This window comes from Pieris napi, chromosome 19 (genome assembly GCF_905475465.1).
Source record: "Pieris napi chromosome 19, ilPieNapi1.2, whole genome shotgun sequence".
Classification (NCBI taxonomy): domain Eukaryota; kingdom Metazoa; phylum Arthropoda; class Insecta; order Lepidoptera; family Pieridae; genus Pieris; species Pieris napi.
This window is the reverse complement of record NC_062252.1, coordinates 8,812,370-8,956,548: the sequence shown is the minus strand read 5'-3', so window position 1 is coordinate 8,956,548 and position 144,179 is coordinate 8,812,370. Positions and strand designations below refer to the sequence as shown.

Genomic DNA, 144,179 nt, shown 5'->3' with positions numbered 1-144,179 from the left:
ATGAGAGTAAAATTTTACGATGCGCGCGCACCGTGACACAAAATTAACAGAATGAAGTTGCCCACGGAAGATGCTACGGCATTGGACATAATTTAAAAACAACATTCGAATAATAATAGAATTTATGTTACACTTAATGTAAGAGAATAATAATAAATATTTATTTATTTAATTTTTCAAATGTAAACTGAACTTTATTGACTATAATGACTCCTTTTCCAGTCTTTGATTATTTAATTGTAATTAATTATTTGCATGCAATCAAAAACTATTTTTAATAATGCAAAGAAGTATAACTTCTTACGCGCGTACATAAGTTACACGCACCCTTTTTTTTCAAATACAGGACAATAATATCGATAGGTTCTATAATAGTCCCCTTCCAATTTTTTCCGTTTGACGGGATTAAAGCGTAGTTGCCAACCGTCGTTCCGATCGGAATAAACTCAGAGTAAAACGTTTGTTGGGATCCGATATTTTTTTACATTTCCACTTCGTTTGTTTAAGATTTTTCGTATTTAATTTGCAACGGGTTTAATTAAACCAACGCTATGAGGGTGCTTTGTAAATTCAAGGTAGCCACACAAACGTGTTTCGTTTGTTCCAATTTTAAATTTATTTAAAAAAAGAATACTCGTAATTAGATCTCTATTCCAAAGCGTAAATAGATTATGATTTTGACTTCAACTATATATTAGAAACTGCTTTGTGATAATGTTTATAATTGTAGGTACCTCTGAACAATATGGAATTCGTGTATATTTTACAAACATGACTACAATGATTTAACTGAAAATGATTTAGGGCTCCAATGCTAATAACTGTTTTATAATTGAAAATAGTGACGGGATTCGCGATACATATTTCAAAAATATTTTGGGATAAAAAAAAAATACATGTCAGATTGAAAACCTCCTCCTTATTTGACTTGATGTCCTATAACCCCTAGATGGGACACAGGGCGTTTACAGAGAGTCTCCATCGGGTTCTGCCTTGAGCCTCATAAATACGAAGTTAAATCATTTGCTCGAAGTCTTTCCGGATTTTATGCCTCACCTGCTTCTGTACGGCGTTTGCTTGGGACAGCCACGCTTCCGCATTCCTTGCGGGTTTCAATGAAGCGCCTGCTTGGGAATACTATTGGGATCCCTGACAGTGTATGGCCTATCCATTACCATTTCCGTCGCTTGATCTGCTGGCTGATCGGGGTTTCTCCCAAAGTTGCTCGTTAGAGATAGAACTATCCTCCTTATTAGTCGATTAAAATAGCCTTAGGGAGCGTTCAAGTGTTACGTAACGAATTTTGGGGGATCCTTTTGTAAAACGTTGTGATACGGGGCGGGGATTGAATTACGCGTTATTGTTAATATTATTTTCGACTTGCCAGTACTTTACACCACATAATGGTAACTTTTAGGTATAAAGAGTCACTAGGTGGGTAAAACGTGTTACGGCGCGTTACATGGGGGGGGGTCAATAATCTCCAAAAATTGCGTGACGTAATACTTGAACGCTTCCTTACTCAAGGATGTAAGAATTTAATGTAGGATCCTAATGGTGATAGAAGTATTGATATCCATGCAATAGTATCGGAAAACTTTAAAAATAAAACGAAACATATATGACAGAGATTAAAGTTAAGTAATTACTCCTACTAAAGTTCTATATAAAACGAAATATAGACCCTAATCCATTAAAATAAGATATCTACTAAACGTATAAAAATTACGCATATCTGTTAAGGTAAAATGAACCGTATTCCATACAAATAAAATTGCAAATCTATTGTAAAAATTAAAGTTAACTGCAAAAGGCTCAACGTGATTTCAGTAAAGCCTTCTGAAGTCCGTTGAATTAGGGCCTAAGTAAATAGGATTACATACATTTGCTCGGCATAACTCCAGAGGGATAATCTTTTCCAAGTGATTTTGTATGTTCCTTTTTTAATACAGATTAATGATTTATTATATTATATATATTATATTGGTTTTGATTATAACACACAAATATACAGTATTTATAATATTCTTAACCTACATAGTAATATTAATAATAATTTCGAATTAATAAATAGGACATTAAAACAAATTTAAAAAGTTTGGTCCCTGTGGCAGTGTTCGTTTAACTGGTAGCATTTTCTCCCTATACTTATTCGTTAAGCGAGGAAAGCGAAAGCACCAGGTCACCGGTACTATCTACAAACTTAAATTTTCAATTAGCGCCTGTGCATTTGAACCCCACTGCCCAAGAGTCTGTACTCTAATGGGAAAAAAAATCGAAGTTTAAGGAAAGACTCAACCATTTTTGTAATTATTTTCTAAAAAAAATCCTGTGGCAGTATAGTCCTAGGCCTGGAATTTCTGAATCATGATCGAGTGTTCAATATACATAGGAAATGTTATGCCTGCCATACACACGTAAAATAAATCCTCTGACCGCGTCTGTCTGTATGAACGCAATAAACTCCAAATCTAACAACCAGATTCTTGTACTGTTTTCGCCAATGGTTTATGAAGAAAGATTAAGGTGTGTTTTCATATAAACTGACTGGCATATATATACCTACGGGTGCTTTCACATCTGGCGCTCCTGCGCCGCCCGCGCACAGTTCGCACGCAACCAAAGTGCCGTTTGCGAGCTTCGCACGAACAAAAATGCACGCGCGCAGCTCGCAAACTGCTCGCGAGCTACACATTCGCGGCATATTCGCCAGATGTGAACGCACCCTTAGATGTCGCACAAAATCATGCCACAATTCACAAAACCGTCAAATCTGAGATTTTTTCTAAATTTGATGTTCACTATTTTAGAGCTTTTATTTTATTTCCATATTTAATTAACTAAAGTATGATATTATACTTCTGTAGGCATGTAGTGAATTGTATTATTTCGGCCATACAATGCGCAGAGTCGATGAGAACTTGGAAAAACTGATCGTGGTATGTAACACAGAGACAAAAGATCACGTGGCCGTTCACCAACCAGATGGATGGATGAAAATACTTATCGTCCTCAAAATTGTACACTGTCATAAGAGAGGCGCTGGACAGAAACCGGTAGACGCAGATAGTCCGCTCCAGATGCTTCCTTGCTGACCACGACGCTCAGACATGAGCTGCTGGTTTAAGAGAGAGAGATGATCTCTTGCAAAGTTGGCGAACGACGAAATCACGAAACATCAGTAGGACAAATAAAAATCAACTTTTTAACATTTTTTCTTACAATTTTCTTATCTTTTCACGAAATATCCTTTCATTGGAAAACATTTCGCTAAAGATACATTGTTCCCGCCATAATATTTTGTTGAGTAAATCTTTTGTCCTTGGAATTCAATGGACCGCAAGTTAAAATCATAATAAAGGGATAGGTCGCCGGACTATGTTTTCTAGATGTGACTAAATTAAGACACTAAAAACCTGAATAAAGGAGCTGCCTATTATTTCTGTATATGCGAACATGGGTCTACAAACCAACTACATAAATACATCTTCTGTTCTTTCGTAATTATTACTACATTCTATTTTCTAAATTCTAATCCACTGTTGAATCGACTTTTTGATCCACGTTTTGCAGGGCAGCGTTTTGGAAGCACACTTTGTCACAGCATACATTGTGAAGATAAGCCTAAATAATAATGTTGTACTACACTCAACAGTGCACGGGATCGATGTACCAGTACACATGGCCGGATCGTGAGCCTTGGGCCGGGAAGTCCCCCGTATTAGACACGAAAAAAACACACGCAAAAAATACACCGACCGAAAACAATCGACGGGGAATTCCCCGTTCCGTTCGATAGTTGCACATCGCACGAGAGTCATCAATCAATGATCTCAGGGATTTCAACATTATGATTAGATTTTTTTTTAATTTCAGATATTTTTTTATAACAAATATCACCTATTGTATCTTCTGTAGGAACTGAGGCCCTATGCTGCAGCCCAAAAGTCAAATCATTTTTACATATAGGTATCACAATGTACACTAAAACGTCAAAAAGAAATATGTATTAAATGTTTCTAATTTTACATTTACTGCCAGTTCTCAAAGGGCGTAGAACGGAAGCGAAGAACTGGCGATAAAATCTCCGCCACTTTTTTTAATCGGCCTTAAGATTTATTAAGATCCGTCCCTGCCAGTACTGTATATGAATCGTCCCTGGAGCTATCTATATTTTTTTAATCTATACCTAGCTCAGCAAAATTACAATATTTAGTTCCTTCCAGAACATTTATTGTGAAAACTCAGACTGACATCGAGTGCGTTCGGTGCGGAATCTCCAATCAGACAATAGTAACGCGAAGCAAGCTGAGTATTTGTTTAATAAATTGAAATGTTTTCATCGTTTTCTTATTTATTTATTTATTTTTATAGATAGCGTTACCCAAAAGGAGGTGATTACCATAGACATTTAGCATCGGATGTAATCGGTTCTTGAATAAGAATGGTATTAGAGATATTCGGATAATAATAATAAAGCCCGTTTTATTTCATGTTACTTTTTTTTCTATTTCTTGTTATCCTATATCCTAGCTACCTTCAGTACCGTCGATCGGAACCCCTTCACGGGTAAAGGCCTCCTCCAGCTTTTTCCAATTAACTCTGAGATATTCAGTCCTGATAATTCTTTTCTTTGGAGGTATATTTTTAGTTTTTAGTACATCAATGTTTGTGCATCCTTTTAGTGTCCGGTAATGCCGTTATACTCCCCCCACAGCGTGTTGTGGGAGTTATTACCCTCCGCACATGCCGAACTGTACTTTAACCACTAAAAGCCCACGGTTTCGTCTCCTCGCTACAGGATGGAGCTGGGTAACAGCATGGCCTCACCACCGCTCCCCATCCAGCTACTATCGCGTCTTACGCAACTTGGACTCAATTGAAATGTTATATGTATTAAGAACAGTTTTGCCCTCGTTGCTGTGACTAGCGACTCTCATTCCTGATGTCGTAGGTTCGAACCCCGGTTGTGCATTCCCATGCCCATTTAATACTCGATCGTAAGGTTACATCGTGAGTGAACCGGCATGCTTTAGACACAACGGCGTGTGTCACAGAAAGCTGATCACCCACTTGCCAACAAATCATCACGAAACAGACACTTCGACGTGCCCTGTTCCACAACTGAGCGTTTCTTAAGGCAGTTTTTGCCGCGTTTTTGTGAAATCAACTGCCCACTGAAGTATTTCCGAACCAATTCGACTAGGGTCCTTCATGAAAAGAGCGTTCCAATTCTTATAAGGCCGGCAACGCACTCGCGAGCCTTCTGGCATTGAGAGTGTGCATGGGCAGCGGTATCACTTGCCATCAGGTGAGCCTCCTGCCCGTCTGCCTCCTGTTCTACAAAAGAAGTACAGAAATCTAAAGCCTAAACCAGGGGTTTTAGTGCCACTGTTTCTTTTGAATTACTATAAGTTGTATAAAGTTTCCTTACATCTTTAAAATGTGAGTTAAAAGCAACTTTATAGCCAATAAAAATATGATAAAAATAATTTACCTAATCCCGTGTCTTCTCAAAGATTGTACCAACAACTTGAATGTCCCATTTCTCGCTTCAACAATCTAGCGCGTTTATTTTGTGCTTGTGGTACACCTGGGTCACACATATATCTACAGTTTACAATTTTTTTTTAATATTACTCAAATATATCGTGTTTCTATCACTAATTAAATGAATCGTTTTACTAATAAAAAGATTATGATTCTTTGGGTAAAAAGAGAATCAATCCAACAAGAAATATGAATGATCGAGCTTTTTTAACTATGACAATCGATTATAAATTATCGATAAATCAAATAATAGTAGTTCCATAGTCATTATTATTAACTGTACACACTTACAATATTTACACAATCAATATTTATTTATAGGTACACACACATCCATATTATAAAAGAAAATACTTAAACGATATACAAAGCCAACACACATTACATTGTTACACAAATACACGAAACAGGATAAGTCAATTAAGTACATATTAATGTACTATTAAGTTATAAAAAAAGAAAACATAAATTAAACATTAACGACACAAGATAATATTTTAAAGAAAATTAATGTGATATTAAAGTAATCATTTGACACACGTTCCTACGACTGCCGTTCGATTATATAGTCTGTGAAATTATTGTCTTTATTATTAGGTGTTTGATAGGTAGTTAAGCTATATACATTATATCTAGTAGATCTAAGGACATCTAGACAATTATTATAAGGCGAAGGAAAAAAGGTTAAAAGTCCGGCAACGAACTTATGAGCTTTCTGGCTATGCGAGTGCCCATGGGTGGTATCACTTAACACTAGGTAAATTTCCTGCCCGTTATTTGCAATTTGCGCTTCATACAGCAAGCGGTGGTCCGGAGTGAAGTACAGTATCGCTATGCTAAGCACGCCAAGCTTCTAAAAAGCTACTTTAGCCATTCCTTCCAAAATACCGATATGCAAGAGCCAGTATTCCGATGCTGGCTGATGCTTTAAGGACCCTGAAAAGATGACTAATCGTTTTATCAACACAGTTTTACGCCTCCAGTGTGCCCTAACCCTAATCTATTTTCATAAACTCCGAGCCGAGCTAACTCCCTATTTCATTAAGAACTTTACAAATTATATCGCAAGCTTCTTTACTGACGTGTAACTTCACCTTACTGAGATGATTAATCATCTAGAAGATAACTATTTTACTTTACGCTTTACTGTGACAATCTAGCAACAATCACAATGATGACGTCACACCCCGAATCGCTCTAAGTATTTACAAGCGTTGAGGGTACGAGTATACAAATACCATCAGCAAGTTGGCGCGGACTGACTCACCTTTAAGGGTGAGGAAGAACACAACTTCCTTCCTCCACAGTCCACATGATAGTGTATTTCAGCGGCATTACTCTGTAATAATTGCGATATTGATATCGTTTTTGTATAAAATTTCAACAAGAATCAGTAAAAGTCAAAAGTCAAAATCATTTATTCAATAGATTCATTTATTCACAATGTACACTTATGAACGTCAAAAAAGAAATATACATTAAATGCTTCTAATTTTACATTTACTGCCAGTTCTCAAATCAATAAACTCTCCGCCACTCTCTCTAATCTCTTTTCATCTATACAACTGATATATAATATATATTATATATATATATATATATATATATATAGAATATCTTTTCGATATTGATATTGAGATCACCAATATCCGTAAAACTGATTCTGTTTTTGAGATTCTTCGCCGAGACATTAGATAAACAACAATAAATATGAATTTATTAAAACACAACTTTATCTAATATATAAATTCTCGTGTCACGTGACAATTTTTTGAAGTTATACTTCTTTAGGCGCGTTATGAAAAATTGATGAGAGTGAAATTTTACGATGCGCGCGCACCTGTGACACAAAATTGTTAGTGTGATTATAGCGTGCGCGAGCGAGATAGGAATAAGACAATCTACAAATAAAAAGAAAAAGAATATGCGTGAACTTCGAAGATCGCAAATTTTGAATGACCATATTCCATAATGACATTTGTCATTTACCTTTTAAACAAATAAAGAAGTTTTAATTATTTTGTCAAAGAAATTTAGCAATGCTTTTTCACAAAGACCTATTGTTACTTAGTTAAAAGGTTATGAACCATACCTAGTTATTAAATTGAATGAATAATATAATAAAATAATAATAAATAATTATTAATATTAATTGATTATTGAATAATATACTAACAATTAAATATTATTAAGTTATTAACGTTAAATATTTATTATTATTTATTTAATATTTAAAAAAAATAAAGAAAGCCAAAGAAGTATAACTTCTTACGCGCGTACATAAGTACAAGCCCCCTTTTTTTTGTTTTAATTTTTTTATGATACAGCATACAAAAATGCACCTTCATGCATCTGCATGCATCCCTCTACAACCAACCCCTAATTTTTATTTATTAATCAAAAACTTATGACTTGAACTAAGGTTTATATAGAGAAAAATTTACTTAATTATCTGTACTCTCTCTCTAACTTTAGTTGAATAATAATTAAATTTTGAGTATTATTTCATTCCAGACAGTTGTATAGATTCATCAAGACCAAAGTGAACTGTAAACTAAACTAAAATTAACTATTGCTCGTGAAACTAACGTTGATTTTACAGTTTGACCTACATTTTGTGTATTCTAACTTGGTTACATTTAGGTAAGCCTTTAAGCTAATTCTAGTCTAAGATTTTAAATGTATTTATATTTTTACACATGAATAAGACGCCTAAACCAAGTGTAGTGTAGTGTGAATATATGTATCTCGTACACACGAACATAGTGTCATAAGATTATAGAACACTAAGACTGTTTATGAACATTACCTTAGTTTAAGCTATTCACTAGTATTGTAGAAAATTTAGTCTACATAATATTACTTACTAGCTATAATTATTGTATAGGCTAGATTGTATTTCTGAATTTACTAAACCAATTTATCTGTAAAAGAGTATGCTAGAGTTATTTATAAAGCTTTACTCAATGAAACTCAAAAATTTCTGCTCAATTTCTAACATAAATAAGTATTGGTGGGATACCTAAATTAATATTTAAATATGTAAAAAATATTTTAACAAATATTAGGACTATAGACCTAGACAACTTAAAGTCATTAAAAAATATCAACAAATCGGCAATAAAATGACGGTAATAATACAATTTGAAAACTTTATTTGTAAATTGCAATATTAATTCTATGTTGTTTAAATTAATTAAGTTACAGGGGACAAACTGAGGAGGAGGCTCACCTGATGTTAAGTGATACCGCCGCCCATGGACACTCAAACCGCCAGAAAGCTCGGAAGTGCGCTGGATATATTCGGTAGTGGGCTGATCGGTTTTAAAGAAAGCATTGTTAAGTGCCTATCCCGAACCTAATCCACTGTTTTGCTGGTAATAAATTTTTTGTGCTTGATAAAAAAATCTGGTATTTTTATTTTATCTTGTATTTATTTTAAATTGTATTTTTTTTTTAAATTTTGTAACATAAATGTTTACCTAAATTGCCATACATTTTAGATAAAAGAGTTTGTAACTTATACCGTAAGTTTAGTACTAAGTATTTAGTATACGTATGATAGGGTATCATTTTATAAATCAATAAACATTTAGATTCGCTGTAATATAAAATGTATATTTTTTATTTGTCACTGAAACCTTATAATTAAACTTTAAATCTAATTATTTTGTAAGACTAGTCTTAGCCTATCTAGATAGGCTAAGACATGTTATTAATAATCTAATTTTAAAATACTTAAATGAGAAAATTTACAAATAAATATATTTTGGCGTTGTATGTAAAATGTCGCCACTATATAATAAAACGAAAGGATATGGCCGCAACATAATACAAAATCTATAATACTAATACTTCGCTAAAGATTTTAACTATTTAAAATGATTTCATAAAGTTAAAGTTAAACGCCGGTTCCCAGCTGCTTTTTGGTATGAAGGGAGAAAAGGATCGCGTTGCACCAGCGCCGAAATCGAGTGAAGAGGTAGGCGTCCTGAAGAGATTTAGTTTTCCCATCGCAGATACATCAGTCTTTTGAAGGAAATCAGTGCGTGCTGCGCCTAATGATGCTCCAAGTGTATTCCTGAAACATTATTTACGATTATAAGAGCTTAAATCTAAAATTGTAAACAAAGTTTTAAACCATCTCAACTAATTTAATAATAATAATTTCATCACAGGTTAAGCTATGTAATTGATATACATTTAATAAAGTATGATATGTACAATACAGTTAATATAAGAAATGACTTTGACTAATAATGTAAAATTTCTTAAGAGAAATTTGGCGCCATTGTGTATGGCAGAATATGCGAACGATTTACGATTGTACCACCTTAACATTTTTGTACCATATTCTTGCAATAAATAAAGAATTATTATTATGGTTAACGTAAATTACCAAACGAATTGTATCGAAATGTCAAATTGATACTCACTTGTACATGTAATCCGCGCCTGCGCCATAGGTGTTGAAGTTTGGCACATTCGGTATACTTGGCATATTCTTTGTAACAAACGCATTCGCGTCCAAATTGTGGTTAGGTGTGTTGAGAACATTTAACTTTGCCGCAGCTGTCAACTGCTTCCCGAAGTCTGGGATCTGTCTGCCTGACAGGCTGAGTCCGTGGCCATTTCTAAAAAGATCCATTTTAAGCTATAGAAAGTGTAAAGTAATCGTCTAATTCATAATACCTGAGTGATCTAGATTACTCTCATGCCTCTTTCTGGCATATCATGTTTAGCTTATGAAAGACTGGGACAAGTTATTTACTACAATGTCACCAAAAACAAATTTAGTTTCATGAATTAAAACTGTCAAAAGATAAACTCTACAAGAAACAATTTAAATTATTAATAACTCTTACATTATGTGTTCATCTATTAATGTTTTGTCTGGAAGAGATTGCTTTAAGGCAGCCCGTTGCATTAAGCATTTATTAGCGAGTACTTTCTATAGATAAATTTATCACACTTACATATTATCCAAAGCCACACCAGCTCCATACGAGGTCAGCTTGTTGCTAGGGTCCATCGTAGCCATACCAGTTGCACTGAGAATGTTAGTATCAGACTTCGCAAGCGGCACTTTGCCTGCCAAGTCCCAGTTCCCCTTATTATCAAGACCAGCTCCCACCTGCACTTGTCTCATTACCCTCGAATGTTCAATTAATTCGGGCAAATAATCTTCGTCAATTAGAATGTATCTACAGTTAATGCCGGCCAATAAAGCGGCAAAGATCAAAGTTTTGAAAAACATTTTTTATTTTTTGTATGTGAGAACTCTCGTAACTAAGATGCGAATGATGCTGTGTGCTTGGTCCAGGCTTATATACGTATGATTGGGGAGCGAAAAAGTCCCGGAGACGTTATCAGTTTATATAGTTGACTAGATGTGGCCTTGATTTTTAGTTTCCTTGTTCGCTATACTTTAGTTTAGAGAATATATGAGACTTAATCTTTAATTGGGTAATTGGCTAATTTAAGCCATTCTAGTTAGATTTTATTTATTTATTTAATTTTATGTGTGTAATATTTTATAATGTTTTATATCAATATAATCTACTGATGCTTAGTAGTATGTTATACGATTAATTTCTTCTTAATAGTTAAAAAAAAACTGCCACGCTTTAGTTCGAACACATATCTACAGAAAGTGCAAATTTAAACATCTTTTCTTGAGTCCTATATCTTTGTTAGCCGAGGGTTTCCCTCGGTATCTCTTGACGTTTGACCTCTGAATGATTATTATTTAATATCTTAATTACGAGATAAATAAATGAAAACAAAGTGAATCCCCATTTACGAATATTCTAATCAAAATATCCTTTAGTTATTTCATATGTAGGAACTATGTCAATTCGTGTCCTATTATTATTATAAGTTCGACTCTAGACGAAAACGTTATAATTTCATGTAAGTAAGGCAGGTTACTTCTGTATTTGTTTTGGTTTCAAAAATTCAATTCCGTTCTTCATTTACCTAAGTAATTATAAACCCAAATTAAGCAACAGGCCGTTTTCTAGTATATTATCTACTAAAGGCACAAAGACAGAGATGTCATTGTTGACAGACTCCACACCGCAACCACGTCGCTATTTGAATGGTTTCGTAAATGGGGCTTCCAAATAAATCCCGCTCAGCCGAGAATCGACTCGCGCAGGAGGCGCCCTTGCGCTTATAGCAAGAAATGAAACACATTCTGGCCGAGCTACGCTTGCCTAAACAGTCGGAGCTGAGATGTCAAGGCCACCAGGTCAACAGTGACTTCCCATTCCAAAAAAATATATAATAAAGATTATAAGAACGGAAGTTAAATCACCAAGTTCTGATGTTTGTGTTGTTTATATGTTATCATTTTAATGCATTTTGAACGTTTTATTAAATAAATGACTAAAGAGAGTGCTACCAGTGGCAACACAACCCTACATCTTTGATTCCATCGGCCTCTTTGATTAGTTTCTTTTATAGGCAAGTAGGTGATGACACTTCTTTTCCCGAAAGAAGTCATTAATTTTGGTTTTCAAGACATACGAGAGGTGTTTAATAAATAGTGGTAATGCGGATACATTCTTCTTGAAAAGAAAAAAATACAAGCTTGTAAAAATAATAAGATATTATAGTAATCAAAAAACAGTAAATTCTCTTTGCTTTTTATAAATAGAAGTTTTTAATATCCGACGTGTTCATAAAATAAATGGAAAATGGCCCTCACACGGGACGCCCTACATCGGTTGTGACTGAAAAAAGTATTAAAAAATTTGCAAACTTGTTACTGTTCGTTGTATAGCAGAAGAAATGAAGAGTTCTATATAAAATATCCATAATCTAAATAAATACCTAGGTAACACTGAAAATGTTTAGAAAATCAAAAACGGCTTAATGTAGAAAGTTGCTTATACTTTTATTGTTTTTCGAAGTAATCTCCGTTCCTCTCTACACATCGTCGCATTCAATGAAACCACTGAGAAAAGCAGTGGGCCCATTATTCCTTAGGGGTCTCTTCTATGGCATTTTCGTACGCTTCATCTTCAGGGCTTGTAAAGCGAATACCTCGAATTTTATCTTTAGCATAGGCAGGGTTCGTAGCATTATATTTAGCTTTCATAACCTGTGACAATGTCAAATACAGCATTTGAGTCATCGCCGTTGAACTTATCTAGCATTTGGCGACACCAGTCCATGCGAAGGTGTTTCTGGTCGTCGGTTAAAGTATGGGGAATCCATCTGGTACAAAGCTTCCTGACGCCTAAACCAATACCTAGGCTTGCCCGTATCTGCTGATAAGTCAATCTCTTATCTTCCTCTATCATGAGTCACACAGCACTGATGCTATCTTCAGTAGTCGCTGTTCAAGGACGTCCCTCACGCGGATCATCATTGAGATTGCTACGTCCACGCTTGAACTCGTTAAACCAATTGTAAGCAGTGGCAAAAGATGGCGCTTCATTAAGAAATGCTAATCGCACCCTATCATAGCTTTGTTGTTGAGTAAGCACAACGAAAGTCATAATAAAACATTGACCGATTTTTTTTTAGCGTTAGGTTAATTTTCATTTTTGCAATATACAAACTAACACTACATTAGGTTACCAAAAAGTTCTACTGGCCCGTTCTAAACATTTTCAGTGTTACCCACGTAAAACAAAGTCCTGTTAGTTACACCACTTATAACTCAATATCGGTGGTCTCTTTTTTGGTGTATTCTTCTCCGCCCCGAATAGCAGAATAAGTAATAAAATAACGGAAAAGTTCTCGAATAATAATAAATTAATTCATTAATTTTACGAATGCTTACAGCATGTTGTGTCATCTGTTAACAAAACTACATTTTACATCGAATTCGTGTCTGTTCAAGAAGTTCTGATCTTGAGGAGAATGAGGAGATGCATTACCAGGCTTTGATCTTGATCGAAGACATGTGTTGCTTCATAAAAAAATGTTGTGTATCAGAAAGTGCTTGAAAATGCAGAATCGCAATATTGCCGCTAGAGAGAAGAGGGGTTAATGTGTAAAACTGGTATTCTTCTATCGCAATGGCAAGCAAAGCAAAATGACATTTTGTATTTCAAAAAAAATTGTATTAATGGGTTAACCTTAATGAACTTATTTGAGGAAATAAATTTCAAGTTAACACAATATTATTAGACTGTAAGGCCGTATCTCCACTGCTCCGGTCCGGCAAACGTTAATTACCGATCCGATTTAGAAACTCAGAACAGTACTTACGTGCTTCTACACTACTCCGGCGTCCGGTTTTATTAATAAAATTAAGTAAGTATGCATATGGGTTATAGTTAATATAAGTGTTGCATGATAAATACAAAAGTATCGATTATTGTCGGATCGGATATAGTTGAGAAGCGCAATCCGGCCTTCCGATATTTTTCTCATGAGTCATTCCGGTATCCGACGTCGGACCGGAGCAGTGGAGAAAGGGCCTAAGGCGGAACGAAGTTCGCCGGGTCAGCTAGTATTATATATTATATATACATATATAACCTTAAAGCTACTACGAAAATACGTAGAAAAGAAAAATAATATTTTGTAAAAGACTATATAATTTAATTGGAAACACTGTAATAAATATTTTACTGTATCAGTTAAATATTAACTATTTTATAAGATAATAGTTAAAATGTAGAGATGGAAAGGAGTAGTTACGATCTTGCCTATGCAAAATCATCAACTAAATTATTATTGAAGCCAAACTAAATTATAGATACTTTGCATTTTACTACTAATATTTTTAATTTTGCCTAATTATCGAATCCGATAAATCTGGACTGAATTTGTGAGCCAATGTATAAAAACTTGTTGTACATGTATGCATTCTCTGGACGTCCTTTAAATACCATAGGCTTCAAAATCAACTAAAACATAAAATAATGCTTCTTATTTAAAAAGGGATCGTAATAATAAGAGAAAATATATGTTTTCTATTATTTATTTGTAATAATTGATTGCACTAAATTAAGGAGGCACATTGTCTTACTAATTTTTAACCTCTATGGTCATTTTATAATTATTATACATTTATACCCTACTTAGATTGGACTTGAACTTAAATATTAAGTTCAAGTTTACATAACGCCAATACTTTGAACCTTATAGCTAAATTTTTGATTTCGAATTCAATATCATTCAACTATCTGTATCACAAGTAAATTGACAGTGATTTTGTTGATTAATACAGCCGAAAATACCAATTCTTCACATTTGTCTTTTCTCTATGCTGAATTTACGACAATTTAAACTAATTAAAATGATTTCATAAAGTTTAAGTTAAACGCCGGTTGCCAACTGCTCTTTGGTATGAAGGGAGAAAAGGATCGCGTTGCACCAGCGCCGAAATCGAGTGAAGAGCTAGGCGTCTTGAAGAGATTTAGTTTTCCCATCGCAGATACATCAGTCTTTTGAAGGAAATCAGTGCGTGCTGCGCCTAGTGAAGCTCCGAGCGTGTTCCTGAAACATTATTTACGATTACAAGAGCCTAAATCTAATAAATTTGTAAACATAGTTTTAAACTATCGCAATTAATTAAATTATAATAATTGTCATCACAGGTTAAGCTATGATTAATGTAAATTACCAAACGAATTGTATCGAAATGTCAAATTGATACTCACTTGTACATGTAATCCGCGCCTGCGCCATAGGTGTTGAAGTTTGGTACATTCGGTATACTTGGCATATTCTTTGTAACAAACGCATTCGCGTCCAAATTGTGGTTAGGTGTGTTGAGAACGTTTAACTTTGCCGCAGCTGTCAACTGCTTCCCGAAGTCTGGGATCTGTCTAGCAGACAGGCTGAGCCCGTGGCCATTTCTAAAAAGATCGATTTTAAGCTATATAAAGTGTATAGTAATCGTCTTATTCATAATACCTGAGTGATCTAGAATACTCTTATGTCTCTTTCTGGCAAAACATGTTTAGGTTATAAAAGACGGAGACAATTGTTTTACTATAAATCACCAAAAAAGCTATTTAGTTTTATGAATTAAAACTGTCAAAAGATAAACTCTACAAGAAACAATTTAAATTATTAATAACTCTTACATTATGTGTTCATCTATTAATGTTTTGTCTGGAAGAGTTTGCTTTAAGGCAGCCCGTTGCACTAAGCATTTATTAGCGAGTACTTTCTATAGATAAATTTATCTTACTTACATATTATCCAAAGCCACACCAGCTCCATACGAGGTCAGCTTGTTGCTAGGGTCCATCGTAGCCATACCAGTTGCACTGAGAATGTTAGTATCAGACTTCGCAAGCGGCACTTTGCCTGCCAAGTCCCAGTTCCCCTTATTATCAAGACCAGCTCCCACCTGCACTTGTCTCCTTACCCTCGAATGCTCAATGAATTCGGGCAAATAATCTTCGTCAATTAAAATGTATCTACAGTTAATGCCGGCCAATAAAGCGGCAAAGATCAAAGTTTTGAAAAACATTTTTATTTGTTATATGTGAGAACTCTCGTAACTAAGATGCGAATGGATGCTGTATGCTTGGTCCAGCCTTATATACGAATGATTGAGGAGCGAAAAAGTCCCGGAGACGTTATCAGTTTATATAGTTGACTGGATGTGGCCTTACGTTTTAGTTTCTTTGTTTACGACAGTAATCTTCTAATAATAACTAATAATCTTTAATATAAAAAAAAATTTAAAATTGAGATTGATAAGATTTTTAAAAGCATAATAATTACTTTGTGTGTTTTTTTGTTTTTCAATTATTTTTGGTTAGATTTAATTGGCAGTAGTATCCATCGTTACCATATAAACTATTTTACACTTAGTGTTTTCTTTATTTTAATAATAATTATTGTCATAAAGTTATGCTTAAATGTATTATTTTATATTTATGGTTTACTTTTGAATTTATAAAAAATAATTAGTAAAATTAGTTATAATTTTTTTTTACTATATTATTTTCATTAAAATAAACTTAAAACAAAGACACATTGTAAATAAAAAATGAGTTGTTTCTTGTACCCTATATCTTCGTCAGCCAAGGAATTCACTCGATATCTCTTGACGTCTGACCTCATAATTATTATATTACGTACCTATCTTAATTAGATAACCAAATAATAGCAATGTGAATCCCCTTAAACCACTTCCGTGCATGTAAGTTAGTGCTTACTTAGCTTTGTAGTTGAAACTTTTATTATTTTCTTTGTTATTTCTAACTTCGCTTATACTACCACACGATTTACGAAGTATTTATAAAAAAAGTGCGTGCTTACAAAGTACACATACATGTCAGAAGTGAAACTTCTTCGGCAAAGTAATTTTTATCACTTTTTCATATTTATACAAAGCTAAAACTTTAGATTTCCGAGACTTAAAGGGAGGGAAAAGGGAAAATGTTAAGAATTTAATGAATTTAATTGTCATTAAAATATTTAGTGTCGTAAATTAATACAAATAATAAATTTAAGTTTTTAAATTATTTCTTTGATAATAAAAACACGTGGCATTTTAATTTACGATTCGTCATTTGAGATTTCAATAAACTATTTTGCATATAATATAATACTAATATTTCATAAATTCTCTTTACTAAAATAATTTTAAAAATAGAATTTGTACAACGTCACTATCCTTCTCACTCTCTCTGAATCGCTCTCTCCCTTTTCTTCGACAAAAACGCCGTTCTTCGTACCGTCCCATAAAAAAATGACCCTCATGCGCCTAAAGAAATTTTACTTCAAAAAAAGCAACACACTAAGAGTTTAGAAGCATCTAGTGTTATTGTCGCTTGCTTCATATTAGTATCCAGATATTGATCGTGTTGCAATGTCGGGAAAACTTATGCAGAACATTAAGAAACGGAAAGTTGCATATTGCACCATAACCGTTACCACCGTCATAAATGGGTGTGTAAGGATTGAGAGTGTTTACCCAACCAGGGTATTGAGACGACTTCACGAGACTGACGGACAACCTCAAGTTATGGAGAGGAACTAAAAAAAACAAAATCACTTTGCATCACGAGTAATACTGATATTCCTAATTTGACATTGAATTTCGAAGAAACAACTAGTGCCTCTACCTCAAATAACGCACGCGACACAATCAACACGTCGCGTCGTGTTTATAGACTGTGAAAACCTAGATTTCTTAAAATATACTATAATATAATAATACTAGCTGACCCGGCAAACGTTGTTTTGCCAGGTATATTATTTCTAGGAAACATTTTTTTAATTCAATAAAAATACCTACTATACTAAAAAAATAGGGGTTGATCGTAGAGGGGTGAAAAGTAGGGGTTGTGTGTATTTTTGTATGTAAAAAAATAAAACCAAAAAAATGTGGGGTTGGACACCCCTTACCACTTAGGGGTTTGAAATATAGATAGTACCTAGTAAAAATTTCATAAGAATCGGTCGAGCCGTTTAGGAGGAGTTTGGGAACGAACATTGTGACACGAGAATTTTATATATATAGAGATAGCATAAATATCTATTTGAAATGAATTTTACTTAACTTTGTCACAATTTAAAAATAAAACCATAAGCATTAAATAATACACATAAGGATAACTTTATGATTAATTATAATTATTGGTAGCGATGGATATTACTTCAAATTAAATCTAACAAAAAAATGAATGAAGAACAAAAAATCATGTGTGTGTTATGTACACTCGTTAGAAGTTATAGTTCTTTGGTACGCCAAGATAAAAATGTTTTTAAAAATTTTAACTTTCGCCTTTTTCTACGTTTGTAGAAAAAATGTATTTAATACGTTGATAGTATTATTATAACGCATCATCTAGATAAATAAAGTTTATTTAAATATCACAAAAAAAAGATTTCTACATAATTAAAGAAATGGACATTTTTTTTTAAATGTTGACTATGCTAACTTCGGTTTTTTGTGACGGTATACGGGTGTCGGTTTTTTGTGACGGTGTGCGCGCGCATCGTAACAATTTACACTAATCATTTTCCCCTAACGCGCTAAAAGAAGTTTAATTTGAAATAACAACAAACTAACCATTATTCTATTCTCGATGTTACTCAATAAATTTAAAAGATTTTATAAAATTATATTTTCTTATTATAGTAAACAAAGATACTAAAAGGTAAGGTCACATCCAGTCAACTATATAAATTGATAACGTCTCCGGGACTTTTTCGCTCCCCAATCATACGTATATAAGCTTGGACCAAGCTCACAGCATCCATTCGCATCTTAGTTACGAGAGTTTTAACATACAAAAAATAAAAAATGTTTTTCAAAACTTTGATCTTTGCCGCTTTATTGGCCGGCATAAACTGTAGATACATTCTAATTGACGAAGATTATTTGCCGGAATTAATTGAGCATACGAGGGTTAGGAGACAAGTGCAGGTGGGAGCTGGTCTTGATAATAAGGGGAACTGGGACTTGGCAGGCAAAGTACCGCTTGCGAAGTCTGATACTAACATTCTCAGTGCAACTGGTATGGCTACGATGGACCCTAGCCACAAGCTGACCTCGTATGGAGCTGGTGTGGCTTTGGATAATATGTAAGAGTGATAAATTTATATAGATAGTACTCGCTAATATATCCTTAGTGCAACGGGCTGCCTTAAAGCAATCTCTTCCAGGCAAAACATTAATAGACGACAGGTACGAAGACATAATTTAAAGGTTATTAATAATTTAAATTGTTTCTTGAAGAGTTTATTATTTTACGGTTTAAATTCATAAAACTAAATTAGTTTTTTGACTCTGTAGTAAAACACTTGTCCCAGTCTTACATAACCTAAACATGATTTGCCAGAAAGAGACATAAGAGTACTCTAGATCACTCAGAATTAGACGAATAGTACACTCTTTATATAGCTTTAAATTGAACTCTTTAGAAATGGCCACGGACTCAGCCTGTCAGGCAGACAGATTCCAGACTTCGGGAAGCAGTTGACAGCTGCAGCCAACTTGAATCTTCTCAACACACCTAACCACAATTTGAATGCGAATGCGTTTGTTACAAAGAACATGCCAAGTATACCGAATGTACCCAATTTCAACACCTATGGCGCAGGCGCGGATTACATGTACAAGTGAGTATCAATTTGACATTTTGATACAATTCGTTTGGTAATTTACGTTAACCATAGCTTAACCTGTGATGAAAATTATTAATATTAAATTTATTGCGATGGTTCAAAACTTTATATACAATTTTATTAGATTTAAGCTCTTATAATCGTAAATAATGTTTCAGGAACACACTTGGAGCTTCACTAGGCGCAGCACGCACTGATTTCCTTCAAAAGACTGATGTATCTGCGATGGGAAAACTAAATCTCTTCAAGACGCCTAGCTCTTCACTCGATTTTGGCGCTGGTGCAACGCGATCCTTTTCTCCCTTCATACCAAAGAGCAGTTGGGAACCGGCGTTTAAGTTTAACTTTATGAAATCATTTTAAATAGTTTAAGCTGTGTTAAATTCGGATAAGCATAGAGAAAAGACAAGTATGAAGAATTGATATTTTCGGCTGTATTAACATTATATAATATACTAGTGGACCCGACAGACGTTGTCCTGCATGATATTTCAAGCGATTAGTAAAGCAAAGTATGAAAGTACCGACTGCAGCGCCATCTGGCGGGCTGATTTGTGAATCTAAACCATTCCCAGATCCCCTTGAACACACACAAAAATTTCATCAAAATCGGTCCAGTCGTTTGAGAGAAGTTCAGTGACACACTCACAGAAGAATTATATATATAAAGATATATATGTTTTTGTATTTTACATTTTCTAGCACGTAAGTTGCCATTGCCATGCGTTTAGCATATTTACTACTAAACGTACTAAAAGTACACGTGCATACTCTTTTTTATAACGCGAATGTCTTGCCAAGTTGCGTACATTGACAAAACAATATTAGGTAGTGGTACACTGTCAATTTACTGGTGATACATATAGTTCAATGACATTGTATTCGAAATAACAAATTTTAGCTATAAGGTTTAAAGTATTGGCGTTATGTAAACTTGAACTTACTATTTAAGTTCAAGTCCAATCTAAGTAAGGTATAAATATTTAATAATTTTATAGTGACAATACAGGTTATAAATTAGCAAGCAATGCTTAATTGTGTGTAATCAATTATTACAAATAAATAATAGTAAACATATATTTTCTCTTATTATTTATTATAACCCCTTTTCAAATAAGAAGCATTATTTTATGTTTTACTTAATTTTAAAAGCCTCTGGTCTGTTGAGAGGACGTCCAAAGTGCCTAGACGTTCTACAAGTTTTGAATTAGCCAAAAGGGGGCCTCATAGCCTAGCGGTCTTATTAAGTGGCAGCTAGGTGCGGGGTACCGGGTTCGATTCCCGGTTCGAGGACAAGTTTTAATTTAATTTAAATTTGTTCTCGGCCTTTGGGAGGGTTGTACGGTACAGGGCGAGTGCTTTAACCGTACATGGAGGACACGGTCGAATTTCTAAAGACAGCTTACTAATTATAAAAAATTCTATACTTGACGCTGGCTAATGCTCAAATCGTGCCAGAGCCATAAAAAAAATTTAGCCAAAATAGAAAGATTATAGTATTAAAATGCTTATTATCCATAATTTGGTTTGACTTTGGAATGATACATTTCACGCTTGATGATTTTGTATAGGCATCTTCGTTAACACTTCTTTTCACCTCTTAAACTATGCTTGTATCTCATAAAATATTTAATATGTACTAGTACTTATTGAAGTATTTATAACGGTATACGATTAACTAAACTAACTTAATAATAAGCTGACAAGATTTTAAAAACCATGGAATTATTATTCCTAATAAATAATTTGTAATTTTCCAGTCGCACCTATATAACTGAAATCACACTTTTAAAAATTACTTTAGTTTATTTTATCTACAGTTTATTTTAAGTTTTTAATTATTCTCTAGTTCTTCGTAATTAAATATTAATTTATATACCAATATTTTAACTGGTGCGACTGCAGCTTAAAGTTATGAATGTTTCATTTGAAATTTCATACAGAAATAACCGTCCTAATAATTTTTTTTAAACCTTGTCTGCTTATTATTATTAACATTTGCAAATTGTTGTCAACTAGATATAGAAAATTCCAAGCAAAATTATTATTTTAATTATAAGGCCGGCTACGCACTCGCGAGCCCTCTGGCATTGGGAGTGTCCATGGGCGGAGGCATCACTTAACATCAGGTGAGCCTCCTGCCCCCTGTTCTATAAATGAAATTGAATATCACTATTCTATAAAAATGAATATATAACTTTAATAAGAAGATATATAGGTACGTAGTATATATATTCATATTTATTAAGAAAAATGTTCATAGGCTTTTACGATTAGTTTAATATTTTTATAAACTAATACATTTTGGCTAAACAAGCTGTATTGACCTAATTTATTACTATAATTTCTGTTATATTTCAGCTGAAAACATTTTTAACCGACTTCAAAAAAAAACGAAAAACCACCTGCAAAAAGGAAACTTTCAAAAATTATAACGTTTATAAAATTCGCAATATAAAATAACATAAACCCACTTAAAGTTTCAACTTCGACGATTTTTATTTAGTTTGAAATATAAACAGCGAACGCTCGACTTTCATTGAAGCCACTCCAAAAGTTTGCGTGCATTTTAAAAATCTGAAAATTGCTCTAAATGTAATGAAAACCGACGCATTTTAAAGCTTTGATATCCTTTTTATCTTTTTAATTAAATCAACTTTATTGTATAAAATAATAATATACTACTAACTATATAGGTCTTAAGTTTAATACATTCTCTTCTTTGATCATTTTTATTTCATAGACAAGTCGGTGTCTCAACGTACGAGCTAGTGTTAGATGCGCAGTGCGCACATAGTCAAAAAGTCCATTGACACGGCTGTGGATTGAACCTACAACCCTCAGGGATGAGAGAGAGAGAGAAGCCACAAGACCAACACTGTTCATTTTTGTATTGCAATTTCATAAATCCTCGTTCAACATAGTTGAAGTGCTAAATAACTACTAATTGTTTGTCATTGTAACTCTAGTATAGAGTCTAGAAGTCTTACATAGAGTAAGTGTGACACTCATTTGTTAAAAATGAATGTCAAACCAACGTCATAGTTAATGATTAATTTTCCACTCTGAATATCATCAATACATTTTCGAAAACATATTATTTTTACTATATACTACTATAAAAATTATAAATCAGTGGCGCTACAACCTCTTTAGGTCTCAGATTTCTGAATCTGTTTCATGATCATTTTTAAATCTAATAGGCAGAAGGTGATCAGCCTCCAGTGCGTGACACACGCCGTCGACTTTTTGGGTCTAAGACATGTCGGTTTCCTCACGATGTTTTCCTTCACCGTTCGAGCGAATGTTAAATGCGCACCTAGAAAAAAGTACATTGGTGCACATCCGTGGATCTAACCTAAGACTTCAGGTATGAGAGTCGCACGCTGAAGCCACTAGGCCAACACTGCTCTATATACTACTATACTATTGGTATTGAATATACTATGTATATAGTCAAATTAATTATTATAGTATTTGTATGGTAGGGCTAACTTGACATCTGTCAGTTTTAGCTTCATATGTCGTTCTGATGTAACTTGTAACGTCAGTGTACCACCATACCATATTCTTTAGAGGTGTCAAATGTGCATATTAAATTAGCCCTACCTTAGTTCAATAATGTACGAACATAAAACACTTTGATATTCACATTTATTTGAGTGACTCTTGTCGGCTCTATTATATGAAAGCCCTATGAAAAGCAGTTTTCCTCAGCGACGTCGCTCTGTTATTAGATTCGGTTTGAAGTTAATATCCGTTCGGAAGAATATAGATTGAAGTCTATTGCGCGGAATTGGTTTATGTTTAGGAAAATATTCTTGTAAAGATAATATATTTATGGAAGATAAGTGTACTAGAGTTGATTTCTATGGTAAAATATTCCATCATAATAATAATGATTATTTGGGTGTATCATTATCTATATATATAAAAATGAAACCCGTTTTCCGTTGTCACGACATAACATGAAAACGGCTAGACCGATTTGTCTGATTTTTTTAATATAATATTCCTTGAAGAACGAGGATGTATAATATAATACTTAAAAGTCAATATGAACTTTAATACCATATCATAGAGTTCAAGTGTTAGTGGAGAGGTTCCGGGAATGGTAAATTTTTATTTTTGACATTATGTATTTGTTGTCTTATCAACTTTCTTTTTTTATCTTACTAGCTAGACCGGAGTCCCGAATAGCAGAATAAGTATTTAAAAAAAATAAAAAATAGACTGTTAGGCGGTACGATGTTCGCTAGGCCAGCTAGTTATTAATATAATTTTAATAACGTGATGTAGTGTTAAATTAATATAAGAATTGACTACAATGATATGACTCATTATGTAATTTTAACTTTAAAAATATATAAAACTAGCCGTTTCGCGCCCGCTTTGCTGGACGAATTAAAATAAATTTTATGTTTCATTATTTTTTTTTTTTTCATATTTTTTTTTCAGGTGTGATTGAGCCTCAAACGAAGACCATTTTCATTATATATATAGATAACTTAAATATATTATTATAAAGAATCCCTTCAGGCAAGGTTCCGAAGATACTGGCAGCATTCCCCATTTGAATAGCTAGACTAATTCTTTGTCCGAGGTAGCTGCCAGATCTTCGGTCTGATGTGACTTTTAGCTATTTCCTTAAAAAGCCTTATAGTGCTAGGACCCAATACTGTAACTTATATTCTACCTTTTAAGACAAATTTGCACGCCATTATGTGTTTATGATAGTTAGGCGAACTTCAGATTGTACCACCGTAACTTTTTTGTAATATAATGTGCAAATAAATTATTATTATTAAAGATTTGTTAAAGTTGCTTGATACATTGGTTGATTTATGTATGATAATGTATGATTAATGGAGAAGGAGGTAATGCCATTCGCAATGATATACCAGATTCGGGTACAGCTTAAAAACGGGAAGGTTTTTTGTGTTTGCTACTTTATCTACGGATTAAAAAAAAAATTGGTTAAACCCAAAGAAGCATTCAGGGGGCATTTAAAGGTTTTCTCACTATGCTAATAATGTGCATTATTATCTATATGTTAATTGACCGTTGCATACAAGTTTACTTCAGTATTTTTTTAGTTTTAGTTTCAATACCAAACAAAAATAAATCATAATTTTAGAATCATTTATTTGCGTATACAAGTTAAACGTAAAATCTAGAAGTACAAGGCAGAAGGTTTTACTTCAACATTTGATTAATAATTTAAACATATTCAAAAATTTAATAACATAATATTCTGTAACATGTATAATTGAAGGCGAAATGAGAGGTAAAGTATAAGCTTATTCCCCCTAACATCACCGTAGTTGTCTAGAGGGGGTTGCCTTAATCTCCTGCTAGCTCTAGTGGTAGGGTGACTGTATATTAAATATTATTATAATTCGGAATCTAGTGCCACTAGGTGAGTGATTATTATCATGCATCCCGTTTGTGTAATCTTGATGTATAAATACGTAATTAATACTTGCTCGGTGGAGTAAAACATCACAGGAATGCCCAGGTATCAATACATTATTTTCTGTCTCTGATTCTTACCTCTATAAGACAATTGTCAACAAGACAGATGCCTGTCAGTTGTCAACGCGACAGGTGGCGAATAGACAATATACATAGTACATACGTAATGAAAGAAATAATATTATATTTTAAAGAATTATTTAAATTCCTAGTTTTCGGATAGACAACTATAGCTATTATTGGCTGAAAACTAAACTTGTATTTATTTATTCCCAAGAAATACATACACTATCTTTACACTAAATCAATACGATAGTGTGGAATATAATAAAATATATTTAATACACAATATCGCTGCTAAGAACTCACGCTGCGAACATATCAATATGTCGATAGTGTTGGAGACAGCAATACCAAAGCCCTTAAGGTTCTGACCCTTGGTATTCTTCTTCTTCTCTTCCCTCTTCTTGGTAACCCGAGTTCTTGAAGAACACTTGGGTTGCTCACAACAAAAGTTAACTTAATCACCAAGATTCTACGATTTCTTGACGTAACGTTTACTTTTCATACATAAATCCCAGAGGAGCAAAAACGGTATGCGCATTGCGTGCTTAAATTGCGAGCTCACCTTAATTGGAGTCCCTATTGCTCTATAACAAGGCAAATGAAAGCTGCGACGTGGCTCCGACGTAATCGAATAACATCTGCAATTTCACCTACATGCTTTATTTTTATCGTGATTTATAACCATATTCTAGTTTAATGTTTTTGTTCGAGATAATGTTAATTAAATACTATTTAAACGTAGTATGAGTGGTCTTAATTTAGTTGTTAAGTATTTGATTCACTCCAGCGACAACAGAACAAGATCCTAAGAGCAGTTGCAAAAGTACCATGGTACATAACCAACAACGAAGTTCACGAACATCTTAAAATGAGAACTATCAAAGAGGAAATCTGAAGACTGGCAGCTAAATACAAAGAGCGGTTAAGCTGTTACCCGAATGAACTTGCTCGCCACCTCACCATTGGACAGTATGTGAGTCTACTAAAACGTCACCATACTCTAGAGCTAGAAGACCGGCAGTAGCTCTAGACAGAAGATGAGTAGATGCTTCCAATGGGAAGTAACTCCACATGAAAGTACCACAGAAAAAATTCGCTCATAGCCTTGGGGCTGATTGCAAATAACAAAAAAAAAAGTATTTGATTCGCAGTCCTAAGACCCACGACGGGTTCAGTCGCCTGTGCACAAATATTAGCTTCAATGTGCAAAATACTTGTTTAGACGGTCAACGAAAATATGATACAGGCATATCGAATACCTAAAAATGGATATGTATATAGGACGTCGTTATTTATTGGATGTTTGCTCCATGCCCCAGGCTACTGGAACTCGTAGAAATATGTCAGTATCGCGTCATAACACACTCCTATAAAATTAAATATAAGCCAAATGTATGGTTAGTATCATAAAATATATAACACAAATTTACTTGTGTACCACCACACCAATTGTGTACCATATTCTATAAAAAAAAGATTTTAATCATTTATCAAAGTATGTTTGAGTTGTTTGATACATTATATTATTTAAATAAGTTACAAAAATTTGGATTATTTATGAAAGTTAAGGCTTTTTAAGGAAATAGCTAAAAGGTATAGGATATCACAGGAGACCGAAGAGCTGGCAGCAACCTCGGGCAAAGAATTTGTCTAGCCTTACAAAGGGGTATCGCTGCCAGTATCTTCGGAACCTTGCCTAAAGGAACTCCTGTTGATTATATATTTTAGTTATTATATTATATTTTTTAAGGTTTTTGAAGTGATACTTCTTTATCGACGTTGGAAAAATTTTACGTCACGTTTTTCGGTTACGCGTCACATTATTCCGTTACGCGCTTACTACTACATTGATTTTATTCAATTTATCGAGTATTTTTCAACGGACCGGAAAAAAATTTCAAGTTATCGAGAGATTCAAATTAACGTGTATAAAATTATCGAGAGTCAACTGTATCTTTTTCTTGTCCCTACCACGGTTGATTCGAAGAGATTCGAAGCCATTAATAACAAAAATATATAATAACGATGACAATGATTACAATTAATGAAATTCTGTAATAATCTTAGTAGTAATAAGGTAAAATGAAATAATTGTATTATTTGTATTCATGTCTATGATAATAAAAGCCTTTTGTTAAAAAAAAGTAGATCATTTTTCGAAAAATAAGGTCATAAAGAAGTTCTTCACTTCTTACGTGACGTACACTAGTATTACTTATTACTAATTTACTTAGGCATAAACTTTATTGAGTGACAAATAACTTCGTAACAGATTCAGATTAGGGCCAGGAACTCTTAAGGGAACGTCGATAAATGATACTGCCGAAAATTAAGCATCGACGGTCAAATTGAAGCCAGTCTTGAACTGAATTTAGGTGAACACGCAATCTTAATTACCACAAGGAGGGTTACTCTACAATAACAGCTAGTCGTCTAATTGTATTCAGTAGTCGCAGTAATCTCGCATAGTTTAAATTGCGATTTAAAATTTGTTACGAATACTATTAGAAAGGTTTACTTGCGTGTTGTTCCCATAATGTCAGTGCGTGATCCTATTTCAACATGTCTCCTGCTGATAGAGGACAAATCTTTAAAAAAACTTGGCGATTAAAAAGGGTGTCGGAGAGTTTATTGCCTGTTCTCGTCCGGTCTACGCCCTTGATTTTAGAACTGGCAGTAAATGTAAAAATGGAAGCATTTAATATGTATTTATTTTTTGATGTACATACGGTTACCTATATGAATAAATGTTTTTGATTGATTGTTTATCCTTTACATACATTTCAGAAATACGCTCTGAGAGCATATTAAACTTTTTTTATTAAGGTTTTTATTTAGATATCTATCTATCGCAAATATAAGGCAAGACTCAAACCGAATTAGATTCAATCAGAGATTAATTATTTTCCATAAATAGTTGCTTTACGTAATACCCCTACTGAAGTGTCTTAACTGGATTTACTAATTGCGACCTAAGTTTATAAACAAACAGTCGAAATTCGTTTGAGCAATCTACAGGATGCAGGTTAGATTTCGGTATGCGCGAATTACTTTTCGCATCTCTTTCACACAAACATTTGTTAAGCTTTAAATGTTAATAAGTCTTAACTATTCTTGTTTGTATATACAATCAATACATAACATATGAAATATTTAAATGTTATATGGCTCTTTATAACATAATAAATAATAGTTAAAAAAAACTAAAAAACATGCTTTTAAAGCACATCAAACTAAAAAGTGAAAAATAATTCCTAATTTAGGCTGAAAATGGTAATGAACAAAAAATACTGGTATTATTGTGAAAAAGCGTGGGTTGCTCGATAGACGAAAAATATGGCACAGAGCGCCCCATTTTTTTTATAGTTAAATTTTTTTCATTTTTTTTTTCGGATTATTGCATTGTCATCGATCTTTGACAGGTGGGCAAAGTTTGAATTAAATCTGTCCGTTAAAAGTGGGTCAAAATCGAGTCCGAAGGAGTCAGTTACATACATACATACATAAGGCGTGTAATTAAAAAGAGGAGCATTGTTCACAAATATATATCTCTCAATCAGTGGAGTCTATAGATCCAACGGTCCAAGAAAAAATCCTAAATTAATAATTTACGTTTATTTATTTATAACGTGCAATTCAATATATGTTTAAAGTTAATCCGCATCCGCTTTCATATGCAACATAACCATACCATAGACAATTTAATTAAACCCCTTACTAATGGGTTTCGATGTATGATGGGAGGTAATAAGACGCCTCAATTCCTAACTTCGTTAAACTGTAGCGAGAAGTTACAAGACTTAATTGTCACTAGTTGAAGTAATTAATCTAATAAATTGAAATACTTTTGACTGTGTAAGCAAATTCTGACTTGGAATATCCAGCTAGTTCGCTAGTTATTTTGTTTTAGGTGTAGGTTTTATAATTTTGACGTTCATAAGTGTACTTGTTTACCTATATGAATAAAGATGAGATGAGAAAGTTTAAATTACTAAAATGGGACTAAATTTTTATTTGTAATTAATCCTTGGAGATTTGAAGGAGAGACGGAGAGTTCATTTCCAGTTCTTCTCGTCCGTTCTACGAATTGATTTGAGAACTGGCAGTAAATGTAAATTAAGAACCATTTTTTTTACCTACGTGAGTACGTGAATACGTGATATCTTGATTTGATTTGTATAGCATTTATTTATTTTCAGAAATCCGTTGTAGTGTGCAGTGCTGATTTCCTTCAGTAAAGTTATGCATAAACATTTGTAAACATGGTTGATAAAAGCATCTTTTTGATTAGATTTTCTTGGTTTTCACCGAATTTTATTGATCTGGATTTGTTTTTGAATTATGAATATATTTTAAAGTATCAGCTATATATAAATAATGTACTTCTGATTTTAATTTATGTGTGTGTGAATAGCAGATATATATCTATATATTTTTTCTCTTTACTTTTATTTGTAAACGAGCAAACACCTTAGAATTTGGTAATTTTTGTTTTGTAAACTTATTAACTCTAAATAAATCTATATATGGATATAATCTGAATTAAATGAGTTATTATAAGATAATACCATTGGGAATAATACCAACTTTTTAATACCAAAGTAGCTATTAAGAAGTAAATCGATTTTGAAATTCGAACGTCATGAATTTTAAATGAACAATGTGTAAAAGAATTGGGAACTGGGAGTGGCCCTAGGTCAAACAATAGAGTTTGAATTTAGGTATGTCATACATAAATTGTACGAGTAAAAAAACACAAATTAATAAATAAATACTTTAATTCTTAATTCTCAATCACCAACGGTAGTTGTAGGCGGCTCTGCCACCGTAATCAGGTCGACGTCCAGAAATTTGATCGTATGTGCCTTGGAGTGAGAAATCGCCGTTCCTACCAACTGGCCATTTTCCACCACCAGCCGCAGACCACTGTCAAAATAATATAATGTTAAAATACTTATTAATGTTCAGGTTCGGGTAACATGGTAATGTGGCAAGGTGAGTTATTTGTTCTCAAAAACTATTACAATATGAAAAATGAAATACTACTGGTATATCACAATTTACATACATTCATTATAAGAAAAAAGTCTTTGTACAATAAGCTAATCTATATATCAAATAACATACAGAAGTGGGTCCATGAATCTGTTTGCTGACATCCAGTGATGCAGCAGCGTTGGAGTTTTGCCAGTTCAAGCCTCCTCCGAGGTGAGAGGAGTCTCCCAGAGGTCCTAGAACTCTGGTACCAGTTGCCTGACCGGTAAGCTTTCCTCTGTTGTCATTGAAGAACTGGTGTTCATATCCTCCTTTACCCTACAATATTTTATTTTATTAGAATATATAAAAATATTTATTAATTTAATTTGATACAATGATTCCGAGGAAGTGATTTTGTAAAGAAAATTATAAAAATATTTCTCCTATTCTTTGCTTGTAATTATAGTATTTCTTTTAGTGTCATTAAAACTAACACACATAAACCAAAAAGTGAGGCGTTTTTAAAATTATTGCCATTCAAACAAGGTAATGAAAACAATCTACTATGCAATGTTGGAAGTTAAGTCTGGATACTAAAGTACAAAAAAAAGTATTTTTATCTTCCGATTTCTGGCTGAATTTGATTTATAGGACAACCTGTATGCTATATATTTCAATTTGATTTAGATTTTCAAAAGGTAATCTAAAAATTATATTTAATTATTAAACTCACGAATAATCCATTGTCATTGGCTCCAACGGTTCCAAAAACTTTACCATTCTCCCCAACTTTGTGGTCTAGCGTGAGATCACGGCGTACCCTCTTTTGAGGTTCTAGGTACCATTCTGGGTAGCTAAGGAAAAATTATTAACTTTAGTTAGGGCAAATTGATTAAATTTTTACAGCAAATAAAGAATGTTCTACCATTATTTTTTTTGTATTTAAAACTAGCAAAACTCTTGTGCACTTTTAATATTGCTTACCCATCATCAACGATTTCCACGTAATACTCTTGCGCTGCCACTGCGCACACAATCGCAAATAATACACAAAGGAACTTCATTTTATCTGAAATATTAAAGAACCAAATGTCATTGTCATGTCAGGCAAGTAAATCATTTAAAGTTTAAAAAAAAATACAAATTAATTTAAATATTCAAGTTTTTTTGCTTACAAGTATCAAAACTTTCACGCAACGCAAATGTATTTAAATGTAAAAAGCATAATCTATTCTACCCGTGAACATATTTGCTGCACGTAATAATTATAATAAAATTTTATTATAAATAAACAGGACTTGAATTCTGTTAAATATTAGAAATTGTGTAGTTTCTAATAATACTTTCAAATCATTTAGATATCAAAGCTTAAAAAAAACTAATATTCACCTGTTACACTTCACAATATCACACTAGTAGTAACCACGAAGAAATGATAACTCTTCCTTGCTGCTCCATGTTTATATACTAAACATCAGTGGCTAGGGTCTTCCCATCTCCCAAACAAGAGTTCATTCCTTGAGTAAATCCCCTGACAATCTTAAAGCGCGCGCCCGCAAACGTTGATAAGAAGTTATTTGCATCTGTTATCAATTGTATTTTATTATTTAGCACATTATGTAAATACTCGTGGTTTTTTGGTTTTCTATAAGCATTATCTATTACTACTACAAATATGATGCAGGTTTGATTTCGGTCTGTGATGTATATATAACACTAGCAATGCCCCGCGGTTTCGCTCGCGTATATACCGATGCCGTGGTTGTGGAAAGTCTACTAAGTCCGACTATAGATATATTTTTGTTGTCATAAAATTTTTATTTTACTGAGTTTTCTTAGTTTTTAATTATTTCCTTTAAGATTATTAGATACACAGTTATATTTATAATCTAAGCAATATACAGATTTTACTTTACAACGAATATGTATCTAATAATTTTTTTAAATTCGTAACATCATTTACGTAGAATTTCCAACATTAGTAAATTTAATCAGTCCAGAAATTTTGCCATGTTTATCATTTATAATCAAAAATAGGGGTTGATCGTAGAGGGATGAAAATTAGGGGTTGTATGTATTTTTTAATGTTGTATCATAAAAAAATAAAAATAAAAAAATATATCCAAAAATTAAAAAAAAAATTAGGGGTGGACTACTCTTAACATTTAGGGGTATGAAAATAGATGTTGTCCGATTCTCAGTTATACCCAATATGCACACAAAATTTCATGAGAATCGGTCAAGCTGTTTCGGAGGAGTTTAACTACAAACACCGCGACACGAGAATTCTATATATTAGATATTTATTAAAATTAAAATATCAAAATAAAAAATTTCTTCTTTAATATTAGAGAAGAGATTTATTTGTAGAACTTAACTGTCTTTGAACTTCCCTATACACAACATTTGACCTAATTTTGTTTTGTGGCAGAAAAATAATTTCATGTCTGGAGTTCCGACTCGGGATCTAGTCCAACATACAATTGCCCATGGGTGAAACATTATTTTTATAGATACGTTCTATAATATTGTACAACATTTTTTGTTCTATCATCAATTATGGTTTCCACAAGGCACGCGATGACAGATTTTAACGGATAATTTTTTCACTCCTTGGGTTTATAATATTGAATTTTGTGGGATCAGTGAAGATACAGCTTTCTAATAGTGAAATAATTTTTAAAATCAGTCCAGTAGTTTTTGTGTGAAAACATCACAAACATACATACAAAAACACAAAATTTTATTATAGCCAGGCCAATCTTGTGAGAAATTTTGTACTAGTGCAAAGAAGTATTTATATTTCTTTATTTAAATAAACTTACTATTTTGTATCCTAATTTACCGTCAGCTAAACGACATACCGTACCTCATGGACCGGGAATTTCTATTCCTCCACCTTTTCGCTATACCATGCTACAGCAATGATCAGAAAGTTCAAGCGAATAAACCGATGAAAACGAATTCAATCCTGATAAAAGCCAACCACAACAGTTTATTCAAGCTGAACTAAATGACTTAGTGAGAGACTTGGGCCTATCAAAGCATGCTGCACAGATCTTAGAATCACGATTGAAAGACAAAAATCTTTTATCTAGGAAACACATTTTCGTGGTATAGGCATTGTGAAATTGAGTTCTCAGAATATTTCTTTCAAGAGGGTTAACTGCTGAAATAGTATTCCTGAAGTAGTCATGAAACTGGGAGCTGACAATTATGATTCCACATTATGGAGGTTATTTATTCATTCTTCTAAGAGAAGTTTGACGGGTTTTGCACAATACTTATGCCTCGGTTCCTGTTACACTCCGTGTATATCTCAAAGAAACGTGTGAGAATCTTAAGCTGTTAGTAAATAAAATAAAGTATAGCGAATATTGTTAGAACATCTGTGGACACTTCAATATTATATCTAAGCTGTTGGGTCAGCAGTCTGGATTCACAAAGTATCCATTTTTGTGTGAGTATGAGAGTCGAGGACGAAATTTACATTAGTTAAGAAACGGTACAAAAAAAATGTGCAGCGTGATGCATTAGTTGACAAAAAATTAGTTTTCTGGCCTCTCCTTCACATAATGTTAGGATTGATGAAGCAGTTAGTCAAAGCACGAGGAAAGAAGGAATTATGTGTAGGCCCTCAAATTCTAACCTTAAAATCGGACAGATTGTACAAAGCAATTCTAGCCAACATTGTCGAAAATTATAAAAAACTTGGAAGTCATATGAGCGTCAAACAAACAAACATTAGCTTGATTCTCACATTGACTATTTTCCTGAAAACCTGACGTGTTGAAAAAAAAACACAGAGTTGTGTTTAACACACCCCATTTACTATAGGGTACCTATTAAATTTGAAACACTTTTTCATAAATAAAATTTGTAGATCTGTGCAATAAATAATTATATATAACATATTAAATATTTAATTTTTTTTGGCATTTTATTACATTAAAAGAGGAATTTTTTTTATAGACTCGCTCGTTCCATGGCGTCTGAAGGTCCAAGGGAAAAAGCCCATATTAATCAAACGTTTAGCCACGTTTATTTATTTGAGTTTATGTGTAAAATGCAACAGCTATTTAAAGTTATCATATCCGCTTTCACGTGCAACACAACCATAGCCCAAACAATTTAAATAAACCCCTAACTAATGGGTTTCGGTGTATGATGGGAGGCAAGAAGACTCCTTACGCCTGAACCAAATAATCAATCCTCAATCTCAGATTGAAAACAATCATAGATCACACCGTGACAGTCGATCAATCTCCTATCTGCTTCCTAATAACCAAAACCTACGAAGACAATCCATTTTTGGCGACGGCTATTACAATCCGTCGATTGATTATTGGCACACTTGTTACAACATTTGAATTAAGATTACTATCTCATTATGGATTGAGATAGGTAATTGGGTTCAGGCGTAAGTTACATAAAGTGTAGCGAAAAGTTACAAGACTTAATTGTCACTAGTTGAAGTTTCTATCTAATAAATAAAAAAAATTATCTAATAGAATTAATCTAATAAATTGAAGTACTTTTGACTGTGTAAGCAAATTCTGACTGGGGATATCCAGCCAGCTAATTTTTGTTATAGGTGGAAGATTACTAAAATGAAACAAGTTTTATTTGTAATTAATCCATGGCGATTTAAGGTTCACGAAGAGTTCATTGCCAGTTCTTCTCATCCGTTCTAAGCTCTTCACTGGCAGTAAGTGTAAATTAAGAATAATATTTTTAGTGTACATACCTACATGAATAAATGAAATCTTGATTTGATTTGAATTTGCTTCAGTCAAGTTTTGCATAAACACATTTATTAACACGCATCTTTCGTTTTTGAATTATAAACATATTTTTAAGTTTTAGCTTGTTGTAAACAATGTTGTAAGCACTCCTGATTTTAAGTATATTCTCGTAATGTTTCCTATGAATAGCAGCTATATAAACGAAGAAAATTTCGTTAAAAGCGTTTATCTTCGCTAGGTCTAAATACCTAAGATAAATGTAACTTTGTAATAAATTCAATTGGTTCAAGTCTTGTGATCTTACATTCCTAGATGTGAAGTTGGGTATAAAAAAATATAATGGCCAGAAGAATAACTAAGCTTCATATTGTATCTTTTTTCTCTTTACTTTAAATTTATTTGTGAACCAGCAAACGCCTGAGAATTTGTCAATTTTTGTTTTTTTTAACCAACACTAAATAGTAACTAATTTGCAATAATGTGCAGAAATCCTCGGAACAGTGAGGTCGCTCCGGGAAGCCTGTGAAGTTCCCAGGAGACTTCTGTGCTTCTGGAAGGAGCTAGGCTGGCTAAATTAGACAGGACTTTAACGCACAACGGACCCATCAGGAGTCTAATTGCGGAAAAAGGAGTCCTAAAACCCTAACCCTAGTAAATAATTTGCTATCTCAAACTAAAACTTTGTTTTATAATCTGAAATAAATAAGTTATTATATTATAATCCATTTGTGATATGAACAACCATCACAAATGAGCTTATTAATACCAAAGTATTAAGAAGTTAACTAACAATTTTCCTTATATTAACAGAAAGTACAGGACGTGTACAGGAATTGGGAACTTGGAGTATATCTAGGTATAACGGTATAAATTGTACGAGTATAAAAATACAAATTAATCAATAAATACTTTTATTCTTAATTACAAAACAATCAAAAATTGTAGTTGTAGACGGCTCTGCCGCCGTAATCAGGCCGACGTCCAGAAATTTGATCGTATGTGCCTTGGAGTGAGATATCGCCGTTCTTACCAACTGGCCATTTTCCACCACCAGCCGCAGACCACTGTCAAAATAATAATTGATAATGTAAAAATACTTAATAATGTTCAGGTTCGCCTAACATGGTAATAAGGCTAAATGAGTTATTGGTTCTTAAAAACTATTTACAATTTAAGACATTAAATAGGTACTAGTAGTATATCACAATTTACATACATTCATTATAAAAAAACTCTTTATACAATTAGCTCCGCATCACAAATACTGAATTGTTATACGAAACGAGAACAGAATTAACTAAGTAAACTCTATATATTACTGAAAGTCCTAAGACGAAACAATCATTGTTTTGGGTTGAAAAGCCAGTAAAGAAAATATATCTACAAAATCGACACAAATTTGTTTACTAACCAACACTAACATAGTAACTAACTTACTATCTCAAACTAAAACTATTTATGGATATAATCTAATATAAATCAATCAATCATTACATACAGAAGTGGGTCCATGAATCTGTTTGCTGACATCCAGTGATGCAGCAGCGTTGGAGTTTTCCCAGTTCAAGCCTCCTCCGAAGTGAGAGGAGTCTCCCAGAGGTCCCAGCACCCGGGTACCAGTTGCCTGACCCGTTAGCTTTCCTCTGTTGTCATCGAAGAACTGATGTTCATATCCTCCTTTACCCTAAAATATTTTATTTTATTTGAATATAAGTGTAAAAAAATATGTATAGATTAATTTTTAAAGAAAGTTATAAAAATATGTCTCCTATTCTAGTAAGTAATTATCCTAGCTAGTAATTATAGTATTTCTTTTAGTGTCACTAAAAATAACTTAAAGTGTACAAAATGTATAACATTATATTTATACAGGTATCTAAATTGTGGCGTTTTTAAAATTGTTGCTCAAAAAAGGTAATGAAAAAAATCTACTATGCAATGTTGGGAAACATAAAAAGAAGGCGCATTTAGTCCTAAATCTAAAATGGTAACACTTATTACAAAAACTTTGATCATCCGATTTCGGGCTCACATTGATTTATAAGATGATTTTTAATCTAGAAAAAATGTTTGATTAAAATACTCACGAATAATCCGGCGTCATTGGCTCCAACGGTTCCAAAAACTTTACCATTATTCCCAACTTTTTGGTCTACTGTGAGATCACGGCGTACCCTCATTTGAGGTTCTAGGTACCATTCTGGGTAGCTAAGGAAAAATGCGTAATTGTAGTAAGGGTAGATTAATTTAATTTAATATTACTATAGAAACTGTATTATTCCTTTTAAAAAAATGTTAGTATATAGTAATGAAATTTATTACATATAGCTGTGGTTAGACCGTGTCCAATAAAAGCAAAAAAAGAATGTTCTAACATTAATTATTTTGTATTTAAAACTAGTAAAACTCTTGTACACTTTAAATATTGCTTACCCATCATCAACAAGTTCCACATAATACTCTTGCGCTGCCACTGCGCACACAATCGCAAATAATACACAAAGGAACTTCATTTTATCTGAAATATTAAAGTGCCAAATGTAAATCGCATTAGGCAAAAACAATACTTTAACTATTTAAAAATATCCTAAGTATGTTTATTTGATTACAAATTAAAAAAATATGAAACCTTTCTAGCTGTGAACATATTTACGTTAATAATATTATAAATAAACAAGAACTAAATTCTGTAAAACATTTGAAATTATCACAAGAAAGTTAAGAACATTTAGCTTCATTGTCGCTTATAATATATTGTTTTATAATTTAATTATTTCCAAATCAATGAGAATTCTAATCTTAAAAATAAATTTCGAATATTCACCTGTTAAACTTTACAATATCACAGTTGTAGTACTCACGAAGTAATGATACCTCTTCCTTGCTGATCCATGTTTATATACTAAACTAAACTGCCCCAGGTATTCCCATCGTCCGAACAAGAGTTCATACCCTGAGTAAATCCCCTGCGAATCTAAAAGCGCACCGGCTAAAGTGCGTCATAGCGTCTTCATTGATAAGAACTTATTTGCATCTATTATCAATTATTGTAATATTTAGCACATTATGTAAAGTCTCGTATTCTTTAGTATATAAACATAATTATTGGTTCATTGTTTTACATACATAATCAACATAATACACAAATTCTTGTCATAGTATTAACCTTGGCTATGTATCAACAAAGGGTTTATTTTTAGTATTTTTGGATCGTAATTTCTACCTTCTGTAAAAACAACTCAAAGACACAAGATTAAGAATCTTGTCTCACCACACTGCCAGTGCCACACCAGCTTGGCTCATATGAATACTGCTTCTTCGGTAAACAAAAAGGGATAAATGCATAAAGACACTTTTTATTCATACAATAAATGTAAATATTTCTTCTCATAATATTAGGCTTGAATATTTATTCGTTTTTACAACAAACTCCCAAGCGAAAAAAGAGAATAATCACTGAATAAATTCAAAGCTCTCGTCAAACGTAAATTAATCAATAAAGCTTTTTATAAATTTGACGAATACTTAAATGATCGTAATCCTTGAAATTGATTGCTCCAGTTCAAACAATTTGTATGACTTAAAACTTAGCGATTTAAAAGAGTGGCGGAGAGTTTCTTGCCAGTTCTTCTTGCCCGCTCTACGCCCTTGACTTGCGACAGTAACATCTTTTCTGTTGACGTTCATAAGTGTACTTGTTTACCTATATGAATAAAGTTATGTTGAGTTTGAGTTTTTATAAAATATAAGTATGCGTATTCAACCTCTTAATAGATTAATGCAGACTTGACCAACCGGCTTTTGGAACACAAAAAACTTAAAACGGAGTTGTGTGAAGCGATATCGCAGAAGTAAGTTCATTGTCTGGTCTGCTATTATCGTTATATGAACACATAAACCAATTAAACATTAATTTAATGTGACATTTTTGTTCGATAAACAATTTTACAATAAATAATAGAACTGTATTTTAAATAAGCGATAATTTACCATTAATAATTCTATAGAAAAGTTACGCGAAAATTCGAATAAGCATCGTTAAGATATATTGTAGGTACCGATTATAAAAGTTCAACACACTTCGTTAGATCGGGGATTATTTCGCGTGAGTAATGAACTAAAACGCTTATCAACAGGAAAACACAATTCATAACTAATTAAAAGCGATCTCGTGCGTCAGTTTTCTCTAAAAATCCCCGAGTTTAGTTTTGTATTGCCGTGCTTATGATATTTAATAAAATTTAGATCTTCTTTGTGATCTTCAATTGTTTTCATTCAATATTTAATTTTATACTTAAATCGATACGCAAATATGTCTTATTCCTAGTCTCAATATAATATAAAGCAATACTACTAGATAGATAGTTAAAGATAAACTCTGTTAACAGATTGTATTACAATAAGTTTGTGAGCAAAAATAAAATAAAACAAATAATTTTATAAATCTCTAAGATGCATCAATAAGTATTTGTTTGGGGGCCTCATAGCCTAGCGGTCTTATTAAGTGGCAGCTAGGTGAGGGGTACCGGGTTCGATTCCCGGTTCGAGGGAAAGTTTTAATTTAATTTAAAATTTGTTCTCGGCCTTTGGGAGGGTTGTGCGGTACCGGGCGAGTGCCTAAACCGTACATGGAGGACATGGTCGAATTTCTAAGGCAAAAAGCACGAATTATAAAAATCTCATACTTGACGCTAGCTAATGCACAAACCGTGCCAGAGCCATTAACAAACAAGTATTTGTCTGTATCGACAATCAGTAGCAGCATAGGGCTGTTAAAATATTTCGATTGCAATGGAGTCAGATCGGAGTCATATTTACAAACTGATTATTATCGAACTAAGCCATCTTAATTAAATTTCGTATGCTGTGCTTTATTCGTTAAATGTCTATTTCCTGTTATTAAATACTATAAAAGGCTCCAAATCGTGATAAGATAAAAATACCCGTGGCTCCTTGACATCACTATATTAAAAAAAATCAATTCAATTTAAACTTTTTAAATTTTTACCGCTTATTGTGTAATGCAATACTGGTGTAATAGGTTCAAAGATACTTTATTTCTCAAAGAATTACATTCACTTAGCGAGAAAATTTAGAGTAAGTTAGTTATGTACATCTTGTTATGAAATTATTTGAAAATACACTATATAAAATAAAAATATTAGTTCTAACAATATGTACTATATATGTTACAAAAGTGCAGGTAGGTCGCATCGATGTTACAACAGGCATTATGTGACAATGAATAGTAATAATTTCTAAGACGCTCGTTCGCAGACATAAGTAAATGCTAGAATAGCCTTTTTGATGTTTTGTAAATACATTAATTATTCCATTAATTCATATTAAACTTTTACGATTGTTACAGGCACAGATATAGAATATGGTTGTTTTTATTTTTGTTATTTTATAGGTATGTTGTTAATTATATGTACTTTTAAAAGTTTTTTAAATTTGTAAAAAGGTTTTATTTCTTTTAATCTGAGTGGCAATGTATTAAATATTTATGCGCCTTGATACATAATATTAAGTGCTTGGTTGTATTAAACATAATGTATCAATATTTCTTAATGAATATTTTGTATCTGATTTTTGTGTAAAGGATAGATTTGTATGAATTAATTTGTTAATAATTTTGTATATTATAATTGAGGTATTGTAAACGTATGTCTGGTTTATACTCATAAACTCATAAATGTGTAATGGTGTGAATAAAGGATTTTGTACTAATCTAATCTGAAGCATCGACCGGTCGAACCATTGCATTGGCCCGAAGTCTCCTGGTCGATACACATTTCATCAACATCACCTTCATTCAACACCACCATTCTTTTGCGAACTAGCGAACTGTGGAATCGACTCCTGGGCTTCCCTGAGTGATACGACGTCCAACTATTCAAAGTTACAGTGTATTCCTCCTTCAAAGGCCGGCAACGGACCCACTAAATATGAGTCTCCATGGGCTGCGATTACTGCCCTTTTAGGGAGTCCCATAGGCTCGCTAAAAGGGCCAAAAGAGGGTTTGTTTTTATATAAAGGGTTATATAAAAACTTCGAGAGAGCAATTCAGGGATATCCAATTATTTATGAAATACAGTTTATTGGAAATTCGACGTATTCCGGTAGGTGATAAAAGTGACTGTTTGTGATAATTTTTAATGTATCACTTCTTTTATTTTTAACAAAATAAGTCAAAAATGCAACATTAAAAATAAATTCATACTTTTTTTGTGGTTAAAATTAATGCAAATCTCTATCACCTAACAGGAATATGTCCTTCAAGAAAAGAGCGTACCAATTCTTTAAAGGCCGGCAACGCACTGGGCCTCGGCAATGTGAGTGTCTATCTCGTTTGCCCTCTGTTATGGCTGGCTGCGTTGATTGCCTTATATGAATATACTGAACTGCGATTTCTCTACAGTAATGTAATTGAAGTACACCAAAACAAATATAGTTTCACAATGCTTGGGGAAATCTATATATATAAAAGAAAGTCGTGTTTGTTACAACACTTATAACTCGAGAACGGCTGGACCGATTGCCATGGTTTTTTGATTTGTTGGATTTGTTTCCGTCCCGAATAGCAGAATAAGCAATAAAATATCGGATAAGTTATCGAATAACAATAAATTAATTAATTTATTTTACGAATGCAAAAACCATATGGTGCCATCTGTTGACAAAACTACGCATCATTTTACGTCGAATTCGTGTCAGTTCAAGAAATTACGATCTTGAGGTGAATGAGGAGATGCATAACCATGCTTTGATCCTGATCAAAAGATGTTGGATATCAGAAAGTGCTTAACATGCAGTATCGCCATATTGACGCTAGAGAGAAGATGCCTAATGTGTAAAACTACCATTCTCCTTTCGCAATGGCAAGCAATAAAACATTTCTGTACTTGCAAAAAAGTTGTATTAATGTAATACTTAACATTAATGAAATCCTAAAATAAGTTAAATTATAGTAACAACGATATTATAAGGTTGTAGGGCGGAACGAAATTAGCCAGGTCAGCTAGTAAAAGATAAAAGTCAGTTTAAAAACCTTTAATCTTTACACACCGTAGAATCTTAAATTACAAACAAATTAAATACATATAAATAGTGACGAATACAAAACTATCGTAAGGAAATACGAAAAGCGATTTATTAATTTCAAATGGTATGAAAAGGAAATATAAAAGAACCTGAAAGAGATGAAAGATAGGTAGAGAGGAAGACAGCAAGATTCAGAAAAAATATAGATTGATAATTATAAAAATTTTGATAAATGATAGACTATTCAAAAGCGTTATTGTTTAGTTCCAAATATGGCCACTCAAGTTTTCCTTACAGAAGTGATGTGTTTTCTTCACGAAGGCCACGTTCACACGGCGATTATTTTCCCGTATACCGTATACGAGATTTTATCGAATAGAGTAGTGACAACAGAATATGTATGAAAACTTAAAAATTGTTTACACGGCGTTCATACGGGAAAATCCGTGTTCGAGAAATATATTTTTTTACCGTATACCGTGCGAAGTTGTCACCGAAAACGCCGCGTCTCGAAACGATTTTATCGAAACCGACACGCAGTGGCGCTTTCATGTTGTCTCGTTCACACGACGCCCATTCGAGAATCGTACGCACTCGCGTTGCCCTTGTGCGTTGCATCAGTCGGTTGTCAATATGGTGGACAGAATTCCAATATTGATCGAGGTTTTATTTCCTTGATCGAAAAAAAAATCGAATCGAATGGTTGCCGTGTGAACGTGGCCTTAGGCTGAGATTCAGAAAGGAGATTAAGCGCGAACTGTCACTCCCATATGTCAAAATCGAGTAGATTTTTGACAAACCGAATCGAGCTTCGTTTTTGAACTCAAAAGCCGTGTTTTGTATTCGTCTGTAACTCTAGAAAATATTAAACTTTTCTTAAACTAATTAAATATTGCGTATAATATTTACAATATGGCAATAAACCCATGATAAAATTTGACCCAAAAAATAACTAAAAAATTCGCAGAAATAGTATTTGTTTTCGAAAATAACCTGATTATATAAGACACTCCCATGCAAAAACGTACACAAAAATATCACACAACTGCTAGCTTACCACATAAACTGAATAGCGATAGTTGTTTAGAAAAAAAAACTAGCTTTAATGACGTCATACCGAAGTTTGGTATGTTTCAATAGCGAAAGCAAACTTAATATTGAACTAGCTATTACGTAGTAAGCTCGCTGATAGGTTTCTTTTAATCTGGATCGACTATTTGAAATATAAAACCATGATTCTTATGAGTAGACACACTTATACACCTGTTTTAGTCAAATTGGACAAAGGTTTACAAATGAATCAATCACACAATACAAAAATAGTATTTTTCTTAATGTAGTGAGGTTTTTTCTTACTAAAATACCTAAATAAAACCTTACAAGCTAATGTGATTTCAGTTTTAAACTCTCGCTTATATTTGTGATTTGCGTTTCAGCAAAAAAATTACAAATTTCTGTGTAAATGAATTTTTCAGTTTCAACCAACATATTCTTATATGTAAAATTATACACAGATAAACACATTGACTATAATTAAACTCATAATTCTCCTAAAGTCTTCGTAAATGTTAACTGAAAATAATTTCGAATAATATGCGGGTAGTTTGATCTACCCTCCTTTTTTTTTAAATTAACAAAAATTAAGCGATCTAGGCTTTAACGTCGATTTCCGTAAATACTGATGCGCGAGCGCAGTAAGGTCCAGTTGATCCTGTGTTAGACCACAAGCTAGGACTTCCCATTTAATTGTTGACTGAAAATAAGAAAATATTATTTTACTAACATAACGGTAATCTTTTCTTTCTATTTAGATCTAGAATCTGTAGTAGCTAGCGGGGTCTGTGGGGAACTGAACTGAACTGTCAGTCCCTCTGCCAGTGAGGGAAACCCACCCCCTAAAAAAACCTTATAAGCGCGGCATCGGACGCCATTCTTCCAAAATGAATCCTGCCTTGCGATTCTTTAACTCACTTTTCGAACTCGCACAGCGGTTTTCACAGCGGCGGTCGCGCTCAAATCAGTCGATTTGGCATTCTAATAAACAATAAACTACAAGCTCCCTCATTATTAGAATGCCAAATCGTAAAATGACTGCTTCACGACTGATTTGAGCGCGACCGACGCTGCGAAAACCGCTGTGCGAGTTCGAAAAGTGAGTTACAGAATCGCAAGGCTGGCGTCCGGCACTGGCATTAATCCTAGGAAATTATAGAAGTAACCTAACCTAAGGTAGGTTCTAAATTGGAATTCTAGTGATAAAAGTGTTAATAAAACTAAATATGCACAAATCTATTTGCCATGCATGACATCGTGACAAAAAATTAATAATATATTATTCGATTTTTCTTCGATAGTTCACTACACTAGACTTTTGAACTATACTAAAACTATTGTAGTGATGAAGAAATAAGAAATGAATTTCGCTTGTTTATAATACAAAAATCTACTATAATTAAAATTTTGATATTAACATTAATATTATAATTACGTTTTAGTAATAATTTAGTTACCATAACACTATAAATTACGAACTAAATAAATCAATCTATAAAATAGCTATTTAAAAAATTTATCCGACTTCAAAAAAAAATTAAGAATTTTACCTGTATGGTGTAGGTCTATTGCAACTTAAATTTCATCAAAATCGATTCAGTAGCTTTTGAGTTAACACGCATTTAAATAGTGTTGAAATATTTGAAGTCGGTTTAATTTTTCTAAATTAATTTGAACATTTACAACCAAGTATATCAATGTTAAAACAAATGTTATACTAACCATTATAAAGGACGGCGTCTCTTCCTTGGCTTCGGGCTCTTGGTCGAATTTAATCGACCGTACAGCGGATTTCTTCACTACCGGCTCATCTGAAGTACGTCGCGGTGCCTATAATACATATTTACTTATTAAACATAAGGTAAGGAAATCAGTTTACCATTTACTACTTTGTCGGTAAATACTTATTCTGGCCATAAATACTGTTACAATTAAAAATAAACAAATACAGTATAAACTCTTTATAACGACACTCAAGAGACTGTACCTATTTATCGTTACAGAGAGTTGCCGCTAAATGGAAGGAAAAATCTGTATTAGAAAAAGAAAGTTTATTTCAGACTAGTGTTAGTAATTACATAAAAACAATTCGTATGTTAACGCTATTGCGTTGTCTGTTATTTATGTACTGTACCAGTAGTTAGGTTGTATATTTTTACATGCAAGCATGCGGAATTTCTAAAAAAAAGAACGGATTTCTTGGACAAAACGTACACAGATCCGCAGTTTTAACTAATTTCGGCAACTTAAAAAGTACTTTTAGTATTTAATTGTTGTCGTTATTGAGGGTGGGTATAATGCTATGTAGAGTGTATCATTGTATGGAAGACTAAACCAACCAAAGCCGAGTGATTTTGACGCTTTAGGTTATTTGTCGTTAAATCGAGGGACGTTACATGGAGTTTACAATGTATTACATTTGAATTTGGAATCTGTCATTTTTATAAGACTGTCATTGAGTTTTCTCATTTTGGCGCCAATACATTGTACAATATTTTGCGATAGTAAAATGGAGTGGGGATAAAGAGAACCGAATCGCTGTGATTGCATTACACAAAGTAGGTATGGAGGCAAATGCAATTTTAAAACTCTCCATATGCTTGGTATTAGTAAAATATTTGTGTACCGGGCTATTAACAAAATTTAAACGGTTTGCTAACATTTGTTTGAAAAAAAAAACATTGTTAGTATTATAATCTAAAAAACACCTGTCTCCTATTTTCCTCAAAGGCCAAAGAATCCGGAAAACGGGCCAAAAAAAATATACATTAAATGCTTCTAATTTTACATTTACTGCCAGTTCTCAAATCAAGGGCGTCGAACGGAAGAGAAGAACTGGCAATAAACTTTCCGCCACTCTTAATAATCGCCAAGTTTTTTTGTTTTACACAACGTTTGTAAGGAGCTGCAACTATTACACCATGTTCCACATGATATCTTAAGTAATAAATAATAATAAAATAAATTAAAAACAAAGGTTTGTCCTCTATCAGCAGGAGGCATAGTAAAAGTAAGAACGTAAAATAAAAAAATTAAGTATCAATAGACCATAAAAACCCGATTAACACATAATTAATGTATTAGAATTGTCGCTGAATTATAAGAAATGTCAAGTAAATGATTCATTTGTCTTCATTCAGTCAATAATTATAGTCTAAATAACTGTAAAATTAAAATGGTTCTTCATACATTTAAAATGATATAGATATATAACGTAGAATAGATGCAGTAAGATTCTGCAATAAACAGTTTTACCCCACCACTATGTGAAACCAGCTGCCCACTGAAGAATTTCCGAACCAATTTAACTTAGGGTCCATCAAGAAAACAGCGTACCAATTATTAAAACGTCGGCAACGCACATGCGAGCCCTCTGGCAATGTGTCTATCACTTAGCATCAAATGATCTTTATGCCCGTTTCCCCCTGTTATTTCAAAAAATAGTTTCGTAACTTTTATCAATTTCATACAAAGTGACGCTTTCGGGGAGTTCATTAATAAAAAAAACTTTAGAGGTGTCAAGGGACACCCGGATGGAACGAAATTTCTTTAGATTAATTTATATGTTAATTGGTATCATAACAGTATGAGGGATTTTCTCGACACCAATCTTACGACGTAAAAAAAAAGCCAACATCACGAGGTGTTCCCAGGCGGTCACCCATCCAAGTAATGACCTCGCCCGACGTTGCTTAACTTCGGTGATCGGACGAGAACCGGTGTATTACAATAGCAAATAGCAAAAAAGTGTATATTATCGATTTAAATGCACTCTGTATTGCATAATATCTAATAATTACTAAACAGAAATACATTACCTAGCGTGACTGATTCAATTTAACTTAAATTGCCATCCGCAATGCAAGTACAAGCCATCGTTTGAAATTAATTGAAATATTCCTGTTTTACATGTCTTAAAGATTACGATAATTATATACTTCAGGAGAGTAGTATATTTAAAACTAATTAAAATGTTTAAATAATCTGACAATTAAAAGCTAAAAAGTATTATCTTTCCCTCTTCAGTTGGTATCTCATGTCTGAGCATCGTGGTCAGCAAGGACCTAGGAGCTATCTCTTTCTACCGGTTTCTATCCAGCGCCTCTTTTATAATAGTGTATCGTTTTGAGGACGATGAGTCTTTCACTTGATCGGTCCATCTGATTAGTGGGTACGTGATCTTTTGCCTTCTATACCAACCACGATCAGTTTCTCATCGCCTATGCGCATTGTATTGCCGAAATAAGATATAATTCGCTGACAGCATATGCTAGACAGGTGAGTCCGTATGCGGAATGCGGTTTGGATGTCATCTTCAGGCGTTAAACTTATCCAAAAGTACGAAAGTCGACGTCATAGTTTGTCAAGTAGGCCAGAAATTCAAATGGAAGTGATGGCTGGATGGATGACTTCGAGATGGAAGATGGATAAAAGGAGTAACATTATAGAAAGAACCAAGTAGACGACCTTTCTAAACCTGTGCGATACTGGCTCCAAGTAGCTTTTGTAAAAGAAAATGGCCTAATAAGTTAACCTATAATATTTATGTCTGTATAAATCTAATAAAGCATGACCAAAGAGGAATTTAAGCATGGTGAGAGAAAAAGAGCAGAAGAGATAAGGTCAACAACCAAAGTAGAGGACGTTATTAAGAAAATGAGGCAATTGAAATGGCGCTGGACCGGACACACGAGAGATAGCAGGTTGAGATGGAAAATAATTACAGAATGGCAACCACGCGATAGAAAAAGGTAAAGAGGAAGACAGAGCAAGAGATGGGCAGACGATATAAAGAGAATAGGAGACACAACTTTGACAAGAGCTAACATCCGAAAACAATGTAAGCAGCTGGAAGAGGCCTATGTGTCACAGGACACGCTGATTACCAAAAACCGGTAATATGATGTATAAGATTAAGTTTTATTTATGTATTAGAATTATGTTTTATTATGTAACTTAAATAAGTGTTAATATATTATACTGGATGTCAGTAATAAAGGCTTAATAATAATAAATCTAGTAGTCAATTAATTGTTTAGTTGTTTAGTTAGTAGCATAGAAAATATTGCTTTAATTGTAAATATTTAGGTTTTTGTTAATTAATTTTCTTTTTTATACTTAGAGTTAACGATGAAAATTATTTTTTAAATATGATACAATTGGAATATCAATCCTAAAATGTTCCATAAAAATATGGCGATTTAAGAAAAGTAGTGGCGCCCTCTGTGATAAGGGCATTCAAGTATTACGTAAGGCAATTTGTGATGGCCCCTTTTCACTATTTTTACCTAAAAGTCACTGTAGGGTTAAGTACCAGAATGGCTAATAACCTTTGTTAATTTTATTAAAAACAATTAAGTGTAGTTTAAGCCCCCCCCCCCCCCCCATCTCGCCCTTGTAACGCATTGTAACGTTTAACAAGACCCCATTCCCCCAAGTTCAATACGTAATACCTGAACTCTTCCTTATTTTTTCACCTATAATGCTTTAATAATGGCACATGTTTTATATTTCTTTTATAAATTCTAAGTGACTTTGAAAATATAAAAATTATAAAACTTATAAAACATTTTTTTCTGATGTTAGTATAATATATATATTTTTGCATTTGGTATAACACAAATAAAACCAACAGTTACTATAATAGACATTTATTGAAAGAAATGACAACGGTTTGGACTTTGGAATGGGTACTATCAATATTGACAGCGAAAAAAAAAACAATACAAACAAATTTACATATTACAGCTATAGAATAAATTAAAACAATTTAAGACATAACAAAATACAACAAAAAATAAATAATGTTTTAAAGTATCAACACTGGCCTGTCAATATTGCGGGAGAGGAGGGGGAGGGAGGGGGGAAGTCATTAATTTCAATTATCATTAAGTAGCTGCCGATCTCATTAAAATAAATAATGTAATTATATTACGAAAATGCAAATTACAAAGCATAAATAAGACAGGTCCTTAGGATTTGTTAGTTTCGATTATTTCAACGCCATCCAACAAATAAATAATACTCGCCAACGTAGACTACTTAATACTTGCAACTTATAATAATTTTGGTGCTTGGTAAACTTGAGGTAAACTTAACTAACCTAAAAACCTAATATACAGTGCAAACTCTTTATAACGAATTTCAAGGGACCGAGTTTTCGTTATAGAGAAGTTTTCGTTATATAAAGAGAGCAGAGAAAAATACAAATTTTAATTACTATCAATAGGTAACATAAATATATTCTGTTAACTATGCCAGACGCGTTTTGCTATGCCAATATTAGTTTTGTTTTTTTTTATTCGGCCATATATATTAATATTGAGTATTTTATTCGGCCATCTTAGTTTGTTTACGAATTGCAACACGTGTTAATGCAATTAACAATAACAAAGGCGAGACGAGACGGCCGTTTATAACGTCAAGTGTCTTTCTTAAAAATGTCGGCAACTCAATAGGTTAGTTTTGTAATCTGATTATAAAAACAATTACACTTATGTTGTTGATGTCTAAATATGTAATCTTTCGTAATAGAGAGTGTCTGTTGCGTTAAAAAGAGTGACATAATATATGGGTTTTGTGATATCGGTTAGACGTTATAAAGAGTTTACACTATTCCGATGAAATGTCATCTTTGGTCCGATTCATAGAAAACCTTCTATCCGAACAGAACTTTACATATTATTAGTAAATAAATAATAATCGTTATACAATTCCTCGTTCTGCTTCTCCTTATCGTCTATCCACCACTGATTCTCTTTCTCATTTTTAATTTTATTCGTTAATATCTCGTCTATTCTGGACGTGGAGGGTTTTTGGTTGGTGACCTTGTAAATGTGGTCCACGAGGGCATTGGTGAGAACTTCCTTGGGGGCTATCAGATCGTTGAGTTCGTTACCGCCCGTGATGGTTTTTATCCTATCGGCGTTGAGTCTAGCGAAGGTTCGAGGGGATTCTAAGTTAGTGATGTCCTTGAAATGGTTATGGTAGTACGGGTGTGGGTTAGGATTAGTGGGGACGTAGGACCTGTGTTGTACCTTTGATTCCAATAAGTTGGAATTCGCTTGGAATTTTGTGTCCGGAGTGTTTTCCGCGCTGACCAGGCTGTGGAGGCTGGTCGATTCGTCCAAGTAGTTCCGGTGCATGTTTGGGGTTGAGAATAGTTCGGAACTCTCGTCTCCGGCGAGGGTTTTGCTCTGAAATAGAACAGTATTGGATATCGTCAGAGATGGATGAATTTTTTTTTTTTTTTAAATGTTAGCATCTAATACTTTGTCCATTAGACCTTTAAGTCTAAGTTTAGAGTCGAAACTTAGGGCTAAGCATGACTTATGTATACATAAATCTTAATTCCGCATCTTAATGTTTTACTAATTAATAAAAAGGGAAAATTAAATCTTTTTGTATAGTTCAATAAAATTACTTAAAACTATTTTCAAAGTTAATATCACGTCGGACAATAATTTCTGTATTTTTGCAATGATCTTATTTTTATAGTACTCTTTTGTTTTTCTTCGTCACAGCGGAACTAGACAAATGATCGATTTATGTCTAAAAACCTTCAAAACAACTGTTTTTCTTTAAAAACAGAAATATTTCATCCATACATAGTTGTTCTTTTTAGCAAAAATCTTTAACCCAATTTTTTCTATTCATCTTTGTTAGTTAATGTGTAATCTAGGAATCAAGCATTATATGAATATAACTGCTTCACTGTAGATAAGGTCTTAGGTACGAATCCCGGGTAAAAAAAATGTATTTTTATTTTAAAAAATTGGCATTCTTAGGGCTAAGTTAGGATATTTGCGGTGTTGGAACACCCCGTGTTCGCTTTGTCAACAGAATTTCGCCCAGCCAGGAGTAATATATACACCTTATTATAAAACGTGGATTAGAGTATCATGGTTGCTATGCTCATACTAATTTCATAAAAAGGAAATTATTTTTGCACGAATTTAAAAAAAATCATTAAAATTCATCCGGGTCGTTCCTATATATAGATCGTTTTTAGAATAAGGCCGTGTAAGCACTCACCGGTGTCTCCACGACGAAGCTGACGTCAGGCACATGTGAATGGGGCGTGGAAGTGGCCACGCCCCACGCCTGGGCCAACGCCTTTCTCGCTCTCTTGTGCGACGGCACGTTCTCTTTCCCCAAGGAGGCCGTCCCGATACCGCTATCGTTCACCTACGAACAGGATTGGAGTATTAATATCAGGTGTTTTTTTTCTCCATACAATGCCATCTTAGACAGTTATAATGGCCACAGCGTGCGACTTTCATCCTTGATCTCGTACGTTACGTGAACCCCGTGTACGTATGGACGTGTTTATGTGCGCATTTAACACTCGTTCGGTGAAAGAAAATATCGTGAGGAAACTTAGGCCGGCAACGCACTTGCGACCCTTTTGCATTGTTAGTGTCCATGGGCGGCGGTATCACTTAACATCAGGTGAGCCTCCTGCCCGTTTGCCTCCTATTACATAAAAAAAACTGGCCTAAGATCCAAAAATCAACAAGGTCCGCACAAGGAACACCTACTTGCCTATTATAAAATTGATCACAATTACATTTCTGAGGTCCTGACCTTAATATCTGCAGTCCCTTCAATGTACATAAAGAATAGTGTATGAAATTACTCAATCCTTTGATGATAAAGTTATGACTTTAACTTTTCAGCTGTTGATTATTTGGTGAAGGTCTCAAGGAAACCGAATATATATAAAATACTAGCAGACCGGCCAAGCGTTGCTGTGGCTAAGGTTTTTGTTATATTACATAGTAGTAAGCTATTCAAGGGAAACGGTAGGAGAACTTATGTGAAAGGTAGATGACAGCTTATGTGAAACGTTGATAATTTTAACACAGCGCCATCTGTTAGAATTATATCAAATAATAAACAAATAATTAGCAATAAATTAAAATTGCGACTATAATTTGAGATTTAAACTATCCTATCTCTCAAGTTGGATCGAAATGCACATGGTGTGCAAATTTTATTATAATCGGTTAAGTGGTTTAGGAGTCCATTGAGGACAAACATTGTGACACGAGATTTATATATATTTAGATATATAAACAAATGAAACAGATTTATTTATACAGAGGTATGTCCGTCACTACTTTTAACACAATTTTCGAATATTGAAAACTTGGTCCTTATCAGAAATATTTACGGAAATCAGACTCATGAGTTTAAATAACGAAATTATAACCGCTTATGTTACGCTAACTTAATATTCATTAAATATACAAAAAAAATAAAAAAGGGGTGCTTGTACTTATGTACGCGCGTAAGAAGTTATAGACCAGTGCCGATAATTTTTGAAACCTAAAAAAATTACAGTAGGATGAAACCCATTAGAAAAGCAGGGGAATATGATCAAAATGAAAGGAAAAATAAATTACGGTCGATCTGAGGTCGGGAAGGGGTAGGGGGGGGAGGTTTAAGGGTAAAAAACGGTTTATCTCGATTTCCGGCAAAACTAAAAGTCCTATCGAAGAAAACTAAATGGCAAAGTTGTAGGTCATAAAAAGATCTACAACTTTTGTATTCACACATTTTTCACATAACCTCAAAATTTATGTGAAAAATTCAAAATACCAACTTTTTGGTTTTTTATTTCTATCTCTTACAAAAATTTATTTTTTTAAACGAAATTTGGTGAAAACTTACCTTATTATGTCCCAAATATACTGTAATTTATTTGATTAAAAATATTTATTTTTTCACCTTATTTTGAATTAATATCGAAAAAACACCCTAATTTTCAATCCAAAATTCTGACGTCAAAATTTCAGCTTTTTTCAAAAAGTTGGTGTGCTTTCAGTTCGTTGAAATCTCTTCTTTCCTATGGTAAAAAAATATATATATATTACCATAGTAAATCATCTCAGAAAACGCAAAAAATCGTATGCAGTAACGCCCAGACCTGTCATCCCCTTCCCTACTTCTCTATGAATCTTCTTTAAATTATAATCAGATGCCTATTTTAAGATTACTTATATATACCTGAGTGACCTAAAAAAAAAATTTAGCCTTTAGATGGGCTAAAATTTTCGTATTTCATAGAGAAGTAAGGAAGGGGATGACAGGTCTGGGCGTTACTGCATACGATTTTTTGCGTTTTCTGAGAAGATTTACTATGGTAATATATATATATTTTTTACCATAGGAAAGTAGAGATTTCAACGAACAGAAAACACACCAACTTTTTGAAAAAAGCTGAAATTTTGACGTCAGAATTTTCGATTGAAAATTAGGGTGTTTTTTCGATATTAATTCAAAATAAGGTGAACAAATAAATATTTTTAATCAAATAAATTACAGTGTATTTGGGACATAGAAAGGTAAGTTTTCACCAAATTTCGTTAAAAAAAAAATATTTTTGTTAAAGATAAAAATAAAAAACCAAAAACTTGGTTTTTTGAATTTTTCACATAAATTTTGAGGTTATGTGAAAAATGTGTGAATACAAAAGTTTTAGATCTTTTTATTACCTCCAACTTTGCCATTTAACTTTCTTCGATAGGACTTGTAGTTTTGCCGGAAATCGAGATAAACCGTTTTTTACCCTTAAAACTCCCCCCCCTACCCCTTCCCGACCTCAGATCGACCGTAATTTATTTTTCCTTTCATTTTGATCATATTCCCCTGCTTTTCTAATGGGTTTCATCCTACTGTAATTTTTTTCACTTTTTATTTATTTTAAAGGCTATCTGCACTGGTCTATTATACTTCTTTGGCAATATTAAAAATAGTTTTTGATTGCAAGCAAATAATTAATTACAATTAAATAATCAAAGACTGGAAAAGGAGTCATTATAGCCAATAAAGTTCAGTTTACATTTGAAAAATTAAATAAATAAATATTTATTATTATTCTCTTACATTAAGTGTAACATAAATTCTATTATTATTCGAATGTTGTTTTTAAATTATGTCCAATGCCGTAGCATCTTCCGTGGGCAACTTCATTCTGTTAATTTTGTGTCACGGTGCGCGCGCATCGTAAAATTTCACTCTCATCAATTTTTCATAATGCGCCTAAAGAAGTATAACTTCAAAAAAAGACTTTCTTTGAAATGATTATAACTTAGTTAAAAATTAACGTAGTTAACTATTAACTTATTAAGGTAAAATATTAATATTAACCTAAATTATTAATTAAAAATCTCTATCATTAATGGAATTATTAAGAAGATATGTTTTTTCAATAGTTATTTCTAACATTAGTTTAATTACATATCTAAATATTATTCGTCCCATGCCCAACTCTTACCTGTCCATCATGTTCCATGGCGAGGGTGGACTCGTTATTAGCGCTCTCTTCCCGTTCAATCATTTCTGTGATGTCAGCCACGAGGACCCCGGGACTGGAAGGGGAGTATTTTAAGCCCGATTTCTTGCCTATCTCCGCCATCGCTATTTTGAAAGGGGTTGGAGTTCTGAAAATTAAAAAAAAATCATCAAAATAATTTTTTTACGAGTTGGCAAATTTATTAACAAAAACGTACGTGCGTACAACGTACTCATGTCAAAAGTGAAACTAATTTTTAACTCTTGTTCATATTTATACAAATCTAAAACTTTAGATTTCCCAGACTTGGATGGAGGGAAAAAGAAGATATGTTAGGAATTTAATGAATTTAATGGTCATTTAAATATTTTGTGTCGAAAATTAATACAAATTATAAATTTAATTTTTTAATTATTAATAAAACACGTGGCATTTTAATTTTCAATTCGTCATTTGAGATTTCAATAAATTATTTTGTATAAAATACTAATATTTCATAAAATCTTTTTTCTATAAGGTAATTCACCCTTCTCACTCTCTCTCAATCGGTCTCAATCGCTCTCTCCTTTTTCTTCATCAACGCTGCACACTTCGTGACGCTCCGTAAAAATTTTACCTTCATGCGCCTAAAGAAGTTTCAGTTCAAAAAAACAATGGGAAAAACTTACTTGGGCGTGGTCTTGGAGCCTCCGGGCGTGAGATGCGCAGGCGTCGGTGTATGAAGTAATGGACTTTGAGGCCAATCCTGGAATCATTAAAGGATTGTTTTAGTAGGGGACTCAATTAAAACATTTTTTTATTAATATGTGATACATTTATACAACAGTACTCTTTGTCAAACTCATGAACCGATGGTTCGATGTTCCTTCGACACAATTTTCAGAGAGAAATGTCAAAAATATAAAATTAATCTAATATATAAAATTCTCGTGTCGCGGTGTTTGTGGTTAAACTTTAAAAACGTTAAAAATTTTTAGATAAAAAAAAATATTTTTATTTTTTTATGAATGTATTAAAAAATACATACAACCATTTTCACCCCTCTACGATCAACCCCTATTTTTTATTATATACGACGTTTGCCCGGTCAGCTAGTTAATTTATATATTTATACAGAAGCAAAACAACATATTATAAAAAAATACGCAACTATTTTGATAACATTTTACCGGATCTTCATCGAAATTTCATATTTTTTAAATTAAATGCTTTCCTATTAAAATTAAAATTATTATTTGATAAAAATTCTTATAATTCTTTAAAAAATATAATTCCAGTTCACCAATAAATTTGTCATAGCTTGGTGTCATACCGGTCTCCTCAATAATCCAAAATATTTTTTTAATTCAAACAAAATTCCTAGTCTCAATTTAGAAATTTGTTCACCTCAATAGGAAAAAATCCTTTCGCAATAAATTTCATTGATTCTCTGTTCTGCCATATTTTATAGAACAGGGGGCAAACGGGCAGAAGGCTCACCTCATGTTAAGTAATCACGGACACACAACGCCGTGAGTGCGTTGTCGGCCCTTTTAAGAATTGGTACGCTTTTTTCTTTATGGACCCTAATTCGAGTTGGTTCGGAAATACTTCATGGGCAGTTCCACTCAGGTCGGGGACAAAATAAATCAGTGGCGCTACAACCTCTTTAGGTCTGGGCCTCAGATTTTTGAATCTGTTCCGATATAATAGGCAAGTAGGTGATCAGCCTCCAGTGCCTGACACATGCCGTCGACTTTTTAGGTCTAAAACATGTCGAATGTTAAATATAGAAAGAAGTCCATTGGTGCACAGTCGGGGATCGAACCTACGACCTCAGGGATGAGAGTCGCACGCTGAAGCCACTAGGCCAACACTGCTTTCAGGTCATTCATACGAGTGGAAATACTTTATTCTATAAATTAAAAATAAATATAGTTTAAAAAAACTATAAAACACGCTTTTAAAGCACATCAAACTAAAAAGTGAAAAATAATTCCTAATTTAGGCTGAAAATGGTAAAGAACAAAAAATACTGCTATTATTGTGAAAAAGCGTCGGTTGCTCGATAGACGGAAAATATGGCACCATTTTCAGCCTAAATTAGGAATTATTTTTCACTTTTTAGTTTGATGTGCTTTAAAAGCGTGTTTTTTAGTTTTTTTTAACTATATTTATTTTCCACTTTTTAGTCCTAGCAGCAATACGTGATGTCTCAATTTAATTGTATTGCTTTGTGGACTTAAAAAAAATTCATTGTTTTTTCGGGATAAACGTATGAAATTATTTTTGTCGCTGATTCTTTATAAGTGTACAAAGTTTGAATTAAATCTGTCCGTTAAAAGTGGGTCAAAATCGAGTCCGAAGGAGTCGGTTACATACATACAGGTGAAGCTAATATAAAGCGTGTAAAATCTCATAGTGAATTACCTTAGTAGCTGAATGCCGTAACGATGAATCGAAGTTCGGGAAGGAGAGCGTAGCAGGCGAATTGAGGAATTGGGAGGGACTGAACGGGAGCGCCTTGATTGGAGTGGCGCCCTCTGACCACGCCTGGAATTTAAAAAAAAAACATTTGTCTGAGAAAAAGCTTCAAATTATTATCTATTAATAGAATATAAAAAACGTTTCTAGACACAAAAATCGTTAAAAATAATATAGAATAACAAAAGTTTCTATTACTCTTGTATCATTTTAACAGAAAAATATGTAATATTAAACAGTTTAAACACTAGTATGTTAATTGTTAACATAGAAAGAAATGCATAGCCGGGTTCGAACACACGACCTAAAGGTTAAGAATTGAATGCTTACTATATATGAGTTTACGAAATTCCCCAAGGTCATTTAGGAAAAAAGGTATTATTAGATTTTTTAAAAGTCGGACAAATATTATTAATAAGAAGAATCAATAAAAGTAATTCAGAAAAATTAAAAACTAAACTTTGATGAAAATATACTTATTTATATCAAAAAAGGATTCATGTCTGGTATTTTTCGTGGACAAACATACACATACGAAAACCATACAAACTCATTACACATTTAATTCCAAGAGACAATTTTTTTTTAAATTGGTTAAATATTAAATACACCTTAAAGAATTCAGATACGATACAATTACTCACAGAGTTATTTCTAGCAGCCTTCCCCCGTCGCAATATGGGAGGTGGACTGGACTCCAGAACTTTCTTCTTCGGAGACATATATATTGGAATATCCTTATTTTCTTGACATATAAACGCTGGAAAGATAATTATATTATAGTAATAATTATATATCGTCATGGTTGTGGAACAATGTCGGATTTGAAATAAAACCAAAATCCACTTTTAATCATATTTGTATATTACATTGACTAAATATTACATTTCAAAATATCCATGTGTTTTAAATTTCAAATTAATCAGTCGGTAGTGACGGATTTGATAGAAACGTGTGATTTTTCTAGAAAATTGTGTAAATTAATGTTATTATTTTTATTTTGTGCCAAAACAAACCCTTTTGTTTGCTTGTATGCCAATTTTCATAATAATAGAATATGAATTAAAATAGTTATGACAAAAACTAACATATTTATTCTGTAATGGCTGCCCTGTAAAGTTTACTATTTGTCAGATATTTATTAATTAAAAATTATTATATAGCAAACAGGTTATTAATAACATTATATATTTTATTAATAACGGGCTAAACGGAAAGTGTATGGGTATACACTCTCAATGCCAGAGGGTTCGCGAATCAGTTGCCAGCCTTTTAAGAACTGGAACGCTCTTTTTTTCGAGGACCCAAGCTGGCAAAAACTGCCTTAAAAAAGTTTAAGCAGATCGTTTAAAAAAATACTGCCACAGCGATCACAAAAATTTTAAATAAGTTTACTTAAAAATGTTATTATGATTTGTTACTTGTTACATTACGCTTAAGTACTAAAAACAATATTATACATATAAATTAATATTTACCATTTTGTTCATTACTCGACGACGGCTGCGAAAGGTATGTTTTTATTGGTGATTCATTCGGAAGAGAGTTTATGTTAACGAACCTGAAAAATTTAATAAAGATTATTCACATATAAGGGACATATTTATCGCTCTTTTACTGATATCTTTAAATTTTGAATGAAGTTATAAAAGAGTTTACACTGTATTTATCAAAAAAAAATTTACATGTCAGTCACGTGACACATCGGTCACAGATTGGTCGAATAGACGATGACGTATGCTACGTAAATAATGTCACCTGTCTAATTCTAAAATTTAATTACTATACTATTTAATTGGAATATAATGTGTATTTGTGTAATTTAAGAATGAAAATTAACACGTAAGTTCCTTGACGTTTTTCTGTACCCCACAGTAAAGCGCTTCGTGACCACCCAGTGACTTTATACCTAAAAGTTACCATTATGTGGTGTGGAAATCCAAAAAATATCTATCTATCTAATATATAATAAGAACCATAAAGTAAAATCAAAGACCCCCTCCCCCTCGCCCCTTTAGTGCTTACGTAATACTTGAACGGCCCCTAATATTGCCTATTACGAAAATCACGGTTAAGTCTATTTTTCTAGTAACTAATAACTACTATATAAGATGTCTAAAACAAATGAAAACTCACTTATAATCCGAGCCAAGAATCTCCATAGTGTCCGCAGGAACCAAGCTCCCTCGTTCCGGCGAATCCCTCAAAGTGACATTTGACGAGTTTGACAGTGACACATTTGACATTGACGTGTTTGACACATTCTGCAACGAGTTGAGTTGCTGCTTTAGCAGCTGACGGAAGTGCAGGACGTGCTTCGATGGCTGGCCATTCGAAGACGTGGTACTTTGTATTGAGTCGTTGAATGGGTCTGACCAGGTATTCTGGAAATATTTAAAGAATTCTTAACAATCGAATATAAACGCTATTTATTTACAAAAATATTTTAATTTTTCATATCAAGTATCAAGATTACTATCGAACTATAATGACGTCACAAAAAACGGGTGTGTACTTATGTACACACGTTAGAAGTTATACTTCTTTGGCGTAACAAGATACAAATATTTTTGCCTTATTCTACGTTTGTAGAAAAAACGACACTAAGAATTTAAAAAAAATACTCTCATCCTTTTTCCCTACCGCGCCAAAAGAAACAAAAAAAACTAAAATGTTGACTAAAGCTAACTTCAGGGTGTCGGTTTTTTGTGACGGTGTGCGCATCGTAAAAATTTACTCTTATCAATGTTGCTCAACGCGCCAAAAGAAGTATAACTTCAAGAAGGTAAATGCTTTCAACCTCAAATACAAATCCAATCCAAATATAAATAGCAACTTTAGGCAATATAATATGACGTTACTATGGCAACATTTTAATAGAATAATAGACTTGATGAAGTAGTCTGCTGATAGGAATGATAATGGCATAATGCACTTCTCTGAAGGAACTACCCTTTTTTGGTAAGAAATAATTCCTTTTAAAAATATCCAATAAAAAAACTAGTGTTACTGGGTCGTTCTAATGTATTCATCTGTCTCTTTTCATCACAGTGTAAACACCATTTGTCAGAAATAGACAAAAGATAGATTTTGTTTTTATCAATTAAGGGGAAATATTTAGCTAGCTTAGCATTAAAGTGTTAAAATACTGCACACAAAAATGAATTGAACGAAAAAAATTAATATGATTTTTTTTCTTCGAATTTATGAGAAAATTTTATATAAAAATTTATATACTACATCCATTTTGGAAAACAAAACACGCAAAGCGTTAGTCGAAAATATAAAAAAATATTACGAACTTCTATTTCACACCATATTAGAAATGATATCAAAATTAAAAAAAACAAAAAAAAAACAAAAAGCACACTAACATCATAAACTACAGCAACCTTTGGCTCAGTGGTGTGATCATATTTCTTGATTTTGCTTTTCCGCCGGGCTTCAAACGCATCTCCGCCGTCCGGCTCGTACTTCCGTCGCATCGTTGAGTTCCAGTGGTTTTTAATTGCATTATCGGTCCTGAAATTCAATATAATAATTTTATAATAGACATTAATAAAAAAAATACATCAAATCAACAAAAAAGACACAATTTAAGAAATGTTGTAACATTAGGTACAATATTTTGTTTTGTTTTGTGTAACTGATATTTTTTTATTACAGTATTTTAATAAGTTTTCTGTTATTTGCCTGCTTTAAATAAAAAGCTTTTGGCGTTTACTTCATTTTTGTTCCGCGAAAAACTGTATCGCCCGTCTAATCTCACGTGAACTTCAGGCATACAGATACCGGCAAACATCTTGAACCAATCTCCTTGCCTTGAAGCAATTTTTAGGTGTCACAGCGAGGGGTGGGCGACGGTCCGTGGTGCACGGCGGCGGGAGATTGACGTGTGATTGGTAAATCAGTTCAAGATGTTTGCCGGTATCTGTACGTTTGTTCCACTAGTGCGGGCGGAGGGAAGGGCGCGGGTGAAACCATGAATTTCGCTAGCCTAATGCGCGCTCTTAATGTATCTTTAATCCATATAAAAATATACCTTAATACAAAGCAATAAAGAGGATAATACGAATAATGGACTGACCTGCCGGGCAATAGCTTGGCGATTTTAGCCCACTGGTTCCCGAGCTGTTTGTGTGCCTGGTATATTATTCTGTCCTCATGTTCCGTCCATGCCGTCTTCTTTATTGACGGGTTGAGGTGGTTGTGCCATCTTTCCCTGAAATTTAATAAAAAATATGTTTAAACGATTATTAGGAAAGATAAACGCTTATTATTAGAATTAATTGTATAATACAATAAGATTTTTTGAAGTGAAACTTTTTTATGCGCATGAGGGTTAAATTTTTACGGAGCGTCACGAAGATGTGCAGCGGTTTTTCGAAGAAAAGGGAGAGAGCAATTGAGAGCAAGTAAGAGTGAGAAGGGCGAACATTATAGGTACATTATAGAAATTCTATTTTAAAATTTCGTCAAGAGAATTTATGAAATATGTATTAGTATTATATTTTATGCAAAATAGTTTATTGAAATCTCAAATGACGAATTGTAAATTAAAATGCCACATGTTTTTATTATCGAAGAAAAAAATAAAAATATTATAAGCATTACTTTTCGACACTTTCAATATTTTAATGACATTATATTACATTTTAATGAATGACAAAATAAGTTTCACTTCTGACATGTGTACTTTGTACGAGCGCACTTTCTTTTATTTAATATGACATTCATTTACCTGCATTGTTTTCCTATCCTTCCCTTGAGATGCCGCGCGATAAGCGTCCATTTCTTCGGGCCGTACTTTCCTACTAATTCTACTACTTTCTCGTCTTCCTGAAAATTTAAAATATTTATATAAAAAAATTGAAATTTTAACACGACCAACTTTTACTTATATTTAAATAAGAATTGTTTTAGTATCAGCTACTATAGCTTTTTTCTAATTGCTTAAAGCTAAGCTAAGTTAAACATTATTACAAAAACGAAATCAGTCATTGCAGTTTTATTACTCATGTCTCTTTTATCATAGCGCAAACACAATTTGACAGAAAGAGACGAAAGATTGTAAAGGAAGGATGGTGAATTGTTCCTCCAACCTTAAGAAGGGATCCTAGAACAATCTAACCACTGACAGGCCTGAAGACATCAGTGGGTTTAGCCATCGAGAAGTTGTATATATCCTTAGCAGCCGGAATAACTTAGATAGCGCGTATTGTATGTGTCGCTACTGTGCTACTGTGTAGCATGAGAATGATTCTATGATAACAGTGTGTATATTGATACCGTAACTTTAATCCATTAAGGCCAATTCTAGATCTCTTTCACATCGCTAAGGTATGGAACTCTACCTCAAAGTGCTTTTTAAATAGCCAACCTACTCCTGCATCAATCTTCAATCAAGTGTAACTAATCTGTATCTATAGTGTGTGTTTGTGTGTGTGTGTGTGTGTATGTGTAAGCGAACTTTTAACTTATATAAATTAAGCCTTACAGAACGTACGTAACAGTAATGTAAAATCTAAGGAAATGTTTCACAAATACCAATTACAATGGCAGTATTTCCTAAGCTTACTAATAAATATAACAATCGTAAGTTATGTAACCTAACATTAGTTATTTACTAAAATACATATATATTTAGTTAATAATTAAAAGCGTAAACAATCATCGCACACTTGAGCCCTATAGTTTTTACCACACTCATAAATTGTAATACACCATTTTCGTTTCCGATAATATCCAATAACAAGTGTCACTTAGATTTGTCACTCTTCAATAAGTCAAGATACTTTTTTGGTTATCCAGCGTCGCAACCCCACTAACGTCGCTGGAGCAACTGCGTGCCCAGGGGGGGAACAGGGGTTCATGCGTCAAAAAGAAGGGATGCTAACGCATCCCTGCAAGCATCGTACCCGACCTCCCCCAGCTTTATGAACAGGGTGAATTGGCCACTGTGAAAGGCCCTTGCTGTGCCAAGGTCCATTCCACATCATTCGTGGCCGTAGAGGACCGTGATACTAACGGCTGATCGCGTGGCTGGATGCGGACTAGGCTACGCTGTTACCGTGTCCTGCCCCGGGCGATTGCTGGTGGCGCCGTGGGGTTTTAGTGGGTATGCACTGTTGTGCGAGTCCCACATAACCCTTCCCCACCAAGGTCAACCGCATTTCCCCACGAAAAAAAAAAAAGTAATACGTTTATAACAGTTGTTACCCAGCTTCAAACCAAGTGTTTCATTTAACATATATCTGAACATATCCATACAACAATTGCTACAGAACATATAACCCGTAACTCCAACTATTTATATATTTTCCTGCACAATAACCAGTATTAAGATATGGAGCGTAAATACTAAATCAATATCGCTTTGCATGATCAAAGTCAGAAGATTCATATTCTACACAAAAAATAATGACAAAAAGATCGTGTGAAAATACGTTACTTTTCAAGGTCGTGGCGTGGGCGATCAGCTGTTTGTGACTGATATTGAGGCCCGATGCATTTAGTAACTGGTTAGACCAGGCGGAGACAGAATTATTGCTGTGTGGAATTTAATGATGACATAATTAATTTAATATTTGTTCCTTTATCGTTCAAGCTTAACATAGATGTAACACACATGTACCTTTATAAGTTTTGACGGATGACATATGATCAATTTGACAAGATTAAAAAGTATTCAAACGTAAAAATATTATATTCATTTATTTATTGACTTCCATGTATTTAAGACTGGCTGGTCTCTCTTATCATTGCCTATAAACCTGGGCACGTTAGGCCTAATGAGTGGTGGAGGAAAGCTGATCAAGTCTAACCTAGAAGTAGGTGATCAGCCTCCAGTGCCTGACACACGCAGTCGACTTTTGGTTCTAAGGCAAGCCGGTTTCCTCACGATATTTTCCGATGTCCAAGCAAATGTTAAATGCGCACATATAAAAAACGTCCATTGGTGCACAGCCGGTATCGAACCTACAACCTCAAGGATGATAGTCGCATGCTGAAGCCACTAGGCCAACACTGCTCACCTACTTGCCTACTAAGAAAGATAACGAAACATACAGAAATCTTAGACTGAACTGCGGCGATAAATGAATGAAATATATACTTCAAGTATAATTGTGCGTGGAACATCTCGTATCTAGATTTATGATGTAACAATACATATTTAGAGCATGACACACTGGTTGACCCTGGAGGGGTCAGTTTTTCTGTTTGTCTGTAAATACTGGTAATGGCCGACTCATGTAAAAGATAATCTATAATCAGAATATGAGCGTGTATTTTGATTATATTATAGCAAATAATAAATGACAATACATTATCATTCCTTACATATATTTAGTTAAGGTCATTGACTCCACACATTAAATTTAAGAGACTTAATTTTGAAGAAAAATATCTCGCTATATTTTTCAGGACATTGTTATACAGTGGAATCGCTATAACTCGAATCTTTTTTTTTAAAGACAATTCACACCAATTGACCTAGTCCCATGCTAAGCTGGTGAAGCTTGTGTTATGGATACTAGACAACGGATATACATACATATTATAGATAGATAGACATATAAATACATATTTAAACACCCAAGACCTAAGCACAACACCAAATGCTCATCACATCGATGTTCGTCTCAGCCGGGGATCGAACCCGGGACCCATGGATTCGCAGTCAGGGGTACTAACCACTAGACCAATGAGTCGTCAATCTCGTTAGGTCCTCAGTAAGTCGAAAAAGTTGCCATTCCATTCCGCTGAACGCCTAAATACGCGGTATCGGACAATATTCTTAAAATATTTAGTAGTATGGCCTCTCGCAGCTATCGCTTTCCTAATGTACACACTACACATTAATTAATTGGGCAATCTATTAATTATTTTATAATATGTACTAGCCGTTTCGCGCCCGCTTTGCTGGACGAATTAAAATAAATTTTATGTTTCATTATTTTAATTTTTTTCATATTTTTATTATTCTTCTTTTTAACTTCCCGCTAAGAAAATTGAAATATTTCGAAAATCGAGTTTTTAACAGATGTTGACGTTTAGAGGTTCTAGGAAGCCTCCCCGAATGTTTCCGCGGTGAAGTCCGTATGGATAAATTTTCATAAAAGTAAAACAGCAATAAAAAAATAAATAGCCATAAACCATCTAGGAAAAATTTCGCATCGAATGGTGGTAGTTTCATGTCGATACGATCAGTGGTTTAGGAGTTAAAGAGCCTCAAACGAAGACCATTTTCTTTTTATATATATAGCTTAGGAAACCAATACAATTACCAAATTTAAGTGCGATTAATGAACCGAAAAAGTCACAAAATTTGCAGTAGTTATAATTTCGTGGTATTTTGTTGTTATCTCTTCAACTAATTATTATCAATGGGTTCTGGCACAGATTTATTTTCATTGCCATAACGAACAACCAGGACTCAGAAATCACTTACCAAGAGCTCTTTAAAACTTTAAGTATTGCCTAAAACATTCTTGTTGATAAATATCAAGAATCACGTCATCATTTTATACCACTCAATTCCATTCATGTAATAAAATGCTAAATTTATCTACTTTAAATGTAAACCTAAAATTCCGAGAGCGTCTGCATTTTGAATAAATTATGCCTTTATAAGCATTAGGAATATTTATTTTTCTAGTACGAACTGCGCTTTGGTATCAGTTTTGAACTGAGTCGAAATGCGTCAATACAAAAATTAAGTTTGGTCTTATCGTAAAAAATATTACAAAATATTTTTTATTATTTTATTTTGGTTTTATAATTGTATAAGTCTACATTTTTTTATTATTTAGTTCTACACTTTTTGCACTTTCCCCTTAGTATTTCTTTTTGTTTTCCTAACAACGCTTTGTCGCGATAAATTTCCTTATGTTTTCTGAATTTATATACGTATCTACCAAGCTTTAAATTGGATTGCGTGTTTGTTTTCTTAATACACTTATCAGTCCCAAGTATTTAGTCGAATAGTATACATAAATTTAAATCAGAAATGATAACCAAAACATAAGTTCATAAGTATTAGACACACAATAAAAATATATTTTTTAAGTATCGAGATTTATAATGATAAGTAAAGTACAGTCAATAATTAAGAGTCTAAGTCAAATAAATTATAAAATTGCTAGTTCTAAATGTCATGTATCCATATTTATAATTACGTAACTTTTTATATGCAATACTTTAATTGATCTAAATATTCATGGGGATTAGGCAAATCCATTTTTGCTAGTAGACTGATTTAATATGCATTTTTTTTTTAGATTTTATGGCAATTAAGGTTTATAATAGTTTACCAAAAAAGATTAATTTATTTGATTAATTTGATTTTATTAAAAAATATTATTCTATTAATAATTATTTGCGTGAAACATTATAATTAATATTAATTTGATAACATAATAATATATTGTAATGATGTGATATTTTATCACTACGAATACTATAAGAATTGACTAATTGATATGACTCATAATGTATATATATCTTTTATGTATAATTCCTTTTAAGACAAATTTGCACTCCATTATGTGTGGCAGAATATGCGAACTTTCGATTGAACCACCATATCATTTTTGTACCATATTCTTGCAAATAAATTATTATTAAATATTTGAAAAAAAGTTTACATCATTGTGGTGGAAACACAAACTGGACATAGTTTTTCTTTCATTGTAAAGGTTATTATAACATCCTTCATCCTAGTTTTTGACATATTCTATTTCACACATTTAATGAATTTTACGACATTCTTTTATTACCGCCTCCATACCTCAGTTGATGTCATGGCGTCAACATCAAGTGAGTTAAATTTCAGATGAAATAAACTATGACACAAAAAAATTACATACTCGTTTTTTTATACAACGGGCAGGATTAAATAAAAAAAAATATGTTTATTATGGAATATAAGAAACAGGTACTTATCACTTATTCCACGTCATTAAATTTGTATCGGTAGACATCCCTACTCATCGGCAAAGAAGACAGAAAGTGTAGGCCGAGAGAAAAAGCCGGCGTATAACTCTCTGTACTCTTTTAACATATCAAATCACCATACAAAATGACTATGGCAAACATAGATAGAAGAAACCAGAAGTAGAGAGAAACGGTCCGCTCTTTATTTGTCACTGCCCACTGCCACCCATAGAAACTTAAATAGCCAGGGCTCGGAAGTGCGTTGCCTGCCTTTAAATTTATCATAACTTGAGCACATTAACTATACAAAGAATTTACGATAGTAAACTATGACATCATCCATTCATATATCAACTAACGAATGCCAAACACAAAGATTCTTAGATTTCATCAATGGGAAGGTTGTAACTTGAATACCAAATATGTACATTTATGTGTGTCATCCGAGAGCTATGCTATATTTACCAGCTGACATTAAATATTTGATTGGATTATAGTTTGAGTGTATACGAACGTGTAGAATTAATATCCGGAATAAATTTGAAAATTTTCATTTCTATTGAAAAAAAGCTCGTAAAGTATTGTTGTAGTTGAAAAACTACTTTTATATGCATTTGTCGCGCTCCTAAAGTAACATTGATACCACAGCGGTTTTCTAATGTTACACATTATGATTGTATTATATTATTTTGTACAATAAGGAAATTAAAAATATTGAACTTTTGGAAAAAGCTTTCATTCAATTCAAACGGCATTTAAAGCCTTGATAAATAAACCTACCGTCGTAAATTCGTAAGATTCTAGATTCAGAATTTCGCCATATTATACATAATTCCATTAACAAAACATAATTTATGCAGAATGCAAAATGCATGCACGCGTTGGTTACTGACCTATGATTCACCTTCCTTTGCACTAGACGTAATGGCAAATACAATGCCTTTGCAAACAAAATATGGACTAAGGATACAGAACAAATCCAGAATGTATAACCACTTCAAGAACATAACCATTGTCACCCCTTATTCGTACCCAAGGTTCAAATCAGCAGAATTTTCTGCAAATACCTAGGAGTTCTGGCACCTCTCATTCGAACTCTTAGCGAATATAACAGAATAAATAAACACTACTTATCTAGAGCTTTATGTATTCGGTAGTGGGCTGATCAATTAAAAAAAAAATATTCTTATGTTCCTATCTGGTACCTAATCCAGATTGTTAAACAAAAATTACAAGTAGAAACTAAAATTGAAGGTTTAATTTTGAAGTGAAAACTTCTTTAGCGGCGTTGTACACTTTTTGGAATGGGTAAAAAATGTTAAACTCGCGTCAGGACACGTGACCTGATCGAAAATTCGTAAGACGGATGGAGAGTAGACAGCTGGCGCGGCGTTTTTAATGTAATATAAATTGTCATGTTTGTGTACGATAGCGCAATAAATAAATATTGTATTTTACCACATAAATAATAGTACTTTTATACTGATAATTAAAGCAATTCGTGCAAAATTATTCCCTAACCATTCCAAAATATCAAAAATGCACTAATTAATCTTCAAGTTTTCACTTCTGCCGGCACACGCAGTGCAACCCGTCGTTTTTATTGTAACATTTATGTTCATCATAATTATCATGTAGGTATTTTAGAATAGTTTGTGACATATACTGTAGAAAATGCATTATATATGTGGTGAACTTTAATAAATAAATATAAGTCTGGATATCTAAAAACGCACGTATCAAAAAATATAGGTACACAATATAAAAATTGTCAGATAAAACAAACCTCCTTGGTCCAAGGGCCTTTGACTAGTTTGGGGTCGACAACTTTGGTCCATCTCTGCTGGCACTGCACATCCGACCGATCGGGGAACTGGGCAGCTATCATCTCCCAATTCTCTTTGTACATACGAACGTATGTCTTGAGTTTCGCGTCCTGAAATATTAAAACTCTAATAAAATAACTTAATTTGTAAAGAGTCGTTTCATATAAATTTTTATACAATGGAGATCGATTTCTCTAATAAAATTAGAGACCCAGGTATCTTAATCAAGATTATTTTATTATAACTAAGTATTTTGATATGAATGAGGTTCCAAAAACTAACACGCCTATAACAACTCTCAAATACATACGCAAACATTCACACATACTTAATGTCTAATACAACTTGTGTTTGATTAGTTGTAACACAAAGAATAAGTCATTAGTAATTAAAGTCAAAGTCAAAAATCATTTATTCATCTAGGTAACACAGTGTACACTTATCAAAAAAGAAATCTACATTAAATGCTTCTAATTTTAAATTTACTGCCAGTTCTCACATTAAGGGCGTATAACGGAAGAGAAGAACTGGCAATAAACTCTCCTAGACTCTTTTTGATCGCCAAGTTTTCCATTTTACACGTTTGTAAGGAGCTGCAACCATTACACCATGTTCCACATGACATCTTAAGTAATAAATAATAATAAAATAAATTAAAAACAAAGATTTGTCCTCTATCAGCAGGAGGCATGGTGAAATAGGAGCACGCACTTACATTCTCGTGGGAACAACACGCAAATACATAGTCGAAATATCTAACATCACCACATACACAATTTGTTTTGAAATTGACATTGTTTAGACATTTTTGAATAAAGAATTCTTTTTTATAAAAAAATACTAGGATTATATATCTTATATCTTACCTCTTCCTTACTCCACCTGCCTCTATTACAGTTCTTCCGGGTTCCGGTACTTTTGGTCGTCTGCAGATCTTCATACTCAAATGCCACCGAGTCATCGCTGTACTCGCTCGACTCGGACTCATTGCCGCTTCGTCTGTAACAAAACAATATTTCATTAAGTTATAGTTCATATATTACGAGTATTAAATAATAATAATGTCTTTATATTACGCGGGTAAAAATGGTAGATTTATTTATTTACAGTTCGTTACCTTAAACATACATATAAAAGGTAAATTATTAGGAAAATTATCCTTGGGATTGATTTGCTCCAGTTCAAACAATTTGTATGACTCAAAACTTGGCGATTAAAGAGTTGCGGAGAGTTCCTTGCCAGTTCTTGCCCGATTTACGCCCTTGACTTGCGAACTGGTAGTAAATGTAAATATTTTTTCGTAAAACGGAATTTATCGATTGGCACTGAATCGTTTACATAGATGCACAGCATGCAATTGTTAAGTCGAGATACTAATTTTATACAAACTGCAAAAAGCAATAATATTTTTAAAGTTAATAATTAATTGTACTTTACAAGTACTTTAATTTCAAAAAATAATAGTTAAAAAAAAACTATAAAACACGCTTTTAAAGCACATCAAACTAAAAAGCGTGCGCTCTGTGCCATATTTTTCGTCTATAGAGCAACCCACGCTTTTTCACAATAATACCAGTATTTTTTGTTCATTACCATTTTCAGCCTAAATAAGGAATTATTTTTCACTTTTTAGTTTGATGTGCTTTAAAAGCGTATTTTTTAGTTTTTTTAAACTATTATTTATTTTTTAGTTAATTTTTTTAGGATTATTGCATTGTCATCGATCTTTGGCAGGTGCGCAAAATTTGAATAAAATCTGTCCGTTTAAAGTGGGTCAAAATCGAGTCCGAAGGAGTCGGTTACATACATACAGGTGAAGCTAATATAAAGCGTGTAAAAAGGTTACTAATCACACTGTATCTCCTATAATTTTTATGTAAAGAATCATTTTAATAAACAATTCAGGCGAATATCAAGTGTGAATCTCATTAACATACTCGTAAATGGAAAATCTTAAAGCCATCAACTTTTTCATACATTGCACACAAAAAGGTGGCGCCATCTTTCCATCAATGCACAAAAGTACAATAGGAATTCTAGGAAGAGAGCTGGTTTTTATAAGTGGTTCGTTCAAATTTCAACCGCTTTACCAATACACAGAGTCTATTATTTATATTTGAATACCGGTTTGGATATTCGATGAGGTAAGGAATTGCCATCAGCTGAGAAACTTGTTCCATTCTGGGTTCAATATCAATTTTGACACAGTAATATCTGTAAATCTATTTGTGATGTATGACTTTGTTTATTTTGACGCAAATAGGGAAATAAATTAAGAAAAATATTAATAATGTTATAGTATAAAATAAATCATACAGCCTTTTCTGTACCTTTTTCATAATCATTGTCACAGTCGACAGGAGGTGATCAGCCTCCTGTCGACTTTTTGGGTCACTAACAGTTTCTTCACGATGTTTTCCTTTACCGTTCGAGGGAATGTTAAATGCGCACATAGAAAGTCCATTGGTGCACAGCCGGGGATCAAACCTACGACCTCAGGGATGAGAATCGCACGCTGAAGACACTAGGCCAACACTGCTCTATGTTATTATACTTTGGTATTTTGTCGTTAAAATACATAAATATCGTGATAGTAAAAATATAAATTGCTGCATAGAAAATCAGACACATTAATTAATGGCCAGAGTCCCACTATTAAGCTGTCTTGTGAATTATAAAAGAATGACGTCACACAAAATTTGATAACAGCGTTCATAGAACTGGGTCCGGCAAAATTTCGCAAAGTTTAATGTAATGTACTCAAAAGGCCGGTTACTTATATCGTCATAGTCGTAGAATAGTGACGGATCTGACAAATAGTAAACTTCTACTTCTACTACAGGGCTATTTCAAAATAATATCATCATGTTACTTTTTGTCATATCTATTTTAATTCATATTCTGTTATTATAAAAATAGGCATTCAAGCAAAAAAAGGGTTTATTTCGAAACAAAATAAAAATAATAACATTAAATTACACAGTTTTCTAGAAAAATCACATGTTTCTATCAAATCCGTCACTTTACCGACTGATTAATATGAAATTTAAAACACATGGAATATTTTTTTTAGTGTAGCCGTAATATTTAGTCAATTTAGTATCCAAATATGATAAAAAGTGGATTTTGTTTTTTTTTAAATCGGACATTGTTCTACTATATACGTATACTATAGGTATCACTTAAAATCAGATGAGCCCCCTTTCCTTTCTCCCTGTTTTGTCCCTGTTCTATATAAACAACACAGTTGTAGAATCGATAACACACATAATCCGTCACTTTTGTCACACATAATTTTTGTTTCACAAATCAATATTTTGTCATTATTATACTGGTATATAAAGTAATTGTAATATAGGTAAAGGAAGGTATTAATGCTTTATATATATTGATATTATATGTGTGCTTGTAATTAAACTCCTTATTAAGCTGGTCCGAGTTTGATGAAATTTTTGGTGTGTGAATTCGAGAATATTTTAGATTTAACATTAGATGATATTTTCTTTTTTTGTAAAAGACGTGTACAGGACGACGTCTGTACGCTTGTTTGATAGATACAGGTAACACATCTATTAAGGTAATCTTTGTCCTAATCTAACATTCTTTTGTTTGGTATTAAAGCAAAAAAAATATTAATATTATTATGTGGGTAATCACAAAAACTTACATAAACAACATCACGATTCACGCTTTATAACTAACAAAAAAAAAAAATCCACATAACGACTAGTTAATAAAAATTGCACAAAAATATCCCGTTCCCGCCAAAAGCCATTCTCCGACGCACGCGCACCGAACGTCACCACTGCACTAATAAAAGAAATCAAAATTTACATGTGTGGGTAACACGCACACACACCCACGTACAGACTAAGGGTGAATACAAAACCCCCTAAGGGATGTGCGTGATAAGGATAGCGAATAAATGTCTTATGAAGGAAAGAGACGGATATAAGTAACCCTCTGGGAACCCGTGACGCAATGTAAAAGGTGCAGGCAGGTGTTAGACGTGTTTAGACAAAGAATGAACTTCGTGTAGGATAGGTCAGCGACTGTCTAATTCCTTACATACATTTAATAATAATAATTTATTTGCAAGTATATAAGAAAAATATTACAGTGGTACAATCTATACTTAGAATATTCTACCATATATAATGGCGTCAAATTTTTCTCTCATAATAAGAATGTAGAATTTTACGTAACATTATTGTCATATCATCATAGTTAATTCTTATATTATTTATAACTTGTACATCATTAAAATATTTTTTTACATTATCAAATTAATATTAATTATAATGTTTCACTGAAATAATCATTAATAGAATCATTAGCTTAAGTAAATACTTCCATATATGCCTTAGGTAGCTTTGATCAATTTTATTGATTAGTAACCAATTAATAGATAATTAAAAAAATATTTTTTTTTAGGTTTGGGCCGCAGATTTTTGGATCTGTTTGATGATCATTTGTCAATCTAATAGGCAAGTAGCTTATCAGCCTCCTGTGCCTGACATGCCGTCGACTTTTTGGGTCGAAGGCAAGCTGGTTTCTTACGATGATTTTTTTATACCGTTTGAGCCAGATCACTCCACGGTCGGCGAAATGCTTAAACATACACAAATAACTCCCAATTGATATCAAAGTACAATGGTACGCAAATCATAAATGTATGGACACTGACACATGATATTAGCAATTTGATTTTTGTATTACGATATTAAATGCAACAGCTAATCTAGCAGTTTTTACCAGTTTTATTTCATAAAGATTGTATAACACATACATAGAACATAGTCTAATAATTTTTCAACCCATAAGTCTTGAAGACATTGTCTTCTGTGCTACACATGTCGATCTTAAATCTAAGATTAAAGTCGCTCATAGCGCTCAGTATGTATAGTGCTTTTCATGAAAGAAGTCCCGCGGATATTTTTGGAACTAAATTTGACAGGTCGGCAATGTTGTCATTCGTCGATGTTATCAAGTTCGTTTGTTGTGGTAGATTTTTGTGAATTTTTAACTAGCTTAGTGCATTTTGAAGATTGATTACAATGCCAAAAGTTGTAAAAAGTTCGGCTCGAGAAATGATATTAAAGGTGAAAGAGTTCTGTGAAGCGGAACATAAGAATCAAGGTGTTTTAATACAACTAAACAATGTTCGGAAGAGAATTGCCGCCATAACAGGTACTTTTTAGAGTTGCCATTTAATATTTTTTTGCTGTATTGATGGTACTTTTATGATATAAATTCGTTTTTGCGACAAAATTGAACAAATACATAACGTGATGAAACTAGGTAACTGAAATTAAAACATATATTACATAAGCATGATAAACTTAAAGTTATTATTATTTTTAATTGTTCATAATTTAATTGCAGGTGTGTCAGAAATAACTGTAACAAGAATTACAAACGAAGGTATAACAGCGGTGTGTACTTCGAAAAAAATTGTAACCCAACAATTATGCAATAAAACTCTGAATAAAAATTGTATTGCTTTTCTTTACCCTATTTTCTGAACTTTTCCCTGTAAGTAGGTAGAACACCGCTAATATAAGTAAATAAATACATATATACTTTTTACATAACAGAAATATTGTTTCATCGAAGTATGCAGAAAATAATATTACTTGATAAATTACATCTGCTAAATGTAAATAAAATAGGTAAATTTTTTACTCATAAATGGCAACATTACGTCATGCGATTGCAGCGCCGCGTCTGGGGGACTTCTTTCGTGAAAAGGACTATATGTGAAAACTTATTGCGGGAGGCACAGAATCTTTCTAACACTCGTACACAAACTTTACGAGTTTCTACAGATACAACACGATAACAGTATATGACAACTCAGCTATCGAATTTCCATACAGAAATCACGATACAGTTTCGTGCCGAAATTTCCATACAAATGTACCGTCACTTTCCAGGATGATTTTACGTATTACTCCTACTTGTTCCTCTTATACCTTAACGTAGAATGTGTTAATTGGGCCTAATACATGTACTACATGCCCCACCAACACTACTGTAGATTTTTTTAATAACTAGCTGACCTGGCTAACTTCGTTCCGCCCTACAACCTTATAATATTGTTGTTACTTTAATTTAACTTATTTTAGGATTTCATTAATGTTAAGTATTACATTAATACAACTTTTTTGCAAATACAGAAATGTTTTGTTGCTTGCCATTGCGAAAGAAGAATGGCAGTTTTACACATTAGGCATCTTCTCTCTAGCGTCAATATGGCGCTACTGCATGTTAAGCACTTTCTGATATCCAACATCTTTTGATCAGGATTAAAGCATGGTTATGCATCTCCTCATTCACCTCAAGATCGGAATTTCTTGAACTGACACGAACTCGACGTAAAATGATGCGTAGTTTTGTCAACAGATGGCACCATATGGTTTTTGCATTCGTAAAATTTATTAATTTATTTATCGTTATTCGATAACTTATCCGATATTTTATTGCTTATACTGCTATTCGGGACGGAAACAAATCCAACAAATCAAAAACCATGGCAATCGGTCCAGCCGTTCTCGAGTTATAAGTGTTGTAACAAACACGACGAGTTCTAGACATATCAAATTTTCACACAACATTTGTTTACCTTATTGTACCACATTACAAAGGTAGTTGATCTCCGCATTCTTCGAAATGGGACAGATTTGGCAAAAAATAGGGGTCTGGGACGGAAGCGCTAATTCGAAACGGGAATCCCGTTTTTGCGATGATTTAGTACTGTCAGCTGATTTACATTTAAGACTTGTTTGTTACACATTTAAGCTAGTTGTATAAATCAAAAATTATAAAGGCTTATTATGCTCGAAGAGACTAGAAAATAGTAAACAAAATACGATGATAAGTACAGTTGATTTTACATGAATTATTTTTAATATAACACTGTAGGTATATCAACTTCCTGTGTATTGATAAGACCCATTCAAAAAGTTCAGGGCAATGCCAGATATAAAATTTAATCAGATAACTTAAATATGTTATTGCAGAGTCGTCACAACATCTACAACGATACAGTACCTATCAATCTACATAAAGATCTCTATCTCTTAGATACACAAATGACATATTGTATGTTACTTCATTACGTACACAGCTAGTAATCCTAATGTGAAAAACTAAACTAGCGATGTATCATACATATCGTCACTGTAGATAACCTCGTATGAAAAAACCATTTATTTTTTATTCTAGACATTTTTATCATGGCCCTTAATTTTCTAGAATAGGATTAGATTATACTTTATACCGGTACTTCAAAATAATATTATAAAAAATTTAAGATTCTTTATAGGTACTAAAAATGGTAGGGGGGTGGGGGGGGTAGTCTCAAACCTCACCACGTATCACCATGGGGGTGGGAGGGGTTAAAATATGTTAAAAAAACATCATATGATTAATGCACAGCCCCTTACGTCATTTAACTGGTATAATCATGAAGTAAAGACTTATTTATGTTATAAATAAATAAGTCCTTTTAACCATCTAAAACTATGGACAAAAACACATAATATTTTAACGAACATTAACGAAATTTTTCGTTTCCTGTAATGTTTGGTTCTATCGACATACGAGGTTATCACACAGCGACGATATGTCGATACTAAATCGCTTGTTAAAGCTTTTCATGGAAACCACCTACGGAGTCCAAAACCTGCTACCAAAACAAGTTTGAATGAAAGTCTTGAGTAAACAGTCCCCCTTTAACAGGAAACATGGGACATGAGTGTATTAACTGGACACTTCCTCGGGACCCTCCTTGAGGAAGTTGTCTTTTATATGTTCGTAAGGGTGACTCGATATTAAATCTAAGTCATTACGATCTTTGATTACATTGAATTGTACTTCCTAACTACAGTGACATTTTATAATTACAATACATATTTTTTTGCGTACAAAGAAATTAATTAAATTAATATTTTATCAAAGTGGTATTCCAGTCTATAAGTAGGAACCCAATAATGAGATTTTGTTGCGCGCTATCCAAGGCGATATCAATGCTTCGGGATTTATTGTTTTTTATTGGAAGTTACAGAGAAAAAGCGCAGGAACGCACATTAACCATAAAGTATATCATCCTTACTAGTGACTCAAATAAATATATATACGTATAAATTATGGTGCAACTCAGCGACGAAGCTTTTTTTGAAGTGAAACTTCTTTAGGCGCATGTGAGTAAAATTTTTACGGATACGTCACGAAGATGTGCAGCGTTTTTGTCGAAGAAAAGGGAGAGAGCGATTGAGACCGATTGAGAGAGTGAGAAGGGCGAAAAACCTTATAGAAATTCTATTTATAATTTATGCAAAATAATTTATTGAAATCTCGAATGAGGAATTGTAAATTAAAATGGCACGTGTTTTTATTACTGAAGAAATAAATTTAAAAAATTAAATTTATTATTTGTATTAAATTTCAAATTTTTAATTTTCAATATTTTAATGAGAATTAAATTCCTGACATATCTTCCTTTTTCCCTCCCTCTAAGGCTCGGAAATTTTTGGATTTGTATAAATATGAGCAAGACTTAAAAATTCGTTTGCCAAAGGAGTTTCACTTCTGACACGTGTACTTTGTACGCACGCACTTTTTTTACATAACAGAAGGCAAACGGCCAGCCCTGCGATTCTGTAACTCACTTCACGAACTCACACAGCGGTTTTCGCATCGGCGGTCGCTCTCAAATCAGTCGTGAAGCAGTCATTTTATGATTTGGCATTCTGATAAACAATAAACTACAAGCTCCCACCTTTTCAGAATGCCAAATCATAAAATGACTGCTTCACGACTGATTTGAGAGCGACCGCCGATGCGAAAACCGCTGTGTGAGTTCGTGATGCAGGACGCTCATTCGATTTTAAGTGATACCGTCACACACTTTGCCAGAAGACGCGCAACTTTCAAGCCCGCCTAATTGGTTTTTCATTAGATTTCTAATTCTTGGCAAAAATGCTCAAACATTAGACATATTTCAACCACAACTTTATCAAACTTGTAACATAAATACTTCCCATTGTTGATGACCTCCGATTTGAGACAGTTTAATCGCAACAACAATCTTGTATAGGGTGGCAGGTGGAAATGACCGAGGGACTTCCTTATTATAATTAGGTCCTGTTACTATGGCACTATTAACGTTAATAATTCTTAAAGCGGAAAACCTCAAACTAAAACGTAATTCTTGCGTAAGTGTTTGTGTAGATATAAGTTATGCCTTTTGCCCCATTGGAACTCCATATGTGCAAGCTTTATTTTAGAACATTGTACCCCACTGAGAGTTAAATATCGTATGCATATAGCATCGGTTAAAACACGATTGTGTTTTGGTTGATTAACATATAGGAATCTGTTATAAATGTAAATTGTTTTGCAACAACAATTAAAAAAACATGTCAGTATCTCGCCCGTTTAAAGCCTTCTGATTTTAAACTAACAGTAAATGTACATTAGTTAAAAAGAGATGCTTAAGATGCTCTAGTCACATACAGACTAGAGCATCTTCGTGAACAATCAAAAAGGATTTTCTTACTATACAATATTTTAAGAACGGAATTGGCATATGTACAAATAATTCAGTGACTTGTATACCTATCGCATAGGTTAACAGAAATATTGTATAGGCAATTAGGTGTTCTTCTGTGCCTAATACAATTATTGTTATGAAACGGAGCCTCTACAGTTAACTTAAATTATATAAAACAAAACAATTATTCTAAAAATACAGCCAAGGAATACATATTATATATACAAAAAGGTTCAAATGTTTACGAAAGGAAAATTTCAATAATTTTTTTAAAATGCATTTAACTAAGTAATACCTTGTTCGAGTGTGTTGTGTGGTGATGTGTATGGTATGTATTTACGTACAAAATTGAGAAATATAATATTTTTTTTTTTTTTTTGATAATTATCTCCGCAATTAATTAAATTGGACGTTAGCATAGACATGTACAGAAGTAGAACTACACCCCAAAATAGTCTTATACTCAAAAAAGTAAAATTCAAGGTTTAACACCAAAGAAAATTCACAGGCAGGTCCAGGAAAAAACACCTAGAATGTATAAATTGTCATAATCAATGGATCTAAACGATTAGTGTAGTGCAAACTGGTAAGGAATTCTATTTCTAGCTGACTAGTTTCCGTTCCCAGGACTAAGGACAAATAACATCGTATAATTATTTAACAATAGCTTCTAAGAATGTATATTTTTGCTTTACCGTATAATTAATAATGTTATCCCACGTTATACCCCACTATAGAAATACTGCGTATATTTCCGTTTTTCGTCGTAATGTTAATTATTATGGAACTTATGTAGGCGTTGTTTCTAAGCTTTTGTAAGTTTTGTCGTTCATTACCTCAAAATAAGTTTCCTAATCCTTAGATTCTAAGTCGTCTATGTGTTGTGATATTTAAAAGTAATAAAACCATCCGTTTACATAATATGTCTATATTCTCTGTAAAATCATTTTACTATTACTTTAAACTGTTGCTTTTTTTCTTCGAGGGTCATTCAAACATGTATACATACCCATAAAATATTAGTTAGAGAAACATAAAATATGTATAACTGTGTTAATTGATATCGCCGCCCTGGACTCTGCCGGAAGGAAGAGATGTGCATTGCTGGCCTTCCTTAAATACCCGCCTAAGGTTCGGAAATACTTATGTGGGCATATTCCACATAGTGAAGGTGCACGACAAGAAGTGCCTCTAAAAAACGTTCAGTTGTAGAACGACAGATAAAACAGTCTACCTACTAAGGATTTCAGATTATAATTTTTGTCAATACCCTCAATTACTTCCAATAATTTCATATTAGTTCGTTTATCACATTTATATGTAAGTATAACAAAATATTCTAATTTGGGGCTTATAGTGAGTTTGTATAATTCTTTCAATTACGATCGCCACGATAACCTACTCAAGACAATCGGGTCAGTGACGTAACAAAGTTATTATACGATTATAATCCGTATAGATTAATGAAGCTAGGGTGAAGGAATCTTGAATAACCAGTTTTAAGGACGGCGTTAAATTACTTTTCTCGGCCTATATGTGGAATGTATCTGTGGGAGGTTATAAAGGATCTATCACAATACGATCGAGGCTCCAGCGTAGAATATAATTTCTATTTTCAAGATTGAATTGATCAATATTATTAAAGCGACATTTATTCGTCTCGATAATGCAAGTGCGTGCTCCTATTTAACCATGCCTCCTACTGATAGAGGACAAATCTTTGTATTTAATTTAATTTATTCTTATTTATTACTTGAGATGTCATGTGGAACATGGTACTGCATCTCCTTACAAACATTGTGTAAAACAAAAAACTTGGCGATTAAAAAGAATAGCGGACAGTTTATTGCAGTCTTCTCTTCCGTTCTACGACCTTGATTTGAGAACTGGCAGTCAATGTAAAATTAGAAGCATTTAATGTTACATATTTCTTTTTTGACGTTCATAAGTGTACATTGTGTTACCTATATGAACAAATTTTTTTTTTTTTTATTATTAATTACGTTTCTTTAAATACGAAAAATACCTGTGAACTAATCGCGCTGATTTAATAAAAATAAAGTTGATAACAGAATATATTATTTCAACTACGAAGTTTATCGTGTTAATAAAAGACTCTATAAAAAAAGTATAAAACGTAACAAAATGCCTATCATAATTTAAATATGCCAGCCACTTTAGTACACAAATTCAAATTAAGAATTCCAGTCCTACACTAACTTAAAAGCTTCAACAATCCTCATACAACCGGTCCAAGTACTAGACGAATCTTCAAAGTACATGTTAAACATAAACAGACCACACTGATAACACGACACCGGATTTACTTATGAGGTCTCGGGTAACAATATACGTTCAATGGCGTGGAAGTAATTATGCTGTGGGAGACTGGGTGGCTATATCGAAATTTATTTTTAAAATTAAGCAATTTAAGAACAGGGAAAGTATAAATACAAAACAGTATATAATACAATACTACTACAGCTATAAATTTGGAGTGATATTCAAAGTCGACTTAGCGTTAAACTTAACGTTTACATTAATACGTATTGGATTTTAACAGAAAATCGTTATTCATAACAATGCTATGCAATTATAAAAACAGTTGATAGAGACATTTTAGTAGAATTAATTGTAATACGAATTGGACTAATTTGTCTGTATCAACTGTTTTTATAATGACAAAGAAAATACTGACTTAAGGCCCTATCCCAGCACGAATTGCTGCCCGGCCCGTAATAACAATTAGTTATGTAAAACATTAAATTAATGTAATTTTATCAATTTGGTTTTCTGAAATGTATTACTTGGGTTGCGATAAAATATATCGTGTAAATTTCATAATCATGTTCTATATACATTTCCGTCATAAAATGAATTCAAGGTGTCAAAAATTGGGTATGTTTGGACTTTTCTTCTATAGAGCGAATTTAAATCGTATATCGATCTTTCAAAATGGATACATGAACTACTAAACTCCACCATATATTGTTTTCCATTTGGCCTACTTTATGAAACGATGACGAAAAATGGAAAGAAACAATGTACTTTTTTGGCGACCGGATAGATCCTTAATGGGAGAATAAAATTGTTGGTATTTAAGCAGACGCCTGGTAGCCAATATTGAGGTTCCAGAACCGGGACTTTTCTTGCCGAACGGAGAAAAGTAATCACGAAAAAAGCCTGCGATATTTATTCTTGATCGTATTACGTAATTTAAAATTTTTGTATTTGCTTCCCGCAGAACATGTTCCTTATTGTTATAGTCATAACAAACTTAGTTGAACTGTAAACATATTTTGTGTTGTTTTAAAAATGTTATAAAATGCTTTTCGTACTGTAATAGAGGTAATATACCCAAATGGGGTCCCAATTTGTAAAAAACTCTCGTCTAGGGTTAGATTTCTGTATTATCTTTGGTTTTTATCTAATAGGCAAGTAGATGAATTGCCTTCTGTGCCTGACATATCGTCGGTATTTCCTCACGATGTTTTCCTTCAACGTACGAGTGTTAAACATAAAAAGTCTATTGGTTCAAAGCCGGCGATCGAACGTAGAGCTCAGGGATAAGAGTCGCACTCTGAAGCCACTAAGCCAATGCTGCTCTCAAATTAATAACTACAACACTGTATACTATAAATATAATTTGACAGAGACAATTTTAGTTAAGTTTTTATTAATAGGTACTTTGAAACCAAAGCTATCTTTTTAATTGCTGAAAATTTTGTGTGTGATTAAGTATCTTTTTTATGCAATGCACTTGGTCAAATAAAAGCTAATAAATCTTGCATAATTTTTCAAAAGCTTGCCTATTATATCTATACAAAGTTAAAGCTCTATTCAACTCTTCTCAGGTGCGTTAAAAGCCGTGAGAGCTATTTTGTTTGGTCACTGTCTATGCAGGGATTATACGCAAAACTATTCAACAATGTCGAATTATGCAAGACGGAGATCGCAAACATTTTGTTATATCCCAAAAGAATGTATTAGTAAAGATTTATTTATTCTTAAAAAGATATTTTTTAGAGTAAGTTGAAAATTCTAACATTATTTTTGTATATATACCTAAGTTAATTATCTTAGTTAAAGACAGTCGAGTTACAACACACTTGGGTAACAGTTATGTGTAACTTAAATACTTAAGAATTATAAAAAAAATATTTCTAGTCCCTGACATTTTAACATTGCTTGCAAATAAATTTGTATTTAAAATTGTACACATTTGTATACAGTAATAGTAAATTCACAAACTATACAAAAATATATTTTTAATATCTAAGAGGAGCCAAACAGGCAGGAGGCTCTCCAGATGTTAAGTGATACCGCCGCCCATGGACATTCACATTGCCAGAAGGCTCCGCAATTACGTTGCCGGCCTTTCGAATCCAAGAAGAATCGGTACGCTCTTTTCTTGAAGCACCCTAAGTCGAATTGGTTCGGAAATGTTTAAAATAAAGACTGCTTTCTTAAATGTCATATAACTTAAAATATAGATTCCAAGAAGAATTCCAGAAGTAAAATTCAATTTGTCTCAAAAATACACGAAAAACTCTCAGATAACATTAACAACCATTTTGGGTAAATGTTTGAAGCACACCTGTACACAATCTATTACTAATGATTTCAAGGCACACGCTACAAAAGCACCTTTGATCCTGGCTACCAAATGTTACTAGCAGCTGGCGTCTATGATAAAACTAATCTAAGAGGGTAGAAACAGGTTCACAATAAAAAACAAACGCATGGGAACCACGTGAATAGACACTGAAATCTTCTCACGAATTTGTGTCTATTAAGCCTAGGTTAGATATTATATAAGTACTATTAAACATAGAGAATTTAAAATGAACATTTTTATATTAAACTCTACCGATGTTCCGCGTTAGCAAACATTTTTTTATTTATTTATTGAAAGCTTTTAACTATTATATATAAATGATTTTTATAAAATTACAGTAAAACCTTTTGCTATTTATCTTTTCTAAGATCTTAGATTTTTAAATCACAATGTACATATTAATACGCTTAACAAATACGTCGCTCTCCGGCAAGTCGAGAAAACTACAAAGCTGCGAGAGTAAGCGGGAAATGGGACTCTCCGGCGAGTCGAGAAAACTACTGCGAGAGTAAGCGGGAAATGGGAGCTTTGGTGGACTGTGCTAATCGAATACACAGCAAAACGGCTATGGTAAGGTATGGTTAAGTTTAAAATAGATATTCCAATATACATTTAGCAATTTAGCATAAGTCTTCTATCCAGCTAAAAGGGTAGCTGGAAAATATGAAGGACGGCTTCTCCCGGACACGGGCATCTTAGAATAGTAGAAAATTTATGTATATTTTTGTTAAAAATATGTCAATAAGATGTGGATTATATATACGTAGGCTTATTATTATTATTAAGTCTTCTATATGAAGGCAGTCTTTATACTAAGCTCCATATCTTAATATATGTCACGTTGTTTGTCCGCTATGGACTCCTTAACTACCGAACCGATATCAATCAAATTTGCACACCGTGTGCAGTTTCATCTAACTTAAAAGATAGGATAGCTTACATCTCAATTTATGCCCGCAATATTATTTTATTGCAAAATATTTGTTTATTATTTAACAGTCACAATTCTAACAGATGGCGCTGTGTTGAAATTACCAACGTTTCACATAAGCTACAATTTAATGGCATAACCACCAATAAAGAATTGTGGTCCCCATGACTGGTGTTCTCCTACCCTTGAAAAGTTTACTACTATGTAATATAACAAAAACCTTAGCCATAGCAATGCTTGGCCGGTCTGCTAGTATTTCATATGGTATGTTAATAAAAAGAATCTTGCGTGGTCGAAAGGTGAGATCCGAAACCCTACGATCATTTCCGACATTCATGAATCGTGGGATCCCGGTTTTTGTTCCTCCATATGCCATCGATGACACATTAAACACATTGTTTTTGCCATAAAACGGGGCCACTTCAAAACAAATGTCTCAAATTGAACTATTTTCGGACGTGGCAGCTTTGTTTATGTTATGTTTTGACTCACGTGGTTGGGGCAAAGATATGTAGTAAAAAGTATGTATATTACGAGTTTTATATTATTTTCTGAATTTTGCGTGAGAAATGATATTTTGTAGTCAAATGAGTTTTATGACAACGGGAATACACAACGCGATAAACACTCCAGTGCAATTCCATGAATTTGATAGTATGATACGTAAAAGCTTTCATAAATAAAAATTAATCACAAAATATGTTGCTAAGCTGAAAACTCGAAGACGGCTGGACCAATTGGAGTATGATTTTTATTTATTCCTTGAACTGTGAAGGTTTTTATGCAAAGAAAAATTTAGTATTAAACAGTACTGTTTTTCGGAAAGCGAACAGTCTATGGGGTAGCATGTTCCATATGTCGGTATGCTCTACTAAAAAGGTAAATAAAAAAACATTAAGACGAAACGAAGCATAGGTTTGTAGTATCTGTATAATCTACCCTTTCGTAACTACAAGGGGCTGCTATAATATTTATTTTACACATTTTTTCGCCACGCAAGAAAAATACATATCTACAAACTAAAGCTGAATAATTCAGTGCCAAACAGTTTAAGAGAAGATGCCAATTAGTTATATACCTACTTAATATTCAACTATCTTAATTAGCCGTTCAATTAACAGCCTAGCCTCTTAACTAAACAGCGCCGTTTAAGCTAATCCGTAAAGCGTTTAATCTAGCGGCCTGAGAGATACTGGCCATTTGATCAAATAGCTAGGCAAATTACTTGGATTGATGACGTTTTAATACTTGCCTAGCCTGTTGACTGTTTAAATTTAGTTCCACTTTCTGCCATTCTCAAACCTGAAACGAAACTCTTCACACTGCCAAAATGGCGTCGGCAAACCACAGCTTTGATAGAGTTTACCAAGGTTTAATGAAAAACAAGTACAATGGAAGAGTGTAGTGATAATAATAATGTGAATTTAGCTGTGACTGACTCAATCAATTTAATTTTAAAGAAATATTTCTTATGTCATATGTTTCCTCTCTTTTAGCTCTTCCACATCACTCTATCGTACGAATGGCCCAAGAATTATTAAAGCTAGTTAAACGGCGCTGTTTAGTTCAAAGGCTAGGCTGTTAATTGAACGGCTTATTAAGCTAGTTGGCTGCGACATATATACAATAATCCTCATAGTTCGCACTTGGGTTCCTATTTATTCACCTTTTATATCTTCGGATTGTGTCTCCTTAGATATGACGTTATTACTGTTGCCTTTAAGGGTAACTGAAGCATTTTTTAATTCAAAAAGGACATTAGGCATGTAATAAAAGTGGGGTGAGGTATAAAGGGACAGATGTTCTTTGATTAACATCGCGTATATGGCTCGTAGCCGTATACTGCCCTAAAGGAAACTTAATTCTGAATAAAACTACCTATTTCTTATTTTAACTAACCAAAACTGTATCCATACCTATGTTTTTTATTTTCAAAAAGGAGACGTCTAAGCCAAACTCAGAGTCATGTATTGGTTCAAACATTATTTAGAAGATTATCAATTTTATTTAAAAGTAAGGAACGGTACAAACGATTTCATACCCGATTTTTAAATAAGTAAACATGAATTGGACAGTGAAACACATTTACAATTGATTAAGGGAAGTTTTGTTTGAATTCAGTTACTATCTACAATCAGAAATACCACCTCTGCGCCACAAAGTAGGATGTAAGGAAGTGACCACTCTGATAGACCTCTATACTAATATGATAATACAAATGAACGTAGTTGTATATAAGAAACTGTAATAAAACTTCACCCTATTATCTATTTTCTTCGAAAATACTCTTCTCGCATTTTGTGTATGGGTATCGTGTTGTATTATTTAACATCTGCCTTTTTACACCGTGTTCAGTGTTCTAAAAAACATAATGTAACCAAAACTAAATGTATCCATTAGATAAATGTATTACTTTCCGTGTATGTAAATTATTCAAGACATAGTGTGAACTGTAATAAATTACATCAATCACAAAAGCGCAAGACGCTGACCGCTACCAGCTTTCGTTCAATAAAAAACTACATTATTATATAACAAAGGTCCGAGGGTTGTTCACCTGGGCATTACCCCTAAGATTAATGTCTCGCGCACAATGACTCCCGCGCACATGGCCTGACATTTCTGTACCCCGTGTATTTTTTACTTTTTTTTCCCACTTCCTACCCTCCTTAATAATTATAGCACGCGCGAAAGGTGTCTAGTGAAAGCACTAATGAATTTCTTTTGTTATTTTGTTCTGGTAAATATTGTGAAGTCTTTGCTATTTCTTATTGTTCAAAAACAAGAATGTTTTGTTCGTGTGTAGACGATTCATAAACTACAGAGTCATAACAAATTATGTATTTCACTGCTCGTTATATGAAAGCGTAACAACTCAACGGAACTACTTGGAGCAAGGTAAAATACGAAGCTCAAGAACGCGATGGAGACTCACTCCAGAGGACATTAAGTCAAAAGTAACAACTCTATTCCCTTTAAAACTTTAGATGGTTATAAATTGCCCATATAGAACTCATTCAAAGACAATTCAACATTTCAGTGAACATAACAGAACCATGGAAAAACATCTGTATCGCTACACAGATTACATGTCTTAGACATTGAATGACAGTAATGGCTTGTAAAGAAAAAAGCTTTTACCGGATTAAAGTTATGTATTATTATAAATTTACAATTATTTGACATAATTTTAAATTTATCCGACGTAACCGTGAGCACGCGAAGTGCTTTACAGCGTGCGTGGTCACGGTGACTGAAGACAAAAGATGTTGAATGTCAAAAAGTATCACAGCTGCAGAGAAAGTTGCATTATCTGTATTTATTTCCCCGGAGTTGATATCTATCCTCTATTTTCGCGGATTGTCTGTTATTGTCGCGGACTTTCAGTATCTCCATAGTTCTGTAGTACTGTCTGTGGAGGCATCTAGGACCTTTGTTTCTTCACGACTTACCAAGGAAATAGAACCAGGAACCGAGTTCAAATTTGCTTAACTCATCAATTACCAAAGTAGCTACGTGACGGACTGTGTTTTGATCGTGGGAATATAAAGGTATTTTGTACTGAAATTTTAGAAGACAAATGACATATGTGTTATCAATACTCGGCCACCCAAATTGGCAGTGATGTCATGTAATTCAATGTATGATCTATGTCAGCAAAGCTCGGGCCCCAATAAGGTCATCGTTCGATATAAGCGCCTCTAAATTGGTACATTATCATATTATCGCTATTTCGTCATCAAATAGATGGGATCCGCTCTTTAATTGAGAGTTATTGAAAAATGGCTCCTACCCGCAATATTTAATTCAGTATGACGGCATTTTTATACTTGTTATTGAACATTTACTGCAAATATTTTTTATATAAAATTCTCGTGACACATAGTTCGTTCCCATAGTCCTCCGAAACGGCTCAACCGATTCTTATGATTTTTTATACATATTCAGTAAGTCTGAGAATCAGCTACTATCTATCTTTCAAATCTATAACTATTAAGGGTTGTCCACCTCAAAATTTTTTTTTGTTTTTATTTTTTTATGATACAGCATACAAAAATACAAACTCTACGACCAACCCCTATTTTTTATTTGTTAGTTAAGAACTTATAACTTGAACTCTTGAGGTTTATATAGAGAAAAATCACAGAAAAACCTAAAAAATTTCATACCGGAATTGAACAGTCTTTGGGGTAACATAGCAAAATGTTCCATGTTGGTATGTACTAAAAAGGTAGGCTAATATCACACTAAGGAGGACCGAAGTTCACGGGGGCAGCTAGTTTTTTTTATAAAAACACAAATTACGTATATAGGCTTAAAAGGGAATCACAAGGAGCCTTTATTGATGTTTCTTTTCTTTTATTGTATGAAATACTTAAGTATGTAAACTTAAAAATATTCGTATATCTTTACCAAAACACTGTAGGGAAGTGACGTCATCCCAAGCAGTCAGTAAGTTGTTTCACTACTAAAGTTCTTAATTGACTTTATATATTGTGCCATGTGAAATTTCACATAACCTAACCCAGTCAATGACCGGTAGTAGAACCCAAGAATGCAACCCCGAGTTCAGTCATGATGCGCAGGTGATACACCATCTGGTGTCCACGTGTCGACGTCGATATTGATCGGCAATTATCAAGATTACGAATGGTTAGAATTGGGAGCTTAAAAGGTGTGAATGTTTTTGATAGTTAGCTAATTTAGTGGCAAAAAACAAAACGGTTGTATTGCTACTATAACGAAACGTACGTTTAAACGCGGCCACTCCCTTTAAGTGAAGTTAGCCAAATAACATTCGTATACACTTTACAACATTATACAGAATAGAAACATCAGAGACAATGAGATACCAAATCTATGGATTCTGAGATCGTCAAACTATCCAGATCTCTCACAAATCACATAGAAATTACACTAGCCAAATTGGATTTCGAATCTACAGAGCCCTTACTGCGTATCCTGGTATGACTTTGAGGTTTCAAATACACAGACACAGCGCACGATCATAACAACTTTCAGCTACACTCTCAAATACATGCTCATACAAACCCATTCACAGTCTCAATCATTCACTCATTCTTAATTTGAACACTAAATTTTTTTTTCTTTTTTTAAACTGTCTTAAACATGTACCATGTACCACCGAATAATTGTTTAGTTACCCACAACACAGGGCCTGCCTAGTGTGGGGACTAGCGATATATGAATTCTGTCATAATGTCATAAATAAAGTTTTTATTTAATATTGTTATTAATGGTGGACCCTTTCGAAACGGTTAGTCAATTTACGAGAAGCTCGACTAAGTTCTTTACTCATTTAACACTTCTTTCTCATAAAGAAGAAACTTTTTAACCGGATTAAAGTTATGTATTATTATAAATTATAATAATACATAACTTTAATCCGGTTAAAAAGTTTTTTCTTTAAATGTGTAAAGGTTATGTCAATAAAAGACAATACTATACTTCTTTCTCTGTGTATATTTTAAACATGCCAACTTAATGGATATATTCTAATATATCTTGTCTATTCTATGACGACTATTACGAAATCTATTTGTTTAATAAATACCGTACTGTAGTTCAATAAAATCTAATAAAAAACTTATCTACATTTAAATCAATTCGCAAAATACTATCGAAATTCGATCAATGCAATATCTGTAAATAGAACACAATATGTACGGGAGTACACGCGTCGCACCATCTGCGACCCCCACACAATACCACGTTGATTGTGCAGCTGCTCGATAAAGCTTCATGCTTTGAAGCATATAAATATGATAGCGATGTTTAGCTTGTCAAATGTTTCATTAACTAAGTAGTGAATTACTATTTGATACGTAACTAAAGAAATGTCTAATCTAGGGTAGGTATAATTACGTAAACTTAACTTTGATTTTAGTCTCTTTCTAGCCTCTTGAGCCGTGGGGTTCATGTGCACGGGTGGAAAGATTACCTCAGAGCTGGTGCTTCGCTCAACGAATAAGTATCCCAATACAGCGAGTAAATGCTGCCAGCATTCAAGGTACACTGCCACAGGAACCAAACTTTTTAAATTTGTTTTAATTTTCTATTTATCTTTGTTTAATATTTATTATTATTACTATGTAAGAATATTGTAAATACTGTATATTTGTGTGTTGGAATTACGTATGGGAGCGTTCAAGTACCTATTACGTAACGTAGTTTGGGGGGGGGGTCCTTTTGTAAAAGGTTACGATACGGGGCGGGGATTAAATTACGCGTTATCGTTAATATTTTTTTCGACTTACACCATATAATAGTAACTAAAGAGTCACTACTGTACTTGGGTACTGAAAAACGTTACGGCGAGTTATATGGGGGAGGGGGTGTCAATAATCTCCAAAAATTGCGTAATACTTGAACGCTCCCTATTTTATAGAGAATAAATGAGAGAAATTATATCAAGCTAAAAGGTTACTTAAACTTAAACTATTCATACTTACCCAATGTACATAAAAATACATTATTTAAACTTACAGACAAAAACTTAAAGCTAATGATTTAGTAAGCACATGTCAAGAACAAGATGTTGAAGTTTCTTAAAATATGATCCAAAATAACTGTTTATTCTTATTTGACCGTAACCTTGGATGGTACCCGGGGTTAATTGTATTGAGTGGGTAAATACAAGAGGCTAATAAACTACGCAGAAATATTTCTGCACTAACCCATTTTGAAGTACAAATATGTATAATGCTATTAAGGAAGTCAATTTAATTAATAGGTACAGAAGATATCCCCACAATTTCCGCTCCTTATCGCGTATAACTGTTCTAGTTGCATTGTTTATAACTGAGTAATTAATTTACAAAAGCTAATATAACATAGCATAATAAAAGAGATAAAAATTTGAAATTATTGTGACGCTAAGCGAATGGTTACATGAGTCAATTGTTTATGCTCTGCACAATTACTCCAAACATATTTACTACATATGTTTGAAACTCTCTTCCAGTGACTCTTAACTAACAAATGTTAAGTGAATATTAGTAAATAAATTTTTAGAAAAGGCTAATCTATTAACTCTAAAAGCTCCAAGTCGTCATAATATTAGGTGATTACATTAACAGAATGGCACAATAGCTTAGTGCCTACTATACATTACACTTTAGTTTCTTTATCAACCATAGCCAAGAGTACAAAAATAAAATTCGTCAAAACAAACCCGACTGGCCTATTGAAAGGCCAATGCACTTTACAAATGCATTCAAACTTTTTAAATCTTTCCCCTAACGTAAAATTAAACCATTAAGCAGGTTTTAACAAAGAATATGCTAATGGTACCATTTCTTTTAAGATTCATATAAATTTCACACTTCAGTGGTATACAAATAGAAACACGATTTTTATTAAATATCTTCAATTGTTTTATGGATTTGCCCTACCTATGAAGGCTGTGGCGCTATGACTTAGGATGAATAATACAACTAAAACCATTTTGGTTACTAACACTACATTGATACTTCGAGGCTACGGGTGTGGGTAAAATGATAATAAGTAATAGGCTTTTATTGGGCCCTACTCTGACGAAAGCTGCATGAAGTAATCTTGTTATATTAATTACTTATTTACCTGGTTTTGATATCGATGTATTCTTATCATATTCTTTTTTCAGTCAACTTTATTTCTGTAGCAATCTAGTTAAGTTTTTTCTTATGACTCAGATATTATCCATATCACAGGTTCTTAGCTTGGAAACCAGTCTCACAAATCCTTCTCAACTGTAATAGTATTGTTTGTTTAAAATATTATATAGGACAAAATATGACGCCAGTATGACACAGTGCGAATACTTCCTAAAACCTTTTTTCTTCAATTTATTCTTCGCGATCAAAGAAGCAATCAAAATTGTCAATCAAAATTCAAAAGGTCAATACACTATGGGAACTCATCCCATCTGTACTGAAATTTGTACACGCACCAAACTTGTCCTATTGTCCACAAATACGAGCCCCTTACGGCTCGTGGGAATTTCAAGTTTCGATATTAGTTCGTAATAAGCCCTCATTGAATCCTTTACGGCCAATAAATTGCAATTACTGTTTTCTATGCAATTTCATCAACCCCTAACATTTATCTAAGACACCATTTCAAGTACGCTTAGCTGTCATAATGAATTATTGTATTTTAATACTGAAACACAAATACACAATATTCTGAACATAATTTATAAATAGAAAATTTAAACATATTTATAAAGTTTGGTCCCTGTGGCAGTGTACTTTTAATGCTGGCAGTATTTCCTCGCTGTATTGAGTTATTCGTTGAGCGAGGAAAGCATCTACCCTCCTACGGCTCACGAGAACAAAAAGATAGTTAGAGGAAAGACTCTTATATTTGAGTTGGTAATTAACAATGTTATGAAAGATAAGTGTGTATTACCACTATATTAACAAACAATTTATCTTTGAAACAAAAAAGGTGTTTTAAAACAGAAATATTGATTGCCCAAAGTTGTTTTGGGCAATCCATTGTTTGGAATAGTCAAAATTGGAATCAATTAAGAGATACGGATCTCTTATATTAACAAACTAACCTCTAATCAATACTTAATTACTAAACCTATTTAAAAGGAGGAGCAATTTAACACCAAAATGTATTTATTTAAAATCAAAATCAACTGTGAATTAACCAATTGAATAATTCCACCTCTTAACAGGTGTCACGTCACTTGGGGTATTCAATTGTATACAATTTTATCTACCATAATAATTTAATGAATCAGCATAATTAGGTCATTTTGTTACCCAGATATTCCCACGCATCCCTTCAAGCATTAAACAACGTGCAATATGGCCGACACGGTTGTTGGTGCCTAAACGTTTAATTAATAATGTATTAATTCTATGGCGTTGGAGAGTATTGCGAGTGAAACGTATTGTATTTCATATGATGATCTATAGTTGTATAATAGAAATCTTTGTTTGTTTTGTCAATTTTATAATACAATGAGTATTATTATAATAAAGTGACTAATTATAATTTTTTGGGATTGTTATATATTATTTTTATCTATTTTTGAACCCAGCATTATGATTCGTAGCTTAAGATAAGGTTTTAGTCTTTATTTTGGTTTTGTAATTGTTATCTGTAGTGTATTTAATTTAGTAACTTTTGCACTTTAACCTTACTGTTAAGCGGCCGTCTGTTGCCGCCTTAATTTATGTGTATGAATATATGTACCAAATATGTAATGCAAGTATTAATCAAAATAAATATAAATATTTTATAATAGTAGTATAACCCTTGACAATGTTAAGCTGAAATTAGGATGGGAATCAAGAAAAGTTCTTTGAAGGCTCGGTAAGAACGTTAGTTACTTAATTCACCGGTATAACAAGTAGTAACATTTTGACAGACCCGCCATTAAAGACAAATAAAAAAAATATTCAGGGGCCTCATAGCCTAGCGGTCTTATTAAGTGGCAGCTAGGTGAGGGGTACCGGGTTCGATTCCCGGTTCGAGGGCAAGTTTTATTTTATTTAAATTTGTTCTCGGCCTTTGGGAGGGTTGTGCGGTACCGGGCGAGTGCTTAAACCGTACATGGAGAACACGGTCGAATTTCTAAGACAAGCACGAATTATAAAAATCTTATATACTTGACGCTGGCTAATGCACAATCCGTGCCAGAGCCATAAAAAAAAGACAAAATTCAAAATTGTATTTGAAAGAAATTGAAACATTACACAAAGAACAGTTGTTCAGACAAATTCCTTTTCCTATTACGCTCACAACTTGAAAAGCCTTAAAATCGATTGGACCATATGCCGAACGGAAATTCATATGCCCATAGTGAAGTAGATAATAAAATACAAAGAATATAGGGGTTTCCTTAATGACAAACACTTAAAGGCCCGCATCTTAGACTTGGCATTTTATCTATGTGGTTAGACGATTTTGCAACCAGGCTTTTAACCTGTTATTTGTTAGGGCTATTGACACAAAAGGTTTCCAAGAAAGCAGAAGACATTACCGTCGCTCTCCGAAAATAATGGGAGTTAAGTTAGCTTTGCTTTGTTCCATAAGTTTAAGTTTTGTCTAAGACATAAAGTTACTTAGAAAAAACTTATTACTTGCGTATGCACTTCTTGCACTTACCTTATCTAACTTTACTTTTCGTTGTCTGAAAGAGATCGCTCGAAAGTGAAAAGGCCGCCATTTTATTTAATTATTTTAATTGTAATGTATGTCTGTATTACTGCATCGAAGTGTTAGTAAATAAATAACTATACACATTTTATGAAGACAAAAACTACTAATTAGAAGTTCAATTTTTTTATGTATCGAAAAGTTCGTTAATGCCTTGGCTACTTAGTTTCATAAAGTATATAATATTTATAATGAACCAGGCATTTACAGCTAAACAAATTCTCATATAAGTACTTAATTGACATACAAGTTTTGTTTCAGCGAAAATGTTACTAATTTGTTGTTTCCACTATCAAATTGAATGTATTTTAAGCTACTAAATGTCATGTCTGTTTCAAAACGCCACACGAGTTTAGCACTCCCCAAGGCCATCAGTTTCCGACCCTCCCTACCTTCAAGGATCAATAATTTCAGAAAAAATATGAACTTCGACATATTGCGAACAGCCCATGTTTCTTATTCATCTCTTGACGGAACAAAATAGCTAGACAAGACTTTTAGTTACCCCAATTTCTTTGTAAGTGTTACTTCTTTGAAACAGCTGGCATTGAATTGTACCACGTGGACAAAATGGGGAGGTTTTTTTAATACAAAAGATGTATTCAGGTACGTAGCGAATTTGGTTCGTCAAAATAATTTCGATTTCAAAAGTTTCCTGGCATTCCTTGTATATCCTTTAGCCTACATTATTCAAAACGAAATTACTACGAGTTTTTTACTTTGGTCGCTAACTCACCGGCTAAATATACCATGGCTTAAATCTAAGCAGTTAACTCAATTCGCAAAGGTTCGTGAAAGGAAAAAAAGAAAAATAAATTTTCAGAAAGGTTTTGAGGCTTTGATCCTGGCTGCGCTTCCAAATTGGCAACGTTGCCAAACGCAAGTCAGTTAACTGCCGGGACGTCGCCATGGCATCCCGGTGCGTTAGCGGCCTTTAACTAAATAACATCGAACAGTTTTGTATTTGGATCAAAACGGAACATCCATCACACGCGTAGACTATTCAAAAAGTATGTTTTGAAGTGTCTTAGGGTGAGATTCTTCAACGCGTATTAGCACGATTTCTTTTATTTTGAAATCAATCATTTTGACGTACCTCCCTCCTCCATATTCTAATTCGTATCTCAAGTCATAATCTCATCTTGCTGTTAACTTCATACTGATAAAATGGTTTAACAGCTGTCGCAAGATTAAATTTTCTTTGACGTTCATAGAGGCTTAAGTGTCAATTCTTAAATTCAGACCTTCAAACAGTGTACGTAATTTCTTTTTATATTTTATAGTTGTTTTCTTTTATCATTGTTTTTTTGTACTTATTGATTTTCTGGTCGTATCCGCATGTTGTAGGAACACTTTTTATTGTTATGTATGTACGTCAATTTGTTTATTTGTATCATGTGTTTGTCCTAATTTTTTGTGGTCCAAATAAAATCAATTAAAATCTTTCAAAGTATGTGTTTACTTTACAAAACTATACGTGTACTAACGAACCATGCTCGAGTATTGTTATCTTTAATGGACCAAATACAATATATAGAGCCTACTCGATCAAGGAAAAATTTCATAATATTATGAAATCGACCCCTATTAATCGGAAAAATGAGTCATAAAACAAGCACTGTTATTATAGACTATTTCTATGCAATTGCATCGTGTGAAAGTTGCGTCCTAAAGTCACCCCAATTATATCGGTATTCTGCCTGCATTAGATATGCATGGGGTTGGTTTTATCGATATCGATACTTTGCAAACATCGACTTATAGAACTTTATTCGCTCAACTACAGCGAAAAAATGCCAGCAATTAAGGTCCACTACCATTGCCACCATACTTTTTTAATTGTAATTTTCTATTTATATTTTTTTTTATAGAACAGGGGCCAAACGGACAAGAGGACATCTGATGTTAAGTGATACCACCGCCCATGGACACTCAATGTCAGAGGGCTCGTGTTCCCGGTCTATTAGGAATCTCTCTCTAGGTACGCTCGTTTTTTTGAAGGATTCAGTGGGCAGATGGTAATTATTATTATTACCATGTAGGTTTCATAGGATTTCAGAAAAACTTATCAAGTATTAAAAATTCGAAAATCGTACGTCAAATAAAATAGTTTTGTCAACCCGGATTTCAACACTATTCGTGTTATCAATTCTTATCTCTGACATTTGGCCTTTTAATTAAAAATTTCTAAGCAACACTAATATAAACAATACTTTTAATATAGTTAGTAAATGCCGCTAATCGCAATAAAATATCATCCCCATATGAATTTTCATGTTTTAGACTTAAATAGAGTAGTAGTACTTTCATATATGCTTCAAAGATACAAGAAAATATGTCACAAATTTTAAACACATACACATCATAATATAAGAACATATCAAACTAGTAACAAAAAATAAAACAAGCAAAGAATAAAACACTAAACAGAAACTTAAATCTCATTAGGAGCGTAGCAAACAAAATTACGGTTAGAATATTGTTAGTCAATTGTAAGAGCGAGCCTATTCACTGGAGCACAAGTAGCAGATGAGAGAGCCGTAGATATAGAAGACTCTAGGATTAAAAAGAAAAATTTAGCAAAAAGGTCTGTATAGAGTTAAGATCATTTGAACGATGTTATTGCAATAGATATTCTAATGCATTACGAATTAATATTTTATCGATAAGCAAAGGTCATCACTGGCTTACACCTTGTCTGACATCTGCAGATGCACGTGAAGTAATTATTGTGCCTTCGGGGGAGCCACCCTCGGTCATTGGTCGTTTACCCCTAGGAAGGGGGTCGGTCAACCTACATGTTCACATGAAGACATTTTATAATATGGGAATACGTAATGGTAATTAAAGTTTTTTAGCTTCGCAAAATGTTTCCGTAATGTAATTTACAAAATGGCGATAAGTATTCGATTTTTAAACAATTAAAGATGTTTTAGAGACAAAATATAACTAATTTGGAATTTCCATTCATGTTACCCTATTTATTATGAGTTTCAATAAATAACGCGATAACTCGTTTTCAATCGGAAATGTTGAAATAGCTTAACAAGGTGTATACATAACATAAGTTACTTAATACGACAAGTCGGGGAAGCCAAAGAAAATATATTAATTTTTGAGTTGTTCCAGAATAAAGAAGCTGACAATTTTTACAGCTGAAGAAGAGGCGTTCGCAACTTAACAACTTTCATAGTGAATATTAAAAGCTAGACTATCTCTTCGCTACCGACGATTTTAAATTGTTCATTCTACAGGTAAGAACGCTGCTTCCATGGTCTAAAAAGTGTGAAATTATCACCATAATTCGAACGAAGAAATAAAGTTTCGTACAGACCGCCCGGGTAAATCTCTATGGTATAATCTACGAGTCATAAATATAAGAAAAATATAAGTAACTAGTGGACCCGACAGACGTTGTCCTTGCATGATATTTCAAGCAATTAGTAAAGCAAAGTATGAAAGTACAGACTGCAGCGCCATCTGGCGGGCTGATTTGTGAATCTAAACCATTCCCAGATCCCCTTGAAAACACACAAAAAATTTCATCAAAATCGGTCCAGTCGTTTGAGAGAAGTTCAGTGACATACACACTCACAGAAGAATTATATATATAAAGATTTGGAATTTCCATTCATGTTTTCCTATTAAACAAAGATAAATGAGTTTCAATAAATAACGTGATAACTCGTTTTCATGACCGGAAATGTTGAAATAGCTTAACAAGGTGGCTTAAAATAATGCCAATCTTGGGCATGACTTCATAATGTCGTAACATTAATAAATAAAGTTTGCGACACCATTTTTTGTCCAGCTACTACAATATTAATTGAGGGGATAAAAGAAGAATAATAATAATCACTATTATATAGTATTATATCCATTTTATATTGGAAAGTCTGTTAAAATCACCTGTGATAATTTTTATTATAATTTTGGATAGACTTTTTCTTATTCTTTTTTTGCGACTGAGGCGAAAACTACCTGCTGTACTCTCTGACAGAATGTCCAGCACTGTGGAACAGTCTGCTCCTCAGCATTATGCTGAGCCAGGGCCAATTACAACCATAGCACACACACATTACACGCTTAAAACGTACCTTGTTCTTTTAAAAAAAATGTTATCTCTCATTCTTTTGTTTTTTTTATTATTGTTATTTTGTGTGTTTTGTTAGTAATAAATGTTATGTCTATAACATAATTTCGCTAAAAAAGTGGGTAGGTACATATTTTCAATACTTATACTGTGTCTTCAGAAACTGATAAAAAATATACTGCCATAAACGAAATACTTACATCAATCAGAGACAGAATTACTCTAAAAATCTTATGTATTTTTTATGAATGTGTGTATAACTATTGATATATAGAAGTTTTATGAAATTTGCATCACTGGCGTAAACCAAATACTAATTTCAAACACAAAAACATGTCACTATTGTATGTACTCGTATTGTGTCGTTCGTCTGGAACTCTATAAGTTCTAGAACAACTAATTCTTAAAGCCTCAAGTTTTAAAACTGGATATCATCTGTGGTGCTATTATTTTTATGTGGGTAGGTACATATTTTCAATATTATTGGTATGTCTTCTGAGACGGATATAGATGTAATTCTATCCGAGACAGGATTATTCTAAACATTTTGTAAATTCCATTAATTTATGTTTATATATAGGGGCCGTTCAAGTAATACGTAAGCACTATAGGGGGGTCTTTGATTTTCTTATTTAGTGATTACGTCAACAGTAATTATTTACTTTTTTACACATATTACCCACACATTGTCTATGTTTGAAAACGAAATGCATTTTAGAGGATACCTACAAAAAATAATACGTTTATGTACAATTATTTTGAGAGCTTTGCTTACTTTTGCTGACAAGAGGAAGGGGGGGATAAATTGCAGTAGATCTGCTTACGTAATACTTGAATGGTGCCATAGAAGTTTTATTTAAATATGTATCACTCGCCTAAACCACATACTAATTTCAAACACGAAAACATGTTACTTTAAGCAAAAACCTTAAAGGTACCTTCGGTACGTGAGACCTTGCTAAGATTCAAGGTTTCGGTAAGCACGCAGGATAAGAGTTGAAGGCCGTCGCTTATTCAAATTTGATGGGTAGGTCTACGATTCGTAATGGCAAATTGTTACTAGCCACTCATAGAATTCAGAAAGAAATGAATTAACATTTAGTACATTTCAATAGAGTTATTTAACTTCAAAGATATACTGTTCAACAATAGCTTAATAGACAATAAAATTTGCTGTACAAAAAGGTTGTTAAGAGAAATAAATAGTACTTAATCATAATAGTGAATGGTATACGCACATAATTTACTTATTACGAAGACAATATAAACGGGGAATTAGCCAAAAAATAGAGAAATTTTTGAGTTGTTCCCAGAACAAGGAAGCTTTATCTAATTGCTTAATCAAATGGAAAATAAAATTTTACAGCAGACGAACAGTCAGAGACGTTAGCAAATACATACTTTACAAATTTCATAGTGAATATTAAAGGGTAGACTATCTCTTCTCCGACGATTTTTAAATTACTACGCCCACGGCGATGTTTATTATATCGATACGCTGCTTGGACAATGGAAGACCATTGTCTAATAAGTGTGAAATTATTACCAATTGAACGTGGAAATAAAGTTTCGTACTGACCGCCCGGGTAAAACTATGGTATCTACGAGTCATAATTACGACTGGTTTTTTCGATATAGAATCCGGATATCAGCAACAAGTATTCGCGACATTCATATTAATAGTTTAAAATGTCTAAACAGATTTGTAATATGAACAGCCAGCTAATGGATAGAATAGTCGAAACTTTGCGCTAGCATACTTCCCGCATGTCAAATCCAATATTACCAATACGAATTAATTACGAATCTTGCCCTTAATCGCGTCTCACACGAGTACAAGGAGAATCCTAATAGTCTTAAGGCCGATTTACATTATCATTAGTGTTTAGGAGAGTGCTTTAGGATAGTACTTTAGTTGAAACATGTAAACGCTACTTGCTTTAGTAAACGCTACGCTAAAGAACTTGCCTTTCAAGTTGTACTAAAGCACTCTCCTAAACACTAAGATAATGTAAATCGGCCTTTAGACTAAGGCCTGACGAGACTTGGGGTTCACATAAAGGGGCATACAGAATAAACACCATTTATCAGGGTTATTTTTATCATGTTTCGAACCGGTTATATGACAATTCCGGCTCAGGTTTTGCGATTTTGGAAGTGTATGTCAATTAGTATTTATTGAAACAGGTAACAAGAGTATAAAACTGGAATATTTGTATAAAAAAATGTGAGGCCATGCTGTAGTTTTCAGCTCATTTGCCTTAATACAGAGAGGTTATGAGTATGAGGGGAAGCAAGGCATTTTAACAGAAGAATAAAATGTATTGTTTAAGAATATATAAATGTATATTTATTTTATTTATTTACACTTCGTTGCAAATAAAAGAAACACAATACATAAAAATTATAAGGGATGCAACGGGCGGCCTTATCGCTAATAGGCGATCTCTTCCAGGCTATCATTTTATCTATCACAATATATCTGCCACAAGACATCAAATATGAACAAATAAAATATCCGATTTATTGGATTTCTAAACCTAGACTTCATTCTAGTTACTGATTCATATTAATGTATCAGTATTATATAATAAGTATGTGAATATATACACTTTAAACTAGAGCAATAACCATTACAATAGAATTCAGTCATGCAGTGGTTACAATGACGGGTCTTTTTAGTTTTGTTTCTATGTATAACACATTGCATATGACTACTGATAACAAAAGTATAAATACAACCTTTATGTACTTGCATATGGACCTGTATAATAAGCAACCATCATCATAATTTAACACACACACATCTTGAGATGTTGGGTCAATTCATAGAATGTTAGTGAATAATCAGGATGGCTATGAAATAACCTAAAACTCTTTAAAACAGGGCTAAGTAGATAAACCTGTATTTTTAAATAATCAATACATTGTATTGCAATAGGTGTTTTTGTCTTACATTCACAGTATAATTATTGTAAATTAATATTAACCCAATAAGAAGCTTTAGAAAATCATTCATTATAACATCAACTAGTTACCTAAAATTACCTACTTTAATAATCAGTTTATGTAATCTTGATTAATTGACAACTAGTTATAATACAATATAATTGAGAAAGAAGTGGGAATAAAAACTTTAGCAATAGTTAAAGTGAAACAATTTTATACTTATAAAAAGTTGGTTTTATAACGAATAACAGAATTGAACCTGTCTTTTTATGTTTTAAGTAACAGCAACTACTTGCTGACAGGAAAAAATTTAGCTAAATTGTTCATTGTAGTATGTTATCAACAACATAAAATGATGATAAACATAATTGCTAAACTAAATTAATTATTTTTAAACAAACATTGATACTTTTATTTGTACAATCTCATAAATAGAAACAGGATGACTTAGTTTATAGCCAACTGTATGTTCCAACCCAAGTTATTGTTTTGAAAGAAATAGATGTGTAGATGTACCTACAAATAATGTCTAATTTGCTGGCGCTTAAGTGTTATTAGTAACAAACACTTTAGCAGTACTCGTAACTTGCTAGCAATAATCAAATCATAATTCAGTAGAACTTAAATAAATATTTCACTGTTTAAATGTTTCAAGATAAACCTAAATGTAGGTATATTTATTTTTTAGCAGCAGCAGTATTTATTTTTTTGCACTATTAGAGGTCTTTAAATTTTAAAGACCATTATTACATTTTAAAATCGAGAGAGGGTAAAAGATAATAAAATATTTCTATATTGCCTTATCATTTCAATCTTTTACATATGATCAAAAAACTTTCGTAACAAATGAAATCGAAATAAGACTTACTTTCTACGGCGACCGGCAGGTTTATTATCCGTGAGAATGTTGTAGGATTCACCAAAAATCCGATATTCAAACTCGTCATCCTCAATATTTTGATATTGCATCGCTTAAACACTAATTAAGATACTTGTTACGAAATAAACCACCCCTAAAAGACTTTAATAACATCATAACAAAAGACACTTTTAGCACGTGTTATTAATCATGTCAATAAATGACATTTATGCATAGTTTTCGCGCCAAAAAGTTATTTAATCATAGATAATATTTTTTTCTTATTTTCTATTTGGGCCGGGGTCGCAGATGCGACAGGATACGGCCGTAGCGCGCGCGGAGCCGGACTGACTATTCACTATAGTGAACATTGAACAAAGCGTTCGGCAAAGCACGGAAACCAGCCAGTTTTTTTTTATTTTGCCTCCCCGTTTCCTTTGATGTGTTAGGGCCGCTTCACCCCTCGTATTAAATACATTATAATTAATTTTGTTGAAGTTGTATATCTGTATCTGTTCTCGTAATATAATTTCGATGTATATGACTCAATAATTAATCGCAATAATTTTTGGAATAGTATAAAATTAAGGACGCCGTAACTTGTGGCCAAGACATCTGGCAATTCGGTCGAAATACTAGATTAATAATGAATTAAAAAATCTATACACAGAGCGCATTTTTTAATAAGAATTGTCTCTATGTACTCACGGTTCTTCCTTGAAGGTGATGCTGTAATCTTCTCTTTCGCTTTTATTGAGTTTTTCCTTTAATACTTTCAGCCTTTCAATTTGAAACTGCAGATACGATTTTGTTCCTTGCTCGCCACTGTCAAGAAACAAGATTTATGTTTTTTAAATAAGAAAATCATTACTATTCTATAAATTATTGTAGGTAAGTAGGCATGTGGTTCAGAAGTCATCATTGGTTATCGATGATCAAAGCCTAAAGCAATATAGATTTGCAAAAAAATATTTCTAATAATTAATTGTATATCCATATATATAACACATAATAATTTAATCCTAGTAAGCTATAACATATAATACGAAAATATGTTACGACGCATTCGCGCTTAAATCGCTAAATCAGTTTTAGTTCTATTTGGGTATATAAACAACAACAGTGACAAATCGCCTCTATTCCCTTATTTTTGTATAATCGATCATTTTCATTTTAAAATCGCGAGTTACATAGCAAGTTTTAAATACATATAACAGAATAAAAAAATTCTGACGGGATGCAATTCAATTGAATAAAATCTAGTAAATGAAATTACGAAGTAATCAGCGATTCCTGTATTAACGTAAAGCAGCATTGGTGAAAATCGTAATGCCTCACAATACATATATGTACGAGGTATTTTAAGAAACTTAGAATATTGATATACATAAAATTTATTTTCACTGGAAGTTAATCAGATCTTTTCAAATAACCTTTCTAGCCTAGTCGTCACATCAAAACATTGATATTACGACATAAATGTTTATATTTTAATTTTCAATCCAGTTTAATCATAAACATCGTTCTTTTATCAACATCACAGGTATATCGAGTCACTATCATACTCGACAAAATGCGTCTAAGGACTTGAAACTCGCTGTTGCATAATCATGGACGGCATTGAACTCACCTTAATGCAAGCCAATATAAATAGCTTATGAACTCAAAGAAAATAGAGTAACGAAATTGGGAATTCAATGAAAATCAGTTATATATCCGTTGACAAAATAATTATTTGAAATTAATAGTGGGCCGTTAAATATAAAATTTTAAAGATCGAATAAGAAAGACGTTAAACCGACAATTTGATTTTATTAGAATGCGAGAAAAACGTTCAAAATATTGCTATTCAGCCAGTTATTTGTGATGAATTAAAAACAGAAAAGTGTGTAGTTAATTTTAACATGTAGTGAATGGGATAATTTCTTCTTAGAATGCAGTTATTTCGTATTTTGTGGTTATGAAGTGACGTTATCGATCGTGCCTTATATCATTTACTTACTTAGATTTAGCATCCTCCTCCATAATACACATATACAAATGAGGCTAAGCGAACTATCTATTTGTTAAAAATTATTTAGTGTTGATTTATTGAAATTTCATTACACGCGAAAATCTAGTGATTTGTTTTTCCAAAAAATTTCACCGTACGTTAATATTCGTTACAATCAAACGAGGACATTTATTATCTCTTTCTAACACTATGTCCAATACACGATAAAGGGAGATAGATATATAATACCGTAAATAAACTTATCATTGAATTGACGTTCCATGAAGCGCCATGTTCAAAGGAAATGCACCTATATTGTCTATGAAATATAATTGCCCGCCTGAAAAAAAAAATACCCTAACTCATTTTATAATAATTTAATACTAAAAAAAGGCTAAGCAATATATTATGTACAAGAAAAAATTTATCCATGGTTTAAATAATGTTGATAAAACCATGGGTAGTTAAAACAACCGTTTAAGACCAAAGCTTGCATTATATTTGTCACTGCTATCTATGATATGCTTATGAAATGAAGATTTGGATGTAGGACATTTCGTATATCTGTGCACAGATGATCTATGTTTAATTGTTTAGCGCGAACGGCGAAAATAAAAATTTAAAAAGGAAACTCTAGTTTTAGTTTTACCTTATAATAGATTGTCAAGAAGTTGTGATATTTTAATTTCTAACTATAAATTCTAACGGCAACAATATAAGTATGAAATTCCGAGCCGTAATGGTAGACGCAGGACCTATGCGAGAGTTCACTAGTGAGTTGATATCTTTGAACACAACATGTTCAATTACTTGAAAATAACTTGCTTATCTTGATCATAAGTTACAAATAGCTCAATCTACTATCAAAGATTGTTATTTCTTATTATCTTTTTTCAGATATAGTTTCAACAATATCAAGATTGTCCAAAGAATGTATCCTTAGATTATCTTCTGACAAACTTTATTTAATTGTGAGTGAAGATAACAGTGGTCCAACTCCACCGATGTTGTGGTGTGAAATGCCTCAATCAACTTTTTTTTTAGAGTATCAAATAGTTGGAGTAGATGATGAATATAAAGACATCTACTTGGGTATAGTGTCAGGTATTTAAACTTAATACCAAATATTCCTTAAATTAATTAGATAAATATATCAATTTTATATAAGCAATTTATAACTAGTATGATGATCTATGATGTCTAATTTTAAATTGTTTTTTCTTTATAAAGCTTGTCCCTTGATAAAGACAAAGATTTATCAAATGTTTATATTACTATACTAAACAATATGTTATTTTATAATGTCCAATTGTTTCAGCTAATTTATCTAAGTCACTAGTAACATTAAAAACTGCTAAATGCTTAAAGATGAAACTAACTAAAAAGCAGTGTCCATGTCTCACACTAGAAATTGAAATGGTAAATTTTACTTCCAATTAAATACATTAACAGTATAAAGCTAAAAATCTAGAAATAACCACATTTTACTCTGTATTTTAGTACTAATACTTTAAAATTTGTTGTTAGTAAACATACAATAATATTAATTTTTAAAGCTAAAACATTTAATTTATTGATATTAAGAATATTTCTAAATGGTACATAAAGTGTAAAATTAATTTTGCTATTTAATGTTTAGCCATCATCTACATCACAACAGTCTAGGCAAGTAACCCATGATATACCTGTGGTTGTGATCCCAAGGAAAATGTGGTCGGAGTTCCATGAACCTCGGGTGCCCCATCCTGATGTAGGTACATATCATTTCATATATACTCATTGTGTAAAAGAATGGCGATTAAAAAGAGTGGCAGAAAGTTTATTGCCAGTTCTTCTCTTCCGTTCTACGCCCTTGATTTGAGAACTGGCAGTGAATGTAAAATTAGAAGTATTAATATGTATTTCTTTACTGACGAGTGCTATATGGTTATGGTTATGGTTTGTGGACTCGTTTTCCGCACTTAGACTCTCACTAGGTCCGTTGTACGTGAGCCCTGGCTAACTAAGCCAGCCTAACTCCTTCCAGAAGCACAGAAGCTTCCTGGGCACTTCGCAGGCTTCACGGAGCGACCTCACTGTTCCGAGGATTTCTGTACGTTGTTTAGCCACAGCCTCGCACTCCAGGACTACGTGGGTGACTGTTTCCTCTGCGTTGAAACAGCCTCTGCACATGGGGCTGTCTGTCGCGCCTAGGACATAAAGGTGTTTATTAAGGAGGCAATGGCCCGTGATTGTCCCTATCATTATTTTGAGGTTATTCCTGGTTAGATTTAAAAGTTGTTTAGTCATTCTTGTGTTAGTCACTGGCAGAACCAATTTGGATTGCCTGCAGTCCACACTTGATGACCAACGTTGGTGCTGGAGTTCCTCAGATCTCTGGCGAATCCATGTTCGCACTTGCGAGAAGGGCAAGGGTAGGAGCGGATACGGGCCTGCCGGCAACATTTCCGAGCCTCTCCTCGCAAGCTCATCGGCTGCGTCATTGCCGAGAGATCCGCTGTGTCCCTTAATCCACTGTAGGGTGACCCTGTTCGTCAGGGCTAATGCCTCCAGTGCATTGTGGCACTCCAGCACCAGTTTGCTGTTTGTCGTGTTACCCCCTAACGCCATCAGCACAGACGCGCTGTCGGATACGAGCTTAATACAAAAGTTATTAACTCCCAACCGCTTTACGCCTCTGGCTGCTTCGGTTAGGGCAACACACTCGCATTGAAAGATCGAACTGTGTATGCCTAGGGGTAGGTGTGTTTTGATGTTGAGATCTTGAGAGAATATGCCAGCACCGGAGCCGCTCCCTGTCTTTGAGCCATCAGTGTATATGCGTAGCTCGTTCGCGGTCGATCGATCACATTCCTCTTCTCTCAGTTGTACATGGTATTTCTTGTTTAGCATGTGTTGATTAACAATCCTATCGCATGGCGCAGCTATTAGCGGTTGGTATTCTATTGCCCTGTTTAGGATCGCTGTGTGTGTGCTGTAATGATTTTTACCCCATAAATCCAGTACCATAAGCCTGATGGCCGCCAATGCTGCCTCCTGCTGTATGTGTATGTCAAGGGGTGCAACTTGGAGGGCTAGCTCCAATGCTGAAGTTGGCGTTGTTTTCATGCAACCACTGGCAGCGGACAAGGCAAGCCTTTGGAAGCGCCCAAGTTTAGTTATTACTGTTTGGAGTTCTGTCCTCGGCCACCAGACTAGGGCTCCATAAGCCAGCATTGGCCTGATTACGGCGGTGTAGAGCCATAGCGTAATCTTAGGCGATAAGCCCCATTTGACGCCTAGCATCTTTTTACATTGATAAAAGGCAATCGTGGCCTTGTTTAGTTTATGTTCAAGGTGTTTGTTCCAAAGCAGTTTGCTGTCTAGAATCACACCTAGGTACTTGACGCTTTCTTTTAGTCTTAGTTCTGAGTTGAAGAGTTTTGGTAGCCTGTACGAGCCAAGAACCCTTCGGTTTGTGAACAAGACTAGTTCCGTTTTTGACGGGTTGACAGATAGCTCGTGCTGATTGCACCATCTCTCAATTACTCTGAAAGCCTTCCTCATGCGATCACATAAGGTGCTTTCAAAGTTCCCCGATGTTAGGATAGCTATATCATCCGCATACCCTACTGTGTAGAGATTGATAGCATTTAGTTCTGTGATGAGCTCATTTACCACTAGATTCCACAAAAGTGGTGAAAGGACACCGCCCTGTGGGCAGCCCCTGCTGACAACACCACGCGTGGTGGTGTTCACGGTGAACTGTATGGCTCGATGTTTCAGCATGTTATTTATCCACTCTGTAAGGGTCGATGGTACTCCACAAGTGACAAGTGCATTGGTAATGCTCGTGAAGTTCGTTTTGTCAAATGCACCTTCAATGTCAATGAATGCGCCGAGGGTTGACTGCTTTATTTTCAGTGAGTTGCCAATGCGGGATACTACGTTATGGAGTGATGATTCTGTTGATTTGCCTGAGCTGTAGGCATGCTGATTAGGATGGAGGAATTTAGCCAATGTTACCCGACTGCGTATCTCCAGGTCTCCCAGTCTCTCCAGTGTTTTGAGGAGAAATGATGTGAGACTGATGGGTCTGAAGGACTTTGCTTGGGTATAGTCCTCTCTTCCTGGTTTAGGTATAAAAATGATTTTTACTTCTCTCCATTTCAGAGGTATATAGCGGTGAGCTATGCAGGCTCGGAATAATGGCACCAGATAGTCCACTACAAGGCTCCCACCCCATCTTAGTAGGCCTGGGAATATCCCGTCCAAGCCCGCAGCTTTGAATGGAAGAAAAGAGTTGATCGCCCATGTTACCTTTTCTCTTGTGACTATTTTGTCAGCTACCTGCCAGTCGGAGTTGACGGTTGCTCTTTCCGCGTATTTCTGCCATGTCTGCTCATTGGCAATTGTACAGCCAGGAAAGTGAGTCGCCAGCAGTAGCTCACATGTTTCTTCGTCAGTTTTTGTATATGTGTTGTCAGGTTTTTTTAGGCAGCCGACCGAGTGATAGGTTTCCCTAGAGAGGCATGATTTCACTCTGTTTGCCTGGTTGTTGTTTTCAATACTAGTGCAGAAGTGTCTCCAGCACTCTTGCTTTCTAGTACGAAGAAGTTTCTTGAACCGCCGCCTAGCGACTGTATACTTGTCCCAATCCCTAGGCCTCATTGTGTTGCCCGCTCTATTGAACAGTTTTCTGACCTTCCGGCGATGTCTCTCCAGTTCGGGGCACCACCAGTTCTGTTTGCCCCCCCATCTTGGCATGGTGAGGGGGCATGACTGCTCATAGCTTGTCAGAAGTAGGGACGTTAGGTTATTTGCATGTTTGTCTATGTCTTGTGCATCAATTATTGTTGGTAATGTTAGTTTTGCTATCTCGGAGCTGACTAGTTTGTGAAATTTTCCTGAATCAGTTCTCCGAGGTATTCTTCTAGGTTGTGGTTTAGGTAGGTCCCCTTTGATTGCAAAGCGGATCCACCTGTGATCCGAGCATGATAATTCACCAGACACATGCCAGTCATGTATCTGGTCTGACAGGCCTGGCGTTATCAATGTTAAGTCAATTATGGTTTTTGAACGTGCGTTGATAAATGTTGGTTCTGAGCCGCTGTTTGCTAGGATAAGATTATTACTAAGTATGAAATTAAGCATATTCTCACCTCGAGCGTTGGTATTAGCATTACCCCATAGCTTGTGATGTGCATTGGAGTCTGCTGCTATGATGAGCTCCAGTTGCTCCCTCTCGCAGTAGTCGGCTAGAAGACCGAGTTCCGGAGTGGGCACGTCCTCGTCGCCAGGTAGGTAGGCTGACGCCAGGACAATGTCTGGAAGCTCGTTCCTGGGTAACCTAACAACTGTGAGGTCCCTTGAACATAGTTCGTTTATTAGTAATGCTGGTACATGTTTGGGTATTAGTATGCAGGTTCTTGGGTTACTTACGCGGGTGTCCAGTAAGGTTTTACCACCGGTGTTACCCAGGCCGCATATCTTGCCATTCCGGATCCACGGCTCCTGGATCGCGGCGATGGTCTTGGGGTTGGTCTCCAGCAGTCTGCGCAGGGAAGCCGACGCTGTTTGACTATGCTGGAGGTTGGCTTGAATGAGGTCAGTTCGGCGAAGGGGAGGAGCGCAGACAGCTGTCGCTGAGTTCACTCCCCCCGGTCTCCTGAAATAACTCCTCATCCGATGTTAGTTGTGCCGTCTCCATGGGAACGTGAGTCTTGGTCACTCGGCCATCCGCAGCCTTCTCCGTCAGTGACGCGGAAGGCGTTGGCCTCGGTGTCGCCGTCCCCGATGTGCTGGCAATGGCTTGAGGCGGGGCGTCAGCCACCTGCGAGGGTTCATCCTTATCCAGGATGCGGATGTAAATGTTCCCCAGCAGGTAGTAAACACGCCTGTCTTGTTTCCTGATCGTTACGATCTCGGACTCTGGCACTCGGAAGAAGAGAGAGACGCCTGTCGGGTCCTTCGTTCTCCGCTCGTGCGTCAGAGTCCACGATCTGATGTTGTAGTGGCCGTTCTGCCTCAAAAGCAGTCTCATCAGGTTCTCCGTGCTGTTAGAATAGTCTGGGACGTGAAGTAAGCATGGAACCTTGCTGGGGATTGCTGACTGAGGCCTAACTACCAGTTTGGTGTCTGTTATAGGGTTGGTGATAGCATCGCAGGTACTGGTCAGCCACCTCAACGCGTAGGCGTCCTCGCACCACATTTTTAGGACGCCATCTGCGAAGTGGGCTTTGCCCCGGAACCTGATGTCTTTCGTTTCTTCTGTTAGAGGAGCTGCAACATCCGCCATTAACTCGTCGTGCAGCTTACCTTGGATTTGTAGGCGGATGGCTTCCGCCTGTTCTTGGGTCATGTCGAGGAAGGGCTCGGTCATTACAGCAACACAGAACTCATTCGTTTTGTATGCTGCCGCCGCTTCCGCGTAACTGGCCGAGGTCCCTCCCACCGTTCGGGGTCGGTTAGGTTTTACCCTTTTCCTTTCCCCAGTCGGTGTAACTGAGTCCTCAGGCCGTACACGTTTCTGGCCCTTCACTCGTTCGTTGGTTTTCGGTTTTTTACTGTTTTCGGGTCTCGTGCTGCACTTGGAGCCGTCAGGCCTTAGCGCGGCATTCGACGCCGTCGGCTTCGGTTCCCATCTCCTGCCACCTGTTGCTCTGCTAGCTCCAGGGGCTGGTTTTGGGTTAACAGGAGGTCCTTGAGCAGCAGCTAACAGCTCCTGCCGTTCTGCCGCCCTTCTGACCCTGTTGAGCCGTCGCCTCTTTGATGAGCTCAAAACCATAGTCATGGTCGGTTCCTGTATTGCGGTTTTCAGGGCCGTCATGTCCATGGTTGAGGACGCTGCACCGGGTACATTCACCGTCTCAGACACGGTATTCCGCATCGGTCTAACCGTGGATGTCACCCCTTCAGACGCATGCAGTACTGCTGCATCATCCAGAGTGACCTCCTTTGGCTCAACCGACGCAGTTAACCTAGCCGCGACGGAGGACGCTTCCCTGTGCAGTGGTTTTGTCGTTTCTGATGGATTGGGTACGGTCCTGGGTGCAGCCCGGTTTGGCTTGTCCCCAGTCGATTCCCTTTCCTTCGATTCACTGGACGCTGCCGGGATTGGCGCATCCTTGTGAGAAACAGGGGCATCAAAGTGTCGTGTCACTGGCGCCTTGCACCGTGACCCGTCCTGAGACGCAACCCTGTGTTGTTTGTTAGATACCACATCCTTAGATGTGGCCTTGTTTTTGTTCTGTTTATTTGTTTTTGAAGCCTCTTTGTCCATGAGGTGTTAGGTAATAAATTCACCGTCAGAGCTCTCCACCCGCCACGGAGTCCTCAGTCGGGGGCGTCACTTGCTCAGCAAGCAAACGCCAGAGCTACTCCTCCGGTATAGAGCCAGTGCGTAGGAAGGCAGACGCGTCCGCACGCTGCCAGGAAGTACGGAGCTGTTCGCATCACGAGACGATGACGCAAACTCACCCCGAGTCCCGAGCCTCGCCGACGGCCCCCCCCCCACACCCCGACTCTCGCTTGGTAGCCCGCTTATGGGATACCGCAGCCGGTTGACCACAGGTAGCTAGTCCATGGCCTCCCGTGTGAGGAGAAATCCAGACCAAAGAGGCGTGTTGTGTGCAGCGCACAACTGTTCCCGGCGCACTGTCACACTCAACCCCCAGGACTCCTTCATCCCCCCGTACGGGTCCCCGCGCACGGCACAAACACGCGGGAGGTCATTTACTGTCCACCATCCTATCTTTTTGGATGATGAACTTGCAAGGACATGACCTCTCCATCCCTGCAATTAATCGCTTGGTGGTTTCAGTTGCGTCTATTACATAGGGTAATAGACCAAAAACGGGGTCGGCAACCTCGAGAAGGATAGTCCACCAAACTTGCCTTGGGGATCTCAGTGACCTGCACTCCTCCCAAGACCACGCCACCCTACCCATCAGAGGGATGTGGTAGGGTAGGTCTGCACCTGTGCTACCATGCGATGCAAACATGTCGTACTGGGAACCGTAAAAACACAGACCAGACCCTCCCGTCCGTCCGCCCGTCCTCCAGACTGACGAGTGCTAAGTGTACATTATGTTACCTATATGATTAAATGACTTTTTACTTTACTTTACTGTATTCTACTAATGTATGTCATTTAAGGTTTTATAATTTAGCTTTTAGTAATTTAGTGTAGTAAAACAGTTTAATTAAGTTACTCAAGTTAATTTGTTAAATACTTACTTTTACTTTATACTTAAATAATTGGCTGTCATGTTTCTTCCTTTATTTAATAGTTTAAGCGTATACTAAAGAAAAATAAAACACTTCACAGACTAATTACACTGTTTCTCAAGATCACTAGTATCTTATCATCAAAGCATAAAAACAAAATAATCCAATAAGACTGATTTAGTTTTTATGAATAAGGTGCTTCTAATATAACATAATATACTAACTAGAAGCATGAATATCAAGTATCAGTTAATACACAATACAATATTTATCCTTATAACTTCATTGCTACTTCAAGCTACTTTTGAACAAATTAAAATTGGATTGTTCAAGGAACTGATTAGATTAAGGAATTTAACTAATGATTAAAAGTTTACTTTGTAAGTTATGTTTTTATTAAGTATATCATATGTTATATTAACAATATGCTGTATATAGGTTTCTTATTAAAACAGGTTTTATTAAGTGAAAACCAAATCAAATTTCAGATTTCCATAGAGCTGCCAGCATTAAAACAACTACGTACAACCATAGACCGTATGAAATGTATGTGCCCTGAAGTTGTGATACGAGCATCTGCAGAAGGCAGATTAACTTTGCAAATAAAGACTGACTTGGCCAAAGTGTCTACGAGGTTTAAAGATCTGAGAGTAGAGGCATTTGAGGGTAAGATTTTTGCATTATTATTTTACCATAATTGTTTACATATTATTATTTTGTGTCATTTGTGAAAGCCTTTAATTCATAAGTTTTTTATTTAATTATTTGAACATTATAATGTAAACTGCACAGTAATATTTGGTTTGTGTGGTTATTTAAACAAATTAAAGTACATGTGTAATAGAAATAATATTCTACATACTGTCAAAATCTGTTATAACGATATCGAAGGGACTATTCATATGGTTGTAAAACCGATAGTCGGTTTGAAACAGCTGATGACATTGTTAGTGTTAGACAAGTACCTAATACTAAGAATTCAACATTAAAAATGAATACAACAGTATGTTGTTCTAAACGGTTTTGATTGTAGTTTCATCTTGTAAATAAAAGGTTCATCTGAAGCTACTATTTCAATTCAAATGGTAAAGTGTGTCACTGTTAAATTACTTTAACAGTGTCACTATAGTACATCTAAAAGTTGGTTTTGTCAATTTAGTTTATAAGCAGTAATATACCCATATTTTTCTAATAATTGTACTCTTCACATTCACAACAGTTCATTCATGCATAAATAACATGATGAGGGATGCGTCTAACCAAAACAAAAATGATCTTGAATAGCATGATTCCACACACATAGTATAATGTGTGTATTCCATACATTTAGTATTGGCTATATTCATACATAATACCATTAAATAAACGAATCTTATAATTTATTTTTTTAGGTCCAATTGATCACTCAGATTCTGAAACGGAAACTCAAATAATGGAAGATATGTCAAGAACATGCTATTGCAGGGTTGATGCAAAAAAGTTTTCCATGTTTCTAAGTGCAGATCAAATTTCACACAATAGGACTATTTGCTCAATTGTGCATAAAAAATTAGTAATTTTGTGCTTGCAAACAGAAGAAAATGTGAAGTTACAGTGTTTTATAACAGGGATTGTGTATTAAGTGTACTTTCAGATTAAAGATCTATTTTCGATGATGATAATAAATGGTTGAATTTATTGTTTTATTTATTCATCACATGTATGACTTAGTCTGTTCTATATATTTATCTAATATATAAAATTCTCGTGTCACAATGATTGTTCCCATACTCCTCCGAAACGGCTCGACCGATTCTTATGAAATTTTTTATGCATATTCAGTAAGTCTGAGAATCGGCTACTATCTTTCAAACCCCTAAATGTTAAGGGTGGTAACATTTTTATTTTTTAAATATTTTTTTTGTTTTTATTTTTTATGAACAGCATACAAAAATACATACAACCCTTAATTTTCAGCCCTCTACGATCAACCCCTATTGTTTAGTTGTTAATTAAAATCTTATGACTTGAACTCTGAGTTTTATATAGAGAAAAATTCACAGAAAAACCTAAAAAGTTTTCATTCCAGAAAACCTAACAGTCTGGGGTAGCATAGCAAAATGTTGGTATGTACTAAAAAGGTAGGCTAAGTAAAATCACATTAAGGAGAAACGAAGTTCGCGGGGTCAGCTAGTTTTTAATATAATCATGTTTGTACAAAGTACTGAAGCTAAAGGTAAAACACAAAAAAATAACCAAACGAAAACTTGTTTAATACTTAGTCTGAATTTGATTTTTTTACCGAAGTCTATTGCTGATGTTTTCATCTAATATTGTGGCGGTTGAAAAGCATCTAATTTGACTCAGATAGCCTTCACACGATGAGATAATCACCAACTTTTATATATATATGCGATCCAGTAGTATCCGTTACTGTTTTAAAAATTTTGTTACGCCATCTTTTGTTTACTTCCCACATTACGAATCTAGCTAACGCTATTTTACCAATAAAATAATGAAATAGCGAGGTGTTTTCTTAAAACAAAACCTTGCGATCCTGTTACTACAAGTTATATCTATCCTTTATGATATTGAAATTTAATAAAACAAAGATACTGTTTCAATCAAAACTTTTAAAAGCGAAGAATTTTCTAAAGCCTTAATAAACTCTTTAATACTTCGAGCTAAGTTCATTTTTGAAGTTATACTTCTTTAGGCGTGTTATGAAAAATTGATGAGAGTGAAATTTTACGATACGCGCGCACCGTGACACAAAATTAACAGAATGAAGTTGCCCATGGAAGATGCTACGGCATTGGACATAATTTAAAAACAACATTCGAATAATAATAGAATTTATTTAACACTTAATGTAATAATAAATATTAATTTATGAAATTTTTCAAATGTAACCTGAACATTGTTGACTATAATGACACCTTTTTCAGTCTTTGATTATTTTATTGTAATTAATTATGTATTTGCATGCAATCAAAAACTATTTTTAATAATGCCAAAGAAGTATAACTTCTTACGCGCGTACATAAGTACACGCACCCTTTTTTTTTAAAAAAAAATCTATTCAAGTTTCAGAAATTAGTGTAGATAGAGACATAAATATTTTACATACATATCAATCTATGATATCTGTTTAGGACTATAGGAACTTTAGGTTGATGCCGAAAGTGAGGTGTTTCGGAGATTAGCCTATATCCTATTCCTTATACTTCCTTATTGTTTTTAACATATGAGAGTTACTAATTGGGGTTTTATTAACTAGTTAATTAATTCTATCTTCTTTGTTTAGCATTAAAAAACACCACAGTAAAAAAAAAACAACTATTATTTATCATGCACTTTATTTTTTATATTTACAAAAATTGGAAAAACAGCAAAATTTTTATATTAAAGGAATCAAGTATACAGTGTTCTCCACAAACTTATTTTTTATAACAAAAAATCAGTTGTGAGAAAGAAGTCTAGACATTTTTCCATACAAAAATCAATAACTCCGTACTGATATTCTTAAACATATCACAATCAAACAAATCGTTTCTTTCATAATACTATAATTTAGCTGTATGTTAACTGAAAAGACTTTTCATTTTCCCGTCTAAGAGTGTCGTGGGTGACTTTCAAATGGTCCAATTTGGTGGAAATCTGCGTTATGGAGCCATCAATCCATTGCATCGACGACATATGTGCGTTTAGGATTCGGCCGATTTGAACGATCTGAAATTTAAAATAACATTAAATTTTTATGAGCTGTGTTGGCCTATACTCTGATTTTTAATTCCGTAGAATTCTGACATTTCATAAGGGAGCGTTCAAGTATTACGTAACTAATTTTGTAGGGGGGTCCTTATGTAAAACGTTACGATGCGGGGCGGGGATTGAATTACGCGTTATTGTTAATATTATTCGACTTTCCAGTACTTTATACCACATAATGGTAACTTTAAGGTACGTTTTACTATACTTGGTTACAGTACTGTATTTGGGTACAGAAAAACGTTACGGCGCGTTACACGGGGTGGGCTCAATAATGTCCAAAAATTGCGTAACGTAAACCTGAACGCCCCCTAAGTTGCTACAAAAAAAAATCTCCACAGAAAAAAGGACAAATTTGACTTATTTGAGGGCAATAAAAAAATGCTACGTATTTTTTATGTTTTACCTACAAAAAGGTAAATCTAAATATTTACTTACTTAAGTGACCTAAAACGAAAATAACAAATATTTCAATATCACGAACAATATATCGAATTAACTTTAATTACTTTATTTTATTCATTAGCTGGCATCACTGCTTCCTAATTCCAGGTTTAGTAAACCTTTAAAATTTGTTTTATCTTTACTTGTGCGTTTTTTACTGCTTGTGATGAAAAGGAACGTAATTGCCACTCACCGTTAAACCACTTTTAATGTGGAGCACCGCACTTAATAAAATGGATACATTAACTAACAATTAAATGTATGTAACTCAGATGTTCAGACTCGTATTGAAATTGAAAAATGTGCCCGGACAAAAAGGTTTGCCATCTCTGACATGTCAAAAAATGATAGCTAGCAGAATTCTACGGAATTAAAAATCAGAGTATAGTGGCTTCAGCGATGACTCTCATTCCAGGGGTCGTAGGTTCGATCCCCGGTTGTGAACCTGCGACGACTCTCATTCCAGGGGTCGTAGGTTTTATCCCCGGTTGTGAACCAATGGACTTTCTATGTGCGCATTTTAACCGGCTTGTCTTAGACCCAAAAAGAAGACGGCATGTCAGGCACAGGAGGCGGATAACCTACTTGTCTATTAGATTGACAACAGATTGAAACAGATACAGAATTCTGAGGCCCATATTTTAAAAAAGGTCGTAGTGGGAATGATGGAGACTACAAACAAAATTTTGTCATATTTATTCTCTTACGAGGATAAAAAGTATTCAGAACAATGGAAATAGCAAAAAAAAAATATTATTTTTGGAAAAACCAACTATGCACTTGTTTTTTTTTTTTCAAAAATAAAGCCATAGCAAACGAATTATACAAGGATTTTTTTTAATTGAATCAAAACTAACCGGATCATTGCTGTCCTGACTTCTGTTGGTCTCGTTGAGGTGTTCGATGACTTCCTTGAGATCTTCAGACATTTGTCGGAGCTGACTGTCCAAATTCTCAGCTAATGTGTACCTGGAAACATATTTTATATTTTATTCCACAGAAATTAATAAGGCTCTGAATAAAAACATATTTAACCTTTCTACATTGAATATCTCTAGTGTATTAAAACATCCTTACATATGCTCTCTCTCCGGATCCCTCATCCGGTCTCCATCTTCTTTGAGCTGCTTCTCAAGCGGTGCCAAGAGATCTTCCAACTCCTTCTGCTGTCCTAATACAAAGTCCAACTCGTGTTCTAGACTTTGTTGTTCGTTCTTCACAGTTTCTACCGCATCGTTTAGTTCTACAATCTGAAATTAAATAAAAAAATATCACTTTTAAATTTTCATTATAATATTTTTATCATCTTGGGATAAAGAGCTTGATGCGCGTGCGCCTATTTTGTTCACGGTGCTAACCCAATTATTTTTGTTCATAACTACTAGAGTCAGGCTAATGAAAGAAGATAATTGAAGTATTTGAAAATTTTCGGATGGCAACACAGAATGTCATTGAATTTCTTAGGTTAGTATGATTTATTGTCTTGATACTTCATGCAATTACTCATTTTTATTTCTATTTTCCGAATAGTTAACAGGTATAATAGCCTAAACTTTGTTTTATTTGATAGAATATTTCATCTTTAGTTTTAAGTATCTATTTTAAAAAAAACAAAACCGCTTTAAAAACGTGTTTAGTTTTAGAAGTTTGTTACATTCTAGGAAATAATGTACACTGGATATGTACCACTATAAATTTTTTGTGTAACGAAATAAATAATTTTTGAAATTTAGAAAAATAATCTTTAAATCAGTTTACTTTAAATACCTATTTCTAAAGGAAAAAATAACTATACATGCTAGTAACGTTTTTTTATCAGAAAGGCATGGATACCTGTATCTTAAAAATTACTAAACCCATTTTAATAAAACTTCGACTGTTCCTTAAATTTATCAAAATCCATACAAGATCATCTCCATGATTTTTAGTCTCAATAAAATTATAGACAAACATACATCTATCAAATTAAGCAAAGGTCCTTGAAAGCCTAATAGATAATAATAATTATACATAAAAATAAAACTGTACTACAAACAAGGTTTTTTTTTTAATTTTTGAAGTTGGTTAAAAAAATATTTGTGATTACCTTCTCTCCGTTGGCAATTAGCAGCCGATCCCAGGCGTTGACCTGCGTGGCTTGGTGGATGAACGTCTTCTCCTGTTCTTCCAACTCCAGGGTCCACTTGTTTATGTTTTCCTCGAGCTGGGCGAATGATATTGACGAAATGGCTGCGGGTGGCGCAGACGCTACAGTTCTGAAAATATTATATTATCTATTAATTATTATTATTTATGTTTTGTAGGTTTGGGCTCACACACACACATAACGTCTGTGTTTGGCCAATCTGTTCAGTTATAATTATTATTTAGTAAAAATAATGTTAAATTAAACAGAAAATATTAACATATACAGTGTGAACTCTTTAACATCATTCGTTATAAAGAAAAAGTCTCTATAACGTAAAAATGAGTGAAGTTTGGTTTAACACAAAACCCATACATTAATTCACTTTTTATAACGCAACATCCATTCTTTATTACGAAGAAATATTTAGACATCAACAACATACTTAAGTATGTTGTTGATGTCTAAATATGTAATTGTTTTTATAATCAGCTTAAAAAACTAACCTATTGTAATTTCTAAGAATGACCTGAGGTCATAAACAGGCCGTCTCGCCTTTGTTATTGTTATGTGCATTAACACGTGTGCCATTATTCTTAGATTACATTGCATGTCATAGTAAAACACGTCAGGCAAAGTTAACAGAATATGTGTTTAGAATAATTTACCAATTGATTGTAATAAAATTAGAAATTATTGTAATTGGTTATTTATTTCTCTTCCCTCCGTATAACGAAAAAAAAGTTAACACTGCAATAAACTTTCATATAGAATTATAAATTTAATTAACTTTTAAAACTTTTATGTTATGAAGGTGTTCATTATTTTCTTTCTTCTTTTATTTTCTACTTAAGTACTTGTTCAAAGTCAACTTTTAACGACGTACTGTACCTTGACAATTGGCATGGGCGTCAATAACAGGTTCCTACTGTCACACTTTGAACCTAGCACTTTATTTATACCTAGTACTAGATAACCAATGATTGTAAGTTTAAATTTTCTATTTTTAATTTAATTTTAAGATGTCTCTAATCTATCTATCAAACTTTTAAATGTTAAGGGCGGTCAACCCCGAAATTTTTATTTTTTTATGATACAGCATACAAAAATACATACAACCCTTAATTTTCACCCCTCTACGATCAATCCCTATTTTTATTTGTTAATTAAAATCTTATGACTGGAACTCTGAGGTTTATATAGAGAAAAATTCAAAGAAAAACTTAAAAAGTTTTAATTCCAGAAAACCGAACAGTATCTTGGGAGCATAGCAAAATGTTCCATGTTGGTATGTACTAAAAAGGCAAAGTAAAATCACATTAAGGAGAAACGAAGTTCGCGGGGGGAGTTTACAATAAAAATATTAGTAAATATAAGAGATACGTCGCAGATTATTCTGGAAGTATTCTATCGATTTTAAACCTTCTAAAATCCGTGCAGTATTTCTAGCCTAAACAATTAATACAATTTAAACTAAGCTTAAAATAAATTTAAATCTTTGAAGTGTGGGTTAAACTTAACCGCTGGTTAATCAACTACTTACGCAGTAGCCGTTGTAAGGGAGGAACTGGCTGTGGATTTACCGAGAGCCATTATCCCAGATGGCGTAGAAGAAGCTGAAATTTCAATTAATAATTATAAATAGTCCATTTGTATAAAATATCCAAAATTTGATTAAAATGACAAAGACGTTGACAGTTCGTGGAGATTCTATGGTTATAAGTATAGATAAAACATCTATGAACATTAAAAAAACTCGCAATTATAATAAATAATAGTAGTCTGCTTTAAATTTTATTTTGTTTAACCGCCAAAGGTACAAAACAGTCAATTGATATCGTGTTACAGAAAAAAAAAATTACAGGGGAGATACAACCTTTTTAGGTCTAGGCCTCAGATTTCTGTATATGTTTTATGATAATTTGTCAATCTAATAGGCAAGTAGGTGACCAGCCTTTTCAACAATACAATGTACCTTGATATATTTTCCTTAGTTTAAATAACAGAGTAGTGTTTGCCTAGTGGCTTTAGCGTGCGACTCTCATCTCTGAGGTCGTAGGTTCGATTACCGGCTGTGCACCAATGGACTTTCTATGTGCGCATTTAACATTCGCTCGAACGGTGAAGGAAAACATATTGAGGAAATCTAAATTACGCCATAGTCCGAATATTGTGGATATTTATCCTTTGTTTAAATACTTTTGATTTGAGGGGAGAGTTCACCGTATCGACGGGATGAACAATAAATGTTTGACAGTTACAAATAAACATTTTGTATTGGAGATTTTATTTTTCGTTAATTTCACAATATTTATAGTTTAATAACATATTCGCGACGGAGACAAATACAACAAAATCAAAAACTATAAAAATCGGTACAGCAAGATCGAGTTATAAGTGTTTGAATTAACCCAACTTTAAATAAAAAGGATAAAAAAATATATTATGGAAAAATCTCCAGCTAACGTTTGTCCAGAAAGAGCGTACCAATTCTTAAAAAGCTGGCAACGCACTTGCGAGCACTCAAGCAAAGTGAGTCCATGTCCAGGGGCGGCGGTATCATTTAACATCAGATGACCTGCCCGTTTGCCCCATTACATAAAAAAAAAAAAAACAATCAGTACTATTGTGAAATATGTCAAACATAGTCTGACAGCTCTTGAAACTAGATTTTTTGATTTAAATTTGATTTATGGTTTAAAAAAGGACCTACCTATTTATATCTTCTGCCTACTTTTACAGTTTCCTATATTAAAGTATTTATTATAAGGTAAAAAATACATACCTATCGAAGATGCAGCCGTCGCTGATGTGGGTTTTCCCAGGGTTAGTGCATTGGATGATGGAAATCCTAAACCAGTACTTGTACCCAGACCGAGTCCCGTAGACGTAGTTGTACCAAGATTAATCCCTGTAGCGGTACTCGTACCTAAATTGAGTCCCGATGAAGTACTGGTACCCAAAGCAAGTCCTGTCGCGGTACTGGTGCCTAAGTTCAACCCCGTCGATGTACTAGTCCCCAAATTGAGTCCCGAAGACACGCTAGTCCCCAATTTGAGACCTGTAGATACACTTGTACCCAAATTGAGTCCTGAAGATGCACTTGTACCCAAATTGAGGCCTGGGGCCGCACTTGTGCCCAAACTGAATCCTGGGGCCGCACTTGTGCCCAAACTGAGACCTTGGGCCGTACTTGTGCCCAAACTGAGACCTTGGGCCGTACTTGTGCCCAAACTGAGACCTTGGGCCGTACTTGTGCCCAAATTGAGACCTTGGGCCGTACTTGTGCCCAAACTGAGACCTTGGGCCGCGCTTGTGGCCGTATTGAGTCCTAAAGACGGACCTAAATTAAATCCCCCCGCGGTACTAGTTCCCAAATTCATTCCAGTGGTAGTTGTACCCAGACTGGGTCCGCCTCCCAACTTAGGTCCCGTAGACACATTGGTACCCAAACCAGTTGATGTACCCAAATTGAACCCCGCAGATGACGTGGCCAAAGGAGTTCCCAAATTGAGTCCCGTAGTTTGGGGTTTGGAGAGGCCAATATTTGAGCCCAATCCTGTTAATGCTGTGGAAGTTGTTGTGCCCAAAGTGTTGCCACCAAAATTGAACCCAGATCCAATGGCCGTGCTAGGTTGGGCCGCTGGCATTGCAGAAGAACTCGGGGCACTAGTTCCCAATGTCATTCCAGCACTCGCAAAAGATGGTTGACTCGTGAAACCGCTAGGTGTTTGTGCCTGACCACCGAAACCCGGTTTCGCCCCAAACGTCGATGTTTGTGGGGTTGGGAACAAACTGGGCGGTCCTGGTTTAGCTTGAGTGGTTGCAAAAGCAAAGCTTTGGTTTTGGTTTTGAGCTTGGGTGGTTGCACCGAATGACAAATTTTGGACATTTGGCTGATTTGTACCGAAGGCTGGAGCTGAAATAATATCATATTAATGGATTTTATAAGATCTTTTGACAAGCTATTTACTATTTCATAAATCGTCAAAAATACAATATATTAATTCTTACTTTTATGTTATTTATTTATAGGCTTATATCAGAAATACATAATCATAATAACAATAATTTATTTGCAAGAATATGGTATAAAAATCTTGTGGTTGTAAAATTTATCTTACATAATTAAAAATGAGAATTTTACTATATCACAATCAAACCTTATGTGATTTTATAATCACATGATTTATTTTTGAAGTTATACTTCTTTTGGCGCGTTACTATGTTCAAGTTGTATATTCTAGTATTTTTATATTTAGAACACGTGTTTCGTAACAGTAAAATTAAACAGTGTGAATAACTGGTGTTTTTATTAAATCAATTTCATATACGACGGTGATAGTATTTATCTATTAATAATAATTTTATTGATTAATTTTAATATTTATCGTTAATCACTACTGCATTTTAGTTATGATTTTTTCCATATGCCAAAGAAGTATAACTTCTAACGCGTGTACATAAGTACACACACTCTTTTTTTATATCCGCACAATCAGCCATATATAAATAGGCATGCAAATGTCATAAATTTTTTGCAATGTCATTTAATATATAAACATTATAGTGATTAATATTGATTTGCAATTTTAAAAGAATACCGAGAGTTTTTTACGCCGGCTTTTTCTCTCGGCCTGTCTTCTTTGCCGATGAGTAGGAATTAATAATTTAATGACGTGGAATAAGTGATACCTTATAATCCATAATAAACATATTTATTTTATTTATTTATTGTTTTTTTAAATCTACTATAACCGATTCGAAGAATTCGAAAATGTGCAGCTTTTTTGTCGAAGAAAAAGGAGAGAGAGCGATTGAGACCGATTAAGAGTGAGAAGTTACCTTATAGAAATTCTATTTTAAAATTTCGGAGAATTTATGAAATATTAGTATTATATTTTATGCAAAATAGTTTATTGAAATCTCAAATGACGAATTGTAAATTAAAATGCCACGTGTTTTTATTATCGCAGAAAAAAAAAAATTTGCATAAATTTTCGACACATAATATTTTAATGATAATTAAATTAATTAAATTCCTAACATTTGATAATGATTAAATTAGATAGTTTTAAATAGTTTTAGATTTGTATAAAATGCACAAGACGTAAAAATTACTTTTCCCGAAGAAATTTCACTTCTGACAAGTTTGATTTGTACGCACACTTTGATTTTTGTGTCTTATATGAAAAATCTACTTCCAGAAGAAAAATCTGGATCAGCTTTATGTTGTAACGATATATTGTATCCATACCTGGAGCAGCAGAGCTAGTAGTGGCCGTAGATGTACCAAAACCGAATCCCTTTCCACCAAACGCACTTGCTCCTTGGGTGGGCTGACTTGTAGTCTAGAACAAGATTTTGTTTTTTTTTAATTATACATTATTGCATTAACACTATAATACCATCAGACTTTAATTATTAGGAATACAATGACTTAAAATCATGGATAACAAAAAGTCACTAAAACAAGAGTTAGTCCGGTTATTGTAGATTTGTTTAGATATATTAATTATATTAGATATATTAAGTTTGAAGTTGGGTAACAACTGACTCTAAGGCGTCGTCCTAATTGGGAGCGATCGCACGATGACACGATGCGTTCTCGTCGTGCGATGAGTTCAAACATACAGATTTCATCAGAGTGTCCTATTTGAACCTCGCAAGTAATCGTACAAGCACATGAAATGCTTTAATAACGATCGTACGATGCGTTTGATCGTGCGATCATGTAATCAAAGCAACAGATCTCTTTTGAGTGTCCTAATCGGTTACTACGCGATGCGTCGACGCGCGAGGGGCGAACGACGGCATCACACGATGGACATCGCGCGATCTATTAGGACATCTGTTAGGTCATCGCACGACCACTTTGATCGTGAGATGAAAATCGCATCGCGCCATCGTACGATCGCTCCCAATTAGGGCGACGCCTAATAGTTTAAAATATGAGCTTATAATTAACAAAAAATTAGGAGAAAGTGTGGTTGCAACTCTAACACAAAACTAAATTAGCTTATTTAAGGGTTCATGAATCTAAGTGGCCCAGTCAACCTTTTTGAACATTATTGTAAACAAGAATGTGGTATGCGACAATGGCTAACATGTGGTTTACGCTTCTATTTATTTACTAAAATATATATATATATGTACCTTTACTAATGCTAAGTTATGATTCAATAAAATGAGTCAAATTAGTAAATTGACTATTAATTTTATTGTTGCTTTTTTTTTTACAGTAAAAGTAAAAAGCATATTTTGCATACATTTGATATTACTTCAAGAATCATATTCAAATACTATTTTAATTAATAATTTTTGTCATACCGACAGATTAAAGGCTCTTAATTGTTAAGGTTAAAATTTATATAACAATACTAGCTGACCGGGCAAACATTGTTTTGCCATGTATAGATGTATATCATTTATAATAAAAAAATAGGGGTTGATCGTAGAGGGGTGAAGGTTAGGGGTTGTATGTATTTTTTAATGCTGTATTATAAAAAACTAAAAACAGAAATAAATATCTCAAAAAGAAAAAATTTTTAGTGGTGGACTACCCTTAACATTTAGAGGGATGAAAAATAGATGTTGTCCGATTCTCAGACTTACCTTATATGCACACAAAACATCATGAGAATCGGTCGAGCCATTTCGGAGGAGTTTAACCACAAACACCGCGACACGAGAATTTTATATATTAGATTTAACTTACAGTTACTTGAGGTGCTGAAAAACCTGACGCTGGTGTTGTAAAGTTAAAACCCGTTGAGGGTTTGCCAAACCCAAAACCTGTGCTTGCTGGAGTACCAAAGCTGGATGATGCTGAAATATATTTAAAAAACATTAGCGTACAACACTTATTAAAAGCCTTAACCATACATTAAGAGTCTGTTTAATATGAATTATGTAGTGGCCAATTAACAAATTTTAAAGTTGAAGACTTCTTTAGGCGCGTTATGAAAAATTGATGAGAGTGACATTTTACGATGCGCGCGCACCGTGACACAAAATTAACAGAATGAAGTTGCCCACGGAAGATGCTACGGCATTGGACATAATTTAAAAACAACATTCGAATAATAATAGAATTTATGTTACACTTAATGTAAGAGAATAATAATAAATATTTATTTATTTGATTTTTCAAATATAAACTGAACTTTTGACTATAATGACTCCTTTTCCAGTCTTTGATTATTTAATTGTAATTAATTATTTTCATGTAATCAAATACTATTTTTAATAATGCCAAAGAAGTATAACTTCTTACGCGCGTACATAAGTACACGCACCCTTTTTTTTAATGATGTAGTAATTTTTCTGGCCTTTCAATGAAATTATCAATGTTGTATAAAAATCTAAAAAGGAAAGTATGAACCTTGAGTAGTCGGGGCTGGAGATCCAAATGCCGGAGCATTTTGTGTGTTGCCACCAAATGAAAGATTCTGAGCGGCATTCTGAAATTCATTTTATTTTATTCATCATCATTCATTTTATACTCAGCTTTTAAAAGAAGTGATAATAAGACTTTAAATTAATAAAAGTGCTAATGATTGCGGAGAGTGCTAAAATTTACACTTCATTTAAATAATTTTAATTATATAAAAAATATGCCTGTATAGAATATGCTTTTTCAGCTGGATCTGTTTTACTCTAAGTCATTCGAGTCCAAATTACCTAAATATAAACTTTGAACCGTAATTTTTGAGAAGGTACAGATTTTTTTATCATCAAATGAAGCACTGCAGTGACCTATTTTTGAATAAAGTCAATGCTGCATACTGCTTTTAATTAAAAAAATTCTATCTAGAACAAAACATCTTAATGTAATGCTTAAATTCTGATTCTCATTATACATTATTATTGTACTTTTAAAATACCTGATTTGCTGGAGATCCAAACCCAGGACTGCCAACAGTTTGATTTGGAGGAGATGAAAAAGAGAAATTCAAAGGCTTTCCGCCACCGAAGGCTGTTGGGGTACTTGTTGTTGGTGTGGAAACTGAAAATTATGACAAAAAATGTTAAAAAGAACCAACAAAAAGGAAATTTACAATTTTCATTATTTATTGGAATAAATATATGTTATACCTGATACCCAAAGAGGTAGGCAAAGGACACATACCTCAACTTGGTTGGCTGACACTTCTCATCTCTCATCATCTTTATATAGGCAACATTAGTTTGCCTATATTTAGCAGGTACATGATGTATTACCCACTTTAAAAAATATATTTAAAGAAGAATGAAAGGAAGTGGGTACCCACAACAATAAATATACATACACAAATTAGGGGCAGCAGTTGTTGTTTTAGCCCCAAAAGCGAAACTTCCAAATGCTGGTGTACTTGTACCCGCTCCACCAAACAAGCTTGGTTTATCTAAAAGTAAAATTTATAATATACAAAATTGTTACTGTGATTATAAAAAAACGGATATATGTTAGTGTAATATATAAATATTACTCATAATAAAGTGTACAGTATAGCATTATAGTTTATTTTTTAAGAACAAAATTTGATTCAGTTGTAATTAGTGGAAGGGTACTGGTTATATTAATAAATAATAAAAGTATGAAAAATAATGGGTTTATCTAACCCCCAGATCCTTGCAATGCTTTTGATGCATCTCCACCGCCAAATAAGGACCCTAGAAGAGAAGAACAAAAATTTTAAGCCCATAATTTGATATTGATATAGCCAATAAACAAACCGTCATTGGAATTTAAGGTTATTTTTTTAATATAAAATCTTACTATGAAACACATAGACAGTTGAAAAATATACCAAATGAAATGTATGGCACAAATTACTAATCAAACGCTAAAGTGAATTTTAGTACGTATTTTAAGAAAAAAATACCTTGAGCGGGAGAAGTTGTACCGAAAGTGGTACCCGAAGTAGTCGTAGCTGCTCCAAATGAAAAACTCATTCTTAATAAATCGTATCTTTACCAATAATATTTAATTTGATATGTTTAGACCTCGATGTTAGATTAATTTTATGCCACAGATCGAGTTTTTAAACATTAAGAAACGAAAAATCAAAAACCAAAATTTATTTGAATTACGAATTTTAAACTTGTCTTCTGTTTAGCTTTCGAGCAGAAGCTAACTAGACAGTAGACAATGTGAATGAATGACTTATGACAAACGACACTGACTGCTGTCATACTATACACAGAGTATACATTTGACAATTTAGGATAGTCAAGATAAATCTATTATGCTGAAATTCAACCCAGGATCCCCAGTAGACCATGGTTCTTTGAGGTTAAAAGTTCTAAAACTGTCACTTCTATCATTTCCAGAATGCGTTTAGGACATGTTTGTACACCTCATCATTTAGCAAGGCTTCGTATTATTGATAGTAATATTTGTGAGTGTGGAGAAGATATTGGTGACCTTGACCATATTTTCTTTTCTTGTTCCCAATATGACCGTACCTCCTTTCTGAATTCTTTACAATCACTTCATGTTCCGTTTCCGACTAAAATCTCCTGCCTTTTGCTTTATCCTTTATTGTATTGTAAGCTGACAGGCGCAAGGGTGACATTTGGCCATAGACGTGTTTAGCTTCGTGTTACTAGCCGCCATTTTGATGTGCACACAGCGAGCCGTTGTACATATCTCTTTCCCTCGGGACCTTGCCGTGAACGGACGGGTGCATCACTCCACATAGCGTATCGTATTTCATTGTTATTTATGTTTAAAGATAAATATTAGACATTATAAGTGTATTTAAAATTGATAAATGTTTCTTTTTTTTTAATCTAATTGTTTGTTTATTATAAAAATTGATAAATGTTTCTTTTTTTTTTAATCTAATTGTTTGTTTATTATATCAGAAGTGGGATCTGTTACCTCTTTCAGCCCGCAACTGTTTTTTCTTCTCTTTTTATTACTATTAGTGATTACTGTTAATGTCTAGTATTTAACTTTGTGTATTGCATTGTCGTATGTTTTAGTGAAAATTTAAAACAAAAATGGGTAAACGTAGGCGGTCACGTAGTCAATCGATTACGAGTGTTGATAGTGATTATAAACGTCGTCGTCGTGGTTCAACACGCAGATCGGAATTGCGCGAGTCATTGCACGTAATAATGACGCGATTAGGTGCGTTAGAGAATAGGTCTACTATAACGACGGAGTACAATGCAGAAACGCCTGTCCAGTCCACGCCTGGATCTACTGAAAAAATCGTAGAAGCAATTCAATCCTTAAAGTGGGGTAGTTCACGTGATTATTATGTTTCGAATTTCGACCCTAATGTGCACGATGTCGATTGTTGGTTCGCGGAGGTAGATAGGGCACAGGTTCTTAATAAGTGGAGCGATTCCGAGTGTTTATCGCGTATTGGATTTTGCCTAAAGGGTGATGCCAAATCATGGTTGGACGATTGGGTCACGTCTGATAGAACATGGAGTAATTTTAAAAACGATTTTAAGTCCCTTTGTGTCCAAAAGATTGATGTGGCAAATATTTTATATGAGGTGATGAGCACGAATTCCGATGGTTATGCTACGTACGCCGAATATGCGCGTCGTTCTTTATTGCGTTTAAGGGTAGTTCAAGGTTTGAGTGACGAACTTATTAGTGCTATAGTTATACGTGGTATTACTGATCCTCATATTAAAGCCTCTGCTACAAATCATAATTTGAAGCCTTCTGAGTTAGTTAATTACTTAGCTACTTTCATTAAGCCCGTTCCGAGTAAATCAGAAAAGCGTTGGACTTCCGATAAGGATAGATGTTACGACAAGTCTCTTACTTTGAAACGGCATGTTCCGAGTGTTCCGCTTAAATGTTTTTCGTGTGGTCGAACGGGTCACAAACAAATAAATTGTCGTTCAAAACAAAAACAATCGGTAAGCGCGAAGCAAAATCATACTAGCGCGTCCGTAATACCTTCCACCAGTGCGAAGGCAACTAATAGCGATGTTAACCTGGAATCGAAAACTATTTGTGTGTATTGTAAAAAAATAGGTCATCATATTAAGGATTGTTTTGCTAAACAGCGTTCAGATCAAAGGAAGGCGGACGTAAATTTTTGCTTTCCGCCTAAAAGTCGTAATTCTAAAGACGTAATGGTCGGCGTAGTTCAGGGGATACCCATTGACGTTCTAATTGATAGTGGCGCTTTAGACGTTTCTCTTATCTCTCAAGCAGTAGTTAACTACTTGTCGTGTTCTTCAAAACCCACTTATCGTGAATTAAAAGGTGTTGGTCACTCTATCACTCGTGTATTCTCTTACGTAACTCTCACTATCGAATTTGAAGAAATTAGTCTTGAAGTGGATCTTTTAGTAGTGCCTAGTGATAGTATGAACGCACCAATCATAATCGGTACAGATGTTTTGAATCGCGAAGGAGTGGTATATGTCCGCTCAGGGGGATGCCAACGATTAACTTATAGTCCGGTCTCTGCGAAAGTTTCGGCGGTAGAAACGGATGAGCATGCTATTAGGACGTCGATAGTCGGTAGTGATTACGAAAAATTAGTTGAAATTTTGAATGAGTTTACCAAGTTTATGATTACTGGAACCGCTACATCGACTGTGACTACTGGTAGCATGCACATTCGTTTAAACAGTGATGCACCCATATACTATAGGCCGTATAGATTGTCGTTTAATGAAAAGCTAAAAGTTCGAGAAATCATTGCGGATCTTTTATCTAAAGGCATAATACGTGAGTCGGAGTCAGCATACGCGAGTCCTATACTCTTAATAAAGAAGAAAGACGGTACTGACCGCATGTGTGTAGACTTTAGGGCACTGAATAGAATCACAATAAAAGATAGGTACCCTTTGCCACTAATTGAGGATCATATTGACCGCTTAGGAAAGGGCAGATATTTCACAACCCTAGATATGGCTTCTGGTTTTTATCAGATCTGCCTGAATGAAGCTTCCATTCCCCTTACGGGTTTCGTAACACCTGAAGGGCATTACGAATATTTAAAGATGCCTTTTGGACTGACAAATGCGCCTGTAGTTTTTCAGCGTATCATTAGTGATACGCTGCGATCTTTTATAAATAATGGTACTGTAGTAGTGTACATTGATGACGTTTTATTGATAAGCGAAAGCGTTGATGCCGGTTTACACATCTTACGTCATGTTCTACAGACTTTAACGGATGCTGGGTTCTCGTTAAATATGAAAAAATGTTCGTTTTTAAACACCGAAGTAGAGTACTTAGGACGCACAATCACTAACGGTGAGGTTCGTCCATCTAAATCTAAAATAGCGGCATTAATAAATTCTCCGGAACCTAAAAATGTTCGTCAGGTTAGGCAGTTCTTAGGATTGGCAGGCTATTTTAGAAAGTACGTTGAAAATTATGCTTTTAAAACCACGTGTATTTCGCGATTAACTAAAAAAGATGTCGAATTCAAATGGGGCGAGGAACAGAAACGAGCTCGTGCTGATATCATTAAGTGCTTAACCAGCGAGCCGGTTCTTGCCATATTCAATCCTACTTTGTTGACCGAGGTCCATACAGACGCTAGTAGCCAGGGTTACGGTGCAGTCCTATTACAAATTCATAGAGACGGTAGTAAAAGTGTGGTTGCCTACTACAGCCAAGTAACGACTGGGCCGGAGGTACGGTACCACTCTTATGAATTGGAAACATTAGCTGTGGTAAGAGCGTTGCGTCACTTTCGCCACTATCTTATTGGTATAGAGTTCAAAGTTGTTTCTGATTGCAATGCCCTAAAAGCTACACAAAATAAGAAGGACCTGTTACCCCGGGTAGCGAGGTGGTGGGTATATCTACAAGATTTTACGTTCACCATTGTTTACCGTAAAGGTGTTTTGATGCCCCATGCAGATTACCTCAGCCGCAATCCTATCCGTATTGTGAATAGCATTGATAAGCCGCGTAATTGGGCACAGATTGCGCAATCAGGTGATGAAGAAACGCGAAAGTTAATTGATCAATTGGATGATGGCCAATTAGATGCGAGCCGATATTTTAAAAACAATGATATTCTTTACTATCGTTACTCACCGGTAGGGGAACAATCACGCTTACTTTGTTATATACCAAAAGGGCATCGGCTTAGTTTACTGAGAATTTTTCATGATGAAAATTGCCATATAGGGGTATATAAAACGACAGAACTAATATTAAAACATTTCTGGTTTCCTAATATGCAACAGTTCGTTAAAAAATATGTAGGACATTGTTTAACCTGTATGGCCAATAAAAGAGTTCCGCGAGCTCCGTTACAGCCTATCACTTCGTGGACTAAACCAGATGTTGCTTTTCATACCCTTCATATGGATGTGTTAGGCCCATTGCAAGAGTCGAACGGTTATAAGCACGTCATGGTGGTGGTTGATGCCTTCTCCAAATACTGTCTTTTGTATCCCATGCGTAAACAAGACCTTGAAGAGTTAAAGCAAGTATTTAAAAATGTTGTGTCTTTATTTGGTACCCCGTCTCTCTTGGTTACTGACAGAGGTCGTATGTTCGAATCCGCTCATTTTGTCAAATGGATTAACGAATTAGGGTGCTCAATACATCATATTACACCCGAAATGCACCACGCCAATGGCCAGGTTGAAAGATATATCCGTACCTTACTTAACATGTTGCGGATAGAGGTAAATCACAAGAAAAGCGAGTGGTCTGAGGAGTTATGGCGCCTGCAACTTGTGCTCAATATCACTCGACAGAAGACTACTCAAGCATCTCCGTTGAACCTCTTAGTAGGTACCGAGGGCACTACTCCTGCAATACAAGCTTTGGTTCGCGATGTCACTGTAGACTGTTCGAGTTCTGATAGACAGTCCCTGCGAGAGCTTGACAGACAAAGGACAGCCGAACGTCTTAAACAAAATCAGAGGCGACAAGATGAGTATGTTAATAAAAGGCGGCATCCCACCCGTGTTTTTCAAGTGAACGACCTCGTATTTGTTATCAAATACTCTCAATCCAAAGGTAAATTGGATCCGGGTATGCGTGGTCCCTATAAGATAACGAGAGTCTTAGAAAATGGCCGTTATGAGTTGAAACTACTTACTGGAGCTTATGGCAAAGCTAGTTATGCTGCAGCTCAGTTCATAGTACCTTGGAAAGGTGAATGGACGCCTGAAGAATGTGCAGCCTTTTTCTTGAGTAAGTACTTGGGTACTAGAACTTGTTTGCTAAATGTAAGACTACTCCTGTAATGACACCTGTGGTTACACTGTATGTACTGAGATCAATGGACAGGGTAATCAGCCCCAAACTCACGGTCTTGTCGAGATCCTAAAAGATCAATGGACAGGGTATCCAGCCCCAAACTCGTGGTCTTCCTGTAGAAATGGTAAAAAGATCAATGGACAGGGTATCCAGCCCCAAACTCGTGGTCTTCCTGTAGAAATGGTAAAAAGATCAATGGACAGGGTATCCAGCCCCAAACTCGTGGTCTTCCTGTAGAAATGGTAAAAAGATCAATGGACAGGGTAACCAGCCCCAAACTCATAATCTTCTTGAGAATTAAGTAGACTTTTATACCTTATGTCTACTCCTATGGTGATACTAAACCTGTAATTGTGTAGTACTTTACACACCTACTAGTGATAGTTTGTTTGTAATCTTGTAAGGGTTATAAATAATCTTTCACTCTTTTCCTTGGGGGTCCGATACTTTAATGTTGCTTTTATCTTTCGTTACTTTGATCGTTTGTATTAAAAAAAGTAAATATTTTCAGCCGCTGACGACGCAATACCTTCCCAGGACTGTGATGTTACACAACCTACTCAAAGAAATGACGGTATAGACGCTGGGACATCAGAGCCTGACGAGGACGTCAGGGTGTCAGGAGAGGCCGTGTAAGCTGACAGGCGCAAGGGTGACATTTGGCCATAGACGTGTTTAGCTTCGTGTTACTAGCCGCCATTTTGATGTGCACACAGCGAGCCGTTGTACATATCTCTTTCCCTCGGGACCTTGCCGTGAACGGACGGGTGCATCACTCCACATAGCGTATCGTATTTCATTGTTATTTATGTTTAAAGATAAATATTAGACATTATAAGTGTATTTAAAATTGATAAATGTTTCTTTTTTTTTAATCTAATTGTTTGTTTATTATAAAAATTGATAAATGTTTCTTTTTTTTTTAATCTAATTGTTTGTTTATTATAGTATTATAATGTATTATCTTCTTTCATAATCTATAATAATATTAAGATGTAATATGTTTATGTACATATTTTATTTTTAACCAGCTTATCCCTTTATTTCCTTTTGATGTCTTTGTTTATTTTTTTTCGCGTGTAGTTTCCCAACCTTTTACTTGAAACTGGCATAAAGTGGAAGCTGTTGCCATAATATTAAAAAAAAAAAAAAAAAAAGATAAATCTTGAATTAGATTTTGTTACCTCGGGATGAAATTTAAGGAAAAAAGATAAAGAAACAAAAAAGATTTGACTCATCTACTCTTACGTACAACCTGTACGTTAAACGATCTTTATATTTGCATGTTAGTGTGCTTCCTGTTAGTGCTGGACGTATAAGTTGATATAATATTTGGCTTATTGGTAAAAATTAACGGAAATAAAAAGCTTTAGGTTTTTAATATTTTAAAAATAAAAACTGATAAAAATGCTTATCTGTACTTACCCATAAGCATACGTCCTCGTATTGTTGACTACAACTAATATTATAATCCCAAACAAAACAAACAAACTCAGTAGTAACATAGGTACTTATTCTTTTATCAATATTTACATATAAGTTGTATTATATAATAATACGTATGACATGAAATAATTCTTTTAAGATAATCAGTATAAAGTTTGTTCACGATGAACGTAGTCGTAACTGGTGCTGCTGGATTTCTGGGATCTCGCATAGCTGATGTGCTGCTTTCAAAAGATTCCCCAATACTAATAGCAAAGTTGCTTCTAGCAGACGGCGTTCAGCCCAGAATACGAGATGACAAAAGAGTATCTAACATTGTTATTGACCTTACATCATCAGATGCTGCCGAAAAAGTAATTCCTGTCGGTACAAACATAGTATTTCATCTAGCTGCTGTTGTAAGTGGCCATGCTGAATTAGATTTTGATTATGGACTCCAAGTGAATTTTGATGCCACTCGCGCTCTTCTAGAAAGGGCCCGTAAACTTACATCGCTATGTTTTGTATTTACAAGCACTTGTGGAGTTTTCGGAGGAGAACTACCAGCTGTTGTTGAAGATGGGACGGCTACTCAACCTCAAAACACATACGGAACAGCGAAAGCCATGTGTGAGTTGCTTCTAAACGATTATGGAAGGAAAGGTTTTGCAGATACTAGAATAGTAAGGCTGCCTACAGTCAGCGTTCGATCTGGTAAAGCAAATAGAGCAGTCACGTCATTTGCTAGCGGAATCATTCGTGAACCACTGAATGGTGAAGAAGCAATATGCCCCGTGAGTGAAGATTTAGAATTATGGCTCTCCAGTCCGAGTACAGTCGTGCGAAACATAATTCATGCGGCAACTGTTCCGGCCCATGTCTTAGGCCCTTGGAGGGTGATTAATCTACCTGGTATATGCGTATCTGTACGTACTATGATACAGAGTTTACGTGAGGTCGCAGGGGAGGAGATAGCGGCGTTGGTGCGTTTTGAACGTGATGATTTCGTTTCACGTATAGTTAGTAGCCTGCCCGGTAACTTTAATAATACTCGCAGTATGAAGTTGGGATTTATGGTAGATACAAGTTTCCGTGATATTATCCGGTTATATATTCAAGAGGACTTAAAACGGGAGTTATAAAAGGGTTGTCTTAAGTGTTAAAAGTTTAAATTGTTTTATATATAAATATTGAATTGTAAATATTTTCTTACGTATACTTAGTAAAAATGTTAACTTATTCCTGTTTGAGTACCTACTAGGAAGTTTTTAAACATTAAATACATATTATATGAACTAAGATTGTTTACATTATGTAGTTGATAACAAATTGTTTATAAGTAGTTTTATTACATAATCTTTTAAAATATTATCTGTTGTTTATGTTCTGGTAATTAGCAAATCAGAGATAATTGAAAGTCAAAGTTTATTTTATTATCAAAGTGTTCTGGCATTCAGCCAACAAAAGGTGAGAATCATTGCAATGACGGCTGCGTGTTAACAATGTGTAAACTGTGAAAACTTTTTGCAAAAATTACTTTTCACGTTCCAAGTATGAAGTAACAATAAAAATAAAACTATTTTTATGAAAATGGCCAGCTTTACGCTTTGATGTGCTTTCTGCGTTATTGTTAAATGTTTTCGTCTTTATCTACGGTCTTTATTGAGCAAGCAGAGTACCTAATATATTTTTTATCCATCTTTGTAGCTCAGTTGTTAAACGGACTCGAAACGCGATAGAACCGCACTTTAAATGTCAATTAAGAGGTCGGGCGCTTTATTTCCAGAGGAAAACATTCAGCGAATAACAGCAAATAGTTATTTAATTTTACGAATGGTGTTGTTTGACGAAAGAGTCCTAAAAAGACCAATGTTGGCCTAGTTGTATCAGCGTGGGACTCTCATTCCTGAAGTCGTAGGTTCAATCCCCGGCTGATGTTGACGGCTTGCTTGTAGGGTAAAGGAAAACATCGTGAGGAAACCGACATCATCCAAAAAGACACAGAAGGCAGGTCAATTACTTGACTATTTGATAAAATAAATGATCACGAAACAGAAATCTGAGGCCCAGACCTCAAAAGTTCTAGCGCCGCTGTTTTTTATTCTAGCATCCTAATGAAATGAGGAAGCCAATGCGTTGCCAATTTTGTTTTTTTAATGGTTCCTGTAATTCGTCAGTTTAGGTGCCTTCTAGATACAGGTAATAGGGATTTTTGTAAGTTAGTGCCACTGACCGTAATGGATAAAGCATACTGCATACAATAAAAATCTTTATTCAGAATAAAATTTTAAACAATATTATACCTAGGCCTGGGTACAAACGGGACAGGGTTAGCGTCAGGTGACAGCAACAACCTGACATTGACATTTGCGCGTCTCCATCGGTTCCACATGACGTAATGATCTTTCCATAGCAAATAGACGGTCACAGAGTATCCACAGAGCACAATAGCCATAAAGAAGTCCATGGCTGTTTCTGTTATCCGATGTGGTATACCTGTAATAAAACGCAGACGGTCTACTTAATACGTTTAGTCTGTCCGTTTTGTACATTATGAGCTTTATTATTGTATAAACTTATACGATAGCTTTTAAAAAGGATTACCGTAATAGAATAGAAAAGATGCATTTAAAAAAAGCTTTTATGACAGGAGTTCTAAGGGAATATAAATAACTATTAATATAGTTTATAATCTATTATCTGTCAAAAGTAAAAGTTTATATTAGCAATTTCCCGCGTGACGTCGAAACATGCAGCGTAGTTCAAAAATATAGGGATTATTATTTAACATAGAACACTTTTAATTCAATTTAGTGATTGTATTATAATATTTGCGTAGTTTAAAACACCTAGACGTAGCAACAGACGGAAAGCGACTTTATCATAAAATTACTCTGAAACGTTATAATTGTTTTTTTTAAATATAATAGTCTACGTTACTGACGTGTTAAATCTATAGTCGTATTTTTAATTAGACGAAGCCAACTGACAGTAGCTAATGTCACTTTGTAAAATAATGTTGCCATATTTAAAGTAATAGTGATGCGTTCAGTTCTTGTTCAATCAGATGAATGAACAATGAGTGTGAATAGTCAATCATTTCAAACAATAAAAGAATATTATTTCTATTTCAAAATTGTATAAAAGTGCTCTGATATAAGTTAGGTACTAGTACTATGTAACTACAATCAGTTTTTAGACGTCTCATTACAAAGCGCGGCGCGGCGACTAGTGCCATCACCGATCATTAATTCAGGGGTTTTTACTTTGTCACAACACTATTTTTATTTCATTAAAAACTGACAACACCGTAAACGTCAGTTGATATCGTCTAATTAAAAATTCGACTATATGTATTTTATTAGGTCAGTATCAGGTGGCCTGAAAAGTTCGTCGGCTGACACATAGATGGCGCTACCAGTATTAAATTTATATGATGTTTAGTTAGCCCTAACCTTAAAAAGACATCTGTATCAATTTGACAACTTGTACTATTAGTTCTTGAGATGTAGAATTTCGAGTGAAGGGACTTGATTGTTTAAAAAAATGGATAATAAAAATCGTGTTTATAAAGAATACTTTAATCAATAGATTTTTGACGAAAAAAATACTATTGATGCCAAGGCTTGGCTTGATACACATTATTTGGACTCTGAACCAGGAAAATCAGTCGTTGAGAAGTGGTTTGCTAAGTTTAAACGAGGCGAAATAATACATTGATCTTATATTGCAAAATATAACCAGTGAAACATTATCATAGAAAGTTCTTTGTTAAAGTGTCTCCTAGACAAGCTACACCCTCTTAAAAGTTTATAATAATAGCATTAACAGTTTTCAAAGTTCGGGGACGTGATATTGTAAGTTTTTAAAAGTTCACATTACACAGCTTTCGTGAAAAATTATTTACAGTCAAATAAATGTTTCCATTATAAATTAAGAAGTGTTCTAAAATTAAATTCTATAAAAAGTGAACCATAGACTCTGAATTTTTTTTTTCATATTACTGTTTAGTGTTTTCGAAGGAACAATTTTACGTAAAAAATAAAAATAAAATTCAGCAACACACCTTCATCTTTTCTAGCCGCATCGAGCTTACCAAATTTGTTGCCCTCTATAACAAAATACTGTGTGCCCACGATGCACACGGCAAGGAGACCGGCGGTGACAGTTGACAGGAGCCAGAATATGAGACAGTCCGACTGAAAAACAAAAGAAAAATTAAAACAATTACGGCCCATGGCCACGGCCCATAATACAATAGTGACCAGCTGACACTATTTTAAAATATTCCTCAATAAAGATACTGCGTAAAACAATATTTAGAGTCCTTGATTTTACCAATAAACCATTTTCAAAGTTGCGCTAAAAATGTATTAAAACAAAAAGGGAACATGAGGTCTTAACTAAACAATAACATTAAAAAGGTTGTATTACATCTGTATAATAAATTACCAATATCTTGCTGGAGACCAAAAGAGATTGTAACTCCATTTGGTCGACAGCCTCTCTTGTCTAATCATAGACACGCGATCCCATTCACCGTTCGACCAATCACGTACAATTTTATCAACAAAACTATAGAAATTGCTAGCGATTTTAACGCTGTCGGTGAAATAGGTTATCGGGAATCTTAAGAGCAATCCTTTTATCAACACCCTTGTCTATTATCCGAGGAAAAATGTCACCAAATACGTTTATATTTAAAGTCATACATATTTAGGTAGGAGGTAAGTACATTCATTTGATTGAAATAAATGTATTTAATCTATGATAAGATACAGATCACTGCTTTAACTTATTTTGGGGCTAATACTTAACAATATTCTTTGTGTATAAATTTCCATTCGTTAGTGAGGACATAACATTCATTTTCGTAATAATTCTTCTATAATATTACGTAGAATACAAGATTTTTCTCCTTTTAAATTCCATTTAAAGCTTATCAATTCTCGAAAACGAAATTGGTATCTACATTTATAGGGTATGGAAGCTTATGGGATATAGATTCTTTCTTTAAGTAAAGCGGTTTATAAGACAAATTAGAACGACATAAAATACGTCGATAATTTCGTTATAGACACTAGACAGGACGTGAACGGGAAAGGGGGTAATTGAATGAGACATGAAGGAGATCCAATATGTGCCCGCCTCGAAGCTGTCAATCACGATAAATTATATTTTTTGTTAAGGCGCCATCTTGTCATAAAGCAGGAAAGTGTTTTTAAAAATATAGTTTTGCAAATTTACACAGCTATTATCTATACAAATATTTGGGGGTTATTAGACAATTTTTAATGCAATTATTTATCTATAGAAATCAAACAAACAAGTATTATTTAACTCTACTGAAAAATTCATATTAAATATTAATAATTCCAAGAAGCCGCCAAAACGCTTCTATATCCAAGATGGCGTTGCACAAGTCATGTAAACACGTAAACAAACTTCGAGTTTTTTTTACACATATTATATTTTGATCTAAAAGAGCCTCCGTCACGATTAAAATCTAAAATAGTATTAAGATTAGATAGACGAGGACACATTATTTACGTTTTGACTAATTTGTGACCGTTTCGAAAAAAATCGTTATTTATATCATTTAATTTAATAAAATATGATTACTCACAAGTTATTTTACTCAATAATGCCCTTTAAATTCATGTTTTATACAAATTATTCTCAACAAAACTTTATTTTCCTGTCAAATAGCTTATTCTAACTCCTTAATGGTAACGTTGTATATTACGAGTATATAAAAATAGCATTTGTACATATTGTCTATGCCAATAGTCTTGTACTAAGTGATGTTGTCAAAGACATTTTAGATGTTGTCTATGTAAGCATAGAGACCTACATTACATCTGCCACACTCCTGAAACTGCTTAGTATAGTGCTTTTCATGAAAGAAGTCCCGCGGTGATTTTTGGAACTAAATTTGACAGGTCGGCAATGTTGTCATTTGTCGATGTTATCAAGTTCGTTTGTCGTGGTAGATTTTTGTGAATTTTTAACTAGCTTAGTGCATTTTAAAGATTGATTACAATGCCAAAAGTTGTAAGAAGTTCGGCTCGAGAAATGATATAAAGGTGAAAGAGTTCTGTGAAGCGGAACATAAGAATCAAGGTGTTTTAATACCACTAAACAATGTTCGGAAGAGAGTTGGCGCCATAACGGGTACTTTTTAGAGTTGCCATTTAATAATTTTTTGCTGTATTGATGGGACTTTTATGATATAAATTCGTTTTTGCGACAAAATTGAATAAATACATAACGTGATGAAACTAGGTAACTGAAATTAAAACATATACTTATTACATATTATATAAGCATTACAAACTTAAAGTTACTATTATTTTTAATTGTTCATAATTTAATTGCAGGTGGGTCAGAGAAAACTGTAACAAGAATTTCAAACGAAGGTATAATAGCGGCGTGTACTTCGATAAAAATTGTAACCCAACAAGTATGCAATAAAACTCTGAATAAAAAATTGTATTGCTTTTCTTTACCCTATTTTCTCATCTTTTCCCTGTAAGTAGGTAGAACACCGCTAATATAAGTAAATAAAAATATACTTTTTACATAACAGAAATATTGTTTCATTGAAGTATGCAGAAAATAATATTTGATAAATTACATCTGCTAAATGTAAATAAAAAAGGTAAATTTTTTACTCATAAATGGCAACATTACGTTATGCGATTGCAGCGCCGCGTCTGGGGGACTTCTTTCATGAAAAGGACTATACATATTATTGACACAGACTATAATATAATATTAATTAGGTACCAGTAAGTTAATAAAAATATTTTAACTTATTAATGAGAGCGATTAATGAATATTTTACGAAGTTGTTAAACTTCCTCGCTATTGCTTCCTGTTTCAAAATAATTTTTAATTAAAATCCTTCAAGATTACGATATGGCGTACAGCGTGATTATTCACAAAAGGCCGGAATCACAAACGGTTGACGCGATTATGACTTATTATAGATTATTGTATTGAAAACCTAATAACAGAAGTATGACCATGCATTAGTCGAATGAAATAGCGTAGATACACTATACAAAATGCATTTGGGTTCGAACCTTCAAAAACCCAAATTATTATTATTGATGTATACTTTTTTTTTTTTTTTGGAGTTTATGGCCTGGTATCTAGACTTTTAGGCCAAGTCTATGTATAGATACTTTATGAAATTGTCAATCCACAGATAAGACTACATATAAAAAAAACATCTATCCAGGCCAGCCTATTACCTAACGTACTATTATTGTATAGGACAGGTGTTCTCGGCTTATTAGCTCCTTGTATCGTCAAAGGCGGGTCTCACTTACAAAATTTACATACAAATGGATATGTTACTACAGCCAATTTCACCTCAGCTCCTAATTTACTATTTCCACTGACATTTTATATGTGCAATTTGGACAATAAAGAAGATTGTGATTTTCTTTGATGTTTTTTAAATTGAAAAATTAAGCTAATACAGACTAGTTTATTTCATTTAAGATATTTTATTTTTTCGTCAACATAGGACATAATACTGTTAATCCTGAATTTGTGTGTTCTAACTCCGGCTTTCTACGAATGGATATTTGTTTTTGAATGCGCAATTAACTCACTTCTCACTGCACTTCCTCGTGCGGTTAAGGTACCTAAACATCATGATGAAACCGGCATGTCTTAGACTTTAAAATCGACGATCTGTGTTTTTTAACCCTTTGTTTGTATCTCTGTTGAGGCGAGTGTGGGGGAGCCCTAACATGCAGCATGCATGCATGCTGGTGGTAATAGAGGGAAGGCCGGCTTGCCCTTGCATGGGTGATTGTAATGAACTGCACGTGCCTACATGGTAAAAAAATCTGTGTGGTTTTGTTGCGTAAATAAATAATTTAATTTAATTTTTATGGTTGAGATTAACAATATGATGGAATTGATCGTCTGCTTAAAAAAAAATTTGTGTGTTTTTGTGTTTTCTGATAATCTATTTAAATAATTAACATTTTATTCTGAATTTTGAGGATTAGTAGTTAGTGTCTGTAACGTTTTTTTTACCTTGAATTAACCGCAACGTCAAGTAAAAGTACTAGGCTGTCATGAATTCAAAGAAGCATTGACGCGCGTAGAGGCAAAGTCAATATGCCCTTGTGACATGAAGAGCGCAATAACGATTACTTGTTCTTGAGGGATTCATAGTTATATATAGTATAATATATGCTATAAAGTTTCACTATTCATTAATGTTATTAGTCTGATACACAAAACTATTAATGATAAAAAATGTATTATAATATGTACAAGCTCGCCTAACATAAACTCTTGACTAAAACAAGTAACTAATAAATATATTCAATCGAATTCGCGCTATAATATGAAAACAAAATGATATTTTTAAACATAAAAACTAATCTAAGGCTGTAATCAATACAAGCAGATTCCAAATTCAAACGTAATTTTTTTTAAATATTACCACAGAATCTACGACGTGTACCAAGTGTATATTGGAAATAAAGCAAAAATATGTCTGCCAGGTGTCCCATCTGAGGGCTATGGGATTCCATACATACTAGAGACCCAGCAATTGAATTGCGTATGGCAATACTATAAAATTTGATTTACAAACTCAAGTAAGTAAGACGATATATTTAAAGCGACAAGGGGCGAGCTATAAACAAACTGTACCGACACAAATGGCCTTTTAAAAGCCGTCGGCCGATTGGAATCGTTCAGAAAAAATTGTTACAAAAAAAAGAAATAAAATTGGCGTGCGGGCAAAAATGTGAAGACGAATCACCTTCGGTCCGCTGATCGCAAATGGTACGCGATGGGAAATGGACCGGGTGTTACGGTGACCATTATTTTGATATTTTTAATTAATATTTTGTCATGTGACGTCTCGTTATTTTCCAATGTCGGGTGAACACATTTATGTGTCTGTTTTATTACGTACGATGCTAGGATTGATTTACATGAAGTGTAACAAATTCGCACTATACAGGGTGTCTCAAAAGTCGACGTCAAGTCGAAATTTTCTCATAGGTAATGCCACACCAGTTATCAGAAAAATTAAAAAAAAAATTAAGTCATGTATTTTTGAAGTTATGGAAATTTTCCTTTTATTCCAGAAAATGTACACCATGTGACAGTTTTTTCATTCCTGTTGTTACAAATATTTACTTTTTGAAGTTAAAAGAAGAATAATAAAAATATGAAAAAAAAAAATAAAATAATGAAACATAAAATTTATTTTAATTCGTCCAGCAAAGCGGGCGCGAAACGGCTAGTAATATATAAAATAACTTTTATGGCAACGCCCGTGTTCAAGAATTAGACTCACTTCCACTTTTTGGTCAAGATTGAGACAAATATTTAATACAAGCCACAACGGAATTTTGAGTATTGAGAGGGCCCTTCCGCACACTCTGTTGAACGCACTCTACAGAATTCAAACTGGCATTTTACATGGTATTATAACGCTCCCGGAAACTCAAAGGAAACTAAATACTCCCCGAACATTTAACATTGCTTTACTTTGACCTTGAACTGAAATAATTCGGGTCAAGGTCGAGGCAGAGTCCGAGGACGCGTGCTTCGTTCGACCAGAGCTATCAACTTTATATTATCTTAAAATAATTAGTGCTTATTTACACAAAACAACGTCTTGAACGTTATTGGCGGTTTACGGACGATAATTTTACATGATAACGTCATAAGAAAACATTGATAAATAATTGCATACTTTTATGAATTGAATCGAATTATTATCATTATTTTGTATAATACAAAGGAGTTAATTAAAAATTATATTTTTTCGATAAATTAACATATAGTTGCACTCGTTAATACAAATATTTTATACTTTTACTTAAATTATATCGATTAATTACAATTAACAACTTAACAAATGCGTCACAAGCCAAACTCTTATGCCGATCGTGCCTCTCTATCGTGCGTCACGTTCCGCCTGAACCGAGCGTAGCGAGAGTGCAATGACAATGAGTCATGTTGCGCTCGGCTCAGGCGGAACGTGAGAATGAGTCAAGTTTTTTTGTACGTTCAGCCGGCGTTCATCAATTTATAGGACGTTATCACGTCAATAACTTTCGAATTAGAAGTTCAATTCTGGTATTGTTATTGCAAATGCTGAAAATCCATAAAACATGCAAAACCATAGTCACAATATGCGATCAAAATGAGTCACCTGTAAATGGCTCCTATTTCGCGGATTGCCGAACCATAGTCGAAGCGCTTGCAACACTGTGTAACGAGGTGTGCGTATCGCCGGATAACTGAAATAGTCAAATGGAATTATAGCAGACATAATAAAAATGCAGCCAATTATTTTTTATTG

The 144,179-nt window shown here is 34.0% G+C and overlaps 10 protein-coding genes and 1 long non-coding RNA gene across 19 annotated transcripts in view; 3 read left to right on the top strand and 8 right to left on the bottom strand.

Annotated features, from left to right (window-relative positions):
• Positions 1-5,843: 5,843 nt before the first annotated feature.
• Positions 5,844-7,152, bottom strand: LOC125059314. The gene is made up of 2 exons (XR_007118639.1): positions 6,818-7,152; positions 5,844-6,486 (listed from the first exon to the last, which is right to left on the bottom strand). It is a non-coding gene; the product is annotated as an uncharacterized LOC125059314 (long non-coding RNA).
• Positions 7,153-9,295: 2,143 nt separating this feature from the next.
• On the bottom strand, positions 9,296-10,863 carry LOC125059280 (attacin-E-like). Its single transcript, XM_047663647.1, has 3 exons — positions 10,527-10,863; positions 9,987-10,184; positions 9,296-9,631 (listed from the first exon to the last, which is right to left on the bottom strand). The coding sequence occupies exons 1-3, from the start codon at positions 10,805-10,807 to the stop codon at positions 9,427-9,429; spliced, it is 684 nt and encodes a 227-aa protein (XP_047519603.1). The 5' UTR covers positions 10,808-10,863; the 3' UTR covers positions 9,296-9,426.
• A 3,615-nt stretch (positions 10,864-14,478) lies between these two features.
• LOC125059215 (attacin-E-like) lies at positions 14,479-16,056 on the bottom strand. Its single transcript, XM_047663528.1, has 3 exons — positions 15,717-16,056; positions 15,177-15,374; positions 14,479-15,012 (listed from the first exon to the last, which is right to left on the bottom strand). Exons 1-3 carry the CDS (start codon positions 15,995-15,997, stop codon positions 14,808-14,810), a joined length of 684 nt encoding a protein of 227 aa, XP_047519484.1. The 5' UTR covers positions 15,998-16,056; the 3' UTR covers positions 14,479-14,807.
• Positions 16,057-18,733: 2,677 nt separating this feature from the next.
• On the top strand, positions 18,734-20,688 carry LOC125059192 (attacin-E-like). The gene is made up of 4 exons (XM_047663493.1): positions 18,734-19,068; positions 19,408-19,605; positions 19,770-20,058; positions 20,282-20,688. The coding sequence occupies exons 1-3, from the start codon at positions 18,788-18,790 to the stop codon at positions 19,972-19,974; spliced, it is 684 nt and encodes a 227-aa protein (XP_047519449.1). The 5' UTR covers positions 18,734-18,787; the 3' UTR covers positions 19,975-20,058; positions 20,282-20,688.
• A 9,224-nt stretch (positions 20,689-29,912) lies between these two features.
• Positions 29,913-31,650, bottom strand: LOC125059197 (gloverin-like). Its single transcript, XM_047663498.1, has 5 exons — positions 31,519-31,650; positions 31,114-31,198; positions 30,863-30,983; positions 30,280-30,465; positions 29,913-30,078 (listed from the first exon to the last, which is right to left on the bottom strand). Exons 2-5 carry the CDS (start codon positions 31,191-31,193, stop codon positions 29,947-29,949), a joined length of 519 nt encoding a protein of 172 aa, XP_047519454.1. The 5' UTR covers positions 31,194-31,198; positions 31,519-31,650; the 3' UTR covers positions 29,913-29,946.
• Positions 31,651-35,768: 4,118 nt separating this feature from the next.
• Positions 35,769-37,854, bottom strand: LOC125059196 (gloverin-like). Its single transcript, XM_047663497.1, has 5 exons — positions 37,699-37,854; positions 37,308-37,392; positions 36,962-37,082; positions 36,373-36,558; positions 35,769-35,938 (listed from the first exon to the last, which is right to left on the bottom strand). The coding sequence occupies exons 2-5, from the start codon at positions 37,385-37,387 to the stop codon at positions 35,807-35,809; spliced, it is 519 nt and encodes a 172-aa protein (XP_047519453.1). The 5' UTR covers positions 37,388-37,392; positions 37,699-37,854; the 3' UTR covers positions 35,769-35,806.
• A 4,058-nt stretch (positions 37,855-41,912) lies between these two features.
• LOC125059205 (myb protein) lies at positions 41,913-103,915 on the bottom strand. Of its 5 annotated transcripts, XM_047663514.1 has the most exons (17): positions 103,683-103,905; positions 102,389-102,505; positions 69,362-69,494; positions 68,456-68,605; positions 61,475-61,572; positions 60,821-60,955; positions 60,108-60,255; positions 58,870-59,117; positions 58,212-58,294; positions 57,378-57,493; positions 56,680-56,802; positions 54,939-55,015; positions 54,253-54,418; positions 51,006-51,158; positions 50,009-50,167; positions 44,694-44,801; positions 41,913-43,671 (listed from the first exon to the last, which is right to left on the bottom strand). In XM_047663514.1, exons 1-17 carry the CDS (start codon positions 103,712-103,714, stop codon positions 43,549-43,551), a joined length of 2,169 nt encoding a protein of 722 aa, XP_047519470.1. In that variant the 5' UTR covers positions 103,715-103,905; the 3' UTR covers positions 41,913-43,548. The 5 variants fall into 5 exon arrangements, with proteins under 5 accessions (XP_047519470.1, XP_047519468.1, XP_047519467.1 ...); XM_047663512.1 differs by lacking the exons at positions 41,913-43,671; positions 44,694-44,801 and having other exon boundaries at positions 49,293-50,167; positions 60,126-60,255; positions 103,683-103,915; XM_047663511.1 differs by lacking the exons at positions 41,913-43,671; positions 44,694-44,801 and having other exon boundaries at positions 49,293-50,167; positions 103,683-103,911.
• A 315-nt stretch (positions 103,916-104,230) lies between these two features.
• On the top strand, positions 104,231-113,558 carry LOC125059155 (checkpoint protein HUS1). Its single transcript, XM_047663437.1, has 6 exons — positions 104,231-104,446; positions 104,571-104,777; positions 104,992-105,092; positions 105,313-105,423; positions 112,370-112,547; positions 113,273-113,558. The coding sequence occupies exons 1-6, from the start codon at positions 104,395-104,397 to the stop codon at positions 113,500-113,502; spliced, it is 879 nt and encodes a 292-aa protein (XP_047519393.1). The 5' UTR covers positions 104,231-104,394; the 3' UTR covers positions 113,503-113,558.
• Positions 113,559-115,202: 1,644 nt separating this feature from the next.
• LOC125059227 (nucleoporin nsp1-like) lies at positions 115,203-127,332 on the bottom strand. Of its 2 annotated transcripts, none has more exons than XM_047663547.1 (13): positions 127,068-127,332; positions 126,805-126,855; positions 126,492-126,587; positions 126,087-126,208; positions 125,581-125,663; positions 124,919-125,033; positions 123,458-123,551; positions 120,986-122,119; positions 119,744-119,816; positions 118,162-118,330; positions 117,153-117,325; positions 116,933-117,044; positions 115,203-115,592 (listed from the first exon to the last, which is right to left on the bottom strand). In XM_047663547.1, the coding sequence occupies exons 1-13, from the start codon at positions 127,135-127,137 to the stop codon at positions 115,434-115,436; spliced, it is 2,451 nt and encodes an 816-aa protein (XP_047519503.1). In that variant the 5' UTR covers positions 127,138-127,332; the 3' UTR covers positions 115,203-115,433. The 2 variants fall into 2 exon arrangements, with proteins under 2 accessions (XP_047519503.1, XP_047519504.1); XM_047663548.1 differs by having other exon boundaries at positions 124,919-125,028; positions 125,585-125,663; positions 127,068-127,331.
• A 6,645-nt stretch (positions 127,333-133,977) lies between these two features.
• LOC125059302 (D-erythronate dehydrogenase-like) lies at positions 133,978-135,009 on the top strand. The gene has a single exon (XM_047663675.1). It carries the CDS (start codon positions 134,011-134,013, stop codon positions 134,965-134,967), a length of 957 nt encoding a protein of 318 aa, XP_047519631.1. The 5' UTR covers positions 133,978-134,010; the 3' UTR covers positions 134,968-135,009.
• Positions 135,010-136,077: 1,068 nt separating this feature from the next.
• LOC125059413 (E3 ubiquitin-protein ligase MARCHF2-like) overlaps positions 136,078-144,179 on the bottom strand; it is a 10,958-nt gene continuing 2,856 nt past the window's right edge. The window contains exons 3-5 of one of the 4 annotated variants that reach the window (XM_047663826.1): positions 144,030-144,117; positions 137,892-138,024; positions 136,078-136,342 (exon numbers count right to left, since the gene is read on the bottom strand). In XM_047663826.1, the coding sequence (XP_047519782.1) occupies positions 136,113-136,342; positions 137,892-138,024; positions 144,030-144,117 (451 nt within the window). In that variant the 3' untranslated portion in view covers positions 136,078-136,112. The remainder of the gene's footprint in view (positions 136,343-137,891; positions 138,025-144,029; positions 144,118-144,179) is intronic. The other 3 variants (XM_047663827.1, XM_047663828.1, XM_047663830.1) reach the window with 3 other exon arrangements.

What these genes read in the sequence shown, in the direction of transcription:
- LOC125059280 (XM_047663647.1), bottom strand. Translation starts at nt 10,807, where the DNA reads ATGTTTTTCAAAACTTTGATCTTTGCCGCTTTATTGGCCGGCATTAAC. An exon ending in GGTGTGGCTTTGGATAATAT is followed by an intron (nt 10,185 to 10,526) that starts GTAAGTGTGATA and finishes GGATCTTTTTAG; the next exon opens with AAATGGCCACGGACTCAGCC. An exon ending in GGCGCGGATTACATGTACAA is followed by an intron (nt 9,632 to 9,986) that starts GTGAGTATCAAT and finishes ATAATGTTTCAG; the next exon opens with GAATACACTTGGAGCATCAT.
- LOC125059215 (XM_047663528.1), bottom strand. Translation starts at nt 15,997, where the DNA reads ATGTTTTTCAAAACTTTGATCTTTGCCGCTTTATTGGCCGGCATTAAC. An exon ending in GGTGTGGCTTTGGATAATAT is followed by an intron (nt 15,375 to 15,716) that starts GTAAGTAAGATA and finishes CGATCTTTTTAG; the next exon opens with AAATGGCCACGGGCTCAGCC. An exon ending in GGCGCGGATTACATGTACAA is followed by an intron (nt 15,013 to 15,176) that starts GTGAGTATCAAT and finishes ATAATGTTTCAG; the next exon opens with GAACACGCTCGGAGCTTCAC.
- LOC125059192 (XM_047663493.1), top strand. Translation starts at nt 18,788, where the DNA reads ATGTTTTTCAAAACTTTGATCTTTGCCGCTTTATTGGCCGGCATAAAC. An exon ending in GGTGTGGCTTTGGATAATAT is followed by an intron (nt 19,069 to 19,407) that starts GTAAGAGTGATA and finishes TGAACTCTTTAG; the next exon opens with AAATGGCCACGGACTCAGCC. An exon ending in GGCGCGGATTACATGTACAA is followed by an intron (nt 19,606 to 19,769) that starts GTGAGTATCAAT and finishes ATAATGTTTCAG; the next exon opens with GAACACACTTGGAGCTTCAC.
- LOC125059197 (XM_047663498.1), bottom strand. Translation starts at nt 31,193, where the DNA reads ATGAAGTTCCTTTGTGTATTATTTGCGATTGTGTGCGCAGTGGCAGCG. An exon ending in GTGGAAATCGTTGATGATGG is followed by an intron (nt 30,984 to 31,113) that starts GTAAGCAATATT and finishes ATTTTTCCTTAG; the next exon opens with CTACCCAGAATGGTACCTAG. An exon ending in CCAATGACAATGGATTATTC is followed by an intron (nt 30,466 to 30,862) that starts GTGAGTTTAATA and finishes AAAATATTGTAG; the next exon opens with GGTAAAGGAGGATATGAACA.
- LOC125059196 (XM_047663497.1), bottom strand. Translation starts at nt 37,387, where the DNA reads ATGAAGTTCCTTTGTGTATTATTTGCGATTGTGTGCGCAGTGGCAGCG. An exon ending in GTGGAACTTGTTGATGATGG is followed by an intron (nt 37,083 to 37,307) that starts GTAAGCAATATT and finishes ATTTTTCCTTAG; the next exon opens with CTACCCAGAATGGTACCTAG. An exon ending in CCAATGACGCCGGATTATTC is followed by an intron (nt 36,559 to 36,961) that starts GTGAGTATTTTA and finishes AAAATATTTTAG; the next exon opens with GGTAAAGGAGGATATGAACA.
- LOC125059205 (XM_047663511.1), bottom strand. Translation starts at nt 103,714, where the DNA reads ATGTGTATTATGGAGGAGGATGCTAAATCTAA. An exon ending in ATTCTTGGCTCGGATTATAA is followed by an intron (nt 58,295 to 58,869) that starts GTGAGTTTTCAT and finishes TAAATTTTTCAG; the next exon opens with GTTCGTTAACATAAACTCTC. An exon ending in CCATGGAACATGATGGACAG is followed by an intron (nt 51,159 to 54,252) that starts GTAAGAGTTGGG and finishes TCCTGTTCGTAG; the next exon opens with GTGAACGATAGCGGTATCGG.
- LOC125059155 (XM_047663437.1), top strand. Translation starts at nt 104,395, where the DNA reads ATGAAATTCCGAGCCGTAATGGTAGACGCAGGACCTATGCGAGAGTTC. An exon ending in ACCTATGCGAGAGTTCACTA is followed by an intron (nt 104,447 to 104,570) that starts GTGAGTTGATAT and finishes ATCTTTTTTCAG; the next exon opens with ATATAGTTTCAACAATATCA. An exon ending in CTACTTGGGTATAGTGTCAG is followed by an intron (nt 104,778 to 104,991) that starts GTATTTAAACTT and finishes CAATTGTTTCAG; the next exon opens with CTAATTTATCTAAGTCACTA.
- LOC125059227 (XM_047663547.1), bottom strand. Translation starts at nt 127,137, where the DNA reads ATGAGTTTTTCATTTGGAGCAGCTACGACTACTTCGGGTACCACTTTC. An exon ending in TTTCAGCACCTCAAGTAACT is followed by an intron (nt 123,552 to 124,918) that starts GTAAGTTAAATC and finishes ATCTTGTTCTAG; the next exon opens with ACTACAAGTCAGCCCACCCA. An exon ending in GTCAGGACAGCAATGATCCG is followed by an intron (nt 115,593 to 116,932) that starts GTTAGTTTTGAT and finishes TTTAAATTTCAG; the next exon opens with ATCGTTCAAATCGGCCGAAT.
- LOC125059302 (XM_047663675.1), top strand. Translation starts at nt 134,011, where the DNA reads ATGAACGTAGTCGTAACTGGTGCTGCTGGATTTCTGGGATCTCGCATA.